This window comes from Sphaerodactylus townsendi, linkage group LG09 (genome assembly GCF_021028975.2).
Source record: "Sphaerodactylus townsendi isolate TG3544 linkage group LG09, MPM_Stown_v2.3, whole genome shotgun sequence".
In the NCBI taxonomy this organism is placed as follows: domain Eukaryota; kingdom Metazoa; phylum Chordata; class Lepidosauria; order Squamata; family Sphaerodactylidae; genus Sphaerodactylus; species Sphaerodactylus townsendi.
This window is the reverse complement of record NC_059433.1, coordinates 90267928-90405962: the sequence shown is the minus strand read 5'-3', so window position 1 is coordinate 90405962 and position 138035 is coordinate 90267928. Positions and strand designations below refer to the sequence as shown.

General features: G+C 42.5%; 1 protein-coding gene across 1 annotated transcript; it reads left to right on the top strand.

Moving 5' to 3' along the window:
• The first annotated feature begins 16413 nt into the window (after window positions 1-16413).
• Window positions 16414-101351, top strand: SLC26A7 (solute carrier family 26 member 7). Its single transcript, XM_048507268.1, has 18 exons — window positions 16414-16948; window positions 32753-32863; window positions 38469-38641; window positions 51222-51386; window positions 65094-65246; window positions 66651-66733; window positions 69477-69624; window positions 70603-70716; window positions 81554-81631; window positions 83403-83498; window positions 86179-86285; window positions 87183-87249; window positions 88150-88290; window positions 89979-90027; window positions 93804-93907; window positions 95633-95687; window positions 95781-95884; window positions 98068-101351. Exons 1-18 carry the CDS (start codon window positions 16756-16758, stop codon window positions 98101-98103), a joined length of 1977 nt encoding a protein of 658 aa, XP_048363225.1. The 5' UTR covers window positions 16414-16755; the 3' UTR covers window positions 98104-101351.
• Window positions 101352-138035: the final 36684 nt, after the last annotated feature.

The window sequence follows — 138035 nt, the reverse complement described above, 5'->3', positions numbered from 1 at the left end:
TAATGGCCTGGAAAACATCCTATCAAAAGCCTGGTGAAGACGGGGGCTGGGGAAGTCCAATTTTATGGGGCTCTATTATTTCTCCATTGGAAACAATGGAGAATTGATGGGGACACCCTCTTTGGGGGGGGGCATAAATTTGCTCCCTGATCCAACCTTTACCAAACTTGCGGGGTTTTTTTGTTAAGGAGAGCCACCTGAATCTACACTGAAAATTGTGTGGCTCTATCTTAACATACCCCACCCCCCAAACCACACAAATATTTCCCACAGGGTTTAATAGAACTGATTTTTTTAAATGAAAAGAAACCAACCCCCCACCCCACCCCCATACATCGATTTGGGAATTTGGCTTTTGGGGGGCTTTTTAAAAAAATAATTGGGTACTGCATAATGAGTCAGCAATGAAAAACAAATAATTCCATGCAGAAGTTTTGTAAGCACCAGTGAAAATCTCTGGCTGCTCTCGTGGTGCTCATTCTCTGAACTGCAGTCATTTTCTGCATTTACAATAGCATCTAGAAACCACAGCTTAAAACAATTCCTTATTGGGAGAGACCATTTTAGAAGAAGAGTTTGGTTTTATACCCCACCCTTCTCTCATGTAAGGAAACACAAGGCGACTTACAAGCGCCTTTCCCTTCCTCTCTCCACAACAGATACTTTGTGAGGCAGGTGGGGCTGAGAGTGTTCTGAATGAACAGTGACTAGCCGAAGGTCACCCAGCAGGAATGTAGGAGTACGGAAACAGATATGGTTCAGCAAAGAAGAGTTCTGCTCAAGTGGAGGAGTGAGGAATCAAACTTGGTTCTCCAGATTAGTGTCTACCTGCTATTAACTACTACATCACACTGGTTCTTTAAAAAGTTGTGAAGCTGAAGAATAAAATGTATGAGCTCATATACACAGAGATTTTTGGATATTATTTAAGTGATTTAACATTTACATGTGGCCCCTGGAACAGGTGGTTGGGAGCTTTGGGCTGGATTGTCATCTATATGCTGATGATACCCAGCTGCCACCCCTGATGTTTGGGCACAGTTTCTGGGGGGATGGCTGAAAAAAAAAGCAGGCTGCGGTTAAATCTATTGAAGATGGAAGTCCTGTGGCTGGAGAAGGGTTTTCAGCTGCCAAAATTGGATGGAGTGACTTCAACACCTGCTGCTTCTGCCAAAAGCCTGGGTGTGACTCTGGAGTCCTCTCTTTCAATGGAGGCCCAGGTTGCACAGATGGTCAAATGGGCCTTTTTCCATTTCCACCAGGCTAGACAGCTGGCTCTCTATCTGTCCCGCTCAGATCTTGCCACGGTGATACATCCAATGGTCACCTCCAGGCTGGATTATTGTAACTCATTCTACACTGGTCTGCCCTTGAGACTACTCCAGAAATTACAGAATGGTTCAGAATGCCACGGTGAGAATCCATACCAGTACACTGGCAAGAGTGCACATTAAGCCTGCACTCCGTCAGCTGCACTGGTTACCATTTGAATTCTGGATTGTGCTCAAGGTTTTGGTATTAACCTTCAAGGCCTTGGGTGGCCTGGGACCCTCATACTTTTGGGACTGCATCACCCCATACTGCCCATGGAGGGCTCTCTGCTCTTCCGGAGGTAACCTTCTGGTGGTACCTGGCCTCAACCAGGGCCAGGCCTTTTCAGTCCTCGCTGTTGTGTGGTGGAACTCCCTTCCAGCTGACACGAGGGCCCTGTGGGACCTTACCCAGTTCTACATGGCCTGCAAGACAAAGATCTTCCACCAGGCCTTTGGTTGAGGCAACCATGTTCTATCTTACTCCCCTCCTGATTGTCCACCCCCTTTTTTCCCTTGTCCCGATAGTTAAGGATTGGATATGCAAATGGGACGGGGATGACAAATGTCTTTTAGGCTATGCAGCGTTTCTACGGATACCCATTTATCCGCCATCAATATTGCCATAGTGTTTAAAGTCTAATTTTAATTATTGTAGTAATTTTTGATCAGTTTCATTAAATTGTGTTTGTAAACTGCCATGTGCCAAGTCTTGGCTGGGATGGGGGGGGGGGCATTAAATTTAATAAAATAAAATTCTCATGCACATAGTTACAAAATAACATCCAGTTTATGTATGACTAGAACCGGAGAAGGGCCATAAGATAGTTTAACTTTTCAACAAGGGTGGACTGGGAGGAGAAATGGCCCAAGTTCCCCCTTCCCTGCCCAGGTATTGTTTGGCCAAGCAAGTGTCACTTTCTCTGGACAGCTTGGCAGGGCAGGGCACCTTCCTACCACTAGGTTGGCCAAGCATGACTGAGACGGGCAAGCCATTGGCCCACTGGGAAAAATCCCAGTGTCCATAATGGCCAATCTACCCAGTGGTGGGATCCAAAAATTTTAGTAACAGGTTCCCATGGTGGTGGGATTCAAACTGTGGTGTAGCACCAATGGGGCTGGGCAGGGCACGACGGGGCGTGGCCAGGCATTCCAGGGATGGGGCATTCCTGGGCTGGGCTGTGGCAAGGATGCAGCCGCTGCACCGGTCCTTGGGCAGGAAACGAATGCACACAGACGCAGGCTGCCACGCACCCTGGTGCACCTCCTGCTAGACTGCTTCAAGTTCTGTGTGCTACTGCTGAGAGGAGGGGGCGTAACTAAGGCAAAAATCACGTGGCAAAATCACCAATTAGTAACCCCCTCTCGGCACACACAAATAATTAGTAACCTACTCTCGGGAACCTGTGAGAACCTGCTGGATCCCACCTCTGAATCTACCCCTGCTCTCTAATATTTAAACATTTCCATAAAATTCCCGCATGTGTTTTCCAGCAACATCTTGCCCAGTCCCCTTCTCTTTTTCCAGGTGTAAATGAAGTTCTCCTTGTTTGGCTCTGTAACAAAAGCATGAACAATGTCCTTTCAGACATCAGTTTCTTGTTATCAGTCTGTAGTAGTACCCTGTAGCTAGGGAACAGGGTCAAGGTTGGAGACTCTTGCTGCATGATGCTCTCCATTGTGATACAGGAACAATGAGCCATTTACTCACAGGTACCACCAGATGTCACTGTTGCTTTGCATTCCTTTTGTGAAAAACTAACATTCCAGGAATATAGAAAAGTTCATTTTCAGCTAAGTAATTCAAATTGCAGATGAACCACATATTCTAGTACTTATGTATTCTGTGGCAGTACGTGCCCCTAGTCTCATTGTTTAAGACTGGCCTGCACATTTTTCAATCCAATTGTCAGCTTTTCCTGAAGTGAAATTAGAGACCGGCAAAGTTCAACATAATCCCTTATCATATATTTCATTATCATAAATCAGTTTCTTCTACTAGAGCTGAACAAATAAGTTGCAAGACTGGCGTTCACAGATAGTGTGTCTTTAACGTATTAATGGAATGCTGTGTACATGTTGATACCGTAACTACCCTTGTGTAAATCAATAGTCCATACTCCATTGTTTTCGTGACTCAGTGGCCTATGGACAGAGCACTGGGTAAAGTGTTTGTGTATGTCTATAGAACTGTTTGGTTAAGTGTTTGTGATTAAGATGGGGATAGAGAAGTTTGTGCCTTCTGTTGGTAATTCTCTCTGTTAAGAGATACCTGTGCATTAGAAGCAGAGTGCACGGAGGCAAAACACACTAGTAGAGCTTCCCCAGGCATGCACATGTGTGCTGGCAACAAAGAAAACTCGGAGTCAATTCACAGCTTCTAATAGGAGTCTTTATTAGTGAACTCCATTCTAGATAGAAACGTGAAGAGACAGGTTCTCTATTCTAATCTATCTAGCTGGATGGTGAGAGATACTGTCTGTATCTCTCTGCACACATGGTGCAAGATGGAAGGTGTGAGTAAGAATGGTGAAGAGAGGAGAAGAAGCAGGAAGGAACGACGTTCCCTGAGAGTAGCCATCTACACATCAAAGGGATAGTGTCAGAGTAGTAGAGAAAGGTGTCCAGAGTCTTGACCCCTCTAGCTATCTGACTCACTGATAAGTCCTCCTCTGCACTGAGGCAGGAAACTGCATAAAGTCCTTTACTTCCAACACTTTCTTGGTTTCAGACTCCAGCTTTTTTCCTGGCAGCATGCCGGTAATCAATGAGTGTTGTGTGGCATGTATGCAGTAATGGGGAAATGTGCAAAATACTTGAGGTGCTTAACAAAGAACTCAGTTGATTTGTGGCTGAACACCATTTCCATTCCCAGGTTAGTTGTGGTGATTACTTTTATTTTTTGCACTTCATTTCTTTTGGAGATAACATAGTTAACTGATGGATGATTCAGACAATCTTTGTGAAGTAGGCTAGGCTGAGTGAAAAGGAATTTGTACCTGTTTCTAGTTCAGCATTATTCATTCATTTATTTAAAATATTTCCATGCTACTTTTCCACCCACTCCAAAGGCTAGTCAAGGCTAGCTTGATCTCATCTGGTCTTGGAAGCTATGGAGGGTAAGCCCTGGTTAGTACTTAGATAGGAGACCAAGTCCAGTGTGGCTATACAGAGGCACTGGCTAACCGTGTCTGAACGTCTCTTGCCTTGAAAATCCTACAGGGTTGCCATATTCAGCTGTGGCTGGATGGTACTTTTCACTATCATCAAAGCAGCAAACACCACACTGGCATTCCAAAGCGGTACCACAAAAAGAAAGCCCTATCACTATTTGCCAGGATAACCGGTCTTCTCCACCCACTCACCCGCAACCTCATATGTTCTTGTGTTGTGATTGTCAATGTGATTATATATCTCACCATCAAAGGAAATCTCTTCCACTGAGTCAGACCACTTGTCCTTCAAGTTCAGTTCTGCCTGCCTGTAATTTTCCATAGCCCGTTCCGCATGGGCCAATAAACATAGGTGTAGGATGGCAAAAAAAAAGTTTTGGGAGGGAACTTCGCACAGATCCTGTCCCTAAAATGAGTCTGAATCGTGTTATTTCCCCCAAACTGGGTTTTTTTTGACAATTGCCCTATTAGCGAGTCTTTTAAAAAATCAATGGTTGCACAGCAAGTGGCCGGGCAGGAGGCACTTTATTCGTCTCCGTTTTCCATTTAAAATTTTTTGTGGCTTACATGTACATAGCTACACAAGTGTAGATGTACGTATCATGAGACATCAGCATGGCTATGGGGGTTCATTTGTGCATGCCTGCGTAGCTACACATTGGTGGACAGTAAAAATTTTTAAAAAGAGACACATCTCCGTGCGAAGGTGTGACAATAACCTGGATTTTTTCTGTGGGCTCCAATCACTGCCTGTATGGATGCATGGGGATGCGAAAACAGGAAAATGGGTTCCTTTATCCCCACTACAAACTGTTACACATTTCCTGTGTGGAAGGGGCCATAAATTCTGATCAGTAATATTTTTCTCTCTTTACCTGCTCTTGTAAAGATAGAACTTGGATTTTCTATATGTGGAATATATGCCATAGGGTCATGCATGCATTCCAGGTGTTGGGGCTTTTGTAACACCTGTTGACAAGAGTTTTTTAAAGGAAAAAAGTTAACAAATTGTCTTTACCACACTATCACCATTAAATTGGTCATGTGGCTGTTCAAAAACAATGGAACACTCACATGATCTTACTATCTAGGAACAGTTATAAGAACAAAACGTTGTTGTTTCCTGGTCATACATGGAATCTTTCATCTGTTTAATTCTTACAAAACAGGTGTTGTGTTCACTAGGTGGTAAATGGGTTTCTAGCTATACCGCTTCAGGCTACGAGTTGGTACTTGTGAGATGGAATGCTTTGTTGTACAAAAAATCCCAGCACATAGAAAACTAGCATCAAATGGAGAAAGACAAGCTAAAGCTCTTCTTCCTAGTACATAATTTTCTATGGTGAAGGAATTTTCAATTCAATCGTGTGTTTCCCCCAGCTAATCTGAAGTGGTATGGCTCAGACATAGGTTTCTGATTTACCACCTCAAAGAGAAGTGGAGTTGAATTGACAAGTACTGTATATCCTTCTCTCCTTGGAGGAAGGAAGTAATAAAATAAATTGGACAGAAAAATGTCAGCTTTGTACAAAAAGCAGAAAAGCAAATCTCAATAGCTCATATATTTCTGAATCAGCTGATGTTCAAGCAAGAATGTTTATGATCCCATTTCTGTCTTCCTATGCTTTATAATGGGTCGAGGACCTAGGAAAAATGTTTACAGATCATATTCAGGAAGTTGATCCAGTTTTGATTCCACACAAAAGGAGTCATAAGCTGAGCTGATACTGGCAAGAATGCAAAAAGTAAAGTAATCAGAGCCTGAATGTTAAATGTATTGTGAAACGTGTCCCTGAGAGATTGCCATTCATGCAGATTTGTAGACACACTGCTGTTGCGAATGTATATATGCAGTCATTGTTTATTTCACTTGTATACCACACTTCCTTCACAGTCCAGCATATCTTATATGTGTAACCATACAGCATTGGCTCTTTGATTGGCAGGGGAAAGGTTTATATCCCTAAAAGAGAATTATGGGAGGTTGATGAATAGGAGGATAGATTTCTGAGGAGGAGAGAACACTGGTTTCTCAGAAAAAAATGGAAGGATGGTTTAAAGAGAGTGTGTACTCTTGAGAAGCATCAAAGAGAACTAACTATAGCCTTCTGAGAACTGTGGCAGCAGCGCTATAGAAGGCCAGCCTACCCTGTATGAAAAGCCATGAAAACTGTTCAGCGAGGGGAGAGAGAAGGAGACTCTGGTGTTAGGCTTCCAACGTGTTGCCCACAACTGAATTTTTATACATACCTTTCCTATATCAGTGTCTACCCTGCTTTATTAAATAAATCCTATTTGTATTTTAAGTTGATTTTGTAAAAGGTATGTTGCCACAGTGGCAATTCAGCCTTCCAGACACAGCCATGACCCACTGAACTCAGAACCCACCAAGCTGCAAGGATGTGTCAGGAAGTCATGTGACAGAAAGGTGACAGTGTCATGACTGTACTAGTGTTAAGGCTAGGAGAGGCAGAGGCAGGAAACACAAACAGAGCATCAGGACGGAAAAAACAACAACAAAAGTCAGACATGGAGGAATCCTTTCTGCCACTGAGTGGTTGCACCTAGTTATCCATGCATGCAAAGACTCAAAAACTCGAATTATGGCTTGAACCATGCAAAACAATGCTGCATAAACATGGCAGTTGTTAGTATTTGGTGGGTCTAGGGGCGTTCAGCAGTACTATATAGTACTACTCTGTGTACTATATATAGTACACAGTATTTCTTGTATTGCTGATAAAGAACCATGAGCCAGTAGTAAAAGTGTTTTCTGAGTTAGTTAACGTCACTCTAGAATACTACAGAGCTGCTCATATATGTATTTTTAAAAGGATCACAAGCCATGGGCAGAGCTATCAAGTCACAGCAAACTTATTGTGACCTTTCAGGGTATTCAAAACAAGAGATATTCAGAGGTGCTTTGCCATTGACAGAGTTCTGAGAGACACATTATAAAAACTGTTTTCAAATTGCCGTAAGTTACAGTAACATATAACCTCCCAAATCCAAAATGCAAGGTCACAAAACGATAAGCTTTGCCACTCTGACCTTAGGAGAACCCTGGCTGGAGCTGTACCTTGTACAGAGCTGGATGTTTCAAGGTTGGCAAAGAAGCACAGAACACAGTTTCTCCTTACGCAAAGCAAACAAAACAAAAACAAAACCCCAAAAGCCATGGGCTGTGAAACCAGAGCAGAGGAGTTCAGAACAGTTAAACAAGTAACAAAAAAACTTGTAGAGCAGGGGTGTCAAACTCATCTGTTATGAGGGCCGGATATGACATAAATGTGACTTGGTCGGGCTGGGCCTGGGTGATGGGGGGAGGGCTGCCTCAGCTGGCCCTAGAACAACACTGGGGGGATGCTTGGACTGGCGACCGTCCATCTGGGCTGCATGCTGGACACCCCTGCTGTAGAGCATGAATACATGGTGCTGCCATATGCTGAATCAGATCATTGGTCTATCAAATTTAATGCTGCCTTCTCTAACTGTCAGTGGCTCTTTGGGGACTCAGATCAACGTTTTTCACATTAGCTATTACCTGATTCTTTTGACTGGAATGCATTACCACTGAACCATGACTTGACCCAATCTAAAGAACACAAACTACACAATAGGCTACATCAAAGCTCCAACCCTCATAAACGACCACACAATAGGAGCCACATGTGTAGAATATCTAATGTATTATACTCTTCTCCACTGAAAGATAAAAGTATAATTGTGTATTAACCTGCCATATACTGGACCTTTTTTGTACTAGAATACTGTGAGGGCGTTCAAGTGCCTACATAGTTCTCCACACACCCCCATTCAAACATTGAAATAAAATATAAAATAAAGCCACCCTCACAACATTTTTGAGGAGTAGCCCAGGCAGAGAGCACTCAAACTCCCTTCCCTTTCAGCCCACGGCTGTCTGGCTGCCAGTGGCCACTTAGCAGAAAAGGCAGGGGAGGCAGCAATGGGGCAGGGGAAAGGGGCAGCTTGTCTGCTATGGTGAGCCAGTTCCCCAGCAAGCAGAAGGGGAAGGGGGTGGGGTCAAGGGCAATCCCTGCAAGGGAAACCGAATGGGACAATTCTTGTCCTTCTCACCCCACCTGTCACTCTCCACAAAACTGAATGTGCATGGAGCCCACTGCACTGTCCGCATCCCAGCCAACTTTCTCAAAGCCCAGCTTGCCCGCCTTCTCCCTCCTCATCATGCAAAAGCCCAGAGGATGCGGCAACTCACCCATGGAGTCAGATATGGGGATGGCTCTGGAGTACACCTGAGTTGAGGTTTGGCGCATGGTGGCAGCTCCTTGGAGCTGATGGGTCTGTGAGGTAAAGGCACTCTGTGGCGTCTGGCAGACACAGTGAATCCTCCTGCTCTGCCCATAGCTTATGCTCCAGGCCATTTTTTCAACGGGAAAAGGATGACACTGTTTGAAAAAGGCAAGTTTGGCTGGAAGTTGTTTGAGGCACTATAAATGTTCTTTTATCACGGTGCCATGTTTAATAATGCAAAGAATGATGGTTTTGAAGGCTGCACTTAAAAATAAATTATTAATGTTCATGAACATTGGGACTATTTTCTACTGTGGAAGCACACTATTTTCTGCTACAACACTACTGACCACACTTTTATCTTTTGGTGAAAAAGAGTATAGTGTACAATTCATGCAACATATACCCGAAAATATGGGGGAACCCCCCCCCCTCAATACTCTCAAAACTGCTGTCCAAATTGAGCACCCAAATATTGAATGTCCAAATAGTCCAAGTATGAGCCTCCTGGTCCTGTGTCAGTTTCATGAAACTAATCAATCCACTTCCTCAGCATAGATATTGTTTCTTACCCACAATATGTTGGGATCATAGTTCTTTTCAATGTGCTGTAAGTACAAGCCACACACTAGCAACAGATGCTTACAACAAATTAAGGAAAATTGGGTACCGAACCAGGGGGCTTGTGCAGGCTGGGCAGGACTGGTATGCTGCCACAGCAATGCACAGTACTGAGGAGGCTCAAAGCTGGGCCTGGGCTGCTGGCAGTTTAGAAAAGAATAAAGTCCAATGTTACCAAGTCCACGAGAAAGTCCAAAGAGAAGTCAATCAGGCCAGGAGTCAAATGCCAGGAATGCATACAGCAACCAGGAGAATCCAAGAATCAAGGTCAAAAGCCGGTCTGTTGTCAGTCAGGTCTGGAGACAGCAGTGGTGTGCAGACAAGGTCAGGTAGAATCCACTTTGCAACCACTAATGCAGTCCTGCCCAAGACTTTTCATTCTTCAGAGCTACTTGCCTGGGACTGCTCCTGCAGAGACTTTGGGTAATGCCCCCTAGCTAGCCTGTAGTCATGCTGAGTGGTGTCTCTCCTGTAAGGCCAACCTCAATCTCCATCTGCACCTTGGGCTTGCATCTGGAGACTCAGAGCTGCTAGCATTGTCTTTAGCCCTGTTGATTAGTTCTGAGCCAGAAGCCTATGTGGGTTCAGGCTCTACCGATTCAGCTGGCTTCTCTGGGCAAGGCTCCATTAACACTTTCTAAGGCGAGCTATCAGCTACAGCAGGGGCTTCTTCAGAGGAGCTGTCCGTTGCAACAGGCATGGCATGGCTCACCCTTGGACTATTTGGACATCAATCTTTGGAGGATTCTGTCCCCCCCCCCCCGTTTTTGGGAGCATGTGGCATATGTTGCACACTAATACATTAGATATCCTACATGTAACCCATGCCACTTTAGTATTTGTGTTCTGTTTGGATCTTAAGGCCCAGGAGATAAGAGCTCAATGAGCATGTGCAGTTGGTAAGCTTGCTTACATATTACCAACTACAAGAGCCCCACCTTCCTCAGTTGATCTGGCCTGTAACAGAAGGAAGCCGCGCAGCTCAACTGAGGGAAGTACTTATTTTTTTACGGGTATGAGTTGGGCCCAATAAGAAAGAAAAGTATATTAGGATTTCCCCAATGTAATGGAAGGGTGTATTAGTTTGGTAATTCTGTAATGCTCCTGAGTTGATCTGGCCTGTAGTAGAAGGAAGTCCTACAGCTCAGTTGAGGGAATTACTTATTTTTTACAAGCCCAGGTTGAAGAAAGACCTGCAGCAACTACACCCTATGTAGAAGAACAGATGGGATAAAGAAGCTCTGCATTATTAATTGTTTGGGCTTTCTTGCTTTTCTTTATTTACTGGCAGTGGTGGGATTCAGCAGGTTCGCACCACTTCGGCAGAACCAGTTGTTAAAATGGTGCTTGTAAATAACCAGTTGTTAAATTATTTGAATCCCACCACCAGAACTGGTTGTTAAATTATTTGAATCCCACCACTGTTTACTGGGCACTGTTAGTAGTTGTAACTGTTTAGAGTGCTTCTTCTAAAAGGCACTGAAGATTTTGTATGATTGAGTTGTGCTGTAGATATATACATATATATGCCCACTATTATTTATCCCTAAATGATAGAAAGTTGTTGTGTTTAAATTAAAGGTTTGTTAATTTATTCAAGCAATTTCATATTTGTTTGTCAAGCCGCAGGGTGCTGTCATTATATTACCTTTTTAATTTTCCTAGGTCTCCAATGGAGATTGATGTGGCCAATGATAGAAGGTTACATTCACATATGGCTTCTATTGTGTGGTTGTTAATGAGGATTGGAACTTTAATGTAGCCTACTGTATAGTTTGCGTTGTGTTTGTTGTAATCTTTCAACCCCGATCTATAATTTTAAAACTTTAAAAAACCCATTTCCCCTTCCCCTGGTTTCAGGCCTGTCAATTTGTTCTAGTGTTGCCTCTTTCTGCTTATGTCTTGTGCAAGGAGATTCCTTTTACTAGGGACAATATTGTTGTTTGTGGAATGGGTGACAGGATCCAATCCATTGATTTTGATTCTATACAAAAGGTAGGGATGCCAGCCTCCAGGGGGGACCTGGGGATCCCCTATTACATCTCATCTCCAGATTACAGATATCAGTTCCCTTGGGGGAAATGACTGCACTGGAGGGTGGGCAAAAATATCATTATACTCCACTGAGGTCTCTGTCCTCCCCAATCTCCATCTCCAAATCTCCAGGAGTTCCCTAGCCTGAATCTGGCAACCTTATGCTCCTTCCGCTCTCAGTTCCTCACCAGTTGCCAGGGGGGACGGCACCTGGTAACCCTAACAGACAGTTAACTTAATGCCAGTCTTTTGGGGACAGCAGTGTCTTAATACTCAGCCGCAATACTTTCCTGGAGGCACTTGTATCTAAGAAAAGTAGAGACTGGATCCAAAATATGGATCAATTGGGTTGGCTGATTGCATCATCGGCCCTTTCCCCACTCACCTTTGCCCGAGGGTTGCTGCGGGCAATTCCCGGTGCGCGCAATTCCTGGCGCGCGCCCCAGCTTCCCCACGACCCCGCGCTCTGCGCCATTTGAAAAGGCGCCAGAAATTCCGCGCGTCGAGGGGGCGCGAGAGAAGCAGCATCGGGGCGGCTGCGTTCTCACCGCCCCTGAAGTGGGGAGGGCAGCTGAACCCCGCGCTACTTTAGGAGAGTAGCGCGGGGCTTAAGGAAAGTGGGGAAAGGGCCATCCACTCTCTGTAGGTATTACATTGGTAAGTTTGGTTATTTAGCGGTAAAAGATCTAATGGTTTACTCAAAGTAAACATTCTATCACAGCATTGAGCAATATGCTCTGAATGGTAGGAATCTGCATTTTCAGATTTCCTGCTTTCACTTGAGATAGAAATTTGTTTTTTTAATTTTTGTCCTTAAAGATATGAGAAACAATCATGATCCCTCATTCTGCAATGCACAACACATGCCAAAGAAAAGAATATGCACAGTCCTTTATGTGACGTCTTGCTTTTAGAATGGTTGCTTCTTATTACTTATGGTATTTAGAAAAGATAGTCCACAACATCACCTACCTCACAAGGTGTATATTCTGAGGAGAGGAAAGGACAGAGTTTGTAAGCCGCTTTGAGACTCTTTTAAGGTAGAAAAAAGAGGGTTATAAACCTATCCTCCTCCTCTCTTTCTTCTCTGCAACATGTATAATTTAATAAACCTCTAAAAACATACCACGGGGTTTAGGGTGCCATTCTTTCTGCCTTTAACACATCAAGGTTTACTGTCAAAATTAGAGGCCCTATTATAGAGAGAGATGAATAGTTCTGTTATGCTGCTGAGATTACGCTGAATGTTATTCGTTACCCACTGGGATGGGGGGGAAAATCCTTAATGAGTTTTTATATAGTATGTTTTACATGACTAGCACTTAGTCACCTAATGGTTTGCAGGACTCATAAATGCACAGTGTATATTTTTAATAGAAGTTCCATTATTTCTGTGCTGTGTTGATGCCATTAGAAAATTGTATGATATTTAAATGACTAGGCATTTATACCGGAGTCACAGGAGTAAGATTGCTTCTGAACATCTGGAAGAAGTAATATGAGCATAGCGACATTAAGATGTCACTAGGCATTAAAGGTATTTTTAAAATAGTCTCAGAAGGGCTGTGTAAATTGCCAATAGCAACACTTAAAGACAGCAGAATGAAGGAGTGATGGGCACAAACTCTACATTGCAAATTGCAGGGAGATGTAGCAGTTTTAGGTTAACTACCGTGTTATGTACTATCCTATCCACTGTGGTTCTCCAATTTTCCAGTATGACAAGCTATTTTTCCTTTGTTTAATTACTTCCCTATACTTTAGAACATGGTTGTTAAGATGATCAGGTAGCAGGTGATACGGAAGACTTCTGTCCTGGAGAGCGGCTGCCAGTCAAAAGTAGATAATACTGAAATCGTATTGTCGAAGGCTTTCATGGCCGGAATCACTGGGGTGCTGTGTGGTTTCCGGGCTGCATGGCCGTGTTCTAGCAGCATTCTCTCCTGATGTTTTGCCTGCATCTGTGGCTGGCATCTTCAGAGGATCCTCTGAAGATGCCAGCCACAGATGCAGGTGAAACATCAGAAGAGAATGCTGCTAGAACATGGCCATGCAGCCCGGAAACCACACAGCACCCCAATACTGACATCAATAGACCAATGATCTGACTCATCATCTGTTCAGCTAAAGTTACCATAAATGTTACTTACTTTACTCCTGTTTTGCCTCTAGTTGGCAACTGGGAGGACAGTTTCAGAAGCGTAGCTCCAAGGGGGCAGGGTGTGTGTGCGCGGGATGCTCCGGGCATGCGTCCCTGTGGGGGTGTGGTGAGGGCGTGACAGGGGCGTTCCGGGGTGGGACGGGGGCGGAGGATGCACCAGGCACTTCCCCCGCCCCTTCCTACACCAGTTGTTATTGTTCAGGGTGCTGCTGCAGAGATCTCCAGTGGCTGACCTTTTACTTAGAATATAATTTGCCTGGTAATGTTAGGTAGAAAACTGTGCTTTGCCCTGCCAGAAGAGATGTGACAGGATGGGTATAGACACTAATAAGGAAGGTTGTGTTTTTGTCTGCAGGAGCTGTATTTGCATTTGTACCAAGTTGCGAGTCCCTGGTATACTAGCAGCCCAGTTCTTTGCAGAGTTAAATTCAAATAAGACCACTGCAACCAATGAGCACAGGTGTGTCATGGCATGCCTCTGGGAGTGCAAATAACTGTAGAAATCTGCTGTTTGTATCTATTTGGGGCTTTTGTGGGAACCAGATGTTCTATAACAGTTCTCTGCTGCCCACCACATCTGGATTTCTCCCTCTTACATGCATCTGAGCAGTGAAGGCTGCTCTCTTTGCATTCTAAAGGGATCCTCTGCGTGGATGCCGTTTGCCCGTGGTGTGCTGTTTCTCTCCTCTTTCATTGTAGTGGACCTTCAGTGGAATTGGTCAACTCAGTTTGTGGTGTAGTGGTTAGAGTGATAGACTAGGAACTGAGAGACCCCCTGGGAGACCCAGGTTTGGATCCCTATTCTGCCAAGGATGCTCACTGGTTGATCTTGGGCCGGTCACTCTTTCTGCCTACCTCACAGGGTAGTTGTTGTAAGGATCAAATGAACAAGGGAAGAGTGGTATTGTAAGTCTCTTGCAGTCCCCAGTGGAGAGAATAAAGTCTATTTCAAATGAATGGCACTACTAACTCTAGGGCTTTGTTCTCTGTAACATCATTCTCCTTAGTTGTAAGGCTTGAAAAATTACCAGGGCATTTAAACATATGATTCTGGCAGTTAGGAATCTGAAGGAAACTTCAGTTTTATTCAAAATAGAGGTGCAAAAATCCAGCTGCTCCCACCTAAATATATCTGTTATCTCACAAGATTTTCAAATACCTCTTTTCTAGCCCTGGGCACAGTTCATCCAGTAACAGTCATGTTGGGACAGAGGTGTAGCTCCAAGGGGACGGGGGAGGGGACGCACTGGGCGTGTGCCCCTGTGGGGGTGTGGCAAGGGCGTTCCAGGGGCGTGGCAGGGACGGGACAGGCTGAGGGTGGGGGACGCGTCAGTGTACCGGGTGCTTTCCCCCCTTCCTACGCCTCTTATTTATATGTGAGAATGCAACCAGAAAGAAACTGCACACTTCATCATAAATACTTTTGCCTGTTGCACTTATTCTGTTTGAAAGTGGTCATCAGATGTGAGCTGGTTGCTCCATCTGTTTGGTTTGTGCTGAGCAGCTATAAATGCCTGATGAACTGGTTTGCAGCAGGTTTTCCCCACACTAAACATGACCAAAATGCTGCAGATTTAAACTGATGGGTGACCATTAGTGTTACTAAGGGCTACTTAGAAGCTAACATCAGAGGGTAGGATTTAGTTGAAAAACTAGAACTCTGCTTGCAATCTCTGAACATGATACAAGTTGAACTGGCTGGTATTGGAGCACATGTGCATACTCGCCAGGACTTGCAGAATCCGGCATGTGCAGAAGGGGGAGGTCTGTGCACTATGCATAGGTGCTATCATATTTCTGAAGTAAGCCCTTAGTGAACATGCCTTGAAAAATGTGTAATTGTGGAAGCAAAGGTCACGATCACAGCTGTGGGGAACTGGAATATGGGTCAGATGTGCTTAATTTTGACACCCATTTTTATGGCACATGATTTTTGTTGCATGCAGCATATAAAGGACCATTTTGTCTATTAAACAACAATAAAGCCACCACCCTCCTCCGATTTTGTGAGAAGGGGCTACAGTTCAGACAGAGAACACTTGCTTTGCATGCAGAAGTTCCCCAGTTTAACCCTGTCATCTTCTATTTCAAAAGATCTATTGGAAAGGTCTTTCTCTGTCTGAGACCCTGAAATGCTGCTGTCAGTGGAGATGACAAGTTAGATGAGCCGATGGTCTGACTCAGTAGACAGCAGCTTCACATGTTCACAGATTGTACATTCAACAGGGGGATGCAGATAGTTCTGGCACCCTGAAAAGTCTACCTATTTAATTCTTGAGATTTCAAATACCTGCTTTCCATGCTCATAGTTTGCATTTCCAAGTGCACCTTTTAAAAAAAAATCTTGGGCATTTGCTTTGTAAGAAAGTGACCTCGGATTTCTGTGGCAGCAGCATACCTGAAAAGTTCTGCCTCTTTGTTTTCAGCTGGGGCTGACTGTGCCAAGAGTGGGCAGCTTAGTCCTTCAACTCCTCGCTCCGAAGGGAACGCTCTCATTAAAGTCTTACATTGCAAACAAAGCAAAACAAAATCCAGAAGAGGCAGATCCAGCTCAGTGCACAAAATGAGTTTGCCAGCCTCAGGGATCCAGAGCCCTTTTCAACACACTGATTGCCTTTCCTCCTGGATGGAGGGAAAAAAAAGTGTTTCTGTGTCGTGTTTCTGCACACACAGAAAACATTTTTGAAAAGAATGGTTGGCAAGGAGACTCTGGTCTAGCTGGGCACTTCCTGATCGTATTAGCATAGTCCATCCCACATCGAGCAGACGCCCAGCACTACCTCATTTTGATGCTGGACCCAGGCCAAAAGAGCGAGCACTTCAGTGAATATAAGGAGGAGAATGACTGCAAAGAGAATCATAAACTGTCCTAAGGTTGAGACCACATTTCTGACAAGGGCAGAAAAATATTATGCTGAACATGAAGAACCTTTAGCCATTAGCATGGGTGAAAGCAAACATACTTAGCAAGCCTTTGACATTGAAACGAGAGAGAGAGAGAGAGAGAGCTCAAGTGCTCATGTTTCTTTTTTTTTAAAATAGATCAAAAGCTGTGACCTTACAGAAGTATAAGTGGGAACTGATACAAACCTGGTGTATTTCTACTGAGGGGTTTCCCCTGCCTGCTTCCACAGAAGAAGGAACTCTTACCAAGGGAAGGGGGGGTGGGACGTCTGGAATAAGCATGACAGGATCAAAGAGGAAAAAGAAAAATGCCATCTGGAGGAAAATCCATGCCCTTCGCTATGAAGATTTCAAAGTATGGGGTCTGCGGAGGCTGCCTGTGTTGGAATGGGCTCCCAAGTACAACTGGAAAACAGACCTGGTCCCTGATACGATTTCTGGGATGATGCTGGCTGTCCAACAGGTGATACAAGGTACTGTCTTGATGATGCTTTTGCTTGCTTGTATTGCTTGAGTCTGGCTACTTCCTTTCATGTCCGGCATCCTCCCTTTGAGTACTGAGGGAGGCAATCACCTTGATCCTGGGCGCACACTCTGCAAGTTAATCAATCCTATGTGCACTTACCTGAGATCCTCACTAAAGTCAGTGGGGCATACTATACTCCCTAGTAAGCATGGATATGATGTGGCTGTCAAGATATCAGGATTTCTCCTGTGTAAGCAATGTCAGCAGGGGGTGTGATGATACTATTCACCTTGAACAGGCAAACAGGCAGCAACAGCTTACCTGTCTGATCTGCATTTGTGTGTGCATAGACCCAGCATATAAATTGGGCCCCATCTACTTCTGTATGTTACTGAATTACTATTTCATAGGTCTTGCCAGGTATAGCTATGATAAAAGGCTTTCCTTGTTAACAATATGAAACATAATCTTTTATGAATTGAGTTGCTTTAACTGAACTGTCAGCAGTTGTCACTCTGTGCAACAGCAGCGAGAGCATCGCATGATTTCTTTTCACTTCCTTTACAGAGTTGGTAAAAGGACTCCTCAAATTACCCATGCTATATAAATACTGAAGAGCTCTACACCTGCCTTTGGGTTTCCAGAGATCCGTTCTCTTTTCCTCTTCAGATGGAAAGCCAGTGGAGTGGAGTGGTTAGAGTGTTGTACCGGGAGCTAAATGACTTGGGTTTGAATCTCCATTCAGTCATGGTAGCATGCAGGGTAACCTTGTGTCACTCACCTTAGGGTAGTCGCACATCTACCTCAGAGATTTGTAGTGTGGATAAAAAGTGGGAGAGAAGAATGTTGTGAGCTGCTTTGGGTCCCCATGGGGGAGAAAGCAGGGTATAAATATCTAAGGAATTGCAAGGAAGAACAAATGCTGGTGTTACTTCTGTGGCTTCTTGTTGAAGCCAATGAAGCACAAAGCTCTGGGCGCCTCAGTGGAACCTCTTGGCAAATGTTGCCACCGGACACCAAAGATGTTGGCATGCTTGTTCCCTGAAATGTATTGTATCACTTTAGCTATGACGTATTTGTTTTTTTAAAAAACTGTAATACAAACCAAGAGGAACTCCAATCTGGTCTGGCTACTTTAGGTAAGAAGAAACCATCACCTAATTATATATTTGAGCACAGGTGAAAAATACAAAATCATTAGTTTTCTTTTTCTTGTCTTTTGTGGAGCAGTTGTGACTTCTGTCACATTACTGTGCCTTGTGTCAGGAAATCCCATGTAAAAATGCCTTAGCCAAAATGGATTCTAGATCATTCGTGAGCACTCTGATACAGCCTCTCTTAATAGTTAGCCCCAGTCCTCATTCATACATTGAACATTATAAGTACTCCTTTAATTGAATTATTCCTGCAGCTGGAACCAACCGGTTTGTGTAAGTATTTGTGCTTTTGGAGTAATTAGGAACATCTGCATTGGCATGATTTGACTTTAAAATCCTTAATACTGTGGTACTGTAAAGGATCTTGTTTCACTGGCACACTTGCATACAATAATTGCAATTAAAAGCCTGCTAATAATGGTATTTTAGAATCCAGGGAAAACATTGACTTAAGAAACAGACAAGGCTTGCTTGAACTTCTCCCAGCCTTTTTTTGTGACTCTTCACAAACGAGCTCTTAGATTGTTCCTACTTACATTTTTAAAAATTCAGGTGATTTTCACTTGAGAATTTCCGTTTCGTCTTTACATTATGCCATGGCACAGCTGGCTTTACAGTGGGTTGAGGTAATAGCCTCAGGTGGCAGATTTTGAGTGGAGGGGACTCCCCACTGCCTCGCTCACTGCCCCTGTCCCCTTAGAATTTCTCTTGCAAGACTCTTGGAAACTGGATTGGGTATAGCCGGCTTGCTGCATTGTCTTTAAAGACACCAAGGGAACAAGAAACTTGATTATTTCACACCAAAGGTCCTTGGCATCCTACAGTGGCCAGCCAGATGCTTCTGGGAAGCTTACAAATGGGGTGTGAATGTGATCTAATCTGAGCAGGGCCACTCTGTTGAGCTATCCCAGACCTCCAAGAATCTGCCAGAGCCATCTAAATGAATGGCCATCTCATCACAAGTCAGCCATCGAAATGAATGGCCATCTCATTCACAAGTCAGTTTTTCACTGTGCAAAAGAGTACTTCTTCTTGGCTGTCTCAACAGCAACATTCTCTGGGCTAAATCCGGTAGAGAAATACATGCAAATGATCATCTCAAGCCATTTGTCTCGTGATACTTTTGTGGGACAGGAGCTACCACACTTTGGGCTCTTGCTCAGTGTGGTTCTCCAAGGTTCTAGGTTGCTGTAGTTTGAACTTCTCCCAGCTACTTGAGGGCTTCCTATGATCCAGAAGGAGCCATGTTGCAGCATCTCCCAGCTCATGAAGGTAAACGAAGAGAGGCTTCAAAACCTCCATTAAATAAAAGTCTACCTGTTTTGTTAGGTAACTATTCTTTGGGAGGGAAATATTTTTCTAGGATCTGGAAACCCCATTTGCTTTTCTCAGATTAATTTATCCAAAGGTATGTTGTCTGAATATTTCTGTCCTCTTCTAGTTTCCCTCCATTACCTTTCTGGAATGTTCTGATGTCAAACTGGCAGGAGCCATTGCTCACTGTTCCTCCGCATAGCCAGTGGAGTGAGTGAGGTAGCTATTTCTCACATATTTGATTTTTCCCCTAATGCAAACGAGAGATTACCAAGTTGAGAACGGAAAAGGAACTGAGATAGCCTAAGTGTTACTTCCAGGGCATGCATGCATAGGTCAGAAGAAATGTTTAAATGGTTGGGGGACCCAACATTCCTCTTAGCAGATATGCTGTCATTTATTTATTTTTACACAGAAAACGATGCGAGTTTTAATGGATGGATGAGGGATATAATATAATTGATATGGAACTCTGGCTCAGTGATACATGATTTGCTTGACATACAGGAAGGTCCCAGGTTTAATTCCTGGCATCTGCAGTTGAAAGGATCAAGGAGTAGGTGATGCAAATGGCCCTTATCTGAGACCCTGGAGAAACACTGGGGCCCCTTCTGCACATGCAGAGTAATCCACTTTCAATCCACTTTGAAGCTGGATTTTACTGTGCGGAATAGCAAAATCCAATTTCAAACAGTTGTGGAAGTGGATTGAATGTGCATTATTCTGCATGTGCGGAAAGGGCCTGGGAGTCACCACATAGGGACTTTGGTAGATGAATGGCCTGTTTCCGCATAAGGCAGCTTTATATGTTCATGTATTCAATAGGCCTGGTGGCTCATTTCTATGACCTTTACCATTCAACTCTAGCGCACTATCTTGCTGCATCTTTCCTGCCAAAATCCCATCACCAACGTGATGTCTCCGGTCACTAATTTCCTCCTCTGGATCGAATTCCTCTCAACTTCCACCTTCACCTCATCCCAGTCATGTTCCCACATTCCAGTGTTTGCCCTTCAAGTGGCTTTTCCCTTCTTATTAGCTTAGGCATCCCTGCGATTGTGTAATTTTGTTTTCATTTCACTTGATATGTTGCTCATTCATTCCATGCCCTTTCCATTGGTTTCAATGAGAAGCACATTTCAGTAAGCTACACAGGCAGATACACTGTAATTTCTTTGTTTACCAGCCAATTAGGATGACATTTTCACTGATTGTATTCCTGGTTAATTAGATCCATTGTGAAATGCAGGGGCTGCTCCGGGCTGGGACTTCCTATTCCTCATCTTTCCCATTAGGGAGTTCAAACAAATACTGTATCTCTTCTTGCTAATTAGCAGAGGAAGAGATAGGCCTCTCCATCCAAGCTGTTGTCTCTCCTGGAGAGAAAGAAGGGGTACAGGGGGCTATACTCTGTTCAGTATAAAGAACTAAGGATATGTGGGAATTAATTCACCACATCTTCCTGGATCTTCTCTGTGTGGAATGCTCCTCTGGGTCCTAATGCCTGCTGTCCCCATCCCTTCTGATTCTCTGTTGATGTCAGAGACCCTTATTTAAGCACCACTTTTGTAAAAAACAAAACCAAAAAAACAGTATGCCCTGCACTAGGAAACATAGAACTTTGAAAAAATAGCATCTATGTTGCTCCAGATAGCTATTAGCAAAACTTGCCTTTTTGTAAAGTTGTGCCTGCCATTTTCTTTCCCATTCCCATGGAAAGATCTTTATGTTGAACAGAGTATAGGATCTGCAATAGGCTTGGCAGTCTTTGGATGGCAATCCCTGGGAGACTGGGCAGCGGTGAAGACGCATGTGAATGAGGTCCCATGACATAGTAACACCATTTCCAGCTGGGTAACTGGAAGTGACATCCTCATGTTGTAGGATGATCTAGTTTTTCTGTATAGTAAAACCATAGATAGCATATTGGTTGAAGTGGTGACATCACTTCCAGTTATGCAGTCAGGAAGGTTCTTATGGCATTGCCAGATGCTGTTTTCCCCTCCTCCATTTTCTTCCCCTGGATCATTAAATGCTGACAGGAAACGGTGGGCGGTGGGCACTGTTTTGATAGGGCTTGCCTGCTGAATAAGGAACTGGGACAGTTGCATGCCCTCTCCACCCCAAAACAAAGTTTTGACCACCTCACTTTTGAGCAGCTGCCACAAGAACAGTAATCAACACACATCTTCTTGGAAGGAAAGTCCCCTGAATGTGGGGGTATATGTGTGCAGTGGTTCAAATCTTTATTTTGGGTGTAGAGCAGTGGCATAGAGCAGGTGCATTCTAATCTGGAGGAACCAGGTTTGATTCCCTGCTCTGCCGCTTGAGGTGTGGAGGCTTATCTGGGGAATTCAGATTAGCCTGTACACTCCCACACATGCCAGCTGGGTGACCTTGGGCTAGTCACAGCTTCTCGGAGCTCTCTCAGCTCCACCTACCTCACAGGGTGTTTGTTGTGAGGGGGGAAGAGCAAGGAGATTGTAAGCCCCTTTGAGTCTCCTACAGGAGAGAAAGGGGGGATATAAATCCAAACTCCTCTTCCTCTTCTCATGCTTCAGGAACTAGAAAATGCTAATAAAGAACTGGGAACTAGGAATGAACTGGGAACCAACTTCAGTCTCGTGTAAAATGATCAGTTTCAGAGTAAGTAGTGGGAGGCAGCATTCCACCAAAGGCATCCCTGGGAGTTCCTGAATGGTCCTCAAAGGCAACCCTACGTACAATGCATTGAAATGACTAAACTTGGACCTTGTATGACACCTTATAAGACCCACCGTTCTGTCACTTGATAACTCAGGCAAGGAACTGTCACTTAGGGTTGCCAACCTCTGGGTGGGGTCTGTAGACCTCCTGGAATACGAGTTGATCTCCAGACGACAGAGTTCAGTTTATCTGAAGAATATGGCTGCTTTGGAGAATATGGCTGCTTTGAAGAATATGGCTGCTTTGCACGGCCTGGGACCCCCGTACCTACAGGACCATCTTGCCCCACATGTCCCAAATCGGCCTCTGCGTTTAGCAGAGGCAAATTTACTGGTGATCCCTGGCCCCTCAATGATGCGGCTGGCCTCCACCCGGGCCAGAGCCTTTACAGCTCTGGCCCCTGCCTGGTGGAACGCTCTACCTCCAGCTACGCGGGCCCTGCGGGATCTTACTGAATTTCGCAGGGCCTGCAAGACGGAGCTGTTCCACCGGGCCTTTGGGGAGCCCGGCCGCTGATGCCCTCCCTTTTTTCTAACACCAGTGGACCCTGCCGTTCCCCCTCCCTCTTCCTCCCCCCTTTCTTAGGGGACCATGAGTAGGACGCCATCGGTAATTCTGATATTAAGATGCTGCATTTTAATTGGGGGTTGATTTTAATATATAGAGCCACGGCTTAATGATTATCTATAACTTGTTTTTATTGTGCTCTATCTATTTGTTTGTTCACCGCCCTGAGCCCTCTGGGGGAGGGCGGTTAATAAATACACTAATAATATGTATTAATAATATTAATATTATTAATATTACACATATATGTATAATAATAATAATAATAATTATTATTATTATTATTATTATTATTATTATTATTATTATTATTATTATTATTATTATTATTATTATTATATCCAGTTGAGATTACTCCTCAAACCCCTCCCTCCCCAGGCTGCATCCCCAAAGCTCCAGGAATTTCACAATTCCCCCACCATTCCACCAAAGGCCCATTTCATCCATCATCCTGTTTCCATCATAGCCGAAACAATTTTTTTTAAAAAGAGGTCTATAATCAGGGCGTGTAGGTAACCCCCTCCCCCACCAATCTCGGTCATCAGCATTCATGATTAAGAGAGATAATGGAAATCTATTTACCTGATTCCTAGGGGTATATACATCTACCCCACAGTGCTCAGTCCATTCACAAAATCAGCATTCAAATTCAACAATGAAACTAGGCAAGAATTACAACATACAGGAAGAAAGCAGCAAGCACATTTAACAATATTTAGCAACATTGCTGGTGTAATCATAAACAGAGTCACATCATTCTAAGCCCATTTTCTTCAATGAACTTAGAAAGGTGCTTTGCAACAGTGCAACCCTAACAACAGCTATTCCATAAACCATTCAAAATCACTTGTGTTAGACTGGACTGGCACTATAAGAAGTACAGTTGATGAAAAGTTTTGGCTAATCTCTTTAAGATGAAAGGTTTTGGCTAATCTCTGTAAGTCAGTATGGGACAGCCAGGTGCTCCTTCCTAAAGAGATATTTTCAAAGGGAAGATACTACCGTATGGAAGACCTGCACAGTAATGACTGTTTCCATATAATTTTTGAATGTTGTAGTCATTGGAGTCACCCATCATGAAGATTACAGTGACGTGTATTAGAATGGTGGGATCCTTATTCTTTCGTAAATTTGCAGATGGTCACCAAGGATTGCTGGTGCTCCTGGTCACAGCTGCAACCTGAACAGCAGGGGCGGAGCAAGGAGGAACTGAGCCCGGGGCACATGTGCGCCCCGCACCCCTGCCACACCCCTGTTACACCCCGGAATGCCCCCTCCACTCCCTGGAATGCCCCCGCTATGCCCCCTCCACGTCCTTGCACCAGCGCACGCCTGGGGTGTCATGCCTCCCCATACTGTTGGCGCTACACCACTGTTGAACAGCAACAGCAAATCTGTGCTCAGAAGACCAAACTCCTATTCCTTTAGGGGAGGTGACCCCATCAAGAACTTGTTTGACATAGTACTGGATCAGCTGGACTTCCCCTCATTACCATCTCTATCTTATCTGGATTAAGCTTACTAGAAGAGAGTCCAAATGAGATCTTTCCAGCATCTTTAAATACTAAACTGCAGGGACATCTTGCTCTCCCCCCACCCCTGCCTAACACTCAGAGCAGCAGGGACATGCAGCTGGGACAGGTAAAAGAGTGCAGGGGTGGAAGGATTACAGTCCCTCCCTCCTCTAAGTACACCTGGCCCATATCAGGGCTGGGCCCAACTGCAGTTTAGCTCTACAAAAACACTGGTAAGATCTGACCACAAATCTAATCTATTTAGACCTGCTGTTAAGAATCATAGCAATGCACATGTCAAACTCCTCAGCATAATTACAAGAGTTTCTGGTTTAGTCAATGGATGATGCAGTGGTGATGCACTTCCTTCCCCCATGTTATTCCCTAAACTGAGAATCCAGTCTTGCTGTGCATCTTTGCATACAGACAAATACATTAGCTTATATTAGCTAACAAGGCATTCACAGCAGTCCATTTTAAGCAAGATGCTGAGGGCATGCAGCCTCACACTGGTAGGTTCTTCTTGTCCATCAACATCATGTTTAAATCAAGCCTTACTCCCAACTGCAAGGGAGGAGACAAGAAAGATATTTTTTTCCATTTTCCATCAATGCTGATTCTATGGAAGACCACCAAGCAGCAGCAACATCCCAACTTCACTTGCTATTTCAGCTGTCGACACTGTCTTGGATCAGGTCTTGGATCAGGTGTAAAACCATGGTTTATTTGGACTATGGTTGGTTTGCGCAACCAGCATTTGACTCTCAGACAATCGGACAACTCATGATTTGCCATAGTAAATGTTGGTTTTATTTCCTTTGCTGTGTAGACAGGGATGGTGTCACTGAAGAGGAGCCCACCAGAATCACTTCATCTACTTTGCAAAAAGGATCAAAAATGCCAGGAGATTGAGGAAGGGGGTGCCTGGGGAAGGTACAGTTTGGGGAATGATGTCACTTCCAGATTATAGTGGAGTGACCATGATAAACCATTCATTAATTTGAGTGGCAGGAGCAAAATGGGAGAGGGGACTGCATCATTTCTGGTTAGGAACCTGGAAGTGACATTTTAATGCTGTGCAGCATTTCAGGAATGTTCAAAACTTTTATGGTGTTTACCATAGAGATGGGGAGAAACCCTAAAGTGTTTTGTGATGTGCTGACATCACTTCCAGATTCCTAGCAGCATGGTGTTGTGGGTGGACTCTAATTTGGAGAATTGGGTTTGATTCCTCACTCTTACACATGAGTAGTGATCTCTAATCTGGCGAACCAGGTTTGTTTCTCCATTCCTAGACATGAAGGCTGCTGGGTGACCTTGGGCTAGTCACAGTTCTTCAGAACTCTCTCAGCCCCACCTACCTCACAAAGTGTCTGTTGTGGGGAGAGGAAGGGAAGGAGTTTGTAAACTGCTTTGAGACTCCTTATGGTTGGGAAAAGTGGGGTCTAAATCTAAACTCTTCTTCTTCTAGCTGGAAGTGACAGTGTGGCTTTGTGCTATACCATTTTGCCAGTCTCCAACCCCAAATACTCCTGTTTCTGTTGGGGATGGTACTGTCATTTCTCCTTTCCCCAGTACCACTGTGGAGGCCATTTTTTCCTGCTCCCTCTCAAGGGTGACAGATTGGGACTGGGGGCAGGCAGTTCCCCACCAAGCCTGGGTAATTTGGAAGGCTACCCTAGTTCCCTTTTACTGGAGGTGCCAGGAGCTGACCCTGGAACTCTCTGCATGCAAAGCACATATTGCAACACTAGAACTTTAAAACAATACATTATGTACTGTCCAAAGGAACTAGAATCCCCCAAACCAACAAGTGCTAGAATGGAACGTGCTCTTTAGACCTAATTTGCAAGTTAGGAATGCTTTGTGGTTGCTACTTGAAACAGTTTCTCTGTGTGGTATCTTCACCTGGTTCAAGTGTGATACAGGTGATGCTTGAAGTTTTTTCAGCATCACAACTGATTTCCAGACTACGGAGATGAGTTCTCCTGGAAGCAGTGGCAACCCTGAAGGTCAGATCTGTGGCATCACGTCCCAGCTGAACTCAGTTCTCTCTCCAAACTGTGCGCTCCACAGACACTGTCCCTAAATCCCAGGAGTTTCCACAGTTGGATTTGGCTACCATAGACTTTGCAGTCATGCAGCATCTCACTTGAACTGGCCTCTACCTGTGCCAGAAAGCAACATGCACTTAATTAGAATGCCAGTGCAGAACCAGCCTGTGTTGTAGACATCTGACCTGCTAACGAAGCACATGTTGCTGCTTTGCTTGGGTAGCCACTCAGTTTAAATGAGATGGTGTGCAAAGTCCCACAGGTGAGTTCTTTTGCCTTGGCAGCATTATGTTTAATACAGTTCTCACATAATAGCTGCAGTGTCTGGTTCAGTGGCTTTCCATATGGCCTGCTTCCATGGCACAGGGTTTGTGGATTACCATCAGCCATGGCTGAGGAGCCCACATAGATGTGAAAACGTTCTGTGCTATGCAGGCAACTCAGTTGGTGACCTTCTCTACAACTGAGAGATTGGTTACCGAATTAAAGATACTTTTAATATACTCTCTGGCACCTATCTCATTGTTTAAATGAAAAAGTGACTTGGAAGAAATTGATGAAGGCTTTTGGGGAGGATACTCAAGACAGCTTCTTTTATGCATCACTAATCATCACTAAATAAAGAATGCCACTCATTTATGGAAGGGAAGGCTATTTTTCATATTGTCTTTTTCAACACATATAGACCACTTGCAATTAAAGCCACGCTAATAGCAAAATAAAGAAATTCAAGAGCTATCAATAATATGGACCGCCTAGGGTTTTTTAAAAAATTTCTTCTGTGGTTGCTTTTCATAGTTCAATAGTATAATAAGAAGAGAGAAATGACATAGCAGTTTCCCCTGATAGAACCAATGTTGACTAATTTGGAATGCTAACTAAAAAGCTATTTTTTTTCAAAAAAGACTAATTTTTAAAAAATTAAAATTATTATGTTTGGCTCAGGGAAAAGGGAGATGGCATATCTCTATTACCGTTTGGCAGACTCTTTGAGAGAACTGTGCCCATTCCTGTCTCTCCACTAATTAATTTGCTATTAAAGTGTTATTTAAATAAATGCAGAGATAGGGTTGCCAACTCCAGGTTGGGAAATGCCTAAAAATTTAGAGGTGAGCCTTCCGGGGGGGGGGGAGGGTTTGGGGAGGGGTGGGACATCTGTGAAATCTACCATAGAGTCCACCCTCCAAAGCTGACATTTTCTTTAGGGAAACTGATCTCTGTAGTCTGGCTCCCAGTTCTAATTCTGGGAGACCTCCAGGTCCCACCTTGAGGTTGGCAGCCCCACAGGTCAATCAATTAAAGTTTGTAGCTCTCTTTTAATGCATTTGCAATTCTCCAAACAGTCATTGGTCCAGATGTTCTGGCTCGAGGACACAGAGATTTTATTATGGTCATTGCTTTCCAAATTTTCCCCTACTTATATCACAATCATTTTCTCCAAGAGCACAACCACACATGCCAGGTAGAGAAGCTGGTTCTTAATCTTCAGGTTCCCATGAGGCCTATCATTTTTAATAATATAACTTTCGCTAACTCCTTATTTTTCCAAAGCCATAAAAATGCCCTTGAACTTCAGTTGCACAGAATAATTGAAGAAAAAAAAAGAACAAAGGAGATCAATGCTTTTAAAACAAATTTAAGAAAGAATTCCAGCCTCAGGCTATGGGATGAAGCCCATCTATTACCTAAGGTAGCTCTAAATCTTGTACTTGGCTTGCGGGTTTTGCCAAAAGCCAAGGAACTTAAGACTTCATGAGCTGGCATAAAACTCTAGAATCTGGAAGCTTTTCCCAGGCTGCTGGTGCTCATACTTAGAAACTGGTTAAATGAATTGTCTCTCTATGAGAACTGAATTCAACAGCTTCTGATGCTCCAGAAGGCTATATGTATCAATTTAAACTTCAAAGAGGAGCATTTGTTGTAGATGCTAACCCTCTGGTGAAATATGCTGGCTCTCTGATCCCTCAAGGAGTCATCCTGGGAGACTGGGGGTCCTTACATTCCTCTGAAATCAGCTTGGTTCACAAGATTCAGTGTGCATTTAAATATTATGGATATAGTTTGATTTGTTAAATTTGTATATTACCCACCTTACAAAGATCTCAGGGGCATTTATTAGGTGTTCCAAAATCCCAATCCCAAAATCCTAAATTTAGACCTGTTTAACTTCATTAATGAAACAAGGACTTATGTTGTAGGTACCAGCGTTGGCTCATAACTGGTCTTAGGATTTGGGAGTTGGCTGGAGACATGCAAAAACAGCATTGCATGACACCACAATGCCATTTCTGGGCAAAAAATGGAAATGAGATTAGCAGGAGATGTCCCTTACCATTGAGACAGAGAGGATACTTACAATATTGCACCATGTGCGGATGCTGTTTCCAGTCTTATTGTATAGTGTGACACCCACTCCCCCCCTGCAGTTTCCCCTAGCTGTCCCACTGGGCACTGGCAGGGGTCAGAAAGCACTGGTGAGAGATTCTCTGGCAGAAGTGGGCCAGTGGCAATCCCTGGTTGGTACAAAACGTTTGACCTGATTTCCATACAATGGCTTGGATTCCACCCAATGGGCACAGTGATAACACCAGATCTCCTCCTTCCTTTTCACTCCCATAGTGACAGAGCCAGTATCCACCAGTCTCTTTGGAGTCATGGATGTATACGTTAAAGATCCACATGTGAATAAACTGATCAAGGATGACTAACTCTTAAGCCAGTCACTTGACAATCAGCAACCTGCTGGCTCTATACTTAGGGTGGGAAAAGGAAACAACAAAAGGAACATTCTTCCAAAACGGCTGTTGAGCAGGTTGAAAGATCCTCATGAATACCTTGGCCAAGTTGACCGAGGACATTTCCACACAAGAATTTTTCAGGAATCCAGGTAGCTTTTCTAGAACATCCAAAGTACTGATGTTTAGGCCATATGCGTCCAAGGAAACTGGCAAACTGAAGCAACCATCACACAAGGATAAGCCAAATTTGCCTGGAAAGTTATATCTTCTCACATCACATCATTCTTGCTTTCGATGGATGTATTTCTGCGACTGCAACTTGTACCTACTTTCTGCTGGTTGTAGGATCTTTTTACAACCTCAGTAAAATTACAATAAAATAACTTTTTAGGCTATCATATTTACACTAGGAGGGTGAAACACAATTGACTGCTTGCCTAGTTTAAATTGTTTTCAATAACCTCCTCTTCACTGTACACATGTCAGATGTAGATTGTCTATTTTTTTCTGTGACTCATGAGGGCTGGATATAATGGAATCTCAAAACCCAAGCCTAGAGAGAAAGTTTGAAAAGGCTAAGAGTGCTATCCTTAGAGACGTAGTTATAATGGGGCGGGGGTGCGCCGGGCACCGGGCACGCGCCGTTGGGGGTGGAAAATCAATAGTCTTATAAGAGAATAACTGTTTAGGATTGCGTATTGAATTTTGAAGGGTGTAACTGTGGATTGTCCTGTGAAGTGACTTATCACTCTAAACCTTAACCCCTAGATAAAGGAACATTGCCTTTGTTTAGAATTTTTATCTGATCAATTCTAATTTTTGGACTTATTCTGCTCTGCTTTTTTGCAAATTAAAATGGGTTGAGAGTTGGCTCTAGAGCAGAGGTGGTTTTTTACAGTTGTTGTTTACATTCCAAGTTCGTTTCTCCCTGGTCTTTTGCACTTACCATTCACCTGCAGTACTGGTGCCAGAGGTCACCTCTTTGGCAGGTCTATTGTAACATGTGATGTTGTACACAGCAATAGCCAGCAACTGTATTTCTAAAGGGACCATAGCACACTGTTCTTGTGACCATGACGTAAAATAAGCTATCATGAAACCCTTGATCTGAGCTAATGGTTCATTCATTTGTTTTTTACATTGGCTTCCTTCTACTGGTACCCCTGTTTTCCTTATTACATAATGGAGTGCTAGAGATTCAAGTCACTCATTCAAACTCCAGTAAAGGGATTATCTTGACATGGCTCTTCATGAAAGAGAACTGTTTCCCTTCAATTCAGGGTGTAATATCGGTGCCTTGATCCAGCCAAAGCAATGCATTTTAAAATGCAACCTTAGAAGGGTGCTTTATATCCTGCTTGTTAAGAGATCCTGTATTTAGAACAGCTTCTGAGGAAGACTAGAAACATTATTTTGGAATGTAGTGGTACAGTTTTGCTTCAAATGATTTTTAGCTGTAGTGGTGCAGTTTTGCTTCAAATGACTTTTAGCTTCTATGGCTGTCGGTATATGCCGTCATGTTGTAAGCAGAGGTGGGATCCAACCAGTTCTCACCACTTCTCTAGAAGTGGTTACTATTTTTTTCTGAGTGCTGAGAAGGGGTTACTAAAGCAACCTCCCTGCCCAATAGGGACTGGAGGTGTGTGTGTGTGCGGCGGCGCCACTGTTTGAATCCCACCACCATTGGAACTTGTTATTAAAATTTTTGGATCCCACCACTGGTTGTAAGCCATTTTTCTGTTTGGGGGAATAATAAATAAATACAGTGGAACCTTGGTTCCGAAAAGAATCGATAAAAACTGAAACCAATGAAAACCGAGGCAAACTTTTCCATAGGAATCAATGTAAATCTAATTAATCCGTTCTAGGCACTCTAAAAAAACATACCAAAAACACATTTTTTGGTGAATAAACATAGTGTTTAATGCTGAAAACAGTAACAAACAATAACACTAGGACCACGTTCAGAGCCAGTGGACCAATGTCACACTAGACAGCTGTCCAAAGAGGTCTGTTTCTGACGCCTCTTTAAGATTTGTTTAAATTGGGGCAAGACATCGTCATTAAACAAGTTGCAGACATGGCCTGCAACAGCTTTGTTCGGGTGATTTTTCTCCACAAACCCCTGCACCTTCCTGCAAATCGATGAAAACCAAGACAAATTTTTCACTGAAAAAATCGATGAAAACCAAAAGCAATGAAAACCGAGATTCCACTGTAAAGCCCTACTGATTTTGAGGGGGGAGTGATGCATGCATTTAGATCTCACCCATGGAAACAATGCTTTTTCAAAGTGGCTGGATCATGCCCTTTACCTGTGAGGGCGAGGCTAAACAGTACTCAGACTGTTCATTCCAGTTTTCCCAAGCTGTTCAGTCTCAGATGCTGTGAAATGCTGTCATCATGAGCTCTTGAGCCTCACATGTAAATAAGCCCCATATGGCAACTGCAATTTGAAACATTCAAAAGATTTAAACAGATTTAATTCTACATTGTTGAGATTTCTTTGGGACCTCTTTGGGTTTTTGCATGTTGTCCCCTGGAGTGTGCAGCGCATGCACTTCTTTAGAAGTGTTTCATGTTCAAACAGAGTAGTTCCTCTCTTCCCAACTTGCAGTTCTTTCAGCAATTCCCATTAGGGTCTTGATCATAAACAAATGTCAGACTGCAATTCATTTGAAAGCAGCATTTGTTTTTAGATGGCTTTGATGACTCTGGAACTCGTTAAGGCTGCTTGAGTCTGCTTGGCTAGGATGTAGATGTCCTTGAGCGTTATGAAAATACCACTCAGGGCCTGGCTGCACCTAGTATAGAGGCTCACGTGGGAAGCAACCAGCTCTGCTTGTTCAGAACCCTGAAGAACTGCCTCTCTCCAGGAAAGGCTGGGAAGGTGTGAAATGATTTTAAGTCTCACACTTCTTTCTTTGCTGTCTTGGGAAGACCAGAGAGACCCTTTCTCTTTTAAGTCATAGCAATAATTCCTGACTGCGACTCCAGGTTTCAGTGATCCCCTACAACCCTTTCCTATGGCAAGGAGGCACAAACCAATAACAATCTTCCTGAAGTCTAAAATCACCGTTCACTCCCAAGGAGCTTGAAAAATGGACTCTGATTGCAGCTGAACCTGAGGGCTCTTAAATGCCTTAATGATAGCAGTTTTATCATCATGTAATGATTTATATTGGTTCTCTCTATAGAAGATCCCAGATAGATGGTGTTGAGGAAGACCTTTTTCTACCCGAGAACCTGGAGAACCAGAGATGGTCAGAACAGAAAATATTATTCCAGCATGTGGTAGTTCTCAAGACTTGGGAGGCCTGTATTCAAATCCCCACTCTGCTACCTATGCGTTACTTTATTTCCAGAAAAAAAAATGAGAGGGCAAAACCATCAGAGTTGACTTTACCATAAAGTTTGGAGAAATTCCTAGACTGGCACAGAGGCTGTGATGTCACTTTTGGGTGATTCCCCTGGAAATGATATCATGTCTGTCCTTCTCCCTCTCTAGGACTGGTCCCCAAAATGTTCTGGGATTGGCTGCATCATGGTTGGCAATCCTGTTGTGAGAACAAATTGGGGAGGGGGAAAACTGCATGCCACTGTGAAATCCTTGGAAGAAGAAAGAGATAAAAATGATTAAAGAAATATTGAACTAGAACCAATGGTCTGAAGCAGTGTAAGTCAGTATCATACAGTTCAATATACTACATTATACATAATTCTATATGTTGTTTCATTTCCCCCACTAATCTGTTCTGCAGGTCTTGCCTTTGCTATACTGTCTTCAGTACATCCTGTGTTTGGTTTATACGGATCTCTTTTCCCTGTTATAATTTATGCTGTATTTGGAATGGGACGTCATGTTGCCACAGGTGAGTGCTTTCAAATCCATGCTGTCCAGTTCTAAAAACAGGTCTATCCAGTGTCTGTATTTTGGGGTGTATTTTGTGCTGTTCTATTGTGTAGCTGTAATGAAATATAAACAAAAAAGGCTATTGTCCTATAAAAGGGTGGAGCATTGTTGAATACCATTTGGCACCCACATGAAAGGGTCCTAAGCCTTGTGACTGTTCCATTTCTGTTGATGTGTAAAGGATTCATGCAGATCCTATCGAAGTCAATGGAGTCTAAGTACCAGCAGTGCTTGGCGGACTGTGTCCTCAGTGGCAAATGGCAATAGGAACGATCTAAGCAAGTCTACTTAGATTTAGGATCCGTGGCTCAGTGGCACAGCATCTGTTTGGCATGCAGAAGGCCCCAGGTCCAGGCCTTGGCATCTCCAGTTAAAAGGACCCAAACAGCAAGTGATGGGAAAGACCTCAGCCTGAGACCCTGGAGAGTAGCTGTCAATCAGAACAAACAATACTGATTCCACAGGACCAAGGGCCTGATTCAGTGTAAGGCAGGCTTCATGTGTTCATGAGTATCCCATTTTATTTTGGGGGGTCTGCTCTCAGAAAAGTGTTTGCAGGATTGAAGCCTTTCTTAAGAGAGAGAATCACATCTCAGAAACGTCTCAAATGACCAGTAGCGTTTGTCAGGTTTTCTGTTTTAAGCAAACTCTTTGGGGTGTGGGGAAGCATTACTAAGAGTAAACTGGTGCTGGTCCTCTAATTTGATATTGCCCCAACATTTCCTCCATTAATACATTTTGCCAGAGACTAATATACTTTAACTCTGTATAAATTTGCTCTTGGGTAAAATGTTACCAGGCAGGGCTTAGCCAAAGATAATTTCTCTTTGTGGAAAAACAAACAAATAAAACCCGAGCACCACAATGTCTGGCTGATTCAGAACTGTATAAAGATCATCGTTGCTTTCCATTTGGCTGACTCCCATTCAGGTTCTCTCTCTCTTTCTCTCTCTACACAAAAGGCCCCTTTTCTCTTTTTTCATAATTATTTATGTGTATATTAATATAAGGTATTTTATAGCCCACACACTCAGTTTAAAAAACACCCGCTAGGCATATAATGGAATAAAACTGCATTATCAAGATCCAGCAACACAACAGCTGCTGTTCAATGAAAAGGGTCTTGTTCTGGCTCTCTGCTTCCATAGGATAATCAGCTCATGATGGGGTGAGGGTAAGAGAGGGAAATAGGTGACTCTGGGCCAGGCAGGCTGATGCAGAAGGCTTGTTCACACTCTCTGATTACTGGAGAGCCAGCTTCTGCTAAAGGGCCTGCTAAAGGGAGCCATTTGAGATTGCCAATTCTGGCCTGGGAAATTCCAGGAAGTTTGAAGGCTGTACCTGAGAAGAAAAGAGTTTGCGGAGGGGAGGGGAGGGGAGCAGAGGGAGCTCAGCAGGGATGTGATGCTGTAGAATCTGCCCTCTGAAGCCGCTATTTCCTCTCTGTGGTTGTGATACCAATTGTAATTCTGGAAGCGCTCTAGCCCCACCTGGAGGTTGGCAACTATAGGGCAAGGTTGCCATCTTTGTGTGCAATTTGAGGCGCTCACCCCAGGTCCTTGCGTTTGGCGCTTGTATTATGCAGCCTGAGGGACTGTGAGGGATTCTGTGGCTGCATCTGATCTCACACTGTGTCACTCCTGTCCCGAAAAGTAGCACAGCTGACCCAAAGAATGGTTCAGATTGATGCAATGAGGGCCAGTTGGCACATGACAAACACCCTGAGTCCTGGTCAGGCATTCCTGTAGGCATCATTTGGGAGTTCCAAGCTGCGGACTTAATTCATCGGCCTTATTCAAATCAGGACTGTGGTAGTACTTCCAGCCTTCCCCCTCTCAGGCTTTCCCCCCGAACCTTAGATGATGCATCAGACCTGCAACCTGGTCACTGGGAAAACTTACATGACCATGTAAGTGAAAGTGAAACAGGCCCAGGGAGATGCTTTTAGCCCCATTGGGGAAAACTCTCCCTGGGTCTGTTTCACTTTCTCCTGGCAGTGGGCCACTGCATAGGATTGCACTGAAAGTACATTAACTTTTTCTTCCATGGGTTTGGTTTGGAGTTGCTTTGTGGTTCCATGCTATGACTTATATATTGCTTTAATAATGTTATTTGGCCTGGGATTATGACTGCAAGTCACATTGGGCTAAATAGAAAAGTGGGCTATAAAGATTTGACATACATACATGCATGCATACTCCCTTCAGATCTGTTCTGATGTTACACCACAATTTGGATGACTCTTTAAATTATGTTCAATTCAGTTACAGCTCAGTGTGTAAAGAGAGGAAGAATTTGAACCTCAGGATCTGAGACTTGTTTGTTTGGTGACATCTGTGGTTGGTTGGTTTGACATCTGAATGCAGACTTTGGCTTTCCCTCTTCTAACATTTAGATTGCACAGTCTCCAAGACATGGACTTTCCATTTTCATTAACCACAAACAAACAACCATCAAACAAATACATTTTTAATTGGTCCTGACCTAGCAAATCAGTTAATGTTACCAACCTCCAGGTAGGACTTGGCATTCATCCAAAATTACAACTAATCTCCAGGAAGATAAATTCAGGTGGGTAGCCATGTTGGTCTCAAGCAATATTTTTAAAAAGCTTGAGTGCTGTGGCATTTTTAAGACCAACAAAGTTTTATTCTTGTTGTAAACTTTCATGTGGATGCACACTTCTTCAGCTTGTACCAACAATAAAACTTGCGTTGGTCTGAAAGGTGCCAGTGGACTTTTTTTGCCAACTGATCTTCAGACAACATAAACTCTGGCATCACGTCCCTGCTAAACTCCTCTCCCCTAAACTCTGCCCCAAAATATCCTGGAATTTACCCAGCCAGAGTTGACAGCTGCACAACTTGTTCATAGGATTTTCGGACATTTCTACTACACTTACGAGAAAACAACAGACTCCCTGAACACCGCTGTGGTAAAATTAGTTGAAATAATTTGCCAGCTCCCATGAACATTCCAATAATGTTTATTATGAACCAGAAAAAGGTCCTTTCAAGATAATAATTTGAGACACTGGCCACCCAAGAATGAGAAGCAGGTTTTTCTCAGAGAAGACCATCTGGTCCCAGTTGCAGAAAACAATGGAGTTGGTTATGGGGTCATGGCCTCTCTTGTGTTAATATGTGTTGAAAAGGATGAAGGAAAGGAATGAGTAGTGGGAGCCTTTCAAACATAAGGGTAGGAGTTTCTCCTTGAAAATCCAGAATTGTGTGGTGCCACACAGAAAGCTAACCCCACAGGGTTTGAAAAGCCCAAGTATCTGCACATTCCCTTTGGTTGTTGTTATTCTTTCTTAGGAGCAATCATTGTCTTTTGAGTAATTGCGTGGTTTTTTGAAAATTGGCCTGTGTGCCAAAATGTGCGTTCAGTGCTACGTTTAACAGCTCTGTAGGAGCCATGTGGTCTGCTGGGAAAACAATGTTCAGTCCAAAGTACATAGAATGTGCATCAGAACGTATGCAAAGCATATTGTCTGAGGCCCTTGCGAGTCACTGGCTAACTGGATTTGGATTCTGTGGCAAGGTCCTTGGAAGCTAGGACAGCTCTGAGTCAGCAAAGTAGACGTTATGTCGTTATTTCATTGAAAGGGTAATAATTGTCCAGCTGGGACATGCTGGACAATTGGTTTTCACAAGAAAGGCATTCAGGCCATCTGGTACTTTGAAGCAATAGTAGATGTATTCAGTTTAATTTTAGGGAAGGAATATCTGAGCAGTACAATTTGATATAGGTTTAACTGTTTCCTAAATGGAAGTATAGATTTTAAAAAAGAATTCTGTGGCTGGAGGAAGAATTGAGAATTGTATTTGTTGTGTGTTTGAAAAGCAATCCTGGGGAAAAGGTTTAACCTGGGCCATGGTACATGGAGAAGGTTGCTATTTTAAACCCCTTCTTTTATGCCGTTTACCCATTGCCAATTCTGCAATCCTGAAGTGGTTGTTTAGTAAGGAAACACAAACTAAACATGATGTTGGGGATCTGTGGTCTGATAGACAACATTACTGTTGTGTGAGAGTTTAGTCTTAAATAGCAATGGAGTGGGTTTTATCCAGTGGTGGGATTCAGCAGGTTCGCACCACTTCGGCAGAACCGGTTGTTAAAATGGTGCTTGTAAACAACCAGTTGTTAAATTATTGGAATCCCACCACTGGAAACGGTTGTTAAATTATTTGAATCCCACCACTGGTTTTATTTGAATAAGGGTAGTAGGGCTGAGTAATACCACATTCTCTCCCTTCATGGGAAAAGCAAATGAGATCCATAAAAGTTAGACTTTGGGTTTTCTCACTCCTTCCTGTCTTCCCCCACCCACATCACAGCAGTTTCTGACACTTTTTGGGCTACCATTTTAGAGCAATCAGAAGGGCTTTCTCTTTTTTAAATGCTGAAGATCTATCACAGTAGTGATAGACACAGTGTAATTGATATGAAATTGACCAGGTCAAGTAAAGTAATGCTAGACCAAAGACAATCCCTCCACCCCAAAATGCAGCAGGCAACCTCCTCAAATCCCAAAATGGAGGTTGTAGGGAAACAACAAGTTTCCATCAGAGGCATAGCTCCAAAGGGGCTTGGGAGGGCCATGATGCACCGGGTGTGCGCCCCTGTGGGGGTGTGGCAAGGGCATCCCCGGGGCGTGATGGGGGCATTCCTGGGCATGGCGGGGCACTCTGGGGTGGACGGGTACGTGGCAGGGGTGGAGGACACACCAGTGCACCGGGCGCTTTCCCCCCTCGCTCCATCCCTGGTTTCCATAGAAGTGGTAGTGGGGGGATTGGCTTGGCTAGGAATGCTTTGCAGGAAGGGCATTCCTGTGTATAAAAACAAACACGCAAACACAGTAAAACCCCACTGCAAAGCAAACAGCCACAGGGAGAGTAGTACATGTGTAAATGGACACAGGGTTCTAGATGTGTGATTGCTGGTTTTGGTGGCAGTTGTGTATATATTGTAATGTCCAGTTTTAACCACATAGGCATTGTTACAGTGCTGGGGGAGGGGGGCACATGCAACTCTAAGTCTTTCTGTCTCCTCTCTCATTTCTTAAGCCAGTGATCTAGAGCTGCATATTCAGTTCCTTGTTGCACAAATCAAATGACCTTTCATGTTGGATGGAAGTCACTTATTGCGCTGTCAATTAACTATATTTCAAAAATGTTTCCATCAAGCATCTGAGAATGTATATGTATGCAGCTGGATATACAGATACACAGGGTGCAATCCTAAAGTCCCTTGAAAAGCCCCTTTGAATAGACCAGCTCAGGATTGCTCACACACCAAATAGGATTTAAAGTTACAGCCTTTGGCTTAACATTTGCATAATGCCTAAGTAGGGCTTTGCATATGGAAATAAAATTTCTGTGTCAAGAGACAAGTTTGAAAGAAGCATGCAGGAAGGTGTGTAGCTGGGCTGTTTGAACTCAGAACTGACGCATGACCGTGAGTTCCAATCACACATCCTTCCTCCTAAGTAAATGGGCCACAATGTTAAACAAACAGGGACCGGAGCCAGTGGAAATAAAAATAGTGCTCTTCTTTTACAGGGACCTTTGCTTTGACCTCCTTGATATCTGCAAATGCTGTTGAGCGTCTTGTGCCTCCGGTGAACAGCAGTTTTACAGCAAGCAATCACTCCGCAGTCTTGGGTCTTTCTGATTTTGAAATGCAGAGAATTGGAGTGGCAGCAGCAGTTTCTTTCCTGGGAGGTCTCATTCAAGTAGGTATTCACAAACAGCCAGTATGTAAAAGAAAGTGGAGTGCATTGGACTTTAAAATGCACCTGGAGCTTTTTCTATTATCCCAGTTTCCAGGAAGGGCAATATTGGCTTGTGAAGGTGTTCTCCCCCATGGCTTGAGGCTTCTGATTAGGCCCAGGCAGCGTGGGACAGGGCTGCATGACAGCGTCCTTATTTCTATAAAGGTGGAGTCACAAGAGGTTTCAAATTAGCAGAGTCTGACATGAAGCTTAAACATTATTTTTTTTAAAATGATGTGTTTCATGACATGCTGCAGTCTCTGTAAAACCTCAGTCTCTCAGCTGGTCTATATCTCACCTGAACTAAAACACAAAAATTACCTTTTTTCTGCCAAGGTTTTCAATCCACTTTTTTCTGCCAAGGTTTCCAATCCACTTTCAATGCACTTTGCAGCTGGATTCTACTATGTGAAATGGCAAAATCCACTTGCAAACCACCATTAAATTACATTGAAACAGGATTGGAAGTGCATTATTCAGCATGTGTGAAAGTCAAACCATGGGACGGAGGGATGGCAGTGGCGGAGAATCGCTCCCCCACCCCTCCCCCCACCTCTCCCCTCAGGCTGCCTCTGCGGCCCACAGCAGCCTCCGCAGCCTGCAGCAGCTGCCACGGACTGGAGCAGGCTACTTTTTGAGCTTTAAAAAGGTAGGTGATGGGTGTTTGGGGGGGGGCATGGGGGTGGGGTGCGGCCGCCATTTTGCCCCAGGCTCCATTTTCCCTTCCTGTGGCACTGGTGAAAACCCCTTTGTTGTCCACCAGAGTGGCTACATATAGGGACTGGGAGTTTATTCAAACACTGTCCTAACCAGATGGAGGCTGCCAGCCCTGCCCCCCTTAATTCTGCTGTGTAGTATTCCATATATGTAGGGATGCCAGGTGGTTAAGCCTAATTCTGTGGGGACTGTATATGTGCCCAAGCATATGGTATTCTTATAGCCACCTCCATGGAGATCTATCACAAAGAAACAGTTATATCTTAGTCCCTTTGTGCCCTCTGGCTGACACCTTACAGTCATTTCCCCTGGTTGCTCATTAAGCATCTCCTGGATCCTTGTCCTTTCTAATAGTGGCTCCCATCTTGTTAAGTGGGCTTCCTGAGGAGGAAAGAGGGGTGTGATCCTTGGAAATTTTAGGAGGGATTGTAAGGCTATTTTGATTTCCTGGTCTTTGAATAGGATTTCAACTGAAGGCATTTTCTTGAGGAGGGCGTGACTTATGAGGTTTTATTTATTTTTAATACATCAGTGTTTCAATGAAGAACAATTAAATAAGAATGAGAATAAAATAGTGACTGATATCTGAATGACATAGCATTTTAATTACTCCTGAATAAATGTTTTGCAAAAACTCTTCTTTCTGTTGGTGAGAAATTCCATTGATCCTGCTTCCAGGGCATAAAGAAGACAGCATTTCACAATGCATATTTGCACTCCAGTGTCATTATTAACGAGGTTGCTGATAGCTTCAGAGCAGAGATTTCCAGGACATTGCTTATCCCTGCTTTACTATGTTGGTCCTGATTTTTGTTTCATTTACATCTTAGAAAGTTCTCACAGAAAACTGATTCTGTTCTTCCTCTGATCTGAATTTGCCTGGTAGAAATATATCATGCTCTTGAATTGATGAGAACAACAACACGTGGACAAATAGCCATGTGGGTTGGGCAGAGATATAAGTATTTAAGAAGGATAGGGGAGCAAAATATGTCTTTTCTGCCTCTTCCGCAAACGAATTCTACTTAGAAAAGAGGAAATTCCATCCCCTTTCTCTTCCTCTTTGGCTATTGGGACAGGTGGGCATTTTTGACAATAGGAACAATGTTTCTGGGGTCAAAACTGATCACTCAGTGGAGGGGAACATGAGACGCTCATTAGACCTAACCTGAGCCAATACTCTTTGCTGCATACTTCTGCAGGCAGAATGTAATCGTCATCAATGTTCCAACCACACCAGTAGGGAATACTGAATTTCTCTCAAAGGCACAACTAGTTTTGCTTTCTTACCATTCAATATGCAGAAGCATTTTGGAAAATGAAGTTGTTGTAAAGATACTACATATTGCTGAGGTTTATACTGGCTGTTTCCAAGCTGTGTATGCCACCACTCAGAAATTTAAAAGGCAGATGCCCATGTTACCACAATATTCCACAACACCCCTTCAGCAGCAGAGCCCTCAGTCCCAGATGTGTTTTTAGGAAAAATGTAGCCTGGTGCAAAATCTGAGCTTCCCGCCCCCCTCCCCCCACAAGGGCGACCACCCTCACCCACCATGACCAATTTTTTTTGCACCAAGTCTTGAAGTCAGTGTATGGACCCAGGAATAAGGAGGAGGGGTGTGGGTGGTGCCCCCACGTGACTAAATGGCCACTGCCCAGGGACATTTGACTCCATATGTCCCCCTGGACGGTACGCCCCTACTCAGTCCATTCTCAAAGTACTTGAAGGACTGGTTCCACCTGTACATTTCTGCACAGGTTCTTATGTCCTCTGAAGGAGCTCTGCAAAGGTGGAACGAGGGGAAACTGCGCCCTGGGCATGGCCGCGCCCTGCGCCCTGCTGCAGTGTCGCCCGCCCTGGCCTGGAACATCGCCGGAATGTTCCCGCCATGCCCCCTCGACAGCCCGGCCATGCCTGTGCCACTGCTCCACCTGGGGCATCCCCCCCCCACATGGGCACTATGCCACTGGAGCTCTGCTATGGCAATCTTAATTATTTCAGGTGGGTCTGGCAAGGATTTTTGTGAAAATCTTCTTGATAGACACCCCAGACTGTGGAAGCCTTCTCCAGGAGCTTCCTCATACCCCACCCCCAGGCTTTTCAGCAGCATGGAAATTGTAGCTATTACTGAAGGCCTATAGCAGGATTTTATTTAATCCCTGGGTTTTATCCTGCTTTAGCCTCTGTGTTGAGGGCATTTGTATAATTTAATGGATATTGTTTTACATGTGGAAAATGAATGGTGGCATATAAATTACTAATCAAATGAATAAAACTTAACCATGGTGGCCAGAGGAAGGAATACAGTAGAATCTCTTATGTTCAAGTCCTATTTATTCATTTATTCATGTGGCTGCAGGATCAGAGAGAATTCTCAAAGAATTCTGTTTCAGAGCCTGTGTGTTTCAGTTTGTAGTGGTCCTAGTTGATCCTCATAGCTTAATAGAGACTAGCCCATTAAGAAGTTTTATGTATCTAGCGTGCTGTATTCGTTTCAGTGGCTTTTCAGTTTTGTACCCAAATCAGCTTGGTTTCTTACTGGAAGCATTCACAATTCTTCCCAGCTGCTGGGAAGTGGTTACACTCTGTGACATTATCTTGGTTAAAATTTATTTCTACCCCAATTCTTTAGTAAGCACAGTGGGATCATTTCCTTTCAGAGAACAAATGAAGCTGTATGCAAAACACATGTGGAATGTATTGTCGGAGGTGTAACAGTGTGTAACAGACTTCCCTCTGTGATACACGTCTGAAGATGCCAGCCACAGATTCAGGCGAAATGTTAGGAACAAGATCCACCAGACCACGGCCACACAGCCTGGAAAACCCACAACAACATATGGAATGGTTTACTTGGTTCTGATGGTACCACATTTTACCATGCTACCTGCCTTAATTTTTTTAACACATTTTTTTAAACAACTGATTCGTTACCTTGCTAGTGGAGCTTTTTTGTGGTGGTACTCACCAATACTGAGTACTGGCACCTGGGGGGGGGGGCTCTCTCATGTCATGTGGGGGAATTGGTGGAAATTGGCACAACCTTATATATGAGTACCTGCACTTTAAAAAAAATTGTACTCAAATGGGAATCTCAATAATTTAAATTATTCTTACTCTTGTTTCAATGGTCTTTCTTGTGAAAAATAGAAATAATCAACCAAGGAGCCCACATAATCTATCCATCCTCTTCCTCACTTAACAGAGGAAAAGAAATTAATAACCTGTACAAAGCAGCAGGCTACTAGAAAAAAACAAGATTTATTTATAAATGTATTTATTAAAACATTTATATTCTGCTTTTCCCTTTGATTCAAGGCATCTTACAATAATAATTAAAACATCCCAGCTAAAGACAAAGGAAAAGTAAAAAGCTCCAAATTCCTCCCATACAAAAAAGTAAAGAAAGGTCTAATATATGGAGTGGTATTCAAAAGGATAAATAATCTTGCAAGACATCAAAAGCATTGAAAGATGTAAGATAATTGTTTATTTTTGAAAGAAAACCACTTTGCTCATTAAACAGGGCCTCACCAATATCAGTTCTCTATCTGTCTGTCTGTCTGTCTGACTGTCTGCCTATCAACATAGATCGATCAATATCTAACATACTAGTCCAGCTTGGCAGGTTTTACTGTCTTAGGATACTTCTGATGGATAAAGCCCAAGTCTGACCCTTTTGTACAATAGGAGCTGATAAGCCTTGTCAAAAAGAGCACATGGAAGAATTTCTGGAGGAAAGGTCAAAACTTAAGTTAATACCCCCTGTTCCATCTGCAGCTGAATCTCTGTATAAATACACTGAACTCATGCAATTTTGAAGTGGAAATGATCTCCATAAAACATTTTATAACATATTATGTAGCCTTCAGAATCTGGGGTAAAGTATACCTTTCTTTTGACAGGTTACAGTAAAAATAGCCCTTAGTCTCAGTTTCTGCCTGGAGTCTTGTGAATAGCTATTTATTTGAAAGACCTTGTTCATTACCGATAGACACTATCAGAAAGAAAACATGTTTTGTTCTCATTCAGCATGGAAACAAAAGCTAATCAGTCTATTCTGTTGTAATCACTATTTATCTAGTGAAGAGGTAAAGAATGCTTTTGAATCAACTCACAATAGTTGCTGCTTGAATTGTGGGAAACCTTTTTTCTGTTCTCTTTGGAGCTTTATTTAGTTCTGTCTTGACCAAAGCCAGGATTTCATCCGCTTGCTTTTATTTTTATTCCCCTCCCCCTTTCCCTTCCATTTCAACTTATCAATGGTAGGATGTGACATTAATCCATGCAAATCAAATGAAAGTTACAGTCAGACTCTGACTTTCCCCAGCTAGCTATCCAACAGCTAACATGTGCATGATTTGTACCTAAAATGATCATAATTAGCTTGTGCAGTCTATGGCTCATCCCATATTTGCCTTAGAGAATATTCCTCTTCAGGCTTTTAGCATGAAATATAGTGTCTTGCTGTGTTAGGTACTAACATATTCATGTATTTCGTATGCTCATTTTCACTGATACAATATAATGCTTTTTAACCCAGGCTACTGTTGTATCATTCCTTCATTAGCATAATTCTTCTTCTTCTTCTTCTTCTTCTTCTTCTTCTTCTTCTTCTTCTTCTTCTTCTTCTTCTTCTTCTTCTTCTTCTTCTTCTTCTTCTTCTTCTTCTTCTAGTTGTATATGGGCAACATATACTCCCATTGCATAGCTTCTGACAACCACCTGCCGTTCCAGGATTGTTTTCAAGGGCAGCCTACCTAAAGTACATTAATAGTGATCCAGTGGTGAGGTTGCTGAAGCACAGGTTAGTGTGACCAGCTTGGCAGAATTAAAGAGAGAGCTGGCAAAGCAGATGCAGCTGATAGAAGGCACCAACCTTCATTTTCAAACAGCAAGACTGTCCCCCAGCTCTTAACCTACTCAGAAAAGGCCAGCTCCATCCAGGACAAGTGGATCCAAATGTCTAAGTGGCAAAATCACTCAAAGGAATACATTATTTATTTATTAGATTTATCAATGCCCTTCCCTGGGAAGCTCATGGCAGTTTCCAGCATTTAACAAAGCAATTTAAAACCCATAATAAATCCTTTAAAACAATCCTATGAAATCATGTAGTTTTACAATATAGTTGGCATAAAATTGCCACAGGCCAATTCTTGGTTTAGGTTGTGTCCCTTCCTCTAATATCCAATGTTATTTAATTTAGGTGGGACCCCATCAGAAGGAAAAAGGGGGCCAGGAATAAGAGAAAAGGAAAAGGAGGGGAATAAAAAGAAATAATTTTGGAAAGTGGGAAGAAACAAAAAAAGAAAGGCAGGGGGAAGAAGGATGGAAGGAGAAAAAGGGGAGAGAGGAAAGGGGGGAGTGGGCCATGATGTATCATTGTAGCTGTCTCAACTGTATGCTGCCTGGTGGAACAGCTTTGTCTTGCAGACCCTGCGGAATTGTAGTAGATCCTGCAGAGTTCTGGTCTCCCCAGACAGAACATACCATTAGGCAGGGGCCAGAGCTGAAAAGGCCCTTGCCCTGGTTGAGACAAGCCGTACTTCAAAGTCCTGGTTGAGGCAAGTGTAGGGACATAGAGAAAAGGGACATAGAGAAGAGGCGGACATAGAGAAGAGGCGGTCTCCACAGGAGAAAGCATTGGAGACGTCAGACAGTGCCAGACTGGTTACCCACAGCTGAACAAACTGGTGTGGTTTTTAGTCAATTAGAAGTGAGATTTGAGGACAAATTCTGGCTCAAGATATTTCTTTCTCTCCAGGCTTAGAAGGCAGAAATTGACCCAGGTGAGCTGACAGATTTTATTTATTTATTGAAAACATTTTATGCCACCTTTCCACCTGATCAAGATTTCCAAAGCAGTGCACATAATTAAAAAACATTTAAAAATATATAAAATAATTCAATTAAAACAGATGATTGACCCAAGGTGAAGAGGATCCATGTCTGGGGTCCTGGGAATTATTTCAAATAAGGAAAGAGAGTAGAGGTTTTCAGGAAGGCCAAATTTTGGAAGCAGTTTTAGTTACATGATTGGGGGTGGGGGAGATTAATGGGAGATTCAAAAAGTCCAGATTTGATCACTCTGGCTAAATGAGGGTATCTTAATGGGATATGTTAACATAGGATTCGTTCTCTTCTAAGGTTGAATGATAATGCATCAAAAGTCTTTTGTATTCTGTGTGTTCTGATTAATTGCTGATCGATGATCTAATGATCAAATAGAAGTAAAAGCTTGGCTACTGTTATAACTGATGGGTATGTGATGTGATGCCTGATCTTGCCTTCTCTCTGCTGGCTCTCAGCTTTTGTCTTGAAGAGTTCTCATAGCTTGTTTTTGAGTTCCATGGCACATAGGAGGTGGTCTCAGTGCTAAGATAGAAGGGATGGAGAAAGATGTTTCAAAATCTTCTTTGAAGCTTCTTTCATTTTGTTCAGATAAACTCCAAGATTGCACTGCTTCTTCACTCCTAAGTCCTTGGACCTTTCCTTGAGCTGAGTTTCGTGATTTCCCAGTTCCCTTGAGCCTTAAAAAGTCAGCCCTTGTGGACGTTTGCATAGCTTGATTTGAACTGTAATTGACTAAATGTAGATGAGATTTTAAAAGGTAGCTGACAATAATTGTGTCAAAGGAGCATCAACATGTATCTGTTAATAAAAATACTCTCAGCAGCAGACTTTCCCCCCACTGAAAGGACTCCACGAAGTTGTGAATTGTCAGCGAAATTCACCCAATGCTACTTGAATGTTGAGCCCTTTGAAAAATTTTGTTGATCTGAGAACTGAAAATAATTGCATACCATCACCCCAAAAATGTGTGAAAAAATTATAACATCTATTGCTTTTTAAAACTGGCTGGCAACACTGATTTCCTGGGCCAGTTGTAACCTTTTACACTTCTGTTTGTTGATTGTTATTAGCAAGACAGTTTCATTATACAAACTGGTACAGTTGTTTACTATTAATATTGACTGGTTCCAAATTATCTCCATCCAGATTACAGCAGTGTCCAGGAGGTGGTCCCTGTCTCCTGACCTTCACAACTTGACGGCCCCATCCAGTGCTGTTTAAATATGGGTATTGTTGATCAAGCTTGTAAAAAGAGAGTAACGCCCTAATCCATGACATATTTTCAGATAATTAGCCCTACCCTTTCTTTCTCAAGATGAAACTTGGCCAAAGATTCATCCAAACAAGCCACTTCTATTTCACCCTGCTGATGTTGGAAGGACATTGTGGATTTCCCATGCCCATTTGTCCTTGGTCACATTCCTTTTTATTTCACAATCTTTCCCTTTCAGTGGTAGAAGCACGATGTGTATGATAGGTGTGTATGACAGAGGAGACAATGTGTATGATAGAGGAGACATCTGAGGGGGGATATGATTGAAGTCTATAAAATTATGCATGGGGTAAATAATGTTGACAGAGAGAAATTTTTCTCTCTTTCTCACAGTACTAGAACCAGGGGGCATACATTGAAAATGCTGGGGGGAAGAATTAGGACTAATAAAAGGAAACACTTCTTCACACAACGTGTGATTGGTGTTTGAAATATGCTGCCACAGGAGGTGGTGATGGCCACTAACCTGGATTGCTTTAAAAAGGGCTTGGACAGATTTATGGAGGAGAAGTCGATCTATGGCTACCAATCTTGATCCTCCTTGATCTCAGATTGCAATTGCCTTAGCAGACCAGGTGCTCTGGAGCAGCTTTCACCTCCTGCATGTGAGCTCCCAAGGGCACCTGGTGGGCCACTGCAAGTAGCAGAGTGCTGGACTAGATGGACTCTGGTCTGATCCAGCAGGCTAGTTCTTATGTTCTTATAGGTAAAACAGTGTAACTCTGTGCTAAATGCTGTTAAGAGGAAACAATGGCATCCATAATATATTTAACGTATTTAAACATATTTAAACACACTAATTTCAACACTCTTCAGCATCTATTGTGTTGTTTCATGGCCAATAGCTCTAACCTGGTTGACAATGAAATTAATCATATTGCTCCCCCCCACCCCACTTTTCAAGTTGGGATATGCATTTCCCACAGCATTCCAATTCCATCTTTATCCCTGTGGTCATAGTATGTTATCTTATTTGCCAAGTAAAAATGCAGGGAATTTACCTTTAAATTACACCAAAGCTGATTTTGGTCTTCTATTTTTGACATTCTGTATTAGACTAGCTGCAAAGCCCATTGCAGGGGGTGGTGCAATGGGCCCTAGCCAAGGGGGGGGGGGCGAGCAGGCATTTCCCCCTGCAATGGGCTTTATTGAGGCTGTAGCACTCCCCTTCCTCCTGGCGCAATGCCTCCAACCTACCTGGCCCTGGGTCTGTGGCTTGGAGTGGGGAGAGGGTGGAAAGGAGTATCTTGGGGTGGGTTGCAAGGTGAGGCTTGCGGTGGGGAGATGGTGGAAAGGTAAGACGTGGGGTGAGGGTGCAATGGGAGGTTTGGCCGGGCTGGGCTTTTGGGGGTTGGTGGGAACTGGAAGGATGTTTCAAGGCCAGCTGAATAGTGCACGCCAAAGCGCCACTGCTCTGCAGGCCAGGCTGGGCTTTTGCATTGGGGGGGGGGGGATCAGAAGGTTGATTGAAGGCCTGATGAGAAGCATGTGCCAAGGCATCACTGCTCTGCCAGCTGGGCTGTCAGGGTGGAATGGTGAGGGTTAGAGGATGGTGGGGGAACCGTGAGGGTTTTGGGGACCCAACAGAACTGGGCTTTCACCTGGGTCGAGTGAAGCGGGGGAGTGGATGGAATGTCACCCACCAATTGGTGATCAGTATTCATTGCACCAATATTCCACTGCCTAGGCAACTATAGGTTAGGATGGAACTGATTCCACATTATAGAGCCCTTTGGGGATGAGTCTATGAAATCTAATAAATGATGATGATTCATTCCACTCTGTTCTATATTCTCACCCCATTATGCATCTATTTTTTGTGTCCACAGAGCCTATCAGTCAGCGAAATCCTTTCTCATTTGAGCACAATGCAACATTCTTCGATCTTGCATAACCTTCATTCATAGGACTTTTTATGGCAGTCTGTGACCCATTATGCATGGAACAATTATCTCAGGGCTCTTCGCTGCACAGTGGGGTTGTAGTGGGGTCTCCTCGTATTTTTCCATTTACATGGGAGGTAGCACTCCACTGCCTACTGCACAGCTTGCTTCTGAACTCCCCTGGGTTTGCTTTTCCTGGTTCTCTTAACTCCGCCGATCAACTCATTCTTAAAGACACACAGTCTTGCGATTGCTGACTTTGTTAAAGCCTTTTAAATTGCTGTTATATCGATATTAGTGTTGAAGTTGTATCAATATTGTATCTTCTTTCCAAAAATATCCCCCCCACCCCAATGAAAGATGCAAAGAATTCCCTGGACCACACTCTGCTGAAGAAAGGGACCATGTTCTAGAATTGATATTCTCTTCCTGTCCCCTCTTCGCACACTTTCACACACCCAGTCATTGGGGAGGGAAGAAGTAGAATGGAGGAGGTAAGGTGGAGCCTAAAAGCCTGAAACAAAGAATAACACAGGGACATTTATTTAATCTTCCCTGCGAAGCAGGAGAAAAGGTTGCTCTTTGTCCGTTCTCACAAACAGCAGAGATTATGAGATCTGCTGCACCGTGAGTGTGAGAGTGGGGAAAAGAAGTCTGTAACAGAAACTCTGCCCCGAAAATAATCTTCCTTTGGCGCGGGGCAAAGCACCAGTGTATAATTCTCCTGTTTTTGTACACTATAATGTGGTATCTTTTGTGACATTTTTCTCAGGATACTGCAATAGTGCAAATTTCATGGTTGGGTATATAGCAAACATTCCCACTGCAAACATCCCAGTTCATATGTCTGATGCCTATATGTAGTTTAGTCCAGCCCTGATTTTATGGAAGCTACCATGTATCCATGCTGCCGGCAATATGAACCAGCCCAGGTTGATCCTTTCTAAATACTGTTTTAATTGTGTTCTGAAATCAATTCAGCCTTACTATATCTGCATCAAGTTATAGTCTTCTTGTCGAATCAAACAGGAAATATTTGCAGCTTTCGGCTTCCAAAATTCAGTATAAAACAAATGAATTATCTAGTCAGCAACAACTTCCTGCCGAGACCACTCAAGAGAGCTCCAGATCAGTCACAGTGCTTGCACAGTTAGGACATAAGTATAGAAGCTGGATACACTTTGGAACCGACGAACGATGTGAAGAGGCTGGAAACAAAACAATTGCGTTAAGTATGACTTGAATCTGGGGCTGTATTCCAAGCAGGAATACTGCAAACCTCACAGTGAACAGGTCCAGCAGTCACAGTATCCGGCAATTGTGATGATTCATGAGCCGAGCCTCGGAACTGTTTGCCTCATCGCTGTCTGCTGTCCAGTTTACAGCTGTGCAGTTCCTGTACATTCAGCTTTATTTCCTTCTGCCTTGCAACTCACTTTTTCATTTGCACAGTAGGTGAAATCTGTTCTCTTCAAGAGTCAGGGGGTTAGGGTTGGGTCAAGGTAATAGTTTTTGGGTAATGAAATGATGCTGGGTGGGGTACAGTAACTCCCACAAGGCTATGAAAAAATGTACATGTTCACAATCATCTCAATAACATGGGCTTAAACATCAGACAATAATGATTTTTAAACAGCACTGTGTTTATTTTAAATCACTTGACTGATTGATTTACTCACTTTTTTCATGCAATTGGTTGCCAAGCAGTGAGCAATAACATGAAAGATGACCCACCTTAGTAGGTGAATTAGGCTGAGAATCAATTACTGAAACTTCAGGAGGTTCTGCACATTCCTTTAATGCTCTACATGTACCTGTGCTTTAAACGTGTGAGCTAAGTCAGCAGTGGGGTCAGTGATACTAGCTCAACTAATCACATTCCATTGTCCAAAAAAAGCCTGAACATTTCATGTCTTACAAGAAAGAAGAGGGTACACCTTTTCCCATCACAAGACATGGAGGAAAAAATGTAGCCACCACCTAGATCAGTGGAAAGATAGATACATGCACATATATCTTTGCCGAAAATGGACACCTAAGTGGACTTTTGCATTTTGATGGCTGCAAAGTTCAGATTCACCTCTGTATTTCTCTGAAATTTTTACCATCTTATAATGAAAAATCGTATGGGCTAGGCTCCAGCCACCTTTCAGGGTTTCCAGCACAAATTTTCTGGAAAAATAAAGATAGCCCAGCAAGAAGTCTTGGAGGACAATGCCTAATTATTCAAATGCAGCATTTTTCTCATATTAAGTACATGAACGAGGTATTCATTAATCAATTGCAGAACAAAAACAAAGTGGAGAACTTCCTTGGAACTCTTCTGTGGAACAAAATCAGAAAAATGTAGGGGCAATGTAATCAATGTAAAGCAAAAGACTGAGATGGTAGAACACACCTTTTCAACCTACCATAGAGTCTCTGATGCAGTCTGCAGCTGGAGGTGTTGTTTTTCATGCAAATAGTTCAATAAAACTCAAAATCTTATCAAATTCAATACTAAAATAAGCGCCATCTTATTTTAAAAGTTCATCCCTCAGGACATTCTGGAAACATCCCTCAGCTTCAACTTAATTGTAAATATATGGTGTGCTTTTGTGATATGGAACATGGTTTCAGTTATATATTCCTGTTTCAGTTATATATTTCTAATCACATGTTGAAAGTTTATTCATGGTATGCAATATATAATTCAAAAACGTCAATAGTTGGTTAGTTCACACAGCCATCTTGTCTGATGTTGTTACAATCTCAGCATCAGTTTCTGCATTCTAATGTAATCTCTGCTCTCTATCTTTGATTTCTCAGGTAGCCATGTTTGTGCTGCACTTGGGCAGTGCCACCTTCTTGCTCACGGAGCCAGTGATAAGTGCAATGACAACAGGAGCAGCCACGCATGTCGTTACGTCACAAGTGAAGTATCTCCTAGGAATGAAAATGCCGTATATCTCAGGACCCTTGGGATTCTTTTATGTGAGTTTATCAGTCAAGTTTGGCCATGTAGCTTTGCTCGCATCTGCATTTTATCTAGTGTTGCGTGGTTGAACTTGATGCATCCAGTGGTGGGATTCAGCAGGTTTGCACCACTTTGGCAGAACCAGTTGTTAAAATGGTGCTTGTAAACAACCAGTTGGTAAATTATTTGAATCCCACCACCGGAACTGGTTGTTAGATTATTTGAATCCCACCACTGCCTTCATCTGTTCCTTTTGCTCTGTAGAAGTGCCACACAACTGGTTTATCCCATTTGTTCCTCAGAAAAAAACTATGTGAGCTACACTAATATTATGTGCTGAGAAGCATGGAGTCAGACTGTGAGAGCCTGATCTTGATTGGGCCCACAACATAGCCAGCTAAGGTGCTGATGTTCCCATGCTTTTTCAAATGCCAAAATGGCCACACTTCCCCATCCCTGTGCTGATTCAAAGGGAACAAGAGTGCCTCAGGCTGCAGACCCAATCGGGATCGCGCCTTTGTGACATTTTAAAATCAGTTAAAAATGGCAGTGGAATCCACAGGTCCCATCCATCGACACTGTCATGTCTGGTTTTGCTTTTAAAGGGCCATAAAAGAAACAATAGTTGACAGAAACAATGTGGATTGCATAATGTGTAATGAGACCCTTAGTGGAGTCTTGAATCCAGAGCTCGAGCATGGGGGAAATGAGAGCACCTTACACTTGCTTGGTGTAATGCCCAATGGACATAAACAATATGAAAGCTGGAAAATGTCACAGAGGTCTCTTCCGCACATGCAGAATATTGCGAATTGGACTTGGGCCCTAAATTGCTGTCATCAAAACAACAGTTTTGGCAGGAGAAAGGAAGAGGGGAGGGTATTTTTCCCATTATGTCTTTCCACTGTAGATCCCTTGTTGTCTCTTCCCATTTCTAGAGGTCCATCGACTTACAGGAGCATAGGTTTTGGTACCCAGAGGGGGCAGTGGTGGGGAGAAAGGTGAAGTTGCCTTCCTGTAATGCAATCTCCCTTGCATTACTTGGTCTCCAGCCTAGGAATTGTTCATTGAGCGTTTGTTGTGATGAAGTGTTCTAATAAGTGTATCTTCGGTAACATTTGAAGTGTAATTTGTTACAAAGAAATAGATAAGACCATCTGGTGGTAGATCTTGACATTTAACTACACCAGCTAATGAACACTATGTCTCACATAAAGGTGTTAGGACGGTCAGTTGAGGTGCAGCAACTGAGGAAATTGTATGCTTCCGCATTAGAATATAGTCCTGAACAAATATGAGAATTATCATTTATTTTTACATGCTGCCTTGTGGAAACCATTATTTTGTGCATTATTGTACACAGTACTTTGATACAAGAGCATTTATAGTTCAGGTGGAGCATTCTACAACAAAGAAGGTCTGGCATGCTTTATTCTGTGGCGAAGGAATATACAACTCTACTAACTTTTTTTTTTCTAAGACAGACTATAGCATGAATAATAGGATAGCCCTAATTGCTTCATCTTCCTTGTGACCAGTGGTGGGATCCAAAAATGTTAGTAACAGGTTCCCATGGTGGTGGGATTCAAACAGTGGCATAGCGCCAATGGGACTGGGCGGGGCACGACAGGGGCGTGGCCAGGCATTCCGGGGTGGGGCATTAATAATTTCTCTGTTACTGTAAAAAACTCTTACTGTAAAAAAAGTTCCTAATTTCCAGCTGGTATCTTTCTGTCCACAATTTAAACTCATTATAGCAAGTCCTATCGTCTACTGCCAACAGAAACAACTACTTCTCCTCTGACTGCCTGTCAAATGTAATACTTTCAAATAGCCTGGTACGAATTTTGTTTTTAGGAAATCAAAGGAAGGATACTTTCCTTAAACAAGGAACTTTACCATATTTCTAAAACATGTTTTTAAAACAGCCCAACAGGGAGAATTATCCCGTTTTCTACCTTCGCTAACCAGCCACATAGGAAACCACAGAACTTTATGATTTTTGGACCTAATGGAATTTCTAACGGAAAAGCAGACCCAATTAGTAACCCCCTCTCGGCACACACAAATAATTAGTAACCCACTCTCGGGAACTGGTGAGAACCTGCTGGATCCCACCTCTGCTTGTGACTAAGGTTGCCAGTTTCCAGACTGACCAATAGCTAATCAATAGATCAGGTCATTAACAGTGACTTCAGCAACTTGTTAACATACAAACAGTTAACCCTTTTATAACTGAGTTGTGACAGACACTTGCAAAATCCCAACAGGCTTCTGTGAGGAAAGTGAGGGAAAGAGCAAAAGTGATGGGACCACAATTTTAGGGCAAACCGAATTTGGAATGGTTGACTGCAAAATAAATCCTGGTTTCACAAACGAATCATAGCTAAAATAAACCATGTTTTCATGTTATGCCTGAACCAAGCACTTTTATGTTCAGTAGTTCACTATACTTACCTATTTATTTCTTGCTTTCTCCTCAACAAAGCAGCTTACACTATTCTCCTCTCTTTTATTTTATCCTCACTTCAACCTTGTGATGTTAGCTAGGCGGAGACTGTGTGATTGGCCCAAGGTCACACAGCAAACTTTCAGGGCATAATAAGACTTCAGATCAGGGTCTCCCAGTGTTGGTATTTCTCTCAGGTCAGAGATACCTTTTCATTACAGCAGAGTAGAGAGAAGTAAAACACAGAACCGCTTACCCAGACATGCGTGTGTGCTGAAAACAAAAGAATCTTGAAGCCAGTTCATAATTTCTGACAAGAGGAGTCTTTATTATTGAACTGCATTCTGGATAGAAAAGTGGAGAGATAGGTTCTAACGTAACTAGCTGGATGATGAGAGATGCTGTCTGCATCTCTCTCTGCATACATGGTGCAAGATGGAAGAATGTGTGCAAGAGTGGAGGTGTGTGGAAAAGAAGCAGGCAGGAAAGAAGTTTTTTGAGAGTAACAATGTGCACATCAAAGGGATAGTGTCAGAGCAGTAAAGAAAAGGTGCCCAGTGTCTTGACCCACTCTAGGCATCAGACTCACTGATCAGTTCTCTGCTGTCATTGAGGAAGGAGACAGCACACAGCCTTCACTTACAACATCCAGATCCTAATCTGGTACTCTTACCACTATACCATTTTCCCATTTGGGCTTCTGTACACACAATATTCTCCTGCAGCAGCACGTTGCAAGGGAAGGTCAGTAATGCTAGGGAAAGTGTTCTTTCATGGGTGTTTGGAGGAAAGTCATCCTTATTGACATTCTCACAGAGGAATTCCTGATAAGCTTTGGAGGATCTCCAGAACCCCCCAGAATACAACTTGCAAAGTGCTGTGCTAGTCAATTGCATCCTGAATACACACACACACGCACGCACGCACGCGCGCGCACACACACACATTTAGTATGGATTCAAACAGAAAGCCTACCTTAAAAAAAAGTCTGGATTTATTATGCAGGATTGCAACTGACATTTTTGTTTAAATTGGCCATTTTATTTTTATTACAAGAAACAGTTTCCTCTAAAGGAACTGGTAAAAATTAGACAAAATCACATGTGCATGTCAGCACAAATGGAAGGGGGGTGGGCAGCACTACTATCTTGAGCACTGTGCAATAAATTTGGTAATTTGAGTTGCCATGATTTTAATTTTTGTATGAAAAATGGAGTTAAGTAATTATGTGCAGTTCAGAATGCAGAACTGCATAGCAAAAAGGCAAATTTTGAAATAGTTTCATTGTTTGTTTTTTTTTAAAAAAAACAATTCTACCTTTCAGTCTTAAGATATTGCTTAATTCTTCTTTTTTTCGTGTTCTTTTTCACAGCTGCCACTTATTTAAGCCTCTGTTTCTTTTTTGGCACAAGAAAGGCTGCGTAGTGGGGACCAAGACTGTTAATAGAGTGAAATAAGAAAGTCATAAGGAAAACAAGCCAATAAAACGTTTTTAATTGAATGAGATCATAATTCAGTATGAGCAAATATGATGTATATGGCAAGAAGGTGCAGATCCCATGAGATATGTACGCTTCAAAGGAACTTGGTTGTAAACCACAGTTTACATCAAACTATAATTTGGTTCAACCACACATTTTGTTGTATTTAAGATTCTCCTTACATCTGATGTGGCTGCTTCTTCTTGTGTGGTTAGTCTCACAGAAGATAGAATTTGTGTAAAAGCTCCGACCCATATGGTTCCTCTAAGAGTATATGCATCACATCACACCAGTAATCCGTGGGGCCAGTTCCCACACGACACAGCATGTAACTAAGCCTCCTTTCCCTTTGCTCCTGTCACTGTGTCCTCTGGTCCATTTGGCTCCTCCCTGTTGGTCCTACATTTCCCTTTTCCATCTCAATTCATTTCCTCTGGATCATACAACAGCTTCCTTGCTTGGTTACATGAAAGCAGCAGAGAATATCATCATCTGTTGGATTCAGCCATAGTGTACGTGCTTGGCTTTCAGTGGAAAAGTGGTGTAGGATATTATTACACTGTACAATTAATATGGGAAAATAGTTCCTTTTTTCCCCACTGTCAGGTAGGTCCCACAGTTTAGTCAAGCATAGTATGTTTAAAATTCCATTTAAACAAATCCCAGGAATTTAGGAAAAAATACCCTTTTGTTCCCTTTTCACTCTCATTCTGATTGCTAACATGGATTCATAAGACGTTCATAATTGAGAAATAATTTCCACCACTCTAGTTGGATGTTACTCTTCATTTTTGCCATTCTAACTCACTAGTCTTGATATTACTGTTCCCAGTTATACCTCTTATATCCTGAGCTATGGGCCACCAGCAGAGCCTTGCATCCCTACAGAGGCGGCATGGTTCTCTGACCTGCTTCCAAGGAAACTCCAAGTCCTATTCCATCCCCTGCAGTCGGCAAATGTTATCAAGAAGAGCTCCTGCAGCTTCAATCAACCTAAACAAAACAGTACAGATGGGGCAGACATTAATGACGAGGGGGGTATAGTGGGAAACGGGAATTGAAATAAATTGCTCTTTTAGTCTAGATCAGTGGTTCTCAACCTTCCTAATGCAGTGACCCTTTAATACAGTTCCTCATGTTGTGGTGACCCCCAACCCTAACATTTATCCATTTTACAGATGGAGAACACTGATGCAGAGAGTCTTAGGTGACCCCTGTGAAAGGGTCGTTCAACCCTCAAAGGGGTTCCGACCCACAGGTTGAGAACCACTGGTCTGGATCCAACCCATAAAGTCACACAAATTATCAAAAAGTAACAAATCAATATTCAAATCAAAGAGAAAAATCTCCAAACCTCAGTCCACTACACTCATTACTTCAAATAAAAATCTTTTCATTGCTAGAATAGACACCATATAAAGAAGAACATGCTGTAGCTGGACTCTGAGACCTAAATAAATTGTGGCGGCCTAAAGTATTATTTTTAATAAAATCACAGTAATGGCCCTTTTGACACAAAGCAAACAAAATATTTTGACAGAGGAAATAAAACATTTCTTCCATGGAGTTCCACACAGTTAGCCCAAAGTGTTTTATTTCTTGCAGGAAAAAGTTTTCTTTGCGTGCTGTTCCCTAGCGATTCTTTAAAAAAAATGTTTTGAAAACATTTTCACTTGCTTTGTACATTCACCGCGAGCAGTTCTATATTAGCTATTATATTACTGAAGATGTACAAATCAAAACTGCAGCTCCAAGAGACGATGATTTTTTCTTCGTAGGAGTAGCACTTATGAAAGAAGCAACGCTCCTATGGTGTGCAGACCTTGCTTTCTGTGGACATATAGATGCTCTGCACTGTGGTTGTTACAGAGAAAGGGACACCCATGCACAGTTCTCCTTCCCTTGTTCAGAGTCCAGACCTCCTTGGAATATCCATTCCTTGACTGGCCTGAAGAGAAAGTGACGCTGGCTGAGAATCGGGGAGGCTTTTTCACTCCTCCCATCACCTGTAATGCCCTGCTGTATGGTGTGACCAGGTGTATGGGCCAAGTGTGGGCAGGCAGCAAACAGGACTCTGTTGTTTCCCCCCTGGAGATTTCTCCCATATTCCCACATGTAAAAAGGGCTGTGTCATATGTAATTTTCAAATTGGCTTGCTCTAGCTGTACTTGGCTCTTTGGGCACTCTTGAAAAATGCAGCAAGTGAAGTATTAAAAATAAATCACACAACTCCCAATCCTGGTTTTCAGGACAAGGGGTGGCAGGGTGCCACTGGAGAGCTGGAATGCTGTGTTGCAAGTTTTCTGAAAATAAGGAGAAGAATGTCAGAAAAATGGCCCCATTTGGACACAGGGCTCTGGATTTTTTATGAACAAGACCCTTAACTAAATGTTCAGGTCTTAGATTTAAACTGTTTCTGTAAAGCAATTTTATTCCCAAATTGTGTTGCGTTTGGCGACCAAATGTTGGAGAAAAGCACTTTTTAAAATGTCATTAGGGATCCCTTTGCCTGTAAAATGGGATCGATGTTAGAGGGATGGCTCCAGTTTTGTGACTAATTTGTTTGCTTGAACAGCTGCACCCATTTGGGGAGCTGACTTTAATGCGCTGCCTTTATGCTTGCATTTGCAAGTTATGGATTGGTTTGCTGATGATGCATCAACAAGTCTGTTCTTTGATTAGCATACTACACCGTCTGTATATAGTCATGGGCTTCAAATGTGCTTCCAGACCCTCAGTACAAGAACTTGGTACCATTCTCTGTTATGCTAGAGAACAGTCCCTCTGAGCAATCCTATTTTGGTCTTAGGCCACGAAGAGTCCTACTATATGGGACTAATGATTGATCTAGTCCAGTGTTGTGTTTCACACAGTGGTCAACCAGTTGCACTGGATAGCCGCCTATTAGGCATAAAAGCCAAGACCTGCCTGAATGTTCCCTCCCGGCACTGATTTTCAGAAGTTCACTGCCCTTGGATGTACAGTTTCCCTTAGTAATCATGGCTGGTATCCACTGATGTACCCAACTTCCACAAATCTCTCACATCCTCCTTTGAAGTCATCAATAAGGAAGCAAAATAGGTAGCAAACAAATGCAACTCCATTGATGATATTTTGCTGCATGTTTGTGCATACATCTGTGTTTTTAGTGGAAACTTCATGTGTGCTGTGAAATTATGGGATCAGGGTCCAGATTTTTGTTATTGAAAATATCTTCTGTTGCTCAGGATTCCTGGAAAGTAAATTGTGTCTCATAAATATACCCACTGCTGGCGGCAGGTTTGCATGATTTCCTATTATTTCCCTTAACTTTTCCTTAGAGTATCCTTGAAAATGATCATGGCTGCTTTGATAATAACCTGATAATCTTGAAATCAGTGTATAGTACTAGCACATTATATGTGATCCATAGCTAGAAATGTTATGGCGAGGGCACATAAAAGTGAATTGGGGGAAAACATTGTAAGTTCCTTTAAAACAGCATGCATAGCCCTGAAGTCCAATATTCATAAATTTATTTCATTGACTAATTTTAATTACAGTGAAGGTTGTAATTCATACATTTACTTTTATGCATTACTGTAAAATGGCACTATTTGTCCACAACAAGACTGAACAATCCATGGTGATCACATGATTCCCCCCTCCCCCCAAGTTTTCCAGGGAAATTTACTGGATCTATTTTCTCAGCGCTGAATAATAGTTGGGTTCTTTCAGTTTTGCCTTGTCCTACTGAAGAAAACAAAATGTTGTAGCTGTAATCTCCCAATGAATGGCAAGTTTGCTGTTGTTGATTTGCAGTGTTCTGTTATTATTAGTAGTATGAAAGAGACACTGAATGTAGTAAATCTTTCTCCAGGACTGCACTGGCAGACAGTGATCCCTGAAGTTCCTTTTGTGATAAAGATAACTAGATAAAGCACACAACTCTTACATTGTGTTAGCTGTGGACAGAACATTCCAGTTAGTGATTTAAAATCCCTGTGCTGACTGCCTAGAATGAAACATCCATCTATTATTTTATGGAAAATTGCTCAAACTGGGGCCTGGTGACTCCCACATATGCACAAGTACATTCTCTCTCTCTCTCTCTCTCTCTCTCTCTCTCTCTCTCTCACACACACACACACACACACACACACACACACACACACACACACACACACAACACACACACACACACACACACACACACACACACACACACACACACACACACACACACACACAGAGCATAGCAGAATGTCAGTAGCATTACCCAGGAAATAAGGAAAAAGTATTTCACAGGCAAGTACTAGTACAAGGGAGTACTGCTAGCCAGTGTAATATGGTAATGTGTCAGACAGATCTGGGAGACACAGATTGGAATCACCATTATGCCATGGAAGCTTGAGAGGTGACCTTGGGACAGTCACAAGCCATCACCCTAACCCCGTGGTGGTGAACCTATGGCACTCCAGATGTTCATGGGCTACAATTCCCATCAGCCCCTGCCAGCACGGCCAATTGGCCTTGCTGGCAGAGGCTGATGGGAATATGATCCAATCCATGCATCCTGGAGGTCTGCTCCTGGAATCCTCCTACTACTCTTTCCTGTCTCACAGTGTTATTGTGAGGATAAAATGGAGAATAGCTCAAACCACTGTCAGTCTCCGTTAGGAAGAAGGTGGGATATAAAATGAAGTACATCAATAAATCCCATCTGTACTGCTATGTGAAAAATGCTAGCAAACACCAACAAAACGGGTGATGATAACTCACAAAAAGTATTGTCTGTAAGTGGCCTAATTATGCTCCATTACTCAGTTACTCTTAGTAAAGCCTAAAAAAACTAGTTCCTCCAGATGGACTGGCAAATGCGGTCTGTCTGCAACAGAAGACAGATGTTTGGAATGAGCTTGCAATTCACTGAGTACATGTCATCTTTAAATATTTGATGGTGGGATTTTGTCCAACTCTTCTTTTTTGCTTACTAGTTGCTCTTTGGATCTGCCTGTTAGTAGCTTCTGAGCCACGGATGACTTTGCTGACATTCGGACAAGGCAATCCAAATTCCTGTCTTTTGTCCTAGTCAATCATAGCTCCTGGTGGGACTTGGAGCCAAAGCCACATGTTCCCTTCAGCACTCAGCTCTGGGCAGCCATGATGTTCTTGCTGCCAAATCCCAAGCCATCTAGTATAACATCTTCATTGTTTGATTATATAAGGGCAGCGTGTGGGTAGAGGTTGTGGTTTCGTCGCCCACCCTTCCAAGTGTATGAGTCATCATCTACCATTTTTTCAAACCAAGCATGGAAGAGATTACTTAAAACCCAGAGATCTATCCCTGTTCTTTTGACAGATGTGCACAATAACTTTGTCTGCTGCCCAAATCCAGAATTCTCTGGATTTCCGAGTCTCCCCCCAACCCCCCCCCCCACACACACACATGGACACATTCACAAAAGTTCTCCAGGTTCTGAAAGAAATCATACAGGATCTGGAAAGTTTACCTCAATGCTAGTACCAAGTTTTGGGAGGCCCTGGGATGGAAGTCCCCAGGGCTTCCTTTCTGTGCTCCATCAAGCTGCTCTAATGCCTCCCTTTCCATTCATTCCTGCCTCATTGTGAATCCTTCCTCTTCTCACAAGCCTCCTCACCACCTGCAATCACAGCCACCTGTACCACATTCATTCTTATTCCCCAACTGCAATGTCTGTGGCGTAGCTGCTGTGGCCATCAGGAAGAGCTGCTGCTATGCAACACTTGCATGCACTTCCCTGTCAACTGGGAATCTGGTAGCATGGATGGTAGAGTGCTTGTAAGCAAATAAGCAGGGAAAGGCACATGAAAATGTGTCAGGGAGGTGAACAGGTAGGGGTTCTGTGACAGTGGCAATTGACAGAAGCCTTGGGCCCTGGTAGCTGCCCCATGTCATTGTATGCTGAGACCAGCCCTGGCTCACTTTGTGGGATTAAATTCTGGTACATTGACATGTGTCAATGAAGTCAATGACTTACACCAGTGTAGTAAACCTTAACCTGGGCTTGTTGGAGAATCACTAATCCAGAAGCAATCTGAACAGCATGGATTATTTCTGGGTGATTGGTAGATATCAAGCAAAATAACCCAATAGGCCTGTTTCAGGGATAGAACTATGAGAACGATATTTGAAACCACTATGGACATATTACTCATATATTTGAGTAATTGTTATTGCCGAAGAATTAGATTATTTCTGACAAGTAACCCCCCAAGATAACATTTAAAATATATATCCAATGAGTTTTAAGCAATCAGAGTGACCAGTGTGATTAGAACCCAACATCCCTGCAGGTCAGTGGTGGCAAACCTATGGCACTCCAGATGTTGATGGACAACAATTCCCATCAGCCCCTGCCAACATGCCCAACTATAATCCATCAACATCTGGAGTGCCATAGGTTCGCCACCACTGCTGTAGGTAGTCACTTTGGCTCATTTTCGTATGGTGTGCTTTCCGCAACACTCTTCATGTCGCAGTGTCTTTGCAATGGGTCTCCTCATGTTTCCTTGTTTAGACACAAGGGGCTGCTCCACTGCCTGCCACGTGACTTGCATGCTTGCCTGCCCCTATATCTGGGTCACTTCCCGTCAAAAGCCAAGATCGAAGGTTGCCTTTTTTGGTATTTTTAAAGCCCTTTGAATGTGATATTGATATTTTAATTGCTTCATTGCTTTTGTATTTTTGGGGAGATGCCAACAGTGGATCTCTGTGAGGAGCGGTGGGGGGGGGGCAGTATCAGGGGAAAGCTTAGGTATCTATGTCCTGTTTGTTGGCCTTCTAGGGAAAATAGTTGGCTATTGAGTGAAACAGGATGCTGGACTAGATGGATCATTGATCTGACCCAACAGGGCTCTTCCTATGTTTTTAACAGCTTTCCAAATTGGTTTGTTTGCTATAACCAGTGGTGGGATTCAGCAGGTTCGCACCACTTCGGTAGAACTGGTTGTTAAAATGGTGCTTGTAAACAACCAGTTGTTAAATTATTTGAATCCTACCACAGGAAACGGTTGTTAAATTATTTGAACCCTACCACTGGCTATAACCATATGAAGGAGTCAGAACTAGGCACCTAAATAAGGCAGAAAAATCTTTATGTGGATCCTACAGATAGCTTTGTGAATAAATAGTACCAGACTAAGCATAGAAGGGCCTTGTTTGCTATGCTGCTGTACCACCATATTATATCTGTGGGTATTAGCTATCGATCTAATTCACAACCTGGATCTTTCTCCAGATACTTAATTCCCCCAGGTATGCAGAAAAATCTTTCCCAAAATGCATGGCAGTTTTTTATTTCCCCCAAAGCAGACCTCTCTGCACATGTACATAAAAACTCACTTTGTGTGTGGCACGACATCTCCTGCCCCCGTTTTGGTAGCTCCTGGAGACACTAGAGTTGGCACAAGATCTCCTGATGCAACTGCTGTGGCCCTTAACATGGGACAGCTCTCAGAGGTCCTTCAGTCCGGACAGCATATTCTGATGCAGCCAACACAGCTTCCGATGAGCAGGCCACAGTCAAGTTTTGAGGGCTGTGAATCCAAGGAAGGCTGCTGGACCGGATGGTATTCCCGGTCGGGTGTTAAAGGAATGCGCTAACCAACTGGCTGGTGTTTTTACTGGGATCTTTAATCGATCTTTATCCCAGTCCACCATTCCATCTTGTTTGAAAGCTTCCACCATTGTTCCACTACCAAAGAGATTTCCTGCTGACAATCTTCAGGATTATAGACCAGTGGCACTCACCCCCATCATCATGAAGTGTTTTGAAAAACTGGTCCATAGGCATTAGTTCTTGCCTTCCAGATACATTTGATAGACATCAAGCTCCTAGCGCAGATATCAGGACTAATAGATCTAATGGAGGGGGCGCCATTGCCATTAGGGCCTCCACACAGCTTTGACGCATCTACGGAACAGCGAGGGGGGTATGTCATGTGCGAATCGCTCTTTATGGACTTTAGTTCCGCATTTAATACCAATCTCGCCACAAAGACTGGGGACAGAACGTGGGGATCTTGGACTCTCACATTCAATCTGTTGTTTGTGGATTAGGGACTTCCTTCTTGTCTGGATCGTTCCCAGAGGGTTAGACTGGGAAATCGGGTTTCCTCAGTTCTTACTCTAGAAAATATGGGAACGCTTCACAGGGCTGTAATAATGTTGAGCCTCCTTTACTGTTCACCCCTTTATACATATGATTGTACTCCTGCTCTCTATCATTAGTAACACCATTATCAAATTTTGCTGATGACACAACGGTGGTGGGGCTCCATCTACTGGAGGGGATGAGTCTGCCTATCCCGGAATGAAGTGGACCGGGACTGCTCTCATGGTGCAGGGAAAATAACCTGGTTCTTAACACTAACAAGACAAAAGGAGCTCATAGTGGACTATAGAAGGAATAGAAGCTCAGAAATTCAGCCCTTGACTATAAAATGGAGATCAAGTGGAGCGGGTGGCTAGTTTTAAATTCCTGGGCTGTTATGGATTAAAGAGGATTTGACCTGGGAGTTACAGACTCATCGCGGTGGTTAAGAAAGCTCCAGCAAAGACTGTACTTTCTGGAGACTTTTAAAGGAAGCAACAACTAGATGGAAAACTTCTTGGTGTCCTTTACAGCTGTGCTATAGAGAGTGTCCTAACCTACTGCATCTGGTGTATGGTTCCTCCAGTTGCACAGTGGCATGAATAGGGAAGGCGCTCCAAAGTGGGTGATCAATACTGCACCAAAGGATTATCGGGCTGCCCTCTCCCCTCCTTGGAAGAAATCTATAATGCCCGAAGTCTAAATAAAGCCCAAAATATTCTAAGGGACCCGTCTCATCCAGCACACTCTCTTTTTAAACTGCTACCATCTGGCAGACGATACAGGGCCCTCAGGGCAACTAGGGACAAAGAGGCTTAGGGCAACAGCTTCTACTCTAGAGCTGTGGCTATGCTAAACTGCGCTGCTTCATATTGATGTATTTGGGGCTATGTAGGGATGGGTGGAGGATGATGATGTATGAGTCTGAAATTGCATGAGTCTGAAATTGTATGAGTCTGAAATTGTGTGCATCGAGGAATGCTGCTGTAAATTTCGTTGTGCGTGCACAATGACAATAAAATGCTTATGCTTATGTCATGGCAGTTCCAGGGTGCCCTGCCACAGTGGCCGTTGCTACCAAAGTAGGAAAAAATAAGAGGGGCAAGATTGTCTTGGGGGGGGAAGTGAAAAGGAGGGGGGATTGTCTGAGGGAGTGAGAAACCAAGAGAAAGAACTGGGAATTGTCTGAGGGAGGAGAAGGAGAAAGAGAAAGTATCAAAGATCATCAGAAGGAGGGGGAGAGAGAGAAAAAGGGAAAATTGAGGGCAGGTGAGAGAAATAGAGGGGAGAAAGAGTGAAAAGAGAGGGGCAGGTTGAGAAAGGGGGGAAGAGAAGGAAGACATTGAGGAGGACCAGGAATATGAGGAGAGATGGGGAGTAAGAAAAGATTGCTAGAGAAGGGAATGGGGGAAGACTGATATGGGGGAGAAGATGGATGAAGGAAGATGAATAAGTTATGGGGTGGGGCAGAAAGAGATGGGGCTCTTTGACAGAGAAGGGAAAAAGAGAGAAGAATGCAAGGGTAAGGGATGTTGCCCCCTCCATAAATTTCTTGTCGGTCCCCACTTGTTCATATATAATGCCAATACATATGTATTGTATATTCAGGAATTGGTTCTCTTGCTTCTCAGAGCACTTGGGATCAGACATTAAGCATTTCTTGTTTATGGCTCATTATAGATTTATGCCTACATCTTTGAAAACATCAAATCCATTCAGCTGGAAGCTTTGCTGCTGTCTGTGCTGAGCATTGTGCTGCTTGTTCTTGTTAAAGAGCTGAACGAAAAATATAAAGGAAAAATTAAAGTCGTTCTTCCCATTGATTTGGTATTGGTAAGTATTAAAATTAAGTGTGGTTCTATATCAGCGAATATTTTGAAGCAGGATGGTGCCTGCCACTTATTTGCTGGCAAGCTAATCTGTATGGCTGTATTGTTCAGAACAGCTCAGAAAAATGAAGCAAGTGTTCTTCTTTCTGAGGTTTCTAATACATGGTTTATATCCATTAATTGTAGCTGACCAGTATTATGATGCTTCAGCTAATTTGGTTTTAGATCAATGGGTCTAATTTTTTTTTCTATCAAAGAAATCCTCTAGATCTGTGCCCCTCATGGCTGGTCAAACCCAGTGATGAAGAGGTACACCATCCCCTGTTGGAGATTGTCAGTCTGTCTTTGGAGACAGAGCCTTTCATGGGGTGTGAAGAAGGCAGGGGTGTATCGCCCAGGGGGACGTATGGAGTCAAATGTCCCTGGGCTGTGGCCATTTAGTCACATGAGGGATGGAAAATCACCCCTCACACTCCTCCTCCTTCCCCTGGGTCCATACACTGACTTCAAGACCTGGTGCAAAAAAAGTTGTTTGGTCTTGGTGGAGGAGGGCGGCTGTCCATACGGGGTGGGGGCAGAAAACTCAGATTTTGCACCAGGATACATTTTCCCTAGATATGCCTCTGGAAGGAGGAGGTAGTGAAGCTGCTTGTGAAGAAGCCATCTCTAAATCTATTAATCTCTGTCTTGAAATTAAGCTACATTTGAAAGCTACTTTCTGATTCCCCCATATCTGAGCTCATGGAAACAGTCATAATGCAAGGATACCACTCAAGCCCATCACGGAATGACTCAAGTGCTACCAAATCATAGTTGAATATGCGTACATGTTTAAATGGAGGGAGAAATGAGAGAGTTAAAATACTCAAATAGCTTCCCTGCGCTGACTGCAAATATCTCCTTTGTGTTTTTCCCCATATATTCTAGTTCAGGGAACTCCTAATTTCAGGGTCAAAATACACGTTAAGTTGTTTATGAGTCTATGAAAGTGGGGAGGGTTTTTTAAAAGTCTTTCCCTATACCACTTTCCTGACCTGAAGTGGCCCCAGATAGCCACTAAATGCCCCAGTGGGGAATCACATGTGCAGCCTATCAGTACATACATGTTTCATCAAAATAAAGGCTCTTCATGGCTATGTCATGTCAGGAAAATAGTGTAGAGGGAATGCTTAAGCTCCCACTTCCCAAGTGCTGTGATTGTGGTTGCCAGCCTCCAGGTGAGGCCTGGAAATCTCCCAGAATTATAACTGATCTCCTGGTGACAGTTGTCTAACAGTTGTCATGACAGATTCCATTACATGCGTACATTTCTCTCTCTCACTGAAAGTAGGAGAGTTAATGCCAAAGCAAGATTACTCTTGGTATTATATATGAGCATATTAACTTTCTGTTGTGACCTGATTCACAGATAATTGTTACCTCTGTTGCTTGCTACTATGCTGATATGGAGTTCAACTATGGCCTGAAGGTTGTGGGACATATTCCAGAAGGGTAATGTGTTCTTTCTATGCTTGTATGGATATTAACATTCTTATTTACATTATTTATAGTGCACCTTTCTCAGTTTCAAGGCAGATTACACAGTGTACGTCAGATACAATCAACAGGATGTGTCGTCCAATGACAGAGGCGTAGCTGGGCCAAACTGCGCCCAGTGTGCAGTGGGCTTTTTCCGCTCCCCCATGGCCCCCCTGCAATGCCCCCACGGCATACACCCCCGCCCCCCCTGCCTGATGAACTATACTTCCCAGGAGACCTTGTGAGCCCCAAGGTCTCCTGGGAACTGTAGTTCCTCAGGCATTTTTTAGCCTGAACTGTAAATAGGCCACTTTTTTCAGCCTCACAAAGTACTAAAAAAGAAATGGAACATAGGTAAGTGTGGAAAGGAGGGTGGGATGTGTGTGTGCCGCAGGGTGTGTGTGCCGTGGGGGGGTGCAGGGGGCATGGGGAAAGAGGGAGGGCTCGGGGGGCTATTTTCCAACCCCAAGTGTGCCCCCGGTGCACGACGCACCCCCGTCCCCTTGGCACTCCGCCACTGTCCAATGAACAGTGCAGTATGGCTTGGAGTGCAGAAGTCTGAAAACAAGCAAAAACCTGAAACAGAGGTTAAATAAAGCTGAAACAAAGCAGAAGCATTTCAATATGACACATTAAATTATTCAGAAATTACATAGTACGATCATATTAACTACAAGAGATAGGACACAGTAGTAATGTCTGCAGTGCTGTCCCTTTATCTGAACCATTTCATTGCAGTACAGCCCTGTATGTAACAAACATTTTTTGTATTTGAATACAGCCCTCAATATGGGCATTAGAATGCTTTAAAATGATTCCCAGAATGAAATAGAATGATACACAGTGAATTAATAGAGACGATGAAAGCAGCTCAGGAGGAAAAAAACCCAACCACAGCTGGAATGACTGAAAAAGCCATTTCCTTGATCCGTACTTTTAAATATTATTTGTAGAATAAGAACCAAGAATCACGCAACAGCTGAAATGTTGTACTTTTGCTACACAAGCAAAAGGCTAGAGCCAATATCTTTCGAAACAGCTGTAGGTAGGTCTACATATTGCACACTGTTTCTAGGTCATCCTTAAAAGACCTTTTATACTGGTATTGTACAGTGGTTAAATACATAGTCTTGATTAATAAAAGACCAAAGGATCCGTGCAATGTTCTCAAATTTGTCCAGTCTTATTAGGGTAAAGGAGTCTGTTTTTTCTCCCCCTTTTTGCTTTGGTTTCAAACTGTGACTCAGTTGATAAATTGAAGTTCCTTTAATCAACTGATTTATTTTTATTTTTAATTGAATGTATAAGTACATTAGATGATGGGAAAGTAATAAAGGATATTGTGCTTCTTTTTGTATCACTGTACTTTTTGAAAGATCTTGTGCATTCATGTAGGGCAACAAAAACCTGAAATACCTGGGAAGAGGTGTAAGGGTGGAATAAGTGCCATTGCAGACTAAGAATAACGATGCCTCCTTTATGCTACCTTCAGTTCCCTGTCAAAAACAACTGCTTTTCTTTAGCCCAGGATACATATGCCACAGTTTATCTCAATGGTCAAAATCCAAATGGCTTCTAAAGTGCATTCAAGGTCTGGTGAAATGGCCCGGTGGAATTTTTTTCTTTGAAAAAGAAGACACACAGATGCCATACCATATAACAAACTGGTTTTGAATATCAGTTCCATTTTAGAAATACAAGTGCAAAAAACTGAGGAGTTGGATTCGTCTCATGTTCTCTAGACTTGTCAAAAAACCAAGAAGTTTCTGATCAGTGACTAGTGTGCAGGGCTGTCATTTTCCCACTGCTGCTCCTGTGGCCTCTGGAAGCAAAATAATCTTAAAAAATTGTTGTTGGGCAACAATGTAATGTCACTTTCAGGGAAATCCAGAAGTGAAACCCAGTCCACTCTAGGAATCACCAGAATCTTTATGGTTTAGTCATAGAGTTTCTGGACATTCCTAGAGAGGTGTGATATCCCTTTTGGGTTTCTTCTGGAACTAATGTGTTGCCATTGCCCAATGGTACCCTCCATATCCCTGCCTGCCGACTACCGCTGATAGTCAGGCCATGCTTAGCAACTGAACTGATGCGTCCAATAAATTTATCTATGATATCAGGCCACAACTTGACTAAGCTCTTCTGGCATCATGAAGAGGAGGATAAATAACAATTCTGTTTATAAAACACTGTCTAAAAGTTCCTTGGGTACTGAACGTGGATTAGCTCAATATTTCTTATGAAAACCTATAAAGGAAGGTAGGCCAATAGACTCTTTTAAATATTTTTAAAGACCCAGAGTTGCATTGGTTGTGGTGGATTTTCCGGGCTGTGCTCCCAGAGTTGCATGTTCATTGTATGTTCATTATATCTATTAGTTAGTATAGCAAAGTTGCCCAGTCAGGAAAATCTTGACTCACGCACAGAAAACACATCTCAGGCAAGTATACTGCAAAAAGACAAAACTTACTTTTGCTGAGGTAGATTCAGAGCCATTTTGTAGTAGGATGGAGACAGAAGACTAAGCTGAAGAATACTTTCCTCTATTACAAGTGGCCAACTGATACAGCTTCAGGGGTGTGGGTGTGTGTGTCCCTGGTCATGTTCAATTGCAGTTTTCTAATTTTGGCTGGGAAACGTCACTGCTCACTCACCTTCTAATTCTAATTCATACCATCAATCATCACATGGGCTTGTACTATACTTACTTTTACAGTATACCAGCACCAAGGCTTCCACCTATGAATATCCTCTCGGAAGTAGTTACGGAAGCATTTGGAGTGGCATTAGTTGGCTATGTGGCATCACTAGCCCTGGCACAGGGTTCTGCTAAAAAGTTCAACTACTCTGTGGATGACAACCAGGTAAAAATTCATATCTCTAAGTAATGGGGGGAGGAGCGTACCCCAAATGTTAACGTCTGTATTGGAGGTCTTCTTTCATGTGACTCTGTTCTCAGGTGTCAGATAGGTAACTACAAAGGGTGGTGATACCTTCTTTGGTGGTGGTACCTCAGCTATGGAATGACCTCCCTCCTGACTATTCTTAGGAGTTTTCCTTGTTAGGTGGAGATATTTTTCAATTCTCCCAAGCACTTGGTAGCTGTTTGTGGTGATGACTGAGTCTGAATTCTGTCCTGGTAAAGATACAATAGGAAATCAGGTAGTGTTGATTTATGACTGAAAATGTAAAAGGCCTTGTGAGCACTCTGTCACTAGTTTGGTTCTATAAGGAAGTCTGTAAACTTGTAGCAAAGAACTTGTTTTTAGAGAAAAGTTCAAAAGGCACAAAGGGATACAGGATTTGAGGGAAGGGTTGTGTTATTCCTCACTAATTATGTCACCCTTGTTATCTAATAGGTTCCAGTGATACTGGGACATCCACACAGCACATTATATTAGTAACACCAATGGATACACTGCTGGGAAAAACATAGAATTTTCCTATTAACAAATACTTCAACTTGCTGAAAAAGTGCTGAAAAAGAAAAGTGATATTCCCACAGAAACATTCCCTGAGGGATGGTATACAGATTTCCTGAAACAAATGTGTAACAACTCCACATTGTGTAAAACAACAATAGTCTGAAAAGATCTCAAACATTGCTTATGTTTCAAAACAGAGGTGCAGTTTGTTCCCACTTTGTTGCCATGGACAAATCTGTTTTATCTGCTGAAGTTAGCAATAGGAAAGGGCATGCCACCATGGAAGACTGTTGTCGTTATTTTTTTTAGAACTACTCATTTCTATTGTCAGATTTTATGCAGCAAAGCACTTTGCTGGTTAAGTATGCTAACATGACGGAAGAAACACAAGTGTCTTCTTTTTAAAACACTTTTCAGGAATTCTTGGCTCATGGTCTCAGCAATGTGATTCCCTCATTTTTCTTTTGCATACCGAGTGCGGCGGCCATGGGGCGGACAGCTCTTTTGTACAGCACTGGAGCAAAAACACAGGTAAGCTAGTCGTGTTGTCATAAGGCTTAGGAATAGTAGGAATACTGAATTCTAGACTCCAGTTCTTACACATTTAAGGAATTCTTCATAGCTAGTCCAGGGAACAGCATCCATTCAGGTATGCTGGTGATATTGATGGGAGAAAATGGAAAGTAACTGAGTTTACTCCCTGTGACACTTCCCTCACTGAAATGGTGTTTGATAATTCTCACAAACTATGCTGCCGCCAGGATCGCAGTGGTTCCAAATTTAGTTAAACCCTCCTTTGGAAACTAAGGTTGATTAACATAGTATTATGGGAGTATTATGGGGAAGGAAGTTATCTGCGTTTACTTCCTGTGTTCCCACAGGCCTAGGTAGAGGTGCTGGAAACTACTGTCTAGATGTGCATTTAATAGGGTTCATGAATTAACCTGATGGTGTCATAGTGACCTGTGTCTGTGCTCCCATGATGCTATGACTCACTGCTGCTGGGGTGTGACATTGCAATGTTAATTTGCTAGTGCCAGAATCAGTCTTTGAAATCCAGATTTGCAGCCAATGCTTTAACCTTTGTCCACTTCACAATGCCTTCAAGGACACTTAAAAAAATAAGGATAGTAGTTTGACAGGCAGAATAGGCTTGTATACAATTTAAATATTAGGTTTTTTTCAGAGGATTTTATTGAGCGCTCTAAAGAAATTACTTTATTCTATGCTTCTGTGTTAAAGAACCCCAACACTGTCAGAGAGGAGTGTTTGATTTGGAGCTGGTCTTCATAATATCACAACCCTGAGGTGCCTTAGCATTGACTGTAGGTCAAAGCCTGATCTGTTAGATCCAGCCAGTGGTGGCTTAAGTGCCAGGTAGCAAAATTAAAACCTCTCTGGGCTCAAGCATAATTTTTCAGGGCCTAGTACAAACTTCCAAAATGTTTCCATCTTCTACAACACAATGCTGCCTTCCCTTGACTCTTGAGAACATCTTGTTGCACTGTAAAATACTACTGGATTCAAATCTGTCTCTGCTACTGCAGACCAACATTACTACCCATGGAAAACTCTGTTTTATATTTGACATAGACAATAATGGGTAATTGGCTTGAGCTGAAGCAGGTATGCCTGGAACCCTGGGCCTCAGAAAAGTGCTCCTGTTGGCAATCCACAATGCTGGTGCCCTAGCTCTGCTTAATGTTTGGTTGTTTCCCCACTTTTCAAATAACGTGGATACTCATTGGTTTCATTTGCTGTGGGACCTTTTTAACATGTTCCCCACCACAGCTTTTGCTCCTTTGTCCAATGAGCGCAGCAGCCGTGCAGCAGCCAGGCAGGACTCCCCACGATCCGCTCAGGGGGAGTCCTGATTGGCTACTGCATTGTGCTGTGGTGGTAATTTTTTAAAATTTTCAACTGGACGAATCAACGTCCAGACAAATCCACAACTATTTGTGGACACATTGCTCCCACCCCCCAGCCTGCTCCCTCCCTCCCAAGTTACCACAAAGTGGCAGACTCCAAGGGGAGCAGGTGTGTGAACCCACCGCCGCTGGCTCGTCCCCTGAAAGTGCTGCCTGAAGCAAGCCACTGCCCCCCCTCTCTCCCCTCCCCAGTTTCCCAAAGCAACAGATACAATGGTCCCCAGCAACGCGCCTGTAACTCCCCTTAACCCTCAGCAATCGAGCCACATCCTTGCAACTGAATCTTTTTAATGTGGGGAGCGGGGGGCGGAGGAGAGATGGGAACTCCTGTTCTCAGATTGGAGTGTTGGCCTAGTGCACAGCGGAAGGACTAGGTGCCAACTCACCCTTGCTAGAACAGGAGGTAACTGCTTGCAGTATAAGAAAAAGGAACACTCAGACAGTAGATTTAGTTCCAACAGGAATACTTTATCTCTTGTTTCTCAAAGGAACAAAAATAACAATAACTATCCACTCTCTACTCTGACAACAATCTGAGCCCGAACCTGAAGGTGAAGGAGAGGTACTGAATTGGGTATGCAGTCTTCTTATATAGTTTTGTCCAGCAAATCATTAGCTAGATGATCTAATCATCCTGGCCTGTGACCTTTTCACTTCTGCTGACTGTTACATGCCAATCACTGCAGCCCCAGACAGAGAGGCTCCGACCTTTACAATTCTGCTGACTGTTACATTCCAGTCATTCTAGACCAGCATATGACCACCTTGCAATTTTCAATATCCTGACACCCCTTCTCATATCTGGTTGGAATGTTGCCTCATTACATAATATTTATAAACAAAATAATTACAAACAAAAGTCATTCACATTATTTTACACTCATTGCGGTGGTACATAGTCAATTACACAGAGTTACTTATTTCACTCACTTTGTACAGAGTCCTTACCAAATTGTACATCTGCTAAGCCAAACCAAACACCAAGTCATTATGTTTTGTATTGGTAATGGCTTTGTTAAGATGTCGGCTATGTTTGCAGATGATTCACAGTACTGCAACTTAATCATATTTGACTGTATCAGTTGTTTTACATTTTGGAATTTCACAGCTACATGTTTTGATACGACTTTAAGGTTTTCGTTTATACCATGGCTATACATGTCTGTGAGTCTTCAAAACTGTTATGAGTTGTTCACATTTCTCACCCAGGTCTTTTTAGCAACTGCATGACCCATTGTAGCTCATTGCATGCCTCATTAAGAGCATACTCTGCCTCAGCAGCAGTTGAAGTGGCAACCGTTGTTTGTTTCCGAGATCTCCAACAAATCGGATGGCTGCCACTACCATGTGCATATAATAACCACTCACTGACTTACATCCCTGAGTCCTCTGCAAATGAGCTGTCGCATACACCACTAAGTCCTTGTTGTTTTGGTTAGAAAAGTGTAAACCATAGTTAGCAGTTCCCTTCAAGTAGCAATTACTCTTTTTTAGCCCTGCCAGTCTTTCTCAGTAGGTTTTGCAACTGTTCTGCTTAATAAACCTACAACTTGTAGAAATATATGTCTGGTCTTGTCCAGTTAGCAGTAATGCAGCAGTCTGCAATTAAGGAACGATATAGGTCTTGCCTTTCAAATGCTTGTTATCTCTTGCTTACAAAAAATCAGCCACCATTGGGGTTTGTGCCACTTTGGCATCTTGCAGACCAGCTTTTGTATGACACCCTCTATCTTTTGTTTTTGTGTCAGAAACACATCCCTTCTTCAGATTTACTGACTTGAATACCCAGGTATTGCTTTAGATACCCCAAGTCTTTCATAGCTTAAAGTGTTTACTCAACTCAGTGTAAAGTTGTTTGATTTGGTTGTCTGTTTTTGCAACCACAGAGATCATCAACATAAATCATCAAAATGATACATTCATCACCAGTACCTCTGGTATATACAGGCATCGGCCACACTTTGGTCAAATTTCATTTCACATAATGCTTTGTGTATGCACCTGTTCCAACATCTGGCGGCTGACTGTTTCAGCCTGCATAAAGCTTTGTTGAGCTTATAAACTTTATCAACTTGTTCATGCTCATAACCTGGTGCTTGCTTCATGTATATGGTCTCTTGCAAATCTGCATTTAAATAAGCGGTTTCAAAATCAAGGTGCCTCATTTTAAAGTCTCTTTGCTCAGCCAGAGTAATGCACTAATCTCATGGATTCTGCCTTTGCAGTGGGTGCATAAGTCTGATCATAACTGTCAAACTTTGTTTGAGAGAAGCCTTGTCGCGACTAATCTTGCTTTATATTTGTAAGTCCCATCAGATGAGTTTGCCGCCTGTATACCCATCTTGCACCTATGATCGGCTTATCAGTAGGTTTATCAACAATGTTAAACACTTTTAAGTTCACCAAGGATTCAAACTCATTGTCCATAGCCTGATTCCATTTTCCTGTTCCTCAGGTGGACATTTCAACATATCATGGAAACCTTGTGGTTCTGTCCCTAATTGGCACACTCTCACTTCTTGTACCATGACCTTTTGGTGGTATGCCTTTATTTGCTCTTTCTGTGATCTGCATTGGTATAGCTATTTCTCCAGTTTGCTCAGCCCCCCTCCTCTCCTGGCTTCCTTCACGATCACTATCACTGTTCTGTTGTTGCTTAAGGCTCGAGCAGATGTGTGACCTTGAACAGGAGTGGGGGGTTATTATTAACTGTCACTAGGTACTGTGTCATGGCTTACTGGTGGTAAGAACACTTCAGAGTTTTGATGCACATGTTCCCAACCTGTATGCTTTTCAAAGTTGGCACTGCGTGAGATAGCAATTCTTCCATGACCCAATGAAAATCTATAGCCTTTGGTATTCTCTGGCATATCCTACAAGCGCCAGTCTCTGCCATTTCTTTTGTCCTTTTTTTTAGATTTGCTGTCTGGGAATGAGGGCGTTAGCGAAAACTCCCAAATATTCTAAGGTGTTTCAGGGAAGGCCTTTTGCCAAACATTCTGAAAATGGTGTTTCATTGATACTTGAACTCCACAACCTGTTTATTACATGTGTGGCAGCTAAGACAACCTCTCCCCAGAAATGGAATGGAACCTTGGCATCATTTATCATGCAATCACATTGTTTGAAGAATGCCTAGTCCCTCTCAGCCGCCATTTTCAGCCGGGCTGAACCAGTTGTTCTCCTGTAACAATACCTTCTGTGTCAGCCATGTTTGGAATTTGTTCCCCATGAACTCACACGCCTCTGTCAGTTGGAAGGGCTTGTGCGCGTAAGGGAACCTCCGTTCAATCATTGAGACCCATTCCAACAAACCTTGTAAAGGGCTTCATCCTTAGATTTCAACAGCAAGCAGTAAGAATATCTGCTATAATCATCAATCAGCAGAAATATATCGTGCACCCCTTCGCGTTGATTGAAAGGACCAGCTAAGTCTGCATGGACTAGTTCAAATGGTCTTTCCATTTGTCTGTAGCTCTTTTGGGGATTGGATAGGATTTCACCTTAACCCACTACAGACTGAACAGTCTAGGAATGCTTTGCAAGCTTTACACTCAAATCACATACTTGTGCCAACTGCTCGATGGCCGCAAAACTCGCATGCCCTAGGACTCTGTGAAGATAGTGCACACAATCATCATGCATAGGCTTATTAGCTAGACTTGAAACATTCATTACATTTTCATTTTGCCCTTTATCAGTCATAACATACATTTTGTTGCAGAGTGTACCTTTTGCACACTCTATGTCATTCTGCCATACTGTACAACCCTGTCTATCAAATATAGTTTTGCCCTTGTTCAGCTAAACTTGGGACTCAACAAACAAAATCCAGTCCAGGAACACACAACACATTTTGCAACTTTTACCTAGGCGCTGTAGGTATGAGCTGGCGGTTCCTTGCAGCGTAGCAGCAGCAGTTGGTGATCCATCGGCCAAGTTGACATGCTTCACACTTGCCTTGGACTCCTCAGTCAATAGGTGATGAGCATTCTGACGTATATGCTCTGAGCAGGCAGAGTCCAAGAGCCAGATGGGTTGGTTTCTCTGGACATCGGTTCTCAGCAATGCCGTCAAGTAGTGCTCCTTCTTTCCTCTTCCCCGCTGTCCTTTAGCTGGCCTTCTTTACTCCCCTTCTGTGGGCATTCTCGAGAAGATGATTGAAGTAGAGCCACAACGAACTCTTGTGAACTGCATATGACCTTGGACAGTTCAGGAAGCTGGGTTTTCACTTTTGTCTTTGGAAACAGCAGGCTTCTCTCTGGCTGTGGCTTCAAGCAAAAAACTCTTCGCTTTCTGGAGCTCAAAGCCGTGCAGTCACATAGTCTAGAGTCAAATCATCTTCTTTATGCTCTGCATACTATAGACAAAAAATTGTCCCAGCTGTCATCTAGGGAAGATGGTACAATATAGGCTCCTATGCTTGTTCAGTGAAAGTCATGCCTCTGTCTTCCAGCTCGTACCTAATAGTGTAATGCAGCTGTTGGACATGGTTGGCCACATTTCACCTCCTTTCAGCTTCCGTTTGTATAAACGCCTGGTCAAGATTACCTTGGAACCAGCAGGCTGCGTCTGGTACAAGTCCTTCAACACCTTCCACCAGTCAGAAGCCTTCTCAGCAGCCCGGAGATAGATGAGCTGGGAGTTTTCCACAGCCAACATTATGGACGCCCTGGCTCTGGCATCTGCCCTCTGCTCTGCTTCTGTGCCTGGGTTCGCTCGGGTCTCGACTACAGCCCATAAATCCTCAATGTATGAGAAAGCTCTGCATTTTCACACTCCATGCTGAGTAGTTCCCTGCAGTCAGCCGCTCAAAAGGCAAACTGCACATGGTGGATGTCAGCGTGTCACACTGCCTCGACACTCTCTAGCTTCAGTGGTTAGGTTACTGGGCCCATAACCAAATTGTTGGCCTAGTGCACAGCGGAAGGACTAGGTGCCAACTCACCCTTGCTAGAACAGGAGGTAACTGCTTGCAGTATAAGAAAAAGGAACACTCAGACAGTAGATTTAGTTCCAACAGGAATACTTTATCTCTTGTTTCTCAAAGGAACAAAAATAACAATAACTATCCACTCTCTACTCTGACAACAATCTGAGCCCGAACCTGAAGGTGAAGGAGAGGTACTGAATTGGGTATGCAGTCTTCTTATATAGTTTTGTCCAGCAAATCATTAGCTAGATGATCTAATCATCCTGGCCTGTGACCTTTTCACTTCTGCTGACTGTTACATGCCAATCACTGCAGACCCAGACAGAGAGGCTCCGACCTTTACAATTCTGCTGACTGTTACATGCCAATCACTGCAGACCCAGACAGAGAGGCTCCGACCTTTACAATTCTGCTGACTGTTACATTCCAGTCATTCTAGACCAGCATATGACCACCTTGCAATTTTCAATATCCTGACATGGAGAAGTCGCCAGGGCTTTTTTCTTTGGATGCGTGCCTGGGTGGCGGACGAGAGCGGAGGCGGGAGGGGGAGAGAGAGAGAGAAGGGAGAGCGCAGGAATGTCAGAAAAGAGGGCAGATGCCCAAGAAGCCCCCTCGCCTGCACACGAACAAAAGGGAGCCCAAGAGCGAAGCGGCCACGAAAAGGGGATCTGTAGGTTCGAGCCCATGGAGATGCCAAATTGTGCGTGCCGCGCACAAAGCTGCATATGTGTCGGTGTCTTTGCTGCACCTAGACATTCATGCAGATAAGACAGTCACTGTCAAGATTTTTAAAAATCAACGAAGAAACAAATCTCTGTCTGCGTGCATAAGAAGCGACGAGCAGACAACGAGTTTCTGGATGAAAAGCAGGGAAACAAATGCTGCGTCCGCATCGAGCACACCCCTGCCGTGTCCTGATTGGACAGCAGGATCCACATCACTATCTGTGGCACGAAAATCAAGCCCGGAGTCACCACCGGGCTTCCCCACTGCCCACGCTCCACGCGGGTTTTCCCAAAAGGCTCTGTTCCAAACAGGAACAGAAATGACGCGTGCTGAGTGGGTAGCAGAGCAACAGAACTGGAGCAGCTGCGTTGTTGCTGCTGCTGTAGTGGGGAGTGCGGCTGGACCCCGCGCTACTTGCCGCCAGTAGCACACAACAAAAGGTGAGTGGGGAAACGGCCTTTAAGACTTCTGAGGCCCTCTCTGAAAGTCTCAGCTAATCTACTAGTTGCTGAAACAATCCTTGCCCCATGTCACCTTGTTCTTGTTTGTGGTACAGGCTGACATATCCACTTTCTTCAGCGCAGACTTCGGTGTTGTTTGCACTTGATTTCCAACTACAGAAATTTATTCACTTAAGAACTTGTCCTTGGGAGGAATAATTCTGAAGTATAATATGTTAAGCGGTAAGAGTCAGTAATAACTCAGCTAGTTGAGAGGTATTGTTCTGTATGTTTGCAGCAAAAATGTTCTTCATTCTCAATCACATTTCATCTGTGTTGATTCCCAGATCCTATCTGATGTAGGTTTCTCACTACAATAATGTTTACCATGGAGTCAGAGTAAAAAAAAAACACAGTTTTGAACATTGTGATCCAATCAGTAGTTAGTCATTTCAGCTCTCACTTACAAATGTTACTGAACTTTGCTGGGCATGAACATGAGTGGAGAAAGTTTCTTTGGATACATTAACAGAATTGGGGAAAAGTTTTTTCCCCCTCTCCCAAATTGCATTGTTTCACATAAGTGATTTTGAAGACAGATAGCTTTTAAAAAACAAGTGAATCCCATATATTTGAGAAAGATTTTATGTCCCCTTGTTCTACTGAGAGTGTAAATCACAGTAGTCATGCACAACTTTCATTTGGGGTACTGAATTTCAGTACCTCTGATTATGTCAGGGGAATGTTATCTATGTGATTGAGAAGTGTTCCCAATTCAGTGTAACTGCTCAAGATAATAAATCAACGGTGCTATAAGGATATATGTAACCAGCCTGCTATGTGTAACCATTGCCATCTGTGCATTCTTTATGGCTTCACACACTTTGTAGATAACTAGCCTTCCCCTGGTACCTCTGTCCCATGAGAAAATAATTACATCCGTTATCTCGTGGGGCAGGAAGCCAAATTATCTTATTACATCCATTATCTTGTGGGGCAGGAAGCCCTCTTGCTATCTGCCGCCAACCTTGGGGCACCTCAGCTCCAAAGACTGTTTTTCACAAACTCTTGGGAAAACGGGAGAGGGACTTCCAGTGGGGAATAAAGGGGACTTTGAATGCTAGTTTCGTCCGAACTGGCTTTGCCAAGTATGGGGTTTTGATACCTCATCAATAAATACTACTGATCAGTACTTCAGAGTCTGTTTATTGGCTTAAGGTTCCGAGACCTAACAGATTACTATAGAAAATATGATGTTAGTTGAATTGTGCGCGTTGACTATGTTGACTGGGAAGAGAACAACTGTGCAGTTCCCATAACTGACTTTTTGAAGCGAGAAACGGTATAAAAGGTACCTGCCTTTCTTAGGACATTTCCCACACTTATTTTGTGCAAATTCTTCCAGGAAGCCTCCTAGAAGTGTCTGTAAACTCAAGCATCTGGTGTCTTCTTCTAGCTCCAGTTCTGCGCAGTTCTGGCTAAAGAGGAAGAAATAGCTCTTTTGTATTTACCATTGACAGTTTTGGAACATAAGTATAACGGACAATGTCTACAGAAAGAAAATTATAGCGCTAGTGTAATTTCAGTGAGTGTAGTGAAGGCTACATGCACTCAAAGAGCACAAAGACCTGGCAAACTTAAAAGTCCCCTCTACCTTGGCAAGTGAAGTTGGTTAATAGCATGAATCGTGTTTATAGCCTTCCACAACTTGAATCCCATCAAAATTATCAGTCAGTTCAAGAAAGTAGTACATGTCTGTTTACCTAATATATGTCCAGGGGGAACTGGCCGTTTAACTTCAAGGAACATTTCATGGTGGGAAACTGCACAAGAGGGCCACTGGTGGTTTGGAGTGCCCAAAGCCAAGCCCCAGCAATTCTTTCCAAGCTCAGGGGCTGTTTGGCCCAGACCCCTTCATGAGACATGGCAGTGTGGGTGAGTGCGGGTCAGCTCACCTCCCATCTCCTCCTGTGTTGCTTTTAATTTGGGGGATGATACAGTGAGGGAACTCATGCCTGTTGTCCAGCTCACTGAGCTGAGTGGTTCGTCTGTGACAGCTTCTAGCAGAGCAGGGGACGTTCAGTTTAACTCCCTGCAGACCTGTTTTAATTTCTCAGTCCATGCCAGCATATATAAAAATTCTATTGGTGCAAATATGAACCAAATCTGAGTGCTAAATTTAAACTTCCAAAAAAACAAAAACAAAAACAGCAGTAACAACAACAAAACTAACCACCTGGAATGAATTTTGCTCACATTCAGACAACTCCCGTTTCCCCACGGGAAAGAATAAAAGTCCATGCCATGCAAGGCTGCCCTTCTTCCATTCTCCTTTGATAATGAGTAGTAAGAGAGGATGAATACCATAATGTTATCATGTTCTGAGTTTGCCAGCCTTCTCTCCATGTCATTGGCTGATGGGGAACTTGGCAGAAGTAATGTCATCCTCCATACACTTTTTTTACTGCACATGCAGAGTAGGAGACACACATCTGCTGCTCTCGCTGATAGCAGCCATATACCTCTGATAGTCTGTAGGTCTTCCATTTGGTGTCCAAAGACAATATAAAGGCTCTACAAAAGACATCAGCGGTCTCTAGGCAGGGCTAGAAAAAACAGAATCTGAGGTTTCGTAAACAAAGTGTGACCTCACAAAGAGATTGCTGTGTTAAACATACTTGCTTGGAAGTATGCTATTTGGTGTTATTTCCTGAATAAGCATTGTTAAGGTTGGGCTTAGAAGAGTCTAACACCATGAAACAAGAAGATGGGTGAAACAAAAGCCTACAGGATATGAAGGGATATGGAGCAGAGATATGGGAGCTGGGGTAAGCTCCCTGCCTGACACTTATCTATTTCATCCTCTTCAGATTGGTGAGAAATACAGCTTTTGTTTCATGCATTGTATGTGACTTGAGATCTTGGCAACTCCCTTGGGACTGTGCCCCCTGTGTAAATGCAAGTACAGGGCTAGCAAGCATTGTTATTTAAGCAAATTCTACTCAGTGCATTCATTGCTGTTCAGTGGTTTCTGCCTCCCCATCTGAGATCAAAAATTAAACCTTTTTATATTGGCATTTGATCCTTGGATTTGCTCTTTTGGTGGGCTGGTGGAACCCACCAGAGGTCAAATATTAAATTATCCTCAGACGCTTCCAATCCACAGATGATGTGAGAGCCAAAATCCCTTTGCCCGGCTCCTTGAATTTTTATGTGTCTGCCGTGTTTTGTTATGCTCAGCAACTTTGACCAATCAAGCACTTTCATCTCACTTTAGACAGGCTTTAGAATTTCAATAACATGCTTATTTATGCTTTTCCTTTCCGATTTTTTTTTAGGTGGCTTGTCTAATATCTTGCATATTGGTGGTTGTGGTCATCTATGCAATAGGACCCATGCTATATTGGCTCCCCATGGTACTGTTCTTTTCCAAAATTATGATTACTTGCTTTGCATATTTCTTTAAACTAAGCTTTGTTAAAAAAATAATAACTGCCCCACCTTTTGTTAGGAATCCATGGCCATTAATGAAAGCAATGCACTTAGGAAAGGGAGAGAACACACCATTTTCATGCGCCAGGAACAAATACAAAAGAAATGTTTTCTTTGTGTTTTGCTTGGATCTGAACTGGTTTGCCTGTTTTATATGGAACTTATTGCCGAAGTTTAGAATCTTTGTACCTATTATATAATTTTTCAAACAGGCATAGGATTGCAGTTGGGGCTTCCAGCATCAGCAAACAGGTATAGCTCATACCCTTCATTCTGTGTACTCTTGGAAATAGCCTTTTTATGGAGCAAGGGTACTGTAGGCGGATTGAAGGGACAGAAAAAGGGGAACTGTGACTAGCCCAAGGTCACCCAGCAAACTTCATGAGTAAAAGTGGGGAAACAAATCCAGCTGCCCTGATACGAGTCTGCCACTCAGGTGGAGGAGTGGAGAATCAAACCCAATTCACCAGATTAGAGTTCACCTGCTTTTAAACATTACACAATTGCAGATCTCTACTGGAGATGCAGGACAGCACCTGCCAAGCAGAAAAGATGCTAGGCTAGATGGAGCAATGACCTGCTTATGCGGCAGCTTCACATATTCATAGAGTGTTCTGTGCAAGGCAAAGGGTTAGTTTCTAAGTTTCAGCCAGAAGCATAGCAAGGGGGAAAAATGCCTGGTGCACTGGTGCATCCTCTGCCCTCGTCCCGCCCTGGAACACCCCAGCCACGCCACGCCATGCCCCTGGAACGGCCCAGAATGCCCTTGCCACCCCCCCACAGGGACGTGCGCCCAGTGCATTGGGGAACTCCCCCCCGTCCCCTTGGAGCTACGCCTCTGGTTTCAGCACATGGTTGTCTGCGGAAAAGGTACAGTTAGGTTTTTTTCCTTGAATGCTTCCATCATTTCTGCCTTAAGAGACAAAGGTCTGAACTGTGAATATGGGACTATACCATTGAAATGTGCCTATAAACAATGTGAACTTAAAGACCTGATCTTAAAGACTTATCAATATAGCCTAGGTAACAAAAAGTGCTAGGTCAGCTTCCACTGACAGCAGCCTTGGAAGCCTCATGGAACTATTGCAATAAATTCAGCAAGAACATGAGGCTGTAACTATATACACAAAGATTTATTTTTGGTGGGTAAAATCCATACTGTACAATTCTGGTCAAGGAATGAGGTTTGAGAGCTTAGACATGGGTGAGAATATTGGGAGCAATGGGTTGGATCCAGCTAGCTTGCCCCCTCAATCTTGCCTGTTTCCTCTCCTTACTTCAGCCCCCCCATTCCACATGCAGGCCTGGGATGTCAAGCATAGTTTTTTCAGGTGTTCATTGGGAAGCACCTGCTCTCCTTTTCACCAGCAGAAAAGTTGGTTGGATCTAACCCATTGCAGTACTCTTCATTGATTTTCCCTGTCAGTGTATTTCTTCTCTGAAAGACTGTTTAAATTTATTCCTTGTTGCTACTATCAAGGTATATTGTGGATTGTTTTTGGAGTTGTGCCACACTCCATGACATACCTGTATCAGTTTTCTCTATTTGGAATTATTTATTTTTAAACCATTAATAGCTGTGGTGGAAAAGTGCCTGCAGGATGATTAAGAACTTGCCAATTCTGATCCTTAAATAATTTCCCCCCAGAAAATAACAAAGCTCACCTTCTAATTAATGTTTTTTCCCCATCTCAGTGTGTTCTAGCAAGCATCATTGTGGTGGGACTAAAGGGGATGCTGGTACAGTTCCGTGACTTAAAGAAGTATTGGAATGTGGATAAAATAGATTGGGTAAGTGAAACTTAACATGAGATTTTCCTGAAAGGAGCTTTTGATGCATGGGATAATTTCTTTAGGTATAGCCTTTTACTTCCACACATTGTCTTCCTTTTGGGGCAGCCAAAAAAAGTAGATTTACCCAGTGTGTAATGCTTTGGGATCAGTGGGGAACACTTTGTGACTCCCAAAACTTACCAGGTTGGGAACAGTCTGAGGTGGCATTCTAATACAATTGCTCCAGGGCAGCTAGATTTAGATGCTGGCAGGGGCTGATGGGAATTGTAATCCATGAACTTCTGGAGCATGATAGATTGGCCACCCCTGGCCTAGGCCAAATGTTTCAATGCTCCTGTAAAGAGATAAGGTTCAGTTTGACTCTTTCATTCTGAAGCTCAAGAATTGTACTATGGTCTATGTAGGAACTCATCTGAAATAATCAAATCTGTTCAGCCAGATATCAATTAGTCATTTGAGGATAATTTCCATTATTCTGGGTTCCTTATAACCAGTGTGCTTGAGACAAAGCTTCAGTCCTCCTCCAATTATACACAGAGAGAGGGAGAGAGAGAGAGGGAGAGAGAGAGAGCATTTAATTTTTATTCATTGTTCTCAGCTTAGTTTGAATCTTGGCTTTAGGAGGAAGCAAACTGTAGCACAACGCCGTGCTTAGAAATAATAAGCAAGAGTATTAAATTCAGGAATATGAAAAAGAGGGATCTGAAAGTCTCTGCTAAAATAAAAAAGAACCTATTTTAAGTCCAGATTTGTAAAAGGAAACCTTTTATTTTTCAATCATGCCTTTTTAAAAATTTCAGTGCTTTAACATTCTGGTGCAAACCACTTGGAGTCACAGAAATATCAAAATGGCATCGGTCTTCAGCAGTTCCAGCCAGCATTGCTTGCGGGGAGGTTTTCTTCTGTGAAGACAAAATGTGCTGGGAAGAATGTTGTATATTTGCTATGGGATGTATTAAAAGGAATAAGTGGAACACTGGTCAGGGATTCTATAGGCTGATTCTAATTGAGTAGAAGGTTGGACTACATGGTCTGCATGGTCCCTTCCAACTCTGTGACTCCATGTCCACTGGGAACAGTGGGAGAGGCTTGAAGGCCCATTGGAAATAATGAGAGCCAGGAATGCGAACTGACTTGCATGAACTCAAATGAGATACATCACTGAACAAAAAAAGGTGCTATAAAAATTCAGAATGGATTTTGGATGAAGGTCTCTGGGCTCAGATAGACTGAGCTGGACCTGGAATGACAGCAGCCAGAGTAGAATGATGGCTCCTGCGAGTGACAGAAGTGTTCTGATACTGGAATGACAAGTCCTAGAGTGGAAGGACCACTCCCTGCAATTGAAATCAGTGTAAATTTTGTTGTGCGTGCACAATGACAATAAAATGCTTATGCTTAAATGCTTATGCTTAAAGTATTTTATTCCACTGTAAGGTTTATGATTATGATTTCAGAACACTGATTTCAATCACGGGCTATCATTCTAGCCTTGGATTTGCCATTATAGTCCCAGAATACTTCTGCTACTCTCAGGAATCATCACTCTACACTGGGGACTGTCATTCCAGGCCCAGAACACTTCTCCTACTACCAGGACGTGTCATGACACTCAGAAATCTGGCATGTTCGGTCTATGCTGGTAAATACCAGGAATTGAGGTATATCTGCCTATACCTTGAAAGTGAATAGCTGATACAGAACTGGGTTGTATCAGTGTTACATGGTGAAGTTCCAATATCTATACACAAGAAAACCCTGATTTTTTTTCTTTCACATACGTTTTACTATTACATTCTGAGGTAATTTTAAATTGCATATCTATAATATCTATAAATCCTGAGGAGATTGTTTTTTTAAAATAAAATTCAAAATGCAGCTGTGATTTTTAGTCCTAACAAATAGGACTAAAATTTCTATTGTTTCTATTTTAATTGTTTTTAGTGGACTAGCGTAACCCATGAGATCTAATTTTTACATTCTATGTATGAACAAAACACCATGTCACATTCTTTTCCATGTCATAATAAAACACTGACCAGTAATCACCAGCCTTGGCACTGCTTTTCCTAAAGTATGTGCTAAATTGGAAGTCAAAAAGTGATCAGTTAGAACTACTTAATGATAGTGTTTGACCTCTAAGGCTAGGATTTAAAAAATCCATAACTCAACCTTGATCTATCCTTACTGTGTAATCTTGGCCTAGTCACAATACCTTTCTGTAACCCGCCTCGTTTGAAAATCTTTTTTCTTCCCATAGCGATTCAAAGTGAGAGAGGGAATGTGGTAATAATCTCTTACCCAGGGCTTACAAAAACCTAAAATCAGCATGTTATTGTAAAACAATGCAGATCAAGGGCTGGAAGAAAAGCTCCCACTGGTCATAATTTGTCTAGTCCTGTGTCAGCCTTGATTACTTAGTGCTCTGTTATGTCTTTGCTGACGGGGTGGGAGATCAAGCGACTCATGAAACCCACTGGATGATTTTGGGCTTTATGCCTGATCATTCAAATTGAATTTGCATACATTTGCTTAAAATATTAATGTCAATGATATGGACAATAGGATCATGAGAGTTTTTTCTCCTACTAATTCTCTTTTTTGGGGGTGTGTGTGTGTGTGTGTGTGTGTGTGTGTGTGTGTGTGTGTGTGTGTGTGTGTGTTTCGTTTCCTACAGAGCATATGGGTTAGCACTTACATATTCACAATCTGCTTTGCTGCCAACGTGGGATTGTTATACGGTGTCATCTGCACTATCCTTATTGTGGTTTTCCGTTTTCCAAGGTGAGGAATTTGAAACTAGCTCTGGCAGAACATTGTTTTGTACTTAAGTGGTTTGCTGTACTGCTGTTTTGTTTTCCAAGAGAGCAGCAAGAGAAAATGCATGAAGGAAGAATGAACTGCTGCAGCTCCTGGGCAGGAGGAGCAACGGCTGTGGGGCTGAGGGTGGCCTCAGGCAGCCAGATATCTTCAGCCGGCTCCAGCTGTGCAGTTTGCACATTCTGTGGTTGCCAACTTCCAGGTGGGGTCTGGAAATCTCTTGGAATTACAGCTGATCTCTAGACTGCAGAGGTCAATTCCCTTGGAGAGAATGACTGCTCTGGAGGACAAACTCTATGACATTATGCACCACTGAGGTGCCTTCCCTTCCCAAATCGCTCCCTTCTCTGTTCCATACCCAGTTCTCCAGGACTTTCTCAACCCCAAGTTGGCAACCCCAACACATTCCCTGTTGGTGTGTGTAGAGGGTATTTTAGGGGATGTGCTTGCCTTTTCAAGTCCACTCTGTGCAACTTTTTGCTCCTTGTACCACTAGATGAGGAGTGTGAGAGCTGCAATATGTTCAATTCGAGGGTAAACAATGGATTACCATCCTGGATGGGGGACATAGTGTTTCTCAAGTACATATGAAACTCCCGCTAAAGAAGCTTCATCTTCCATCAGTAGCAAAGAAAATTAGATAAGCACTCTGGAACTAAGGGTTAGTGTGGGTGCATTTTTAGGATGGTTACAATTTTGAATGTTCGGTGCTGTGCCTTTATGAAGTTAATTATTTGCACAATCTGGGCCACTGAACAAATCAGCCACCATGAGAAAAAATATTTTTGAAAGGGTTTTGTTTAGTTATTTACATTCAACATATGTGCTGTTCTTTTTGCTGCTTTCCTGTGTCTGTTCTAGAGCAACAACGTTAAGTTTGAAACAGATGAAAGAAGTGGAATGCAGGTTCAAGCCAGAAGCTGATTCTGTAAGCTTAATTTTTTTGCATTCTGCTATATCAAAAGAAAGCTCATTTTCAGTTTGAGGAGATTTCCAGATTTCTCTCCATCTACATTTGTCCTTGGTGAGCAGATGAGCAGGGAAGGGGCCGTGGCTCAGCATCAGCGCATCAGCTTTGTACGCAGAAGCTCCCATGTTCAACCTCCAGGCATTTCCTGACAAAAATATCTCAAGATTTTTGACTGAGACCATGTAGAGCCATTACCTATTACAGTAGACATTGTTCACTTTGACAGACCAAAGCTGTATGAGTCAGTTTCATATGGAGTGCAGGGTTAGGGGGCGTACCACTCAGGGGGACATATGGGGTCAAATGCCCCCAGGCTGCGGCCATTTAGTCACGTGGGGGGGGGAAATTGCCCCCACACCCCTCCTCCTTCCCCCTGGGCCCAAACACAGACTTCAAGACCTGGTCCAGAAAACATTGTTTGGTCATGATGAGGCAGGGCAGCCACCCATATTGGGAGATGGTGCGTAAAACTCAGATTTTGCACCAGGCTACATTTTCCCTAGATACACCTCTGATGGAGTGTATAAGGAACGGTCTGATAGCTCATCTGACCCATTCATCTGACAGTGCTGGACATAAAGATTAAATAGGCATTCAGAGCCACAACATGCAGTTGATTTACATGGGATGGAAATGCTTAGAAGCATCTAGAGCCTCATTCAAATCTTTCCACAGCCTGCATAGCAAAAAGTGAATCATTCCACATGATTCTATGAAATAAGTCTGTGAAATCATTTTTTTTCAGTCTCTGAAATGAGGCCTGCTTATCACAAGATTACAGGAATTTCATAAAGAGTGCTATGTTCGGGTTGTTTAAAAAGCATGATTGTTTTCCTGACTATTTTTTTAAACCCCAAGGAGTCTTTGCATTTGGTAAAAATTGTGTCAGTGAACAACCCACTGGTGTTTCTGAATGCTAAGAAGTTTCATGCTGACCTGTTAGAAATAATCCAGAAGGAGAGCTCTGTTGTCCAGCAATTGCCAGAAGATACAAACAAGGTGCGGCACTTTTAATAATATTGTGATCATTAATTGCTTGCGTTGTCATAAGGTTTCACAGCACATAGTAGGATTTTTTTTAACCATGTTGGGAAGAGGCTTGGGGGTAGAGGATATATTTTCTGCAGATGACATCTCATATCTGATTTTTGTCATACCTTTTCAGAAAATGGTCTTGAGACCTTTGGATGCAGGATTTAGATCAAATAAAGATTGACAGAACTTTTAGAGTCCCAGAGCTGGAAGTGGGCATCTAGTGCAATCTCTTTCTTAGTGCATGAAATCCAGACTTAGAGCAAGGCAATTGTGATGATTTCAGGGGTTCTGCTGTCGCCTTTGGGGATAAATACTGTTTTGTGTCTATTATTTCCTTTCTGTGTGTACCTATTTCCTTTCTACCTGTTCAACATGTATATTTACAGATAAACTAACGCTACAGAGACTTCATACATTATACCTTTCTTTTTCCTCTCAAGGAAACTGGTTCTGTAAATTGCTATGAAACTTTGAATGGGGAATGGGGAACACTAAACAATAGCTATTCCCCCTCTACTTAGCAAGACTGTGTGATCTGGCAAAAAAACAACAGCACAAAATCTACTCCTACAGTGGCGGCATTCATATATTGATTTTAGTTAGAATTGGTTAAAAAAACCAAGAGTTTTATTTGTTGGGACAGCTGATCATCCATCATTCTATACAAAGTCCTTGATTATATGATTGCTCAGCCCCTTTGGAGATCAGCCTTTGAGACTATGGCATTGGTCCAAATTAACAACCTTGGCACAAGCTTAACAAAACATAAACCTGCTTTGAGCCAGGAATCCATAAGCTAGTGATTGGAACCAGGACACAAAATGGACCATCAAATAAAGCCAGGTAGCTCTGATACTATATGGACCCACACATGGCTTTCTGCCATGGTCTGGCACAAGTCAAAAATGAGTTGTATGTCAGAAATCAAGATTTCTACAAGTTACATTGTGGGCCAGGAGGGGGACCAGTTCTATGATAAGTGCAAAGAAAAGGTAATCATGAGGCAAGATGACTATTGACCTTTAATTGTCAAGATAATTTGACTGTCTGCTATGCTGTTGCCTTTTACGTCCTACTATTCTATTGTGACAGGATCATTCACGGGAGTATCTAAACAAGAAAGTGGGGCAAAAATGAGCCCATCTCTCCATAAGTGGGAATGTTCACCATCACTATATTCTGCTTTTTCTGACTAGACAATAATTTATGGTTATTAGGAGATTTTTTTTGCTCTGGGGCCTTAACAACATTTTTTGTCAGGATTAAAAATAAATTACCACTCCAAATCCCAATTCAGCCATGAAGTTCATAGGGTGACTGTTGTAGGTTTTCTGGGCTATGTGGTCATAGTCTGGTAGTTTTTGTTCCTAGCATTTTGTCTGCATCTAAGGCAGGCATCTTCAGAGGTGTGTTACGGTGACAATACATTCATAGGGTGACCTTGGACCAGTTATTTCTGTCAGCATAAGCAATGTAACAGAGTTTATGTGAGAATAAAATGGGAAGAGGGGCCAGCTAGACCACCCTGAAGTTTTTGGAGGAAGGGCCGGATAAGAATGGATGTGTAGAGAGATAGTAGATTTTGTCCTGTTCTCGATTTAAATTGCAGTAGGTTGTACTTAGACAATATAATTCTTTTACTTTTGTTTCAGTGTGAACAGAGCACATTGCTCAATCCATTACCCAATGGAAATTGTCATGGTGAGTGTACTATTTAAAATATCAATATACTTTTTCAGTTTTCATATCTTTCAAAAACAGAACTTAAACAATAAAACAGGAGACAATTCTTTCCCTTGGTACTTTATGCCTTCATATAAATGCCACGTTGCCTGAAGCCAGAAACGTAGCAAAGGGGAAAAGCGGCCAATGAACTGGTGCATCGTCCACCCTTGCCCCGCTCTGGAACAGCCCCACCCCAGAACACCCCTGCCATGCCCCTGGAACACCCCCGGAACGCCCTCGCCATACCCCCACAAGGGTGCGCGCCCAGTGCGTCGCGCACCCCCCTACCCCTTGGAGCTAAGCCTCTGCCTGAAGTTTTTTAAATAATTGAATTATTTTCTCTCTCTCTCTTTGACAACAAGCTAGAATAAAGGGAGTAAAATGGCAAAATAAAATACATAAAAGACAACTTCACATATTTACACATAGTGGTCTGTTCCGTACAGCACAAAAAAGTCCTCTATGAGACGTCTTACAAAGAGGCAACTGCCTCTTTTCACTCAGCACACCCAAAATAAGACGTCTGGGAGGCAGCTTTAAAAGAGGAGGCTTCTGGCATGCTTTCCCAAGAGCAAAGGTATTAGAAGGGGAAAGAGGCTGTTTCCCGCCTGACCATTTTGCTGTCTGGTTAGCAAACTCTCAGACTGCAGAGGGTAGGTCAGCCCAGTGCTTTCCAATGGAGGGCAGACCTGTCTTCCAAGTGGCTATGATTCTCTTATATGTGTCTGTGTACTGACAAAGATAGTTCCTTGAAAATAAAATTTTAAAATGGGAAAACTATATATCGCCTGATCAGAGCCTGCAGAGCAAACATCCCGGGGCAACCTTCAACAAATGGCGGCAGGGAGAATCCCTTCAGCTGCACACAAAATGTTGGGTGCAAAATGAGAGTGAAACTGATCAGACAACAAAATAGGTGGGAAATATAAGATGCCTCCTGAGCTCTGCATTCTACACAGCCAGTCAGCAGACATCTTGCAAGCAGCTTGGGGGGGAAAGGTGCACATAGAAGTGTTTTTTTAAAAAAAGACATCTTGAGCAGAAATAAGGCATCCTAAGGACTTCTTGGGCTGTGCATAGTGCCTTCCCAGGATGCCTTTTTTCTCATCCTCAGACCGTCTAATTTCAGCTGTGCAGAACAGACCATTGTATTTGTGTTCTTAATTTGCTAAGCAAACTCTATAATCATGTAGAAGCAGTCCAGATATCTTGAAAGGTAGAAATGGTGTCTTGCACACCACTTCCAGCAGCTCATTTGATAAATCAGATGCCCAGGTGGAAAAAATACAGAAATAGGCTGCAGAAGAGATGCTGTCTGCACCGAAGGCACAGCTTGAAGGCATGGCCCTGGCACACAAGTCGATTCTGGGGGGAGAGAGAAGGCTTTCAAGGTAGGTGTGCGGGCAATTACAATAGCATGTCAGAGCAGGTGGGACAAAGAAGCCTTTGACTTCCGTGCCCAAATACGGTGTTTGCACACGACGTAACAGTTGTTTACTCTAAATGATTGGAAAACCCATAAAATATTGTGAGGCTGTGGAAGAAACATTAGAGGCCGTGCAATGTCAACAGCAATTTCTATATATGGTTTTTATTTCAGTAAATCAATAACTAGATGGAAGAATAAATATTGGGGGGACTATTCAAAGCTTTTGATGTCCTCTTCTATAATAGGTAGCATTTTATAATCTCTATGTGGCAAAGATTTTCCTTTTCTCTTGGATTTTTTTTGTATTAACTGTCAAGAGGATTGTGTTAAAACCTAGCCCTCCTTTTAAGTCTATTCTTAGTCACCATTGGACTGGAAGTTACTTTCTGTGATTTTTTTTTGTCCCTTTTGCAATATATTTATGCTTATGTGTTAAGTAAGCCAATAAATCTCTGGAGCCACAACCTCAAAAGGTGTTTGATTTTGACTACTTTTTGAGATGGATTATTTCTGATATAAAGCCATATATGGATGGCATCTAAGTCTCTTTCAGATTTCAAATCTCTTTATAGTCTTTGTCAAAAGTATTTATTTTAAACCATTCTCTTTTGTACCGCCACCCTTTTATTTGGTACTTTGTAGTTTCCAATAGTTAAAAGATTCACACGCATCTGTCCTTCATGTCTGGCCCAACAGATCATTTCACCTGTACGTCTTTCCAGAATTTACTGGAAGACAGAAAATATACTTATCTGAAATTCCTGGAGTGAAATCTTTGTAGTGCAGTTTGTAAGCCAATCCTGAAACTAAAATGCATTCTTATGGTTCAACAGTTGGCATGCTCTCCTAAATATCCTTAGAAAATCTAACAATCAAAATATGGTGTTTTTAAATAATAATATGATTATTTTAAATTTAGACTGCTTGCTGAAGAGTATTAGTGATTAATCATCCTGATTGACCTCTAAATTATGAACAATTACGTTTACTATTTAAATTTTTCCGTGAAGATGAATTTGTGGGCTGCTTCAACTAGAATGCCAAAGAACCCCTGCATACTGCAGAGGATTAGAGTGTGTGTTTTGCACACTAGGTCTCTGGCACTGGATTTCCTTACGGGATCTCATCCATAGCTCCATGTTAACTAAGACTATATCCTAAACACATTCAGCGTTCTTTTTTTGGGTGCACTTTTCAAGAGAAGGCTACTAATAATGTGTCATGAAGTTACTGAATTTAGAAGGGGTATGTATAAGGTTGTGTATCTCCAGGTGCTAGCTGGAGATCTCCGGCTGTTACAACTGATCTCCAGGTGACAGAGATCAGTTCACTTGGAGAGAAAAAATGATCACTTTAGAAGGTGGACTCTATGGCATTATATCCATTCCCATAGTCTTCAAAATCTCTCGGTATTTCCCAATCTGGAGTTGGCAACTTTAGGTGTGTGTCTATTTTGGAACCTGACAGGGCTGCCAGGTCTCTTGCTATAGTGGATGATATTCAAGCGGCAGCCCTGACTTCCACTGCCACTTGGTAAAGAGTGGCAATGCGGAAAAAAAGCTGAAAATTGCCAATAGCAAGACATTCTAGGATTCAGTGGAAACTTGATGGTAAAACCATAGTTTCCAGTGAATCGTACAGCATCACTTCAGTGGTGTGATGTCACTTCCAGGTTCCTCACAAGTCATTACCAAATTACAAGTTGAGGACTGGGGAACAAAATTAGATCCCATTAGATTTTTGCCAAGTTTAATTCTAAATCCACTGGGAAATCCATGAATTTTGGTGGTGTACAAATGGTATTTATAATCCTGTCAATGACAAACCCAGATAAGTTTCCAAGGAGCTTCAGTATTTTGCTGAAAATAGTCTGAAAGGGAAGCAGTCCGTGAGGGTGGAACATGAAGGTGGTGCTGTTGGGTGACCACATAATGTCAATTCAAAAACAAACACCCAGTAGTGCTGTCTCACCTCTCTAGGAATCTTAGGAATGGTAAAACCTGTAGAATTCTTGGCAATAATGAGAGTGGACTAATGCCGCTTCTGGAGGTCCCTCAGAAGAGATGTCATGCTATTGCAGGTTGTGATGTATTTAGATTAGATTTCTCCTGTTAGCTGCAGGAACTGTGGCGGGAAGTGAACGGTCAGGGCAGTGGATTTCTTGCCCCCAGCAGGACACCAGAAGCCCTATTAATACCGCATGTTCTTTTCTTTTTTTGCTGATTACTCAAAGTATGTTTAATCATATCAAAATGTGAAAAATATCTGAAAATATCGAAGTGTTGCTTTACCACAAACAACCTTTTTTTAACCAATCATACAGATGAGTCTTCAGCACAGCAGCTTCCCAGCGAAAGGCGCACCCTAATATTAGACTGTAGTGGCCTGACTTTCTTTGACTACACTGGCCTCTCAGTGCTCACTCAGGTATTTATGAGCCCTTTATGTGTTTTTTTGTTCACTTAGGTGTGCTATTTGGGCAATTCTACTTGCACAGCATGTTCCAGAGTCTCTTCGCAAAAACAATCATATATTTAATCAGTTTTACTAAACAATTTCTTGGCTGGTAAATGAGTACCTAGTACGGGACATACAGAGTTTCCGCAGGGCCTGTAAAACGGACCTGTTCCGCCAGGCATTTGGCCAGCCGGGATAACACCACACTCTGTGACAAATATCTGGTCTCCATGGGTACAAGAAATGGGGAAGGGGAAACAATTTTAATTGCCATCAGAATTTTAATAATTTATATATGGTTTTAACTGAGATAAATGCGGAATGGATTTTAACTGTTTTGTATATTGATGGACACCGCCCTGAGCCCTTCGGGGAAGGGCGGTATAGAAATTCAATAAAATAAATAAATAAATAGCTAAGGGGTAAAGAATAGCAGGGGAAAGTTTGGCAAACTACCCCACAAAACGGCTTGCCTATAAAATCACTGCTCGCAGTGGTACCCCTGGGTCGGACACGACTGAAGGGGAAACTTTACTTTACTTTACTAAACCATTATTAGTGATAGATGAATGTTTATTTAGTTGGGGAATGTTACTCTCATCCTAGTATGCTGATCCAAAACAACGCCCCACCTTTGAAGTACAAGGAATGGGCACAAAATCTTTGCATAGTTCCTTAATTCTTTCAGAATTTCAGATCAAATTCATATGTGCATGTTTGTCATGTGTTAACTGCACCATTAAGTGATGCTTTGTATGTGTAAAATAGCTATCAGAGATCAAACACCAGCAGTTAGAACTTTCCTATCATTTCATGTTGATTTCAGACTTGCTATTTGTCAGGGGAATCTATCTTATCCCATCTTCTGATGAACATGTTTATCAGAGAAAAGTCAATGCATTCCCTGATGGAGATATTCATAATGAAGTAGAGAAACTTAGTATGCTGAAAAACCGGATTCTGTGAGATTCAGTGGTTAGCATGTTCCACACAACAAGTTTAGAAGTCTTAACTTCAGCTTTCTAATCACGATTTGGAAAAATCACGTCGATTACTAGAAACAAACAATGAACATACATTCTAACCAGTTCCACAAACTGTATTGTCTTCAATGTATGGCTAATATTTACACTAGAGACCACTTTCAGCAAAGCCTGATTTTAACCCTTGCATGCAAACAAAACATTCTTAGCGTTAGCCCATTTTTCCAGTTGACATGGTATTTTTGCCATCTTAATATTGATTAGATTGCATCCTATCTCAAGTATTATCAGATCAAACTGAACACATACCAGTTTAGCAGGATCGAACACTTCCAAGGTGGCATTGCTGGTTTCAGGACATTACAAAGCTGGAAAAATTTGGGAAGTGGATGCTTATATTATGGAACATCTCTCTCTAGTGGCCACTTTTAATATTGCATTAGTATTTTTGCTAAATAAATCTTTATTGGTTTTAGCCTTTGAATACATATTAATTGTAAGTAAGAATGGTGTCTTCTTAATGCAGCGAGAGGAGGGATAATGTACCTTGCTAATTTCCATATGTATATTCATGTGATGTACATCCGGCTGGATTAATTTAAAAGCCACCAGATATCAAATTCCAATTATGAGGAGTAGCAGGTCGGAGAGACAATGTTTTCACTTAAATTTGATACTGAGTTCACTTTGTTTAATATTTGTACTCTTTTAGATCTTCATGGATTCTAAAAAAAGAAATATTGATGTTTTGCTAGCAAACTGCAAAGGCAAGTATTGGTTTGCTACACGTATAAATTCAACAACTGACACTTTGATGTGCTGAAAAAATAAAAACATTCACACGCAATGTCTTATTACAGCTTCATTGATAAAGGCAATGAAGCTCAGTGGAAAAATAGAGTCTGAAAGCCCCATCTTCTTTGAGTCTCTTTCTTCAGCTGTTGGTACCATTCAACTAAGCAGGGTGAGTCTAACTTTATAAAGAGATAACTGCCAACTTTGTTTGTTTCTGTTGGGGTGAAAATAGCCAGATGCCTCTAGGAAATTAAAAACAAATGCCATGGCCAACCTTGGTTCAATCTCAGCACCCAGTACTGTGCAATGTGCCATTTCTGCCTCTTGTGGTTCGTTGCCACTGATGGTATTTTTTTTTAAAAAACCTCTGCTGGAAGCGGCCTTCAGACCTGTAGCAAAGAAGCACATGGGTCAGTTGTAGGCTATGTGATAAAGTATTTCCTTTTTGTTTCTCTTACCTGCTGATTTCTTTGGATGACCTGAAAACTTCCATATTGAGAGGTAAGTAACTCTTTTCCTATTTGCACTGTCAAGCAGAACCTAAACTTACATCAGGCCTCCTTAGAGTTCCCAATGATTTATCTAAGTCAGGGGTGTCCAACTCTGGTGCCCCAGATATGACAATTGGCCATGTTGGCAGGGGCTGATGTGAATCATAGTCCATGGATATCTGGGGCACCAGAGTTGGACACCCTGATCTGAGTCAACCCACTCTACATATTGGTTTGCTTATGCCTAATCCGTGAGAATATACACACAGTATCTGGAAACAAAGGCAGCAAGCACATCTGGGCATATGGGTAGCTGGAATCCACATCGGCCAACGATGGTCACCTGCTGCACCTGTGGCTCTCTCTGCCATCCCTCTGCTTCACTGGAGGCTGTGTACAGCTGCAACTGTTCTTAAATCAGATGCTCAGACAGTGTGTGGAGTTTGGCTTTCCGTTGTTTTATGCATGACTACAAAGTTGGCCAGAGCCCAAGACAGAATGCCCTCCAAGACAGATTAAAGTCAAAATAGTCAATGGGCTGTTGTTTTCTGTTTCTTTCTCCCTGCTATTTCTATGAACAGCCACATTTGGTAATTCAATTAGAAAAAGCTTCCTTTCCCACCCAAATTGCTCTTGGCTGATCAACTGAACTAGGGAAAGCTAGGGGTATTAGCTAAGCTTAGTTGCAGAAAGGAGGAAACACAATCATTTAGCTGTTTGAAACATATGCACTGTTTGGGTAGGTCTTTACAGACTTGGGTCTTTTTGAACAACAAGGGAGGGTTTATTTTGGTTTTGGTTTTTTTGCCCTCCACTTTTACAGTCACCACATGGTTTCAAGGGTGCCATATGCATTGAATCTCCCTGCCTTCTGACTTTAGGCAGTGAAAGGCTCACACTTTTGTCCAAACTAAGGTGTCCATGGAATTTTTGAACCATCTCAAACAGCCGGTTTCCACAGACTTCCTTTCATGTGGAGTTGGCAGAAAGAACTACTCATTAGAGGCAAATGGGTTTCATGAATCTTCCCTTAGCAGCACAGAAAAAAACCCATCTAAGACCTTTAGAAGAGCCCTGCTAAATCAGACCAGCTCTATATGTAGTCCAGCATCTTGTTTCAGCTCAACAGCCAACCCTAAAGGACCAACCAGCAGGGAATAGAGATGTTGCTTTCTGGCCATTGGTATTCAAAGTCTTACTGCCTTTGAATAGGGAAGTTAGTTACTAGTGGCTAGTTGCTTATGGCTAGTTGGCTTTGATGACTGTCTCCTCCATGAGCCTATCTAATTGCCTTTCAAAGCCATCAGTTCTGTGCCATCACTATGTCCACTAGCACTGAATTCCAAAATGTAATTCCTCATTGACTAAAAAAGTACTTACTTTTGTCTATGCCGTAGCAGGCTCCATGTGCCATCCTAGACACATAGTGCAGTCAAGCCTACACCTCCCCCCTGCCCTTCTATCCAATTCTATGCAAATGGCAATAGGTTATTAGCTGGATCTCAGTCATAAAATGAAACTTAGTTCAATATTAGAACATTGTCTCAGGTTCAGTCCTGATACTTCTAGATAAAAGATTTTAGGTGGCAAGTTTGGGTCAGACTTCCTCCTGATAACATGGAGAACTACTGCCACTCAGAGAAGAAAGTACTGGGGTAGATTCTGACTCTGTAAGCTATGTAGTAGCTTCGTATGTTCTTAATCCTCAGTGTCCAAACCTGGTGTTTGTAGGTGCAAGATACGTTTTCCAGGTTAAGTGCCTGGATTATTGCCAGGCCACATACTAATGCAGATATTGTGTGTGTTATAGTCTTGAATATATCTCCATGCAGTTAAGGCATCTTTGTCTTTTCAATTTTAGAATATGTGCAAGTTTAATGAACACAGTGAGGTCTGATGCTGGCCAGACGGGTATACTGATCTGCTCACCTCCAGACAGAAAAACACCACGGTGTTTCCCTGGATCTTTATGCACAAGATTTGTTGGTGATGAATTGTATGCTGAGTATCCATCAAACCCAGCAGCAGCAGTGTTTACTTGTGTGCAGGTCCTTAAGGATTCCCTCCGAATTACCCAAGTGACTTTTTTTTCATAACCTGGATCGACCTTAGTAGTTACATATTTTGTATGCATTTAGATTTTTTTAAAAAGAAAATAGAAAACAATAGTTAGGACTTATTACAGCGATGTATATTGTTTTAGTTCTGTCCTGTTACTTAGTGGTATCATTTCTGTGTGTGAGAGAATGAAGAATTATTGAATTTTGTTCTACAGCTGATGTTATCTGATCTCAAATGATGGCATCTGAATATACCAACGGTGATATAAGATCAGTTCTCAAATACCTGCAGTGCACATTGGTGAAATTATGCTGTGGCCTATAACTCTAGTGTGTTGATACTGACACTCTTTGTCAAAGTCACTGCTTTCACTGGTTGTTTCAAGTATCACCTGTCCTGTGCTTATTTTCTCATGATTTTATAATAGGAGGGGGGGGGGGGGTTATGGTTGTTCCCAATAGCCATCACCACCTGCTACAATCTCAGGGGTGGAAGCGGTTTAGCATTCGATGCCAAGATTCTCCAGTTCGAACCTTGCTCACACATATATAAACTGAGATAGCTCCATTGCCTTCAGCAGGATAGTTTTTGTTTACAGTGAGTTTGAATGTTTAAAATATTTTGTAGCAGATTAAAAAAGGGAGGCCCTACATTTATTGTCAAATCTGCTACAAAATAATATATTTGCGTGAGGAAGTGTGCAGTTTCTGTATGTGTGTGGGTGGATGTACACACAGCTGCAGATATGAGGTACTTTGCATACAAAGAGGAAGATTTACATAGATTTGGAGTTTTATATGGTTTTAGACATTAGGAACTGGCGTCACCGAGCATGCTCTAGGTTTCTTTATATCACTGCCAAACGGTGCAGAGTTGTACAGCAATACTGAATTGTTCTCAATCATCCAGACCATAATTTGTCAAGTTATAGCTACATATGAAGAAATAATAAATGAAAAGCATATACAATTACATTTCCCCCAGACAAATGTCTATGTTTGTCTATAAATCACCCTTAAATGGCATCATACAAAGATGATTGACTGCGTAGAATCCTTACATGATTCCATTCACTACTGAATCCCTCGACACTCACGTGATTCATCTAAGAAAGATAACAAGCAGTCAGGGTGGGAAACAAAACCAAAGAAACAACAGGGGAAACAGGCATCATGTTTGGGGGAAACGTCTATTCTACTGTGATTACTAAATTCAATCCAAAAATTAAGAGTGGAGCATATTTCATCTCTAAAAGTTAGCATTATTTTATAAACAAAATTGGGATAGTCTAGGTTGTAATTAATTAACATTCCAAGGAATTTCAAAGTTAGGCACAGTAACTGTTGCTGGTTGAACAAGGAAAGTTTGGTACTCTGTGCTGATGTGAATGCTTGCGGGGCCTGCAGTGGTATTCAAGCAAAGCTTTACATATGTTATGATCTCCTTGAACTTAGCACAGCAGCTCTTAGCAATAGATTTATTCAGGCAGTTTATTGCAACCTGCCTAAATAAATCTAATTTGCAAACTGGTCATATGAATTCTTCTGAAGACATCCACTGTTTATTGGATGGCTTTCTTTGAATCCCTAGAGAGCATGTAGCTGAACCTAGTAAAGCTGACAGTCACAACTGCAGAGGCGTAGCAAGGGGGGAAAGTGCCCAGTGCACTGGTGCGTCCTCCGCCTCCGTCCCGCTCCAGAACACCCCCACCACGCCCCTGGAATTCCCTTGCCACACCCCCACAGGGGCGCGTGCTCGGTGTGTCGCCCCCCTGTTCCCTTCGAGCTACACTTCTGCACAACTGTAAGCCTCTTTTTACTGGATATGAACAGATTTCCCTGGTTCTGTTCTTGTGTTGTTCCCAAATTTCTCTTGGCATTGTAAAACTAAACAGGTATCTAGTGACACCTTAAAGATTAACAAGATTTTATTTCAGCATAAGCATTTGTGGACTGAAGCCCATGAAAGCTGATGCTAGCATAAAGTCTTTTTACTTGTCAGATGCCACCAAACTTCTGGTTTCTTGTTGCTTTTTCCCCCTGCAGCATAGGTGGAATTTCCTCTGCATTTTGTTCTGCTCTCTTTAAATCCAGTTGACTTTAGAAAGTTTTGAAAAATTGCAGAACTGGCATCTGTTTGGTTACCCTTTTAGGTTTTTCAAAGTTCATGTGTTCCTTGGGGGACGGGACTTGATCTCCCTACATTCACAACATTCTGCAAGATGCCACTCACTTGATGCAATTGTACATTCAATTGCATTAATATTCTTTGTCTTGGTGTTTTCCTAATGCACAGGTATGCATTTGGAAAAGTAGATACAGAAAGAGGTTTATACAACTCTACATGCAAACAGATCAAGATTTCTCTCTTGTGGTATTTTATCAATGTGTATAAGAATCAGAGGGTTTTTTAAAGGTGCTAATGAATTTAAGGAATTGGAAGATGAAGCAAATGGCATGTTATGTTCAGTATAAAATCCAGAAATTGAAAAATGGAGCAACAGGGAATTTTTGCTACTTTGCTTCAATAACAAGAACTGATCATTTGAAACTTCAAAATCAAAGGGAGATTTAAGAAGAAGAGAATTTTGGAAGCATCTGTGTTTCAGAGTTCTCCATTGGTTCAGTGTGATGTAGTATAACTCAGTGGTATTTCTCAGTATTTTTTATTTTCATCTGGCACTTTAAAGAAAGCACTGTCTGTTTTACTTACAGCAACAGTCTGTACTTTCTCAGCTATTTCATTAATTTCACACTTTGCTATCACCTTTTAAGAAATCTTTTCCAAACATCATACTACTAGAAAAGCAGAACTATGCATTCCAGCACATTCTCCAAAAGTGGAGAGACAGATGCTGTCTGGAATTATATAACAGACTATGATGGAGACAGGTGTCTCTGTTGTTTGCTCCCAGCTTTTAGTAAGTGGAAGTGGACTGATGAGCCTGAAAGTTTGAAGAATTTGGCTTATCTCCATGAAACTGGCCAGTTCTTTTGAGAATAAGTACCTAAGCTAACGAGAGGAGTTGTTTTTTATACCCTTCTTTTCTCTACCTTTAAGGAGTCTCAAAGAAGCTTACAATCACATTCCCTTCCTCTTCCCATCACAGATACCTTGTGAGGTAGATGGGGCGGAGAGAGTACTGAGAGAACTGTGACGGGCCCAAGGTCACTCCGCAGGTTTCATGTGGAGGTGTGGAGAATAATATGTGATTCTCACTACACCACACCGGATTTTGCCAGCAAGGGGAAGGGAGCGTGGTATAGCCTGATCTCATCAGATATGGGAAGCTAAGTAGGGTCAGAGAGAAGGGAGGCTGCCAAACCACCTCTGCCTTTCACTTGCCTTTCACTTGTCTTGAAAGCCCCTTTTTGGGGTTGTCATAAGTTGGCTCCAACTTGATAGCACTTTGCATGCACATACATACCCCCCAAGCAAATATCCTTCACTACTTGCTGTGGCAATTCCTAGCACAATAGACTGTTCTCTTTCTTTCTTTCTTTCTTTCTTTCTTTCTTTCTTTCTTTCTTTCTTTCTTTCTTTCTTTCTTTCTTTCTTTCTTTCTTTCTTTCTTTCTTTCTTTCTTTCTCACTCCATCTCTCCCTTACTACAGCAGCCAATCCCAGCACAGGGTTTGTGGTGGTCAAAGGAAACCCAATCCTCCCCTTTTCACAATTGAAAAAGCTGGTTGGATCCACCCTGCCAAATCTCTAAAGTTTTACATATCTACAAGGTAAAGGTAGTTCAAAAAATAGAACTCAATTACAGCATTATAGAACAATGTTGGTGACAACCATAAATAATGCATTAAAATGTGTAATGAGGGAGATCTGCTAAGATTATTGCTATGCAAATTAAATGTCCCTAATGTTCATCACGTGCTTTTCCTTTTAAAGGTTATTTCTCCCTGAATCCATATATTAAGTGTCAAAAAGTCTGGCTTTAGCTACCTTATTGTAATTTATTAGATTTTGGGACAGAGCTGGATGCCATAAATCTATAATTTAGAATACCTTCCTTTTTCATGAAAACTTTTAATGTGCCAAAAAGCATTTGTGAATATTGTTTGACATTTACTGGCTTGCAAAATATACCGATGAGTTGTTTTGAAAATAATGCGTACCCTAGGAGAGGATACATCCCTCTATCTACCAAAAAATCCTTAACAAAAGGAGCAGATCTGGACTGGCTGTTAAGTGGTGCTTTCATCTTCAAATGCATTTTTGCAAGGATTAGACAATCAGCTCATTTCTATATGTTTAACAATGCATTTCATTTGTTCTTTTCCTGTTTGTTATCAGCATATGCAATAATGATAAATTTATACAGAAATAAAGTGCAATGTGAGGTAATTTTCATACTGAAGGAAGAATGGTTTATTTTCTTTTTGATGATACTGTGTTAAAGTGTTTTTATTTTACTTTTACATTCCGTGCAAAATGATCCAGACGTTATCAACTTGAGTATATAAAATTTTAGTGACGATAAGATACAAGAATATGGGATTGCCTTCAGACTATTGTTTGCATAAACATTTCTTATTCTTCATGGTTATTTTTTTAAAGGATCACAAAATCTCAGCATGGTTTTAATAATTGGTTTTTCCTGTTCAATAGGGTCTGAGAAAAATCCAAGGAAAAAAGTGAATGCAGCATATAGGATCCAAATTCTATGTTCCCTGAGGGGTAAAACACGAATACAATTGCTCTACATTACACGTTCAATTGAGTGAATATAACATGGTTGCTACTAAGTCACATGGGGGAAAACACACCCATATGACCTGGTTGTAGAGTTGCCAACCTCCAGGTAGTAGCTGGAGATCTCCCACCATTACAACTGATCTCCAGGCAACAGAAATCAGTTTGCCATGTAAAAATGGCTAAAGAAGGTGGACTATTGAATGGCTAAAGAAGGCTATTGAAGTGCCCAAATCCCGCTGTCCTTAGGCTCCACCCCTAAATCTCCAGGCCTCGGATTTCGTCAGCTTGCAGGCGAAATCCAAGGTGACTTTTGCGTAAATTCGCTGCGCTGCTTGCGTTGCGCCTGTGCAGACAGTGTAGCCTCGGTTTCAGTTTTTGTCAATAGTCACTGGACAGATTGCCGGTGAAAACGGGTTCCACGGTAAATTGCTGGCCTTTCAGAATAATCTCTCCAAATGCTCATCTGTGCATAGTTTCCGCATGTCCCTTTAAAATGATGTAATACTATTCCATCTACCTACAGGTCTAACGGTCATATATGCCACACACCCCCCCCCCCGGATAAAAATCTGTACTATTTATTCATGTTAAATATGTATATCCCACCTTGTTTATTTATTTGCTTCATTCAAATCAACCTCTCTCCACAAAGGGAACCAAAGTGGATTACATTATTCTCCTCTCCTCCATTTTGTCCTCACAACAACTCTTAGGTAAGTTAGGCTGAGAGATAGCGACTGACCCAAGATCACCCAGCAAGTTTCATGGCAGAGTGGGGATTCGAACCTGCTCTCCCAGATCCTAGTTCAATCTTGGGAGCACTACACCACACCAATTCCAATGCAGCCAACAAAGCAGCAATGCAGATACACAGTTTAAAACACAGCCAAATCTTCCAAAAAGGTTTAGTCTTTGACGAATGCCCTTTGGAATCAAATCATCTTGCACTCCTTAGGTAGGGCCTGCAGATCTTCCAGCATTACACTGATCTCCAGATTACAGTGATCTCCAATTAAATCGGTACTTTGGAGGGTGAACTCTGTGGCATTATGACCTGTAGAGGGCCTTCCTCTCTCCAAACCCCACTCTTGGCTCCACACCCAAATCTTCAGGAATTTTCCAGCCCAGAGCTGGTTTCTTCCACCCTGCAGCTCATTTCAGAGAAATGGACCATTTTAAAGAAGCCAATGACTAAGCCACGCCATACAAAAAAACCCCAAGAGAGGGTACCATCAATAGACAGTTGTCTGAGGAACACAATTGGCATACTGGACTATATCAGCAGATGTGGTCAGACCAACTGCTCAGTTTGAGGCTGGGTGCAATCTGGCTGGGTCGAGCTTTAAAGCTTTCCAGGCTCGAGGGATTGAACCTGGAACCTTCTGCATGCAAAGCAGAGACTCTTCCGCTGATATGACTGCTCACCTCCAGGTGATAGCTGGAGATCTCCTGGGATTACAACTGGTCTCCATGTGACAGAGATCCGTTCACCTAGAAAATGGCCACTTTAGAAAGTGGCTTTATGACATTATTTCTCGTTGGAGTCCCCCACCAAGCCCCACCTTCCTCAGGCTCCACCCCAAAATCACCAAGTATTTTCCAACCTGGAGCTGGCAGCCTGATCCAGTGAGCCACAGCATGTAGTTTGTCTCTATTACGCAAAAAAAACCCCCATCATGAGCAAAAACACATCTCTCAGGTAAGGAGCACAATTCTGCCCTCTACTTGCAAGGTAAATTGTAAGGAATGGGGAGTTCCCAGTCCTCCACATTACTCAGAAACTTAGGAGGGTGAATAGAACCTGCTTACCAGAAATGTTGGAGTTGGAAGGTGCTTGGACAGTAGCCAATATTGCCACAACTTGATCAAACTGTGTTGGATTCTGGGCATGATGCAAACTGGCTCATCTACATGAAGATTTGGGAGTGGAGCCTGGAGAAGGTGGTGTTTGGGGAGGGCAGAACCTCATTGGTATGTGATGTCATACAGTTCACCCTCAAAAGCAACCATTTTCTCCAGGGAAACTGATCTCTGTTGTCTAGAGATCACATGTAATAGCAAGAGATCTCTAGGTAACACTTGAAGGTTTGCAACTGTACCTACCACTTTCGTACAGTCGTCATCTATAGATTGAGAAATTCCTGTAAATTTATGGGCAAAGCCTGGGGAGAGCGGATTATAGGGAGGGGAATGACATCAGCATTATATAAGGCCATACAGTCTTCTCTCCAGAGTAGTAATTTTCTCGAGGGGAATGCTCTCGGCAGTCTGGAGATCAGCTGTTATTCCAGGAGATCTCCAGTCCCCACCTGGAGTTTGGCAGCCCTGTACCCTCATTGCTCCATAGCCTGTGGTTAGTAAACAAAGTCTTCCTTCCTTATCTACTGTTAATCCTTCTGCAGCATTACTTTTGCATAGCTGCTTGACAACTGATGTGCTGCATGAATTGGCACATAGCTTCTACCTTTGCAACTCTCAAAGTCAGTTATAGTACAGCCCTAAAAACAGTTACCCTCTTCTAAGCCTACTGACTTCAGTTCACTTAGAAGGGTATAATTCTACTTGAGATTGTTCTGTAAGTCTCTCCAGCTATTTATATAAAAGATGGAGACCAACTGCCATTTGCAATGCAGATACAGCATTCTGGCCCATGTAGGTTTAGTATTTGCATTAGAAATAAACTTAACCGAAAACCTCTCACAGCCTTGTGTATGAAATCTACCTCAGATTTTCAGCAGTACAGCTGCCTCACACATTTTCCCATGAGAGAGGAGTTCTGGGCCATCCAAAGCTACCTTGCTCTAGTGGCGTCTGCAATACCCTGGGAGAAACATTGATTGCAGAGGCTGGTGAAGCCATTTATCCTGAATTGCATGGCTTTTGTAGGTTTAAGGCAGCCCCTTAACATTACTTTAACATAGATTTTTATGTGCAAATTAGCAGCTAAATTCATTATGAAAACTCATTTACCAAAGGGCTGACACCAGACAAAGCCCGAGGCAGCTATGGAACTCTGGGACACAACATCTGTTCCATAAAATTTAACTCCGGCATTTCAAGCATTTGTCTGTTCATTGCTGCATTACAGTTTCTCAAAACAACTACTTTTCTCCTCAGGACATACAAATTCTGACACAGACCTATCAAGGCCAAATGTCTCGTTCAGTTCTCTGAGGCATTACCAAGCAGACCAAGACTGACACACTCTTTTGACATTTAAAGGAAACACCTGTTCAGTTTTTAACATCATATATTTTTTTCTCTCATTCTCTTTCTCCCCAGCCCCACCATGGCAGAGATTGTGCTGATTTCCGTGTAGGTCTTATGTGTGCATTATGAGCCTTGATGTTTTATGTGAGCCAGTTAACAGTTTAGCTGATGTGTGAATGGCCTCAGTTACTAATTGGGGATGCTTCCCCTGGCATTTCAGCAACTGAGTCAGAAAGAAGCATCTGCCGCTGTTGCCCACGATCGATCAGCCACATCGCAAGGATCCATAGGCTGAAATCTCCATTAGTCTAAAGCTTCAAATTATACCGTCTGTCCCAATAAAAATAGGAAGAACTTGTATCTATTCTGCATATCTTGAGGCCCCATTTCTGCCATTCCTTCCAGGGCTCTTCCAGTTGGTGTTCTCAAGATAATAGTTCTTTATGGAACTTTAATGTTTATTGCTTTGCTGCAAAGAGCAGCCAGCTGAAAGCAGGGAAAATATAAAGCTGCTATTACTCTGGTGCAGGACTGAGAATGTTGGTTTTGCATGGAGGAACCCGGCTCCAAATTCCCACTTAGCTTGAAATTCTGTTCTTGGACATCAGCTAAACTATTTACCAACACAAGGTTGGTATCAGCATATTTTGAGGTGGGCCAGTTGCCAGAGCCCAGGGCTTCTGGAGGGGTCACTGTCACTCACCTCCCAGCTGCCTGTCCATATGCCATTTTCTGCCCATTTGCTTGCAATTTCTCATGCTTCCAGTTTCCCAGAATTGATGTGGAAGTGCATGCAGGTGGCAAGGCTCCTGGCAGCCACAGCACCACCAGCTCCATGCATCAGTCAGTGCTGTTGGGGGAAAGGGCATTAAGGTGGTGAAGATGGCTGTCAGTATAGATCACAGGTGTCAAACTCGTGGCCCTCCAGATGTTATGGACTACATTTCCCATAATCCCCTGCCAGCATCATGCTCCCAGGTTCTGTTGTCCACCACTGCTCCAATCAGCAATGGTGTGGTGGTTAAAAAAAAGCTGACACTGGCTGCATTGTTATGTAACTTCCTGGAAAATCCTGGAAGTGATAGAGGGTACCTGTAGGAACCACTGGTTTTTACCATAGAGAGAAGCAGCTATCATCACACCTCTCTATGTTCCCACACCCAGTCTTCCCACCTGTTGCCAGACTTCCTTTACTCTGAACTGAGGGTCCTCAAGGCAATGAAAACTCAAAACATTAAAACAATTAACCCACACAAACAAGAAGTGTCAGTGAGGGAATAGCAAACAAAACAGAGAAGCCTTCACTTTTATATAACAGTGATTGATGGGGACAGACAAATCTCATGGGAAGAAAATGCCATCATTTTGGTGCCATGATCGAGAGACATCTCTTTTTCAGGGTTGCTATCCATGACAGGGGCACCTGAAGCAGGTCCCCTGAACATAACCTCAGTAGTTGGACTGGTAATTTCACCAACAGCAGAATTTCAACACAACAAAATTAGTGACGAGTTTACAGCACATCAGCTTTATTTTTGCAAAACTAGTTTTTTTTTAAAAAAAAACAAAAATCAGCAGGGACACAAATATAATCTAATAACTCAGAGTCAGCAAAAAGCTCTGAGAAAAAAGTACTGTCTTGAAGGTTTTGCTAAACGGATGCATATGTGCCTTGGGCTCCTTTTCAGGCAGCCATGTTTGTATGTTACATGACAGCTCTAAAAAAACCCCACAGTCAATCTAAAATGTTAAAAACATTTGTGTATGTGTCCATCTATGTGTATGTGTCCATCTGTGTGTATGTGTCCATCTGGAGACACTCTTAGCACATGAAACATTGACAAATCTGCATGTTGTTGTCAGAGGAGACAGTTCAGACTCATAACTGTGGCCTATGCTGGCGACGTTGCAGATGTCAATATGCTTTCAAATGCTTATATTTTCTCTTAAGTGGCAGCATTCGAATGGACCTGTTGCAATGAGTGGCCCCTAAATTCTACAGTGGAGATCAAAAAGGAAGTGAAAAGGTGATGGAGCCTGAACAAATAGGATTTTGCATTCCTGTGGCCAAAGAGCTGGGGTCTCTGGGGGAGTGAGAGGAGTAGTTGTGTTGTGCAGGAGGTTACATTAGGCGACCCTTGATGTTCCTTCCAGCTCTTTGTTTCTAAGACATGGCCAGAGTAAGCTAGCTTGTGATGTAGAGACCAGAATTTGATAAAAGTGGGGGTGGAATGATTTGAATTTCTCACTGGAAAGCAAACTCAATGAGATAACTAAAATGACTTGCATCACAACCTTGTTTCCAACCAGAGACCTCTTCTCCATTCCTTATTTGGAAATATTCCCCAAACTCTGGACTTGTTTCTTCTTCAGTTTCTTTAAAGTCTTCTCCGTAAAATGCAGTTAATGCTACTATATGATCAATAACCATCTGTTGCTAATAAACTCCCTATCCTTCTCACCTTTTTCTCCAGCCGGCTGTCTACTCTCTTTCAACCTTAGACAAGGCTTGAGTAATTTTAGTGTTCTGTACAGCATCTAACTGGGAAGGGGATGGGGCTCAGTAGTACAACATCTGCTTTGGATGCAGAACGTTCCATCCCTGGCACAGCCAATTAAACATGATATGAAAGACATCAACCAGGATGTGAAAGACATCAAGCTGCTACCAGCCAGACAAGACTGATTTTGATACACCAATGATCAGCCTGAAGTGATCATGTGACCCTTGCTTCAATGTTCTAAACAGCGTCCAGCTCTTAGTTTACTGTCAGAACCTTTGGCAAAAAAACAAAGGAAACAATCCGAAAGATGTTCTGCCCCTGAAGATTTTGGGAGGGCTTCAGATCTTGCACAGATTTTATGCCCATTCCTCCCACCCACTTAGCACCCCCTCTCTGCCAAGTTCTCTGACTCTCTTAACTTAGACATTTCAATTGCTTATGAACAAAGGTTGTACATCCTGGCTCTGCAGTGCTTTGACTGTGTGTTACTTAGCATAGGGTGGAGGGTAGGAACAATGGATATTAATAAGGTGGTAATTAAAATGCAGGGATAGGCAGAACACAGCAATACAGATGCATGAGCTATTTCCTGAGTGGAGGGATGTCCAAACAGACTTTCACTCTCTTCTCTGACAAAAAGAAAATGGAGCTTTCACCTTTAATCAGTTTGGAAGGGATTTTGATCCCCTTTTGATCTATTTTTAACACATCTATTTTTCCCATTCTCTCCAAACACCACTGCATTTACTCCACTCATAAGCCAATATAATGAATTCCAAATCAGGTTTTGGTGGTTGCACTCCACACCACCCGCTCACTCCCTCTTTCACTTGCTCACTGCCCTCTTCTCTCTTCAGCACTCAGCACTTTAGTTTGTTTCAAGAGCAAATTCAGTGTGTTGATGGGGTTGCTGTTTTGTTAATTTGCTGGCAAGCTCATTCCCAAGCCCACTACTTTCTTGCCATCTCATTCCACGTGCCAGATGATAAGGCTGAGTTCTGTAGGCAACGTTTGAGACAGACAGTGGACCTTTTTTCAGTCATGTTGGCTGGTGAGATGCGACAGGGAGACAGGTGCCTGCTTCCACGCATGTACTCAAAGGACAATGGCCAAACTTTGGGGAGGAACAGGGTTGAGCTGAGGCTACTTCCTGTTGAACACCATGAATGCAGGTAGGTGATACTCTGAACTGGCCTCCATAGTCTCCATTGGTGTGAAATCATAGAGCCTTGCCATTTTTCTCCCACCAGGGAAGGGAGGTGGAACCTCTTTACCCCTTTTGTTTCTGCAAGTGAGCCCTCAGACTATGTTTGGTCCCAGCAAATGACTGACTTTGCCACCTTCTGAAGCTGGCTATGAGAAGATGCTTCTGATTTCATTGCAATATCATTTGAAGTAAGTGCCTGGACAGCATTTTTGCAGATTTATTCTGCATGTATGTGTGTACCTTCAGTAGTGTAAATTGATTTTGGACCAGTGTAGCTACACTGGCATCCAGTACACAGAAAGTCTACCCTTATATACCAGACGTTATACAAATTCAGTTTCAAATAGGTGGCATAAAGGAATTTGCTGATACATCTAGCTCAGGGGTAGGGAACCTGTGGCTTGAGAGCTGCATGCGGCTCTTCTGCCCTTGCTCTGCGGCTCCACGAGCCGAGCCGCCAGCCCCATCCTTGCCCGCCCTGCAGGCAGCAGGGCGGGCACACCAATTGCCCGCGGCCGGCTGGGCTGCGCCAGGCTGCGGGCTTCCCCTCTCGCCCGTCCCGTTGGAGCGGGGCGGGCGCTTTCCTGGCAGTCGGCGAGGCCGAGCCGCCGGCTTCATCCTTGCCCACCCTGCAGGCAGCAGGGCGGACGCATCCATGCGCTTCTCAGAATGAGCGGAGTAAAAAGTAAAAAAAACCCAATATATACAGTGTTATCTTTATTTTAAATGTCAAAAATTATTTGTGGCTCCAAGTGTTTGAAGCTCTAATCAGCCTATCATCAATCAAAAAATGGCTTGGCTGCATTCATAACCCACAAGGCCTTCTCCCATTGGTCCTTCAGGATAATTTTCAGTCCAGCTGGCATAAGAAAGTCCAAACCTCCATACAACAGATGGGACTCTCCATACAAGCTCTAATAGCCATGGGAGCTGATAGGGCCCGTATACAGGTCAAGCAGAGAATTTTTGATATTGAGAGACAAACAGATCTCCTAAAAACACCTAAGTACATTGCACTGGAACACCTAAGATGGCAAGTAACAACAGCACCATATCTGTTTTTCCTTGAAAACAGCAACACAAGAAGAGCTTTCTCTTTGGCCAGATGTAATTCTCTTCCCTCCTCGCTGTTAGAGGGGAAATACAAGAAAATCCCTTATGAAAAGAGGCTCTGCCCCTGCCCTCTAGGCGAAATAGATACATTAGAACACATGTTATTTAGATGTCCCACCTTTGAAAAGCCCCGAAAGGAAATCCTCAGCCCAGCTATGACAGGCCTAATAGGCCTAAACTACAAAGATGTACTGGCCTACATATTGACAGGTAGGGACCAGAAAATTACACGGGCAACGGCCCGGTTTTGTTCTTTAATCTACAAACACAATAAGAGACATCTGCCGGTTGAATAGTTTAGGGAGGGAAAGACTGAAGAAACTGTGAGCCTTAGAAGATATGGTCGGAGGCCGGAGTTTTCTAGTTTCTAGTAATGTCACTATAGGTTTTAGCAAGACTGCACAGGCACTTTACAAGTGTAGTTATATTAACTTTTTAATCTTTTGACATAATCAAATGTATTTTATCTACTACTTGCTTTTTCACGAGTTGACCTTTTAGTAAATAATCACCGACTGTGTAGAAGTGCACTTCTCAGTCTGTATTATTATGTGCTGGTCTTTGACTGCAATAAAGAATTTGATTTGATTTGTGTGTTTTCTTTTCCCGTGAAAAACGGGTCCAAATGGCTCTCTGAGTGTTAAAGGTTCCCTACCCCTGATCTAGCTGTATTGTAGAGGTCAGTGAAAATGAAAAATATGACTAATTCTACATCAACTTTAACTGGTCCAAGGAAAGGCAGTTTTGTTCACTTACAGTGCAATCCAAAGCAGAGTTACATTCTGTTTAGATTTGCATTATTATAAGAAGAAGAGTTTGGATTTATATCCCCCCTTGCTCTCCTGTAGGAGACTCAAAGGGGCTTACAATCTCCTTGCCCTTTCCCCCTCACAACAAAACCCTGTGAGGTAGGTGGGGCTGAGAGAGCTCCAAAAAGCTGTGACTAGCCCAAGGTCACGCAGCTGGCATGTGTACAGGCTAATCCAAATTCCCCAGATATGCCTCCACAGCTCAAGTGTCAGAGCAGGGAATCAAACCTGGTTCCTCCAGACTAGAATACACCTGCTGTTAACCACTATGCCACTGTTGCTCTTTAGTATCTTAAATGGTATCTTAAAATAATTGTTCAGCTTGTGAGGGTAATAAGGGTGATAAAAATGTAGGAACCTCAGAAGAGCCCTGCAGGCCAGTGATCCTTCTAGTTCAGCAACTGCCCTGAAGGGTCACTACATACGGGCATAGAAGCCAAGGCCTTCCCCAGATGCTGTCTCCTAGCCCTGGTCTTCAGAAGTTGCTGCCTCAGAATACAGAGGTTTCCTTTAGTCACCGTGATTAGTAGCCATTAATGGGCTTGGCCCCACAGAACTGTCTTTCCCCTCTTTTAATCCATGTTCATGACAATTACTACATTCACTGGCTGTGAATTCCACAATTTCATTACTTGTTCAGAGAAAAAAATGTTTTCCTTTTGTCTATCTTCAATCCATTGCCCATCATCTTCACAGAGTGTTTTTGAGAGCTAGTGATGCTTCTCTGTTTACATGTGTTTACAAATACATTTCATATTAGCACAGAGGTACAACCAATCATTAATTGAAGGGGAGTTTCAAGCTAGTTCTCTATTTTAAAAAATGGAAGAATAGTTAGAAGAACAAGTAATTGTGGGATAATTACAGGGATTTTCTCACCTTGTGCTGAGGATTCCTTCTCAAAAAGGGGCATGAGTATTAGGAGAACAAAATGACTAAATGCCTGGTCATCAGAGTAGCTCTAGTCCCATAAACATTAATATAATCTTCAGACTGTTTAGTTAATCAAACCATACCATTTATTATTTGAAATAAAAACCAGCACACAAAATGTTATTTCAGCCAAATAATAGAAAATTTGGGGGCTGGAAGAGAAGAATTTGAAGAAACATCCTGAGGCACAACATACAAAACCATTTTGGTTAATCAAGGAAGCATTGTGAACTTGGCTGACAGCTCCTTTAATAAAAGACCGTCATTGTTATCCAGCTCCTACACAGAGTGTAAAACTATGTGCTGTGTTCATCAGTTCCAAACTATCTTCTTTTAGCATTGAAAGACAGGAACCGTTTTTGCCAATGCAGAAATAAGGATGCCAACAACCTGGAGGGGAAAAAAAGGTCTTGTGCCTTTAATATATGAAAATGGGCAGCTGAAGCTTCTCTTGGCACAGAGGTAAATAACATCCTGCTAACCCCTTATAGAGGGGTCCCCCCACCCACCCACCCACCCACCCAGGTTGTTGTTAACACTATGCAGAACCCAAACTTGTAAATATGTCTTTCTGTTAGCCTGGAAACCAACTGTATCAAGTAGGTGATCTCTAATTGTTCGCATATGCTGAAATGTCATGGTATCCAAAGGAAAGCAGAACTGCTTTTGTTCTACCGAAGACCAAACCAAACCAAAAACAAATACCCTATATTTTCTTAGCACAAACTCATGGAACCAGTCAATCATCTACTTTAAATTAACCAGGGCTCATTAAACAGGTAGGTACTTATTCAATGCAAATGTTAAGCAAACCCAAGAGCAGGAGGACAGTAACATTTAGATTAAAAAAAATGTTACTGGAGGCTAATAATATTCAGCCAAGTGCTTCTTTCCCCTCTCCCTTCTGTTTATCTGCAGCTCTGAAAGTTATCTGGAAGATAATTTTCACAAAAGAACTTAAAGCAAGGATTATTAGTGCCATCTAGTAGTCAGAGTAATACACTTGGAGTTCTTATCTAGTTGCTTTGACTGCCCAAAGGCATTTTTGTGAAACATATGTGAGATCCACAATCTATCCCAAGAGTACAGTAAGAATACCAGCGGAACAGTCCAAATTCCACTCTCAATGTACCTCTTATGCATTTTCAGTGACTTTTGCAAAATAAAAGTTAAAATAAAAGAAGGTCCCTTTGTGATGTGTTTGAAAAAAAGTGGAGCAGTGAGTCATCGGGTTCAGTTAATATACAGCAGACCAGCCAAAACCACACGGGGAAGCAAAAGACAGTTGCCTGGGCTAAATGTTCAGCTGGCATTAGCAAGTTCTAAATCCACTGCCTCCAAGTTATACTAAAAAGAAGCATGTAAACAGGAAGTAAATATGACTTCTTGTTGCATTTGGTACCTATTGACTCAGCATCTGTGACCAATAAAAGAGAATAAACACAGCCACATAAATGTAGATTGTCTAACCGTTGAAAGCAAAACAATTCCCACCATCAGGATCCAATCACCATTCATATCCCACTACACCAGGTTGCTTGCAGCCAAGGAAATGCCTGGCTAATACAAATGTGTCCCATACTGAGTGATTGTGAAGGTCGATGAGGAAGGTTCTGAGGAATCCAGAAGATCAACTCAGGAAGCTGGTAGATTATTCAGCTCCCCTATTCCCAGCTCCAGCACCAGATCTGCACAGAAGGACTAAAGAACTTATTTTGCTTCTGCCATGAAACTAAGTTCACCTCATCCCTGCTTCTTTAAAGTCATATGGAGTGTAACTCTCCCCCCACCCCCAACCCTGAACTCCCATCTGGTTTTCTTTTCCTGACTTGAAACATCCAATACATCTATAGTTATATCTAAATCATCTCTCACTATTTAAAATATCCCCACCAATGCAGCAGTTCATAAATGCCAAATTTTATGCAACCAAATCCTTCCATCAAGCTGTATCTTGACAAGAATCTCCTCTGGCAATAGCACCTACAGTGGTTTTTAACTGTTGAATGCATTGAGCTACTGCATTTTAAACAGAGAATTCTAAAGTCTGCCAATGGATATATAAATGCAACTCCCACTGAAATCAATTAGAGCTGTTCAGATGTCAGGTAGAACTCCATGTCCAAGGGCAGGTTTTGTGTTTTTAATTCAAAGCTGCTCAGTTACCCTAAGCTCCCCAAAGGCCCAAATACAATCTCTGTACAATCTCATCCAGCTTGCCTTTTTGCTCAGATTTTGCTCTTTCCAGATCTAATATGGATTGCTAGCAAGGGAGAAGAGGATTGTGGGAGTAGTTTTTTGTTATTTTCTTTTAAAGTTCTGTTTGGTTTCTGTTGATTATTTTTGTATAAAACAATTCTTTTAAAAAATAGAAATATGTAAGAAAAAACATGCTGACTCTTTACAAAAATCAGAACAGAGAGCTGCAAGCGCTTTATCCTAGAGCATGGTAGAGTGGTTAAGAGCAGTGATTAAGAGCAGGTGCACTCTAATCTGGAAAACCAGGTTTGATTCCTTGCTCTGCCACTTGAGCTGTGGACGCATATCTGGGGAACCAGATTAGCTCGTGCACTCCAACACATGCCAGCTGGATGACCTTGGCCTAGTCACAGCTTTTCAGTCACAGCCCCACCCACCTCACAGGGTGTTTGTTGTGGGGGGGGGGGGTGGAAAGGAAATTGTAAGCCCCTTTGAGTCTCCTGCTGGAGAGAAAGGGGGGATATAAATCAAAACTCCTTCTTCTATATCATTTTGATATTAGCATTATATGGGTGGACTTTGGCATATTTGAATGTAAAGTTTGATACAATGAAAACACCATGTGGTTTTCTTTTAGCACACCAGCCTGACTGATGCTCTGTCACACCAAATATATCATGACCTAATGGGTATATCCACGTTTCAGAGTTTTTCCAGCACATGGGGAATTGAAACAACATTTTAATGTATGGGTTTCAGAGAACTGATCTAGGCAATCAGTATGCTATAAAAATATCACCATGCTGATTTCATGTTAGCCATCTTTTTGTGGGTTTGTATCAGCCTTGTTTTCATACGGAGGTGGGTTTAAAACTATGAAACTTCACATAAGGAAACTGAATTTCATAGTGAAAGTTGTCACTTGTGATAGATTGGCTACTGGAGAAGAATCCAGTGATGGAATGAACATAAGAACATAAAAGACCCATGCTGAATCAGACCAGTGGTCCATCTAGTCCAGCATTCTGTCTCTCACAGTGGCCAATTGGTTCCTTTGTAGGGTCAATAACAAGTCATAGAGGTCAAGGCCTTCCCTTGATGTTACCTCCTGGCACTGGGATTCAGAGGTTGACTGCCTCTGAATATGGACTAGTTTCTATGGCTAGTGGCTACTGACAGATATATCCTCCATGAATCTATCTAATCCTCTTTTAAAGCTTTCTATGCCTGTGGCTATCACTACATCCCCTGGCAGTGAATTCCACATTTTAATCACTCTCTGTAGAAAGAAGTATTACCTTTTCTCCATCGTAAATCTACTGCCCATCAGCTTAATTGAATGCCCTGGAATTCCATATTTTGAGAGAGGGAGAAAAAAAATCTCCTTATCAACTCTCTCCACTCTGTGCATAATTTTATAAACCTCTATCATGTCTGCACTTAGTTATCTCTTTTCTAAACTGAAAAGTCCCAGACTCTTCAGTCTTTCCTCATAGGAAAAGTATTCCAACTCTTTGACCTCCTTGGATGCCCTCTTCTGTACTTTTCCCAGTTCTGCAATGTCCTTTATGAGATACAGTGACCAGAACTGTACTCAGTATCCCAAATGAAGTTGAATCGTAGCTCTATCTTTTCCTAATAATCCCTAAAATAGAGTTTGCCATTTTCACTGCTGCAGCACATTGGCTTGACATTTCCATCAAGCTATCTACAGCAACCGCAAGACCTTTTCCCTTCTCAGCAAGTTCAGACTTTATTAGCCTATACTTGAAATTGAAAGCCCCTTTGAGTCTCAGTGTGCACCACCTTACACTTACCAACAATGAACTTACACTTACCAACAATGAACAAATTTGCCACATTGTCACCCACTCAGACAATTTGTGGAGCTCCTCCTGGAACTCTTCATGATCATCCTTCGTTTTCATCATCCGGAATCTTTTTGGCCCATTATGCATGGAATGCTTATGGAATGATTCTCAGCTGTGCAGTGAGGGCTGTACTGTGGTCTCCTCGTGTTTCTATATTTACATATGAGGAGCCATTTTCTGCCTGCCCCATAGCTAGCTTGCTGGTCTCAATGGATTTCTGCAGCTTTTCCTGGTTCTTTTAACTCTGCCCACCAATTCCTCTTAAGGCACAGATCTCATCACACATGTAGTTGCAAGATAAAGGGATTTGTTAAGGACCGTTAAAGTGCATTTATATTGATATACCTGTGATAGCAGGTATATCGATATTGTAACTGCTTTCCCAACATCACCTCCCGCCCCAAAAGAAAGAGGCAAAGCAGTTCCCTTGACCACACATTGCTGAAGAAGAGGACCATGTGCTAGATTCCCCCTCCCTTCCCCTCCACACTATCATCTGTTTCTCTTCTTGCCGCTACTGCAGCCAGAAAAGTGTTTAATATACAGCCTTGTTTGAAATAAAGTTGAAGGGCAATGAGGATGATTGAGGAATTGGAGCACCTTCCTTATGAGGAGAGGCTGCAGCGTTTGGGACTCTTTAGTTTGGAGAGGAGGCGGCTGAGGGGGGATATGATTGAAGTCTACAAAATTATGCATGGAGTAGAAAATGTTGACAGAGAGAAATTTTTCTCTCTTTCTCACAATACTAGAACCAGGGGACATTCATTGAAAATGCTGGGGGGAAGAATTAGGACTAATAAAAGGAAACACTTCTTCACGCAACGTGTGATTGGTGTTTGGAATATGCTGCCACAGGAGGTGGTGATGGCCACTAACCTGGATAGCTTTTAAAAGGGCTTGGACAGATTTATGGAGGAGAAGTTGATCTATGGCTACCAATCTTGTTCCTCTTTGATCTGAGATTGCAAATGCCTTAGCATACCAGGTGCTCGGGAGCAGCAGCAGCAGCAGAAGGCCATTGCTTTCACATCCTGCATGTGAGCTCCCAAAGGCACCTGGTGGGCCACTGCGAGTAGCAGAGAGCTGGACTAGATGGACTCTGGTCTGATCCAGCAGGTTCTTTCTTATGTTCTTATGTAAAAAGCCCTTCCAATCATCGGTGAGGGCAGAAAAAGGGTGGGAGAGGTTGGTTGGGAACAAAGAGACCCTGCTTGTACTGTTCCATGGAAAAGCCAATTTTGTTGTTGTCTGTTATTATGAGTATTTAGAGAAGGAGCCAGCAACATGGAATGAGGGGTTACAGGGAAGGTGTGGATGGCAGCATGACAGTGTGGGAAGGGTGGAGATAGGTAGGCTGGCCATGGGCTGAGGGAACATGTCCGGGACAAAGCAGTACTAACTGGAAAATCTACCCATTCTGGTGGTGAAGCAAATTAAAAGTCACACTAGAAGTGGTATTGCTTGCTGTGGAGAGAATGGAAAGTGAAAGCAGGGCTTGAGGAAATACAAGAAATCTTGCTGTGATGGACATTTGCCCCCATTGCTCACCAGGAACCTTGTGCATAATTGTCTTTGTGTCCTCTGCAGACTTGGCCACTACGCCACCCTCCTATTTCCAGATCATTTATTAATAAATTAAATAGTACCTGACCCAATACTGATCCTTGTGGGACTCTACTGCTTACTCTCCTCCATTGTGAAAACTAGCCATTGTGAGAACTGTCTGATCTATACTTTGCGGGACAATCAGTTGGACTCGCTTCTCCTATAACAGCTACATACTTTTTCTCAGAGACTCTCTATATTGCTTGGCTTCATGGAACATTAATCTGACAGAGTGACCCTTTTCTGGCTATCTGTATTAAATCTTCTAAAGATTCATCAGCTTGATGTTCTGCAATCAGAACCCTAGGGGGGTGTATTCTCTCCACCACCCAGTCTGGTTTCCTTGACAATGCTTGTTCATGGATTCTCAGGAGTTTTCTATGGCTGCTGTCCTAGTTGCTCACTTTTTAATCAATATTTTACTTCTGGTTATTACATTGACCTGTTTGACATGTCAAGGCAAATCACTGCCAATCCAAAGTGGAGATGGGATTTCTCCCTACACCCCTGTTTCCTAGTCTCCTGTCCAGTTCTTGCATGTTATCTGTATGTTAGCCCCCCAAATCCTTTATAGCTATTTCCTTTTCAGGTGAGTACTGTTCAGGCTACACTAGTTCTGGCCTTATTAGGATCACATGAGCTCCTGAATTTGTCCAACCAAAGACTTTGGTATTGTTCACTTCAGTTGGTTCCATATACTCATTGGAAATCCCTTCGGACACCTTCTACACCTTAGATACATGAGAGGTTTCTACTTCAGAGAGATTTGCTGTTTCTGTCTCCTGGATGTTTTTGATTGTGTAACTACATTTAGTTGCCTCACAAGTCCTGAGTTATTTTTCTTCACTAAATTGGGGCAATTGCATCTTACATGATCTATTTACAATTAAAACACCTCAGTTTCTTGGGTTCTCTCCTAGTCTGAGAAGTCCACTCTGCAGAGTCGCTTATATGGCATTTTCATCCATACTTAGAGAGGGAACTTCTTAATACTGCATCAGCAATTCTAAGAACATAAGAAAATCCATGCTGGATCAGACCAAGGCCTGTCAAGTCTAGCAGTCTGTTCACACAGAGGCCAACTAGGTTCTTCTAGGAAGCCCACAAACACAATGACTGCAGCAGAATTATCCTGCCCGCACCTAATGTAATAGCCATGCTCCTCTGATACTGGAGGTAATAGGTATGCATCATGACTAGTATCATATCCGTATTGACTGGTAGCAAAGATGGCCTTAACCTCTATGAATATGCCCATTCCCCTCTTAAAGCCTTCCAAGTTGGTAGTTATTGCTACATCCTGGTCCATTTGTGATGTGGTCCACTACATCACCATAGTCCATTTGCTCAGCATCTGACCTCTTTACCACAATTTTCAGTCATACGAAGGACACATGCTGTCTTTGGCTTACAATGTTGACAGAGTTTGATGAATCTGCTATAAAGCAATTTCTTTCTTTGGATCTTATACCTGGCCATACAGTAATCCAGCATGAACCTTTTAAATCAATCATGGAAAGAGAAAACAGTTTTCCTTTGCCTTCAGGAAGGAAAGGAAACCCCACGTAGGAGATTCCACGTAGTTCCCCTTCTGAAAGCCACCCTGTGTGTTCCTCTGATGTATGCCTCTTGATTAGTATATTACTTGCTGTTACTGCCTTGCTGGGAAAGATCATAATGAGCTGTACATGGCACTTTTTGCTTCTCAGCCTAGCAGCTTTATCACATGCACCAGGATATGGCCTCTTCATTTCATAGTACTCAAGGGAAGGAGCATAGCAAGGCTTTGCATGAGGTATACAAACTCATCAGTGAAGGCTCAGTTATTGCTTTACCAAACATACTTCCATACAGGCGCCAGTTCCCTTTCTTGCATGTTGTTAAAACTCCTGATACACACCACAAACACCCCTAGACAAATTCTGCCCTTCATTTGAATAAGAGAGTCATTAAAAGCATTCATTTGAGTCAGCCATTAACATACTTAATTGTGAGCAGTATCCATGGGCAAGTTGGAAGGAGCAATTAAAAAAACAAGCTAATGTGCTCTTTCTCTCTCCTTTTTAATTGTGAAATGCCAACAGTTCATATTTATTGGCTGCTATTAGCATTGACAGTAAACAATCACAGTGCACAAAAAAGAACTGTGCACCTTGTCTCAAAGAAGCATAGAATCTCTGTGTTAAATTAATCCACAGAAAAATTGCAAAATTGGAAGGTTTGAGTTTTGAAAAACCAAATAGTGGGGGAGAATCATCAGGGACCACTGAGCAGAATGCAGGTAAAACCACTGCGATAGCCTGGGGGATTCCAGAGATACAGGCATTTTTACCCACAGTGACCATTTTTGAAAAATTAGAACATAAAAAACATAAGAAAGAGCCTGCTGGATCAGACCAGAGTCCATCTAGTCCAGCACTCTGCTACTCGCAGCGGCCCACTAGGTCTGATTAGGGGGTCTGAATTTTTTTTAAAAAACCCAGTTAGTGGGGGAGAATCCTCAGGGCTCAAAGAGCAGAATACAGGTATAACTGCTACGACAACCCAAGGGTTTTCTGTGGCTGTTTCCGCACAGCAGGGGAAACACAAGCCAGTGGAGGCTTGGGGACTGTTCGCATGCTATCGTGCGAGCAGTCCCAACTTCCTCCCCAGAGAGGTGGCTCCGCAGGGGTTGGAGGGCAGCGTTGGCGTGTCCCTCCAGCCCTCCAGAACAGCGCTGGTCAGAAAGGTAAGCAGAGAGGACGGGAAAAACGGCGTCTTCCCGTTGGTGCTGTTCGCACCGTGCCAGTGGGAAGACACCACTTTTCAAAAACCTCACTCGTTGAGCGAGGTTTGAAAGCGGCGCCTTTGTGCTGCTTGGGGGCAGCCAGGACAGCGCTGCTGCATCGGGAACAGCATTTTTTCTGTCCCTAGCGCACTGTTATTTGGCCGTGCAGAAACAGCCAGAGATACAGCCATTTTAACCCACAGTGGCCAGTTTAATATCAGGACTTTTTAACACAGCAGCAGCACACTTTTTTCACTTCCTTCCAAACAACACAGAACTACATTTTGATTTTTGGGTGAGATGGAGTATAGGGTACTCACATCTTTCAGAAAGGTGTAAGAAGTATTTCTTGGGTAGAGAATGAGATTGCTCTTCATTACAATACATAGCATGGATTACTTTTGGGATTAGGGTGATGTCTGTTCTGTTGAATGTACTAAAGGTTTTGCTTCTATATACCACATACCAAGTCTCCAAATCTCAGTCTAAAATCTCATCATTAATTCATAGCTCTTTAGGAAGATGAGTTGTGTCAAAATGGAGCAAGTCCTGAAAGAAGATTCATGCAGTTTTAGGAATTGTTTACTGCTGTCTGAATATTTTATTCTTTTATGGATATTTGTAATATAATAATGTGTGTGTGTGTGTGTGTATGTATGTGTATATATATACATATATACATACATATATATATATATATATATATATATATATATATATATATATATATATATATATATATATATATATATATATATACTGTAGAAAAGTTAATAATAAATTAATAACTAAATCAATAATAACATTCATGTAATATGACAGAGGAGCAGCAGTAGGAGAGTAAGATTACTGCTCCTGCCCCCATACGCTGTGCATTGCAATGAAAGTTCAGATCTTTGCATTAATTCACAGGGGATGGGATGGAGCCAGCATATGCAGCCGATCTCCAAGTGTCCATTTATTCATACTCATATGTAATGCATTTGACTGGAAAATCATGTAGTTCCTCAGATATTTTGTCCCTTTACCCAGTTTCGTTCAAATTATGCTTCAGGACAAATTAGGTGGCAACTTCTGCCTTTGGTAAGGATTCAGAGAATCACTTGCTGAAGCAAAAGGCAACTTTGTTCACAATTTTCCAACTTAGGCTGATTCTCCCACCTGCAGCCTCAATGGTGCATTTTGTACTATTCTGAGGGGGCTGCTGACCCTTTGGAACTGTCATTTGGAGGAATGGAAGGGAAGAGGAGGAAGAAGGTGGATAGGAAAGACACTGTACATCTGTACACACAAAACACTACACTTGTTTGCAGTCACAGTGGGATTTTCCATACTGGTTTTTGCTCCAGCTTGGCTTATTAAAAACATCATTCCCCATCCCTTCACACAGTATTGTTTGCTTATCATTGCTCTCTTTTTTCCTTTGAGGTTTTCCCATTTTTTTTTCCAAACCACATTTGCACCGATCTAAAAATATATGGGAATAACAAGGGGTATGGAACCATGAGAGAACAATGGCCAGCAAATGATTCTTCATGTAAGGGAGGGATGAAACCAATGGAGCTAAGAAGCTGGGTCAAAAAACCCAGTACGGAAAAGCCCATTATATCACCTCAGACAATGGAAAAGCTGGTGCCATGTACTACACAGCAATAAATGAGCGCTTCTGTCCTTTCACCCCATTTCGACAGTCTGCAATTACCCTCCTTCTCCCATTTCTAGGCCGCTGATTTTTTTTTCTGCTTATGACAGTCCTTAACATCAGGATTACAGGGGTTATGTATGTCCTGGACAACATACAGCATTTTAAAATACAGTTTCCTTGTGTTGGGATTTATCAACAGACTTCCTTTCAAATGTTCCAGCTCCATATGTAGAACAGAATGCAGCAGGAGAGATCGGTCAGAGCCACCTGGAGCTGCCATACGCTGTCTCGTATGAACAGCAGGACTGTCAGCAAGCACCACAAGAGGCTGGCTGAATTTCCAGGCTTGCAAGTGGGCAGGTTGCAGCATCTCTCCTTCCCTGTCCTTTCCCTTACTGGCCCTTTGTTTTGCTTTCAGTCTTTATAAGGAAGCTCTGATGAAAAATTCAAGCGACACTTTCAGAATAACGTTGCTAGGCTGTGAGAGACCAGAAAGCCCCCAAACAGCATTTTTACCCAGCCACGTGCTTTCCCATGTGGAGGTTTTTATTGCTTCCAGGATTGACTATTTTAATTTGTTCCTGGTGGCATTCCAGATTGTTTGCTAAACTGGCTGCAGATGGTTCTGAGCACGGCTGCTGCCAAAATTGTTACCACAATTTGATCTGCAAGATCATATTTCTTCAGTCTAGTGTTACCTCGAATGCAGCTCTCCTGTTCAAGCGGCATATGGCTTGAAAATCCCTTTTACTGACCTATAAAATTTGCAAGGCTCTGCAATCTCTTTGCCTTTCTGACCTTGTCACCTCTTTGAAACGCCAGTTCAGTCCCCTCAGTCATCTAATGCGGTCAGGAGAAATCACTTAAGCGGGCAACAAACCCAAGTCATAAGATTATTCTTTTAAGCTTCATGGACCCTATCTGCTAACAATGGATCTATGTTGATCAGAGACCCATAAAATATTTCTGGTCTGCATCATCAACAAAGGATAACGTCTGAGAATTAGTGCTGGCACAGCATTTCCACAATTACAATTGTTCTGTAACAAGGAGGGTAAAATTGTCCTGCTTCAATTTGCTTGGCAATAAAAATCTACTGTCCAAAAACAGGCCCTATGTCCAGTGGTGGGATTCAAATAATTTAACAACCGGTTCTGGTGGTAGGATTCAAATAATTTAACAACTGGTTGTTTACAAGCACCATTTTAACAACTGATTCTGCCGAAGTGTTGCGAACCTGCTGAATCCCACCACTGCCTGTGTCCCACCACATAGGTGGATGTAAGATCTGGAAAGGACATGAGCCTAGCTGCAAAGCAGAGCTGACGGACAGATTAATTGTGAACAAAATCTGATGTCTGAAGTAGAAAGAGTCACTCCAGATTCCAGCACATTAAAAGAGGCTGAAAGACTCTGCCCTACCAACAACTTCACACCACCAGAATCCTGATGATTCCCTATAGGGAGAAAAGAGATAACCCAAGAACCCATCCCTGAGCAACCTATGAAATGCACCTTTCTGCCTAGTCAAGAAACCTGGAAGAGTCTACACGGCTATATAAAGGGCTTCACCAGTTCACTCACCAGCAGAATTCATTTTTCCAGTTATGCAGACACTTAAACACTCCTCCTCAAGCCCAACACAACATGGTCAGGAGGAACAAGAAGGGAGAAGAAGTGGAATGACAATGAAACTCTGTGAATAGACAGTGCCATTTCATCTTCCTCATGTTGGAAGTCCAGGAAGATCTTAGAGTATTTCTCTTTCACCAAAATTGTTGTCAGATGTAACTTTAAGGTGTTTAGAGTTCGAATACGATTATTGCTTACTGAAGGTTCCTCTCTTGAAAATTACCACAGCTTTGCTGTGTTAAGTATGAGCCCCAATATTTTTCAGCCCATTGGATAAAACTACTCACAGTCATTAAAACAAGCTGTGTTATAACTTTAAAAAATGCTTTTTGGTCTTTGGGGGCAGGGGAAGGGTTTCCTCAGCAGGCAGGGGAAGGGTTAAGCAGCGCTCCTGCCTGCCCATGCATTGTAGTTCATGTTTGCCCAGCACAACATCAGCATTATGCGGAAAACTCAACTTTGGGAACATCATCGGGCCTTTCCCCACTTTCGTCCTTCCCCTCTATGCCGCGCGCTGCTCTCAGCCGTCGTGGCCGTCCCCACGACCCTGCGCTCTGCGCGGGGCCATCAAAAGGCGCCATTGAGAAGAGCGCCTGGGATGCTGTGCACTGAGGGGCGCGACAGCAGCAGCTTCGGGGCGGCTGCGCTGTCGCCGCCCCTCTCAGTGGGGAGTGCTGAGGGACCCCGCGCTACTCTCCTCCAGTAGCACGGGGCTTAAGGGAAGTGGGGAAAGTCCCATTGTTTTCTTCCCAGAGTTTAATTTGGCCCTCAGATACAGGATAGTCATAAGGGAAAAGAACTGGACTGGAGATTTTAGCAAGGAGGAGGAGGTAGTGGTAGTGTTTTTTTATATCCTGCTTTTATCTAGCTTTTTCCCTGCCCAACCATTTTGCTCTCTGGTCAGTTTCACCCTGTGCTTGCACCCAACATTTTGTGTGCAGCTGAAGGGATTCTCCCTGCCTCCATTTGCTGAAGGTAACCCCAGGACATTTGCCCTCCGTGCTCCGATCCTGGGCGCCTTTTCAATCTGAAAAATACATAGTTGTACTCAGCTCATCCTGCCAATGCAAGATAGTTTTCATGCTTCTCAATGCCAGTTCTGGCAATATATAGTTTTCATGCTTCATTCATGCTTCTCAGTGGGTGCCAATGCTTTTTAATGGGAGTCCTCTGGGTGGCTAAGTGTCTTATGCATGTCTGCATATCTTCAAAAAAAAGCTCCTCCAAAATAATAATAATAAAAGGAAAACTAAATATTGCTGGAATCAGCAGGACCAGTTGAGTACAAGTGCCCAGGATCGGAGCCTGCAAAGCAAACATCCTGGATAACCTTTAGCAAATGGAGGCAGGGAGAATCCCTTCAGCTGCACACAAAATGTCTAGCGTAAGTGGAGGCCGAAACTGACCAGAGAGCAAAACAGTTGGGTAGAAATAGCTTCTTTCCCCCATCTGATGCCTTTGCTATCTAGAAAGCACACCAGAAGCCACCTCTTTTTAAGATGTCCCACAGACGTCTGTGTGGAACAAATGACAGATGGTTTGTTACTTCCCTGTTCTGTATAGCTACTCTGGAATTACTTGGTGGTGTTAATCAAATAACTAACAATGCTTAGCTTCTGGAATCTGTTGAGGTCTGACTAGTCAGGATTATCCAGTTCAGAGCTAGTTAAAATTACTCCTGTCTAAGAGACTAATCCTAACCATGTCATCTCATAAACCTAGTCAGGTCAGTTCAGTTAGGTTTATCCTTCAGAATGTGTTCTTAGCACTAAAGTCATGAAATTAAAAAAAAATCAATCCCCAGTCAAACATACAATTAATCAAATACAATCAATTTTATCCATCTAGGCAATAACAATAAAAGGAGAGGATAGGTAACAAATCAACATTTTCAAAGGATTTAGTTTCCTTAAAGCCCCAAATTCTCCCTCTAGCCAAAGCACTCTTTTAGAATGCAGTGTAGTGCGATTTCACTAAATAGTGTCATTCCACTAAATTTTTTTCCAGATCCAATGAGTCAATGTCAGGATTAGAGGAAGGATAAGATTACCAAGCCATAAAGAATAAATAGGACTTCACTTGGTCAGTTTATAGCTCCTAGGAGTGAAATGATCAATAATAGCTTTTTTTCAAGCAGTAATTTGCTCAGCAGAATTAAACAGGCTTAAGGTTCATCTCCTCTCCCAAGAATCCTGGGGTTTAACTCTATTTCAACTTTTTTCCTGTAGGAATGTTATGTAAATAGTTTCAAAATTTCTTTAAAAGTTGCTTACATAGCTCAAATATGGCACTAAAACTGCACTCGTTGCATTTTCCTAGAAGTTGTAGTTTGTACCCTAAAGAAATACATTAATTAGGCTGAGTTAATTGTAAAACCCATCACCATATAACTCTATTACCCAAATAGTGAATAGTTCAAATATAAGATAATAAGTCCACCATCTGGAAATCCCTATTACAATAACCCAAAGCTTCATTAAAATACACACACAGAAGAAAGGTAAGGACTAGATGACAGAATTATCTGTCTTTAACAAGTGTGTTCATATAATCAATGAGCACAAGATACATTTGCTAATGTCTGGGAGTATAACTGGTGTGATGGCAATGAGCATAAATAATACTGTATGTTTACCTTCATTAATTTACTGGATTTTATGCCAACATTGCCATGATGAAATGTTTGAGTGAGAAGAGAACTGTGCAGAAAGTTCTCATAGAATCTGATGCCTGGGATGAAAAAGGAGAACGTAAGATATTTCTAGTTACTTTAATTTTAATTCCTAAGATACTTTAATACTTTAATTTTAATTCCTAGGATTGTCATCTGTCCAATTGTTCCAAACACCGACCCTTTCCACACAGACGCTTTAAAATGTTTTGGGGCAGTAAATTAAATTTTTCCTCCAAATATTTCTGCAGTTTTTCCCCAGCCTCAGAATATTTTAAATGCATACTCTTTTCTAGCAATTCTATTGGCTGAAAGCAGAGGTGTAGCTAGACCAGAGTGCGCCCGGTGCACACTCTGGCTTTTGCGCCCCCCCCCCCCCGCGGCACCCCCCGTGCCCCCCATGCCCCCTGTGGCACCCCCTGGCGCCCCCCGGTGCCCCCTGCGCACTCCACCCCACTTACTTTTAGGAAAGGAGTAGGCAGCACAGGCAGGCTTCCAGCCTGCTCCATTCCTACAAGTAAGTGGGGTGGTGCACCGCAGGGGGGGTGCTGCGGGGGGCGCAGAGGGAGGGGGATTTTTTCCACCCCCAATGTAACTAGAAATGGTATGCCCTGTGCGTCGCGCACCCCCCGTCCCCTGGTGGCTTCGCCACTGGCTGAAAGGCTTCATTTGTGTGCTGTTCCTCTAAGATGCCATTTTGTGAATTCATTCCTTGCCTGCAAAAGCCCCTTGCCCTGTTTCTGGGGCATTTCAGAGTGTTTTTGAGACTTTCAGGGGCTTAATCTTCACAGCATTGACTACAGAAAACTCGGGGAACTGCAGCATGAGGCTATGAAGCATGAAGCACTAAGGTGTCCACACATTGGGAAAAAACAGGGAAAGCCAGAAAATGGCGGCCAGGGATCATTTCAAGAGGGCGAGTGCGAACAAAAGGAGATGGGATTGAAAATATCTTACAAATGTTTTAGGAGATTTGTGTGGAAATCACTGACTTCCCAGGAAGGTATGAAGATGTTTCCATTCCAACAGTGAAATGTAACTGCATCTCCATAAATACATTGATTCAGTGTAGAACCTGAAGTTAGACATAGACTCTGGACATTGTATATTATCTCTAAGTTATTTCTTTACCCCCAAGTCTCAGTCTTGACAATGGTTGAAGCCCTATTGAGAACATAAGCATCGAAGTGAGTAAAGCTACAGGCTGATATATAGCTCCTTCAAGTTTTATTTACGTATCCCAGCAGGTTTGGACTTGGGTCAGTTAGCAACATTTGAATGATGATATGTGAATTCTGCAATTTTTGGGAGCAACCTGTCTGCTAATTTGGAGCTGTCTGTGGTCTGGCAGATCTTCCTTCAGATTGTCTTTCCTACAGGTTCCTTCCTTCCAGCCTGTTCCCTTGCAAATGGCTAGCTGTCCTTGCCATCAGCTTCTCCGTATTCTACCACCATCCATTTCCTCTGATTGGCCCTCTACGTGCTTCCAGCCAGTACTCCAAAGAATTAGTTACTTTAAATTCAGGACCCGTCAGGCTCAATTGACCACAAGACAGCAACTGGTCCTCAGCTCAGCTGCAGGATTCCAGGCAAAATCCAATCCCAGCTCTAAAAACATTTAAAATGAAGATATCAATCCTGAATTTAGGGACTAATGTATGCAAAGCAGGTATCACTGTACTAGGCCTCCAGTAAGTAATTACAATCTAAGCCACAACTCATTTAATCTCATGTGACAATATTCTTTTTTTCCACCTAGAAAAGTATTTCCTCGGAGGATGAAATGTCTTTTTGTACCCTCAGACAGAAACAGAGAGAGAGAAGGAAAATGTGTCATTTCTTTGAAGCAGTAACAAAGATCTGAACACAAAGGTTCTATATGAAGTCGAGAAGCAAATCCTTTGAAGACAGAGGTGCACAGCCATGTGAGGCAATGTGACATAGCTTCCAGCAGCATCAAGATTCAACATAAAACACAGCAGTTTGCATGACCCACTTTCATAAGGCAACATGATATTATAATTCCTGCCTCTTTGATAAGCTTTTGGAAAGAATTCTGAACATGAAATATTGTTTGCTAGTGGAAAGATTTGTGTTGTGAACAGCTGGGAAAGTTCATCCTGGTATGCTAAAGACAATTCAAGCCTGACTGTGAATACTGGGAACTCACAATTTCTCAAAAATAACACATTTGTGCCATTCATGGAGCATGAGGCATTCTCTTGCCAGTAATTTTTTTTGAAGTATAAACAGTATAGCCCTGATATTTCTAAAGACATTTCAGACTTTGAATTCACATCAAGTGTTACTTAAACACAATTCTGTAGCAATTCTTGAATTTGCCTCAATGCCAGCACCAAGATATTTGTGAGACACTGCTAGGCTAGCTTTGATCACGCCATCCTAAGTGATGCCCTAAACCTTTGACCATAAACAAAAGGAGCCCTGTTGCATATGGGCAAATGTATCTGTAGTTGAGAATCTTATTTCCAATAATGGACAGCCAGCAGCTTCAGAGAAGCTCAGAAATAGACGTAACCCTGTTCTGCAGTAGACTCCATCAATAAATATTCAGAAGCATGCCGCCTCTGAAGCTGGGGTTTCCATTTAGCTAGTTTCATTAACACCCTAACTTGGTTGGCACAGGCTAGCCTGATCTCATCAGAAGCTATGCATGGTTGGCCCTGGTTAGTACTTGGATGGGAAGGAAGACCAAGGAAGACAGGGTTGCTACCCAGAGCCAGCAATCATGAAAAAATCCATATGTTGAATGCCACTTGGTGGCTCTTTCTATCACCATCTTCGCTAGTAGCTATATAGACAACTTTTCCATGAAATAGTCTAATCCCACTTTGAAAGCTACCTATACAACCCAAGCTGTCTTTACAGCTGCCCATGGTCTGTTCTGCACAACACAAAAAAGATGGCTGTGGAACGTCTTAAAAAGAGGCAACTGCTTCTTTTCACTCTGCACACCAAAAGAAGACATCTGGAGATGTCTTAAAAAGAGGTAGCTGCTGGCTGGTTCCGGATAGCAAAGGCATCAGAGGGAAAAGGAGGCTTTTCCCCACCCGATCGTTTTGTGGTCTGGTCAGTTTCACCCTCAGACATTTTGTGTGCAGCTGAAGGGATTCTCCCTGCCGCCATTTGCTGAAGGTGGCCCCAGGACATTTTCTCTGCAGCCTCTGATCCTGGGTGCTTTTAATACATAGTTGTACTCAGCTGGTCCTGCAGATTTCGGTAATACATAGTTTCCTTTTTTTTTTGGAGGAGCTATCTTTGTATTTGTGCAGGCACACATAAGAGAATATTAGCTGTTTAGAGGACGGCCTTACTTGAGAAGCATTGGGTAGACCTGCCCTCCACAAATCATCTTAGTTTTTCTGTGGAGTAACCAAGAGATTCTGAGGGTGAAACTGACTAGAGAACAAAATGATAGTTCTTTCTGTTCCCATTTATTTTGGGTATGCAGGGTGAAAAAAAAGCAGTCACCTCTTTTTAAGATGTCTCACAGATGTCTTTTTTTGTGCTGTGCTGAACAGACCATAAGCAGCTGTAAAGACAGCTTGGGTTGTGTAGGTAGCTTTCAAAGTGGGATTAGACTACTTCATGAAAAAGTTGTCTATGTAGCTATTAATGAAGGGTGGGAAAATAAGATGCCTCCTGAGCTCTGCATTCTGCACAGCCAGGCAGGAGACGTCCTGCAGGTGGTTTAAAGAAAAAAGCTGTACTTCGAAGTGTTTTCCAAAAAAAGACAATTGAGCTTAAATAAAGTGTCCTGAAGACATCTTGGAGAAAAAGCTGTGCAGAATTCCTTCCTAAGGTGCCTTTTTTAAGGTCCTCATGATGTTTTATTTGTGCTGTGTGGAATGGACCTATACAGTTCTCCTTGTAACACAAGGCCAATTGATTCAGAACTTGGACATGGATCTAAACTAGTGCCTCAGGTTTTGCTTTGACTTATCTACCCTAAGACTTCTGGATTATGAATATATATCAATCAAATTTAGTGAGCTCTGATTATGAAATTGCAAACAACGAATGATCCATAGACCCAGTTAAGTTATGAAATGATAGTTCAATTAATTTGGGTAATTAGCCAGTGAATAAAGTAAAGCTTGTTTCAACTCACTGACGAGAATACAGGCTTTCTTTAATTGGACGATTAATCCTGTGTATTTTAAATTATGCTGCCTAAGCTGTGAAAGGCTTGCTTCCATGTGACCAGAAAAATGGAAAATAGCAGGTGAATTCAACATGGCTTGGGAAGGAAAGGAGAGCCATTCTCTGGGTCACATTACTTTTCTTCCTGATGCATCTCCTCCATTAACTGTTTCAGTGCAATGCCTAAATACCATGAACGGACATACAAATTCACCCTGACATCTTATACATTTGTGCAGTGAACAAACACCCTGTTTCCCTGGGGAGAGCAATGCAAACACCTGATTCCTCCTGGCAATTTGTCTGTGGGTGTCAGGCAGCTGCTGCTGCTGCTGGCCATCAGCAACTCCAGGTGTAGTTTAGTCAGCTGAGAAATGACTGCAACTGCAGATGTAGGCACAGCAGGGGATGCGGGCAGGCAGGAAGCAGAAAAGATACGCTTGGCTTCTGCTTTCCCCCCCTTCTTTTATTAATGCTTGGCCTGGCTTTGGTTTGGCTTGTCCTGATTTAGAACACCTGGCCTGATGTGGGATGCAGATGTTTGCTCTGTTGCCCAGGAACCAGCACTTCATCCCCTTTTATAATGTGTGTAGCAACCTTGAGGGATTTTTAAAGCCCTTGTTTAACAGAGTCTTGATTTTCCTCTCTTGGTTTCTCAGCTCACATTCTGACAGATTTAGTGGCAGGGGTAAATAGAAGTGAAAATCTTAATGTTCAGGCTCCCTCTGAGTCAGTGCTAATTGGCAACAACTTGGGTCATGGTATGCAATGTGCCATATCTCACTTTCAGTTTTCTGTGGGGAACCTCTGTTTGTAGACTTTTTCATTTTCTTGAAATTTGTCCTTCTGTTGCACTTTTTCCAATGGTGGCTTGTAATATGGGGAAGGGAGGGGGTTGGTTCAATTGAAATAATTATGAACTAGATTCAAGACTTTCCTTTCAGACACTCTTTTCCAGCTTAAAGCCATATATTGGAACTTACATAAGGCACCTGAAGATTGTCATTAACATGTAATTTAAAAGCACAGATATTAGATATAATTATATATAATATACATAGTGGATTTCCACAGACCCGTCACCCATATATAGTGGATTTCCACATACCAGTCATATGTAATGCAGTAAAACAAAATGAGTTGCCACTACAGAAAAAGTCCTGTCTTTAGTTACCACCTGCCTCACATCTGGAGGTGAGTGCACAGAGAACAGAGCTTGTAAGGCAGGTTTTAATGGATGGCCAGGACAAAGTGGAAGAAGACAGTCTTTCAGGTATCCTTGGCCCCAAGCCATTTCAGGCTTTAAAAGTAAAAACTAGCACTTTGAATTAGGGCTGCAAGTTCCCCTGTGATCACTGGGCAGGGGGAGGGTTAGGGTTTCCTGGTGGGCCACTGCGAGTAGCAGAGAGCTGGACTAGATGGACTCTGGTCTGATCCAGCTGGCTTGTTCTTATGTTCTTATGTTCCAGATCCAGGTTAGGAAACTCCTGGAGATTAGGAGATGGAGCCTGGGGACTGGAGAGGGACCTCAGTGGGTTACTATGCCATAGACTGCAGCTTGTACCCTTCATTAGGCCTCCCCACTAGGACCAGGCTTCCCTCCAGACTGTCCTTTTGAGACTGAACTACACCAAGTGTAGAGTCTAAGTCATAGAAGAGTTTGGATTTATATCCCCCCTCTCTCTCCTATAGGAGACTCAAAGGGGCTTACAATCTCCTTGCCCTTCCCCCCTCACAACAAACACCCTGTGAGGTAGGTGGGGCTGAGAGAGCTCCGGAAAGCTGTGACTAGCTCAAGGTCACCCAGCTGGCGTGTGTGGGAGTGCACAGGCTAATCTGAATTCCCCAGATAAGCCTCCGCAACTCAAGCAGCAGAGCTGGGAATCAAACACGGTTCCTCCAGATCAGAGTGCACCTGCTCTTAGTCACGACGCCACTGCTGCTCATAGGTGATGTAAGCAGTTTTTTCCTTGCAAAATGCATGTCAAAAAGCATCACAGTGGACTTGTATGTTTTCCAAGAGTAAATTTTCAGGAATATGGGGTAACAGACTCTCCACAACCTGGAAAATCTTCACTGAACAGCCTTGTGTGAACAGAATGTGGAAGAAAATTAAGTCTGCTTTTCTGCGTAGGCCCAATAATGTACCCTCACCGGAACTTGGTCACATTCATCTGGACTTGGTCACATTCACTTCAAATTTTCCTCTACTCCATCCAATTGCCCAACAACTTAATTGCTTCAAATTCCTTAGTGAACCAAGGAGTATTTAGGGCTCTGCAAGAGAGTAGAAAGCACTCTGGAGTAATAATGTCTACAGCCTGGAACATCTCTAGCCTCAGCCATCTTCAGGGATGTTACAGGAGCACCAATTTTTCTGACAAGAAACTCATCAAGAGATATCAGGAAACTGTTCAGATCCATCAGCCTCCTGAAACAGACCATCCTAACTGGACTCCCACCTTTGTGGAGGTTCTAAGTATCTGATAGTCTAAACCTTAGCAAGTATTTACTAAGCTGAACCCAAAGTTTTTAAAAATTCCAGCATAAGCTTTTGTGACATAGACTTGTCTTCATCAAAAGCATAGGAGTGTTTTGGGGTGTTGTGTGGTTTCCGGGTTGCATGGCCATGTTCTAGTAGCATCTTCAGAGGATCTGATGGTAGTTATTTAATTTAATCAGCCCGGAAACCACACAACACCCCAGTGATTCCAGCTGTGAAAGCCTTCGACAATACATAGAAGTGTTTTATTTTGCTGCTGCGGACCTACCCATCAGGAATTATTAGCATGATAATAAGAAGTTCAGGAGGGTTATGCTTAGGATAACAGTTCAGACAAGTTCAAAGCAAGAGGATAAGAGCATATCCCCAAACCCCATTCAGATAAAACCTTTATCCCATGTGCAGAGTCCTAAGAAATATAGATACATCATTCTTCAAATGCAAAGCTTGCAATCAAATACAAAATGGTCAAAAATCAAAATGGTCTCCTCCAATGGATATAAAAGAAAAAACCTGATATGGAATTACAGTTCTGGCTGATACAGTTTGTAGGACTTGTACTATATTTTCAATAAATCATGCTAATCACTGATAATGTAAAAAGTAACATTTTATGCACACATATATAGGATAGGAATGTTTGGCTCACTTCCCATTCACCAGTGGCTTCAGTCAATTAATCAACAGGATATTAGGCTATTTATGGGAATTTGACGGCTTTTATATTAAAAATGCTTTCAGTGTCCATAATTATCTTCTGTCTAGCTATGCAATATTTTCTATCACATTTTCCTCCAGGGAATTCATAGTGGTGTACATGATTATGCTTTTCTCATTTTATCGTCAAAAAACCCATGAGGAATGTTTGAGAGTGTGAAGGCCCCATATGACCCATTAACCACAAATGGTGTGTTACTTAGCACACATGTTAAATTGGTAGATCATAGATTAGGAGTTTTATGGTGGAGCAGTAGTTGGTCCACGTTGCAGCAAACATGAAAATAAGTTTCAAGTGTCTCCAATTTCCATTTTGTTTAAAAACAAACAAAAACTGTTCAGTTAGTAAGGAGTTCTCATTGTGCTGGTTGGATCCCAAAGATCGGCAAATGGAGACATTTTTTTGGGGGGGCAGAAAAGTCTTTCATCAGCAGTGGATGAAAGTGTCACCATTAGCAGAATGGATGCATGGGATTTAATCCAGTTCACAGAGTTCATAATTGAGGAAGAAGGACATACTATATTTATTCAAAAGCTGATGATCCTGCATGTCAAAGGTCCCCATAAAAATGGTATACACCAAAAATTATTGGACATAACTATGTTATATTCTTGTGGTTAAGAATACTGAAAGAGAAGAGAGTGCATGATGGATGGGAGTTTCTTAAAAGTGAGATATTGAAGGCACAATTTCAAACAGTTCAAATGAGGAGGAAAAATGGGAAGTGTCCAAAAAACCTGTGATGGATATCTAAAGAACTTTCAGTTGAACTAAGATTTAAAAAGGACATGTACAAGGAATGGGAAAAGGGGGAAATCACCAAAGAGGAATCCAAACAAATAGCTAGGACATGTAGGGAGAAAGTCAGAAAAGCTAACGTGCAGAACAAACTCAGACTTGCTAGAGAAGTTAAAAACAATTAAAAGGGGCTTTTTGGTTATGTCTGTAGCAGAAGGAAGAACAAGGGAAAGGTAGCATCACTGCGTGGAGAAGATGGTGAAAAAGGCAGAACTACTAAATTCTTTCTTTGTCTCTATCTCTCAACCTGTGAAAATGGAGGAGATGATGCAGTAGGAGAAATGGAGCACAGAATAGATAAAGAGGTAGTAATGGAATATCTGGCTACTCTAAATAAATTCAAGTCACCAGGGCCTGATTTTAGAGCAGACCATTAAACAGATAGTCTGTGGTCGATTCCCCACTCACGATTCGATGCGTGCTCATCACTCCAAATATCCAGGTTTCCTGCAGAACTCCCCACTGCACCAGCGCCGAACGCGCATTCACCCCGTAAGATGAGACACATAGGGATATGTTTAGTCTGGAGAAGAGAAGGCTAGGGAGTGACATGATAGCGAAGTTTAAATATTTGAAAGGATGTCATGTTGAAGATGGCACAAGTTGTTTTTCTGCAGCTACAGGGACTAGGAAATGGAGTAATAGATTCAAACTATGAGAAAAGAAATTCCATCTAAACATTAAAAAGAACTTCCTGATGGTAAGGGTTGTTCGACAGGGGAATATGCTGCCTGGAATTATCGCTTATCTGCAGATATCAGAGATCAGTATTAGTCTTATGCATGTTTCATGTCTTATGTATGTTTCATGTATATATTTATCTATTATAACAAACTTTCACTCTAGCACTTCCTTAAATAGCACTTTGCACTTGATTTGTGCACATTTAATATTTCAAGCCATAGGGGTATATTATTATGTTTGAGTTGGTAATCCCACCATTTAATTTGGATTTCAACATTTTCCTCCTCCTCTGGGTGTATTCTCTGCTGACCACAGTTTTCACTTGCCCATGCTTGATGTTATCCAGCTGAAAAATGCCAAGCTATTTATAGGTTTCATTTTGGTTGCACTTGATTAGTTGGCCATCAGGAATTTCTGTGCCGTCAAATGATGATGATGTTGATGATGATTCAGCATCATCTAGCCCAGTGGTGGGATTCAAATAATTTAATAACTGGTTGTTTACAAGCACCATTTTAACAACCGGTTCTGCTGAAGTGGTCGAACCTGCTGAATCCCACTTTCATAGAAACATACAGTTGGAAGAGACCCCAAGGGCCATCAAGTCCAACTGCAATGCAGGAAAATACAATCAAAGCACTCCTGAGAGATGGTCATCCAGCCTCTTTTTTAAAACCTCCAAAGGAGACTTCACCACACTCCTAAGTAGTGCATTCCACTGCTGAACAGCCCTTACTGTCAGGAAGTTTTTCTTGATGTTTAGGTGGGATCTCTTTTTCTTCACCTTGAATCCATTACTCCTGGTCCTAGTCTCTGGAGCACCAGAAAATAAGCTTGCTCCCTCACAAACATAACATCCCTTCAAATATCTCAATATGGCTATCATGTTACCTCTTAATCTTCTCTTCAACAAACTAAACATACTCAGCTCCCTCTCTTCTCATAGGGTGTGGATGCCAGACCTTTTTACCATTTGGTTGTCCTCCTCTGGACCTGTTCCTGCCTGTCAATATCCTTCTTGAATTGTGATGCCCAGAACTGTACACAATATTCCAGGTGAGGTCTAACCAATGTGCATGACAGTGTATCTCTCATGGCAGTGGATAAGCATTTTTGAAAGCAGTTATGGTGTACTGCAGCAAAATGAAAATGGCACACAGAGTTGGATCCAGTAATACATTGCATGCTTCTGCATGCAATAGTGCTTGATATACTGCTGTAACCCAACAATAGGTAATTACTTGTGTATGTCCAGAAGAAGCAGAAATGCAGTTTAGAATACAATTGGTTTAGTTTAGCACATGGATCTGACCCAGAATTTCTATGACATGTAAACTAGCCCTGGGTAGTCCTCCAATAATGTACGCATTTCTACAAATTATTGGATTTGCATGCAATCTTGTGTTCTATGAATAGCAAACAGAGATTGAGAAATATCTAAACAAAGCTGTTTTTAAATCCAAAATATATAGATTTAGATTGGATTTGTTGTTGATTCAACAAAACATCATCTGTTACAACAATCATAGAGAAATAATCATACAAAACCCATCCTTATAATAGTATGCAGTCAGTACATAAAATAATAAAATAGAATGGTCTTATTTCATCCATTTCCACAGCATTACAATTTAGACATGAGACAGAAACGATGATGTGACTGGCCTCCACTCGGGCCAGGGCCTTCACAGCCCTGGCCCCGGCCTGGTGGAACGCTCTTCCACCAGCTATCCGGGCCCTGCGGGACCTTGGTGAGTTCCGCAGGGCCTGCAAGACAGAGCTGTTCCGCCGGGCCTTTGGAGAGACCAGCCGCTGATGGTGCCCCCCCCCTCTCTCTGGCCCTACACCTGGGCCTTTAACATCTATCAAGATCTGCCGTTCTCTCTAAGGGGAAGAATTTAATATTAGGTATCGGGCGCCACCTATACCTATATCTATGCTTTTATTCATTCTACATTTTATATGTTAATGTGTAGCTAGTTTCGCTGCTTTTATAAGTTTTAGCCTATTTATGATATTTTATGACTGTATC

What these genes read in the sequence shown, in the direction of transcription:
- SLC26A7 (XM_048507268.1), top strand. Translation starts at nt 16,756, where the DNA reads ATGACAGGATCAAAGAGGAAAAAGAAAAATGCCATCTGGAGGAAAATC. An exon ending in TCCTGGGAGGTCTCATTCAA is followed by an intron (nt 38,642 to 51,221) that starts GTAGGTATTCAC and finishes TTGATTTCTCAG; the next exon opens with GTAGCCATGTTTGTGCTGCA. An exon ending in TGCCAGAAGATACAAACAAG is followed by an intron (nt 88,291 to 89,978) that starts GTGCGGCACTTT and finishes CTTTTGTTTCAG; the next exon opens with TGTGAACAGAGCACATTGCT.